The 144,179-nt window shown below is 41.5% G+C and overlaps 2 protein-coding genes and 1 non-coding gene across 5 annotated transcripts; 1 reads left to right on the top strand and 2 right to left on the bottom strand.

The window, feature by feature from the left end:
• Window positions 1–58,895: 58,895 nt before the first annotated feature.
• Window positions 58,896–58,974, bottom strand: LOC147891741 (small nucleolar RNA SNORD36). Its single transcript, XR_015542537.1, has one exon. It is a non-coding gene; the product is annotated as a small nucleolar RNA SNORD36 (small nucleolar RNA).
• Window positions 58,975–66,659: 7,685 nt separating this feature from the next.
• Window positions 66,660–69,088, bottom strand: LOC147891740 (uncharacterized protein At4g15970-like). Of its 2 annotated transcripts, XM_087388110.1 has the most exons (4): window positions 68,102–69,088; window positions 67,865–67,948; window positions 67,550–67,831; window positions 66,660–67,388 (listed from the first exon to the last, which is right to left on the bottom strand). In XM_087388110.1, exons 1-4 carry the CDS (start codon window positions 68,291–68,293, stop codon window positions 66,882–66,884), a joined length of 1,065 nt encoding a protein of 354 aa, XP_087244236.1. In that variant the 5' UTR covers window positions 68,294–69,088; the 3' UTR covers window positions 66,660–66,881. The 2 variants fall into 2 exon arrangements, with proteins under 2 accessions (XP_087244236.1, XP_087244235.1); XM_087388109.1 differs by having other exon boundaries at window positions 67,550–67,948.
• A 26,176-nt stretch (window positions 69,089–95,264) lies between these two features.
• On the top strand, window positions 95,265–141,927 carry LOC147891739 (eukaryotic translation initiation factor-like). 2 transcript variants are annotated; one of them, XM_087387978.1, is made up of 9 exons: window positions 95,265–95,637; window positions 110,155–110,232; window positions 110,533–110,634; window positions 111,330–111,608; window positions 111,877–111,980; window positions 114,982–115,069; window positions 124,362–124,712; window positions 140,070–140,312; window positions 140,418–141,927. In XM_087387978.1, exons 1-9 carry the CDS (start codon window positions 95,476–95,478, stop codon window positions 141,543–141,545), a joined length of 2,535 nt encoding a protein of 844 aa, XP_087244104.1. In that variant the 5' UTR covers window positions 95,265–95,475; the 3' UTR covers window positions 141,546–141,927. The 2 variants fall into 2 exon arrangements, with proteins under 2 accessions (XP_087244104.1, XP_087244103.1); XM_087387977.1 differs by having other exon boundaries at window positions 111,324–111,608; window positions 140,418–141,925.
• The last annotated feature ends 2,252 nt before the right edge of the window (window positions 141,928–144,179 follow it).

Genomic DNA, 144,179 nt, shown 5'->3' with positions numbered 1-144,179 from the left:
GGCAATCCATTCTTTGAGGCTGCTAATGGCTTGCTCGACAGAATCGATTACCTTAAAAAGATCCATAATGGCTGCAAGATGAAAGGAGTATGCTTGAGAAGAGGAGGTAAGGCTGCGGGCAAGATGGAAGGAGCAAGCTTGAGGAGAGGAGTAAGGTAAGAAGAGTAAAGTGGAAGAAGTGTGGAGAGGAGTAAGGTAAGAAGAGTAAAGTGGAAGAAGTTTTTGCTGCGGGTGAGATATAGAAGACGAACGAGGTGAGGAAGGTAACGAGAGTGAGGAAAGATATAGAGGACGAGCGAGGTGAGGAAGGTAACGAGAGTGAGGAAGGTAACTAGAGGAGGTAAGGCAAGATGAAAGGAGTATGCTTGAGAAGAGGAGGCAAGGCTGCGGGCAAGATGGAAGGAGCAAGCTTGAGGAGAGGAGTAAGGTAAGAAGAGCAAAGTGGAAGAAGTGTCTGCTGCGGGTGAGATATAGAAGATGAACGACTACTAGGGAATTTATAGAACTACAGATGCAAGACCGTAATGCGAGATGACTAGATGCAAGACCGTAATGCGAGACATTATAAAATAAAATGATGGGATGCAAGACCATAATGGGAGACATTTGAGACATGTAAGATAGTGATAGTACATTGAAATCTATAAAATAAAATGATGGAACACAAGAATGATATAATTAATAGAATCTCATCATGAGATATTCTTTTAATATAATATAAGTTAGTAATTATTAGAATCTCATCATGAGATGTTCTTTTAATATAATATAAGTTAGACTTGCTGTACATAATAAATGATAGATTTTGAGTACATTGAAATCTATAAAATAAAGTGATGGAACATAAGAATGATATAATTATTAGATTCTCATCATAAGATATTTATTGTACATAATAAATTAGACTTTCAAAAAAGTAAAACCTAATGTATTGTAATGAATAAATATCATAAAATATCCTAATGTATTGCAACATTTAACATAAGTTTTAAAAACACTATCATTAATCAATACAAACAAGATAAAAATCTTCAAGGACTCATGTTTGTTTCTACATGTTTTATAACTGAATAGAGTCTGATGAGTCCTCTTGAGGGTGTGATTCTCTAAGAGTACATTGAGTCTCTACTTGTGTGGATGGTGTACATTGAGATTCTACTTCTGGTGCAATCGGGATAGACTTAATCTCTTCCTCCTTTACAAGATGTGATGTTGTAGATGCACATTGAGTCTCCACTTCTTGTGTAGGAAGAATGCATTGAGTCTCTAATTCAAGTGTAGACTGTAATGCTTCTACTTGAGGCTGTGATACAGAAGGAGACTAAATTGTCTCTTCTTTTTCTTTGGCTCCCTCAGGTTCTTCATTGAGTCCATCATGTTGTTTTCCAATGATAGCAGTTAGATAGTGAACAGTCTTAGCCACAAAATCTTGTAGCTCGAGCTTGGTATATGCTTCTATGGAGACATGTTCAAAAATTTCATTGAGATACAACATGAAGTTGTAGGCAATTCTCCACCCACTACTAAACATGTCTTTCTGCTCCACTGCGAGGCGTGTCTGGAAATTTGGTTGGTCTTGATGCTCCCTGATTTTCATAATCGTAGAAACTAACTTGTTTGCAGACCTATCCATCATGACATATGACAAAGTGAATTTGTGCAGTAAATAGTAAGATGCATGTTCATAATGATATGATAAAAGAACACTTACCTGAACACCCCGTGAAAGCTTGTAATTGAGTTGACAAACCAACAATGGTTGTCATCAAGGTCCCATACTATCAGGCTCCAATGTGAACTACATCTGTGAACTACATCACCAATAAAGAGCGATAAGATTTATCACAATATTAAGTATTAATTGACACAATATTATAAATAAGAGAGTAAAAGAAAGATTGAGACCATACTTACTTCTCATAGTATGGCATAAAGACAAGTAGTATGCCATCCAAGTCTAAAGGTTGTAGAATTGAACAAACATCATCTACTGTCTTCTTGGTATCACTAAGTATAGCTGAAAGAAGAGAATCAAGCATACAGACGCGATTCTGTACTGATCTAGGAAAATGAGATATAACCGTACTGCAGCAATAAATAAACAAATGTTAGAAGCAGATTGAATCAAATGATTGAAGTATCAAGCCAAGAGATGTTCATATCAAACCTGAGGATGGCCATCATGGCTTTGTCATTAGCCTCTTTCAAAGGGTCGGAGAGGATTATAACTTCCTCGCTACCAAAAGTCAAAACACGAGGTTGCTTGCTAATGATGACCCTAACCTCAGAAGAGCTCCCCATTTTGTCCAATACAGCGGTTACATCAGGACAACTTATGGGTGTAGCAACCAATGTTTCCTCTGGATGCTCCACCACGTTATCAATAAATGCCTTAATGATAGATGACATAAATGCATATAGATGCAAGTCTGTATATGTGGACAATGAGGTTTCACCGCCTCTCAAATTAAAAATTTGAGCAAGGAGCAAAAAGTAGTTATATCCGACTCTCCACCCACAACTGTGGTCATCATTCTGCTTCGCTGCAGGGCATGTTACATACTCTATTTGATCTTCCAAGTCACCCTCCATTTGCATAAGTGCATCTATAGCACCTACCAACTTTCGAGCAGATCTACACATCAAAATAGAAAACATAAATGAATGTGCGCATTGCATAGGATGCATCTCATTGACATAATTATGACACAAGTAGGTTATACTTACTCTGACACACTGCCATGGATAGATGCTATTGAATTGACAAAGAAGCATTGCTTGGCTAAGATGTCCACAATTACCAAGCTCCAATGCAAGCTGCATTATCAATTAAGAATAATTATTATTTGATATAATCCTCCACAATGTAAGAGATAAGCTAGGTAGGGATTGATACTCACTCCTCGTGATATGCAGTAAAGATAACTCGCGCCGCAGTCAAATCAATAGGTTGCAACCACTTAAAAACATCATCTATGGTCTTCTGCTTATTGCTAAGTACACTAGAAACAAGAGGATCGACCATATATGCACATCTTTGTATATATAGCGGAAGCTATTGTAAAACCATACTGCAATAAAAAGAAAAGAATATTAGTTCATTTGATCCAATGGAAATACAAAAGCATAAAGTCAGTAAAAAGTTTGTGTCAAACCTGAGGATGGCTATTATGACCTTGTCATTGACCTCTTTCTTGAAGTTTATGAGGATTGAAATGTCCTCTTCATCGAATATAAAAGTAAGAGGTTGTTCTCGAACTTGAAACCTAACTTGAAATGACTTCTCCATTTGCTGCAATGTATGATTATTTTCTAGACTCATCCGATGGATAGCTAGAGCAGCTTTGCTTTCTTGAGATGAGCTTTCTATATTCTCTGCTCCAGCTATGTCCTCCTCATCCTCCTCCTCTCCCTTCTCCTATAAAAGGATAAAATAATTATTAGATTCAAAATTTTAAATTAATTATAAATTTAAAAAGACTTTCAAATGAATAAAGAAAATTAAACATAAGTTTTCATACCTCTACATATCTTCGTGGTCTTTTTATGTAACCTTCAGAGGCAAGGTCAGTGTCATATCCATCTTCTTCTGCTTCCTTGCTATCGCTGGTGTCCTCACTATTATATCCAGACCTTTGATCATTTTCATCATCTTTCTTGCTCTCATCATACATGATCATCTCTATGTCATCCTCTTCATGTGAGATCAGACCTTTCTTATCAAACTTTATTGTGAGAGAAGCCACGGTATCAAGGTATTCCAAGCAAGCAGGGCTCTCAATAATATTTACATTGTGTCCTTTTCTGATAAGAGCTTTAAACAGATGTCCCATTCGGCACAATGTGACTTCCCATCCGGACAGCAGCAAAAATTCCATCATACTAATTAAAAGATCAGCACTTTTTGCTGGCCTTTCATAGTGATTTGCGTTGCGATGGAGGGGACTTGGAGCTTCATGCTCTTCCAGCAGTAGTTGCAATCTCTTTGCATTCACTCTTATATTGTTTTGTAAGGAGTGATCATTGTAAGGGCTCTTCATGCACAAGAAAAAGGTTTCTAGACTCTGTATCTTGAGACTGCATTCTCTCTTGTCCCTTTTTCTTGAGTATATCCCATTGTAAATCTTGAGCTCATTGCCATATTGTTTTTCTAGGGTAGCAGACATTTGTTCCTTGTCATCTTTATCAGCAAATATGACTATATTACATTGTCCCACTCTACCAATGGTGGTATGTAATATTCTGTCAAGGAGTTGACGAATGTCATCCGGTGATATTTCATAGACAAAGAAAAGCTGAGGTCTCTCCCAAGCAGTGTCGTCGGACAAAAAATCATTCAATGAAACTCCCTTGCACTCAACACTCTTTCCAGACTCTGAAATGATTTCATGTATGAAATAAAAGCCCTTGTTCAAAGTTTTTTCTTTTCTGAGAGTGTGGTTATTGATGACTTTTTGTGCATATGCATACACATTTTCCAGAATGTCACTTTTCATAGAGGGAGTAATTTCAGATCCATCATCTTCTACCTTCACCCATTTATGCACCCAAGCCTTCTGTTTAGCTGATGGTAAAGCTGATGCCATTTGCCTCACAATATTATGATCAATTTTACATTGGCTAATTGGAATATTTTTTTCTCCCAATAAATATTCAATTGCACTCTTTACTGCATCATGCTTGACCTGTTGGATGATGCAATGTTCCATGCAATGATCTTTATCCTTTTTGCCAAAAAACCATTCTTTGGACATTAATTTCTCTGCAGCAAGACTTGCGTATTTGTCTGGTAGGTTTCTTAAAGGCCTCCACATCCGAGCTGTCATCTCTTTTTTCTCAATCTTCTTTGCCTTCTCTTTAATCAATGATGGAGCCTCATATGTGACATCTCCTTTCTCACATGCAAGACACACGTCTTTGATCTAATGAAAAACTTCATCACTATGGAAAAGTATGCTTGTGTAGTCTTGATACCTATCCCTTACTGCCTTAAAGCTTGTAATCAGCTCTGCTCTTTCCTGCTTTCCCCTTGGTACAATGGCACTCAAGCATGTGTAGAAGTCAACAAGATTATCTGCTTCCACTTTAGTTGTAGTTCTTTTGAGAGTGGTCAAAGGAGAATTAAAAGTTTTCCATATGGTCCTAGCTTTGAGCAACATCTCTGAAGTGGAGGTGATTTTTCGTAGTGCATAAATGTCATGATTAAGTCTTTCCGACTCAATCAAATATTTTTTCTCGTTCTTGAAGATACAAATGCATGCAGAATAGTAGTGAAATTGAGGCACACTCGTGAAGGTTTGATAAGTAATTTCTCCTTTCTTGTATGCATCTCTAGAGCGCTCATTACAAGCATAGGCATAGTGCTGACCATCTATTGCCTCAAATGTACAATGAGCTAAGAAATTTCTCTTGGCATCCCTTATATGTCGTTCTGGATCATTCACTGAACTCTGTCCTTCTTGAAGTGAGGGAACTTGTTTTCCAAGGAACTTAGTGAATTGCATCTCAAAATCTATAGGCTGAGAGAAATTGATGGATTGACTATAATCTCCCATGACTGGCCAAATGTTCTTGGACGGCGGAGTACCAAATTAGAAACAACTGGTTTTTTCCATCAATCAAAGCCTGAAAAATCTTTTCAGCATAGGCTGTATCTAAGGTCCTGCTGTTGGTGAAGACACTTGCTTTGACCACTGTTGAAGCATGTATAACTTGAGTCTTCTGGCCCCATATATATCTTGGATCCTCATCTGTCACAACCTCATTCAAGCGAAGATTTAGGTTCTTCATTGATAACATTTTTGCTTCTAGATCTGACTCCATTTCAAGACCCTCCGCATCCTCTTCATGTTCTTCCTCTTCTCTTCTTTGCCCTTTCTTTGTATATGAACGACCTCTTTTTCTAGTTATAGGACTTGCAACTGTAGCTCGTGAAGTACTTGCCTTTTGCATTTGACGTCGAGGTTTATTTTTTAGGGGCTCAATTTGAACTGCTTTAGATCGCCCTACTTCTTCTTCTATTGCCTCAACTTCAGGTATACTTAAGGGCTTCACTTGTTCTGTTATTCCATCAACTTCATGAGTTACACCATCTAAGTGAGTAATACCATGAACAAGAGATGTGTGTGCATGTCCTGTCTTATCTGATGCATGTCGTGTCTCACTCAATTCAATTTCTATCTGAGATGCATGTGCATGTCCGGTCTCCACCAATTTCTATCTGAGATGCATGTGCATGTCCGGTCTCCACCAATTCAATTCCTATCTCAGATGTAGATCCCTTGTAAGCATCCACGTGTACAAGACCCTCATCCATTGCTACAATGTGTTCTATCTCATCCACTCCACTTCCTCTCTCATTTGTATTACCATGAACCAGGTCTACATGGTGTGTCTCATCACTTCCTTTCTCATGTGTGGATTCTTGCACCTTAGGTCCCTCCAATGAAGTTGAACCTTGTTGGATGACACCCTGAAAGTATTCAAGGATAATCTTTGACTGCATTTTTCTTGCTTCCTCAATGGGAAATTCCTCCCACACATGTTGAAGGATCTCCAATGCAGGAACCAATTCAGGAAATCTAGGTGCTTTTGGCAGCGGCATCACAAAGTGCATTGCATCTTTCTTAGAAAGAAGAAACGATCTGTTGCTCATTCTTGACTTTGTGTAAATCATCATTGTACTGCTGTCTTTTTCAATTTTTATTCCTACTAAGGTGCCCCCTTGAATCAAATTGCTCTTTGAGAAAGATACATTTGATGCCCACTCATCTTTCTCCAACTCTCTCTTTGTCATCACTAGAATGAGATTTCCTTTACTTAAGACCAAGAACCATGCTTTCTTTGTTGTGTCAACAACTGTCCAGTTTGTGAAGTCCTTTGGGGCATAAATTCTTCCATTGTATTTCAATGTCATACCATTGACAAATGCTGAAGCCTCAAGATCCATCCTGTATTCAAGCACAACACAAATTTTAAGTACTTTGACAAACTACAATTACTTTGAAAAATCAAAAGTACAATGAGTCCCATTAATACACCTCAAGTTTTTATTCTTCCCAATCATATAAGTATCAATTTCATGCTTTGGGAATAGCCTAAAAGGCTTTACAAGGCTTAGAGCATAAATGCTTTGGGAATAGCCTAAAAGGCTTTACAAGGCTTAGAGCATAAATGTGAAAAAAAATAAGGATTTACAATGATCTCTGAATACAAATTTGAAGTCTATCATATATAAGTGCAAAATGCTCTGTCAACTCCCGCAACTAATATAAGTGTAAAATGCTCTGTCAACTTCCACAACTGTAATCTATCATGTCCACTGATACAACTTTCAATCATCTTGAAAGTTTAAAAACCTTAATCGTTGCTTAAATGGTAGGGTTGTTGTGACTGTGAAACCGAATGTGAACGAATGGACTGACTCCGATTAGGAACTAGTCAGGAAATTTTGAGCATGGCTTTGATTGGTTTTTTTGGAGTTCTCTCCTCTAAGGACAAACTAATCTATGCTAATCTAGACTACACCAACCGTCGAAGCGAAGAAAAGCAAGAAATAATTTCTTTTCCATTGTTCTTTTTAATATCCTTAGGTTGCGAATTAAAAGCTAAAAATAATCTATTTTCCATTATTCTTTTTAATACACTAAGGTTGTGAGTTTAAAAAAGATAAAATTTATATTTTATCTTTTTTAAACTCACACCCCTTTCTCTCTCTCTCTCCCCCTTCTCTCCCCCCCCTTCTCTCTCGCTGCCACCCCCATCCTCCCACCCCACCTCCCCCATTCTCACTCCCACGCCCACGTCCATTCTTTCACCTTCCCCATTCCCACTCCCATCCTCCCACCCCTTTCTCTCTCTCTCCCCCCCTTCTCTCTCGCTGCCGTGACAGTGGCCCCCCCCTTCTCTCTCTCTCCCTCCCCCTTCTCATTTTAAAAAAGATAAAATTTATATTTTCAAAAACTAATTTACTTACAACTCATAAGAATTGAACATTCACATTAATAAGAAGTTAAAATCTTAATAAATTTGAATTTAAATAATAAAAACTATAAAGTAGTTTAACTTAAAGTTTATGAAAAAATAACGTAAAATAAAGAAAACAAGACTTAAAATTAAAAATTTAATATTTACCTAGAAGAATATATTAATTCTCCCTAAAAAGAAATAAATTAAAGTAATAATAACGAATGTAAGTTAAACTACTTTTAAAATTTTAATTTAAAATGTAATAAAATTAAAATTATACTTTTTATATTCCAAAACAAAATGCATTATAGTCTAAATTAAACTAGTAAATTGAAAATGAAAGTGAAACTCATTTTAAATTCAAAAACAAAGAAAAATTTAAAATTCAAGTTTCTACAAGTTTTGCTTTTAGCATACATTTGTCTTTTCACATCCACGCATTTGTCTTTTGAAACACAAGGTTGTCTTTTATCACAATTTTCAAGTTTTCACACGTTTATCTTTTCAAACACAAGGATTCATAGTTTAAAAAAAGGCGGGAAATTTGAAATTCTAGTTTCCACACGTTTCTCTTTTCAAACACCAAGGTTTATAGTTTTGTTTGTTTAAGTTTCGACTAAATCACACACCAATCTCCTCTAATATGCCTCATTGATCGTAGCTCCCAAATTCTTCCATCAAAACATCTCTCCTTTATCTCTTCTTGATCGTCGCCCACTCATTTTTTCTCCTCATTGGTAAGATTTTCTATCTCGATCATACTTTCTCTTGTGCCCTTCCTCTCTAAATTTTCATCAAACACCAAGGTTTATAGTTTTGTTTGTTTAAGTTTCGACTAAATCACACACCAATCTCCTCTCATATGCCTCATTGATCGTAGCTCCTTTATCTTTTCTCGATCGTCACCCACTCATTTCTCCTCTTCATTGGTAAGATTTGCTATCTCGATCGTACTTTCTCTTGTGTCCTCCCTCTCTAAATTTTCATCTCTCGTCCATCTCTCTCACTCTTCTCTCTCTCTCTTTCCTCTCCGCTCTAGTCTACGTTTCCTCTCATCTTAGTCTACTCTCTCCCCTCCTCTTCATTTCCCCTCTCTCTCTCTCTCTCCCTCTCTCCTCACCTTTTCCCTCTCTCTCACTTGCGCTCCCCACTCTCTCTCTCACTTGCCACGGCCTCCCCCCTCTCTCTCTCTCCCCTCCCCTCTCTCTCTCTCCCCCCCTCTCTCCCTCTCGCTGCCGTGGCAACGGCCTCCCCCCCTCTCTCTCTCTCTCCCTCTCTCTCTCTCTCCCCCCTCCCTCTCTTTCGCTGCCGCGACAGCGGCCCCCCCTCTCTCTCTCTCTCCCCCCTCTCTCTTGCTGCGCCTCCTCCCCTTCTCTCTTTCTCCCCCCCTTCTCTCTCGCTGTCGTGGCAGTGGCCCCCCCTCTCTCTCTCTCCCTTCCCCTCTCTCTCGCTGCCGCGGCAGTGGCCCCCCCTCCCCTTCTCTCTCTACCGCCCCCCTCCTCTCCCACCCCCTTCTCTCTCTTTCCCCCCTTCTCTCTCGCTGCCACGGTAGCGGCCCCCCCTTCTCTCTCTCTCCCTCCCCCTCTCTCTCGCTGCCGTGCCCCCCCTCTCTCTCCCCCCCTCCTCTCTCGCTGCCGCGGCAGCGGCCCCCCCTCTCTCTCTCCTCTCCCCTCCCCTCCCTCCCTCTCCCCCCCTCCCTCCCCCCCCTCTCTCCACTGCCGCAGCAATGGCCTCCCCCCTATCTCTCTCTCTCCCCCCCTCCTCTCTCGCTGCCCCCCCTCCTCTCTCGCTGCTGCGGCAGCGGCCCCCCCTCCTCTCTCTCTCTCCCTCCCCCTCTCCCTCGCTCGCGCATCCCCCCCTTCTCTCTCTCCCCCTCGCTCCTCTCTCGCTGCCGCGGCAGCGGCCCCCCCTCTCTCTCTCCCCTCCCCTCCCCTCCCTCTCCCCCCTCTCTCTCTCTCCCCCCCTCTCTCTCGCTGCCCCCCCTTATCTCTCTTCCCCCCCTCCTCTCTCGCTGCCGTGGCAGTGGCCCCCCCCTCTCTCTTCCCTCTCCCCCCCCAGTGGCCCCCCCTCCTCTCTCTCTCTCCCTCCCCCTCTCTCTCGCTCTCGCATCCCCCCCTTCTCTCTCTCCCCCCCGCTCCTCTCTCGCTGCTGTGGCAGCGGCCCCCCCTCTCTCTCTCCCCTCCCCTCCCCTCCCTCTCCCCCCTCTCTCTCTCTCCCCCCCCTCTCTCTCGCTGCCCCCCTTATCTCTCTCCCCCCCCTCCTCTCTCGCTGCCATGGCAGCGACCCCCCCTCTCTCTTCCCTCTCCCCCCCCTTCCCTCTCCCCCCCCCTCTCGCTGCCACGGCAGCGGCTCCCCCCTCTCTCTCTCCCCTCCCCTCCCCTCCCCTCCCTCTCCCCCCTCTCTCTCTCCCCCCCCCTCTCTCTCGCTGCCCCCCCTTCTCTCTCTCCCCCCCTCCCTCTCTCGCTGCCGCGGTAGCGGCCCCCCCTCTCTCTCTCTCCCTCCCCTCTCTATCGCTGCCCCCCCTTCTCTCTCTCCCCCCTCCTCTCTCGCTGCTGTGGCAGCGGCCCCTCCCTCTCTCTCTCTCCCTCCCCTCTCTCTCGTGCCACCCCCCTCTCTCTCTCCGCCCCCCTTCCTCTCTCGCTGCCGCGGTAGCCCCCCCCCTCTCTCTCCCCCCTCCCCCTCCTCCCTCTCCCCCCCTCTCTCCGCTGCCGCGACAGCGTGTCGCGGCCTCCCTCCCCTCTCTCTCTCTCCCCCCCCTCTCTCACGCTGCCGCGCCTCCCCCTTCTCTCTCTCCCCCCCCTCTCCTCTCTCGTTGCCACGGCAGCGGCCCCCCCTTCTCTCTCTCTCCCCTCTCCTCTCTCGCTGCCGCCGTAGCTGCCCCCCCCTCTCTCTCTCCCTACCCCTCTCTCTCGCTGCCGTGGCCCCTCCCCTTCTCTCTCCACCCCTCCTCTCTCGCTGCTGCGGCAGCGGCCCCCCCTCTCTCTTTCCCCTGCCCTCCCCTCCCTCTCCCCTCCCCTCTCTCCGCTGCCGCGGCAGCGGCCTCCCTCCCCTTTCTCTCGTTGCCCCCCTTCTCTCTCTCCCCCCCCTCCTCCTCTCTCACTGTGCCGCGGCCCCCCTCTCTCTCTCTCCCTCCCCCTCTCTCTCGTTGCCGTGCCCCCCCTTCTCTCTCTCCCCCTCCCTCCTCTCTCGCTGTCGCCTCTCTCTCTCCCCTCCCCTCCCCTCCCTCCCCCCTCTCTCCGCTGCCACGGCAGCGGCCTCCCCCTCCCCTCTCTCTCTCCCCCCCCTCGCGGCTTCCCCCCTCTCTCCCCTCTCTTCCCCCCCCTCCCCCTTCTCTCCCCCCTCCCTTTCTCTCCCCTCTCTTTCCCCCCCTTCTCTCCTCTCTCTCCCTCTCTCTTTCTCTCTCTCTCTTTTGCTGCCGAGGCAGCAAGACTCTCTCTCTTATATTCTCTCTCTAAAAATCTTTCCTTCACTTTTCTCTCTCTAAGTTCTCTCTCTATAATAAAATTTCAAAGAATACAAATTTTAAAAAAAGTACCTGGAAAAAAGTTGAAATCTATGCTTATGCTTGCTTGTGCTTGCTTTTGCTCTTCCTCCTCTTTTTGCTTCTCCTCTTGCTCTTCCTTGTTGAAATGAGAGAAACAATGAGAGAAGGAGAGTATATATAAGAAAAACTAGGGTTTTAAGTGCTTCTCTCTCATTGGTCCTTCTATAACATTATCTCCTCTCCCATTGGCCTCTCTATTAGATTATCTTCTCTCTCTCTCCCACCCACTCCCATCCTCCCACCCCATTCCCACTCCCACTCCCACCCCCATCCTCCCACCCCACCTCCCCCATTCTCACTCCCACGCCCACGCCCATTCTTTCACCTTCCCCATTCCCACTCCCATCCTCCCACCCCACCCCTCCCACTCCCTCCCTCACCCCACCCCCACCTCCCCCATTCCCACTCCCACTCCCACTCCCATTCTCCCACCCACTCCCATCCTCCCACCTCCACCTCTCACTCCCACTCCCATCCTCCCACCCCCACCCCTCCCCCCCCATTCCCACTGCCACTCCCATTCTCCCACCCTTATCCTCCCACCTCACCCCTCCCACTCCCATCCTCCCACTCCCTCTCCCACTCCCACTCCCACTCCCATTTTCCCACCCCCCCACCTCCCCCATTCCCACTCCCACTCCCATTTTCCCACCCCCCCCACCTCCCCCATTCCCACTCCCTCCCCCATCCTCCCACCCCACCTCCCCCATTCCCACTCCCATCCTCCCACCTCACCCCTCCCACTTCCACCCCCACCTCCCCCATTCCCACTCCCTCTCCCACTCCCATCCTCCCACTCCCACTCCCCACCCCTCCCACTCCCACTCCCATCCTCCCACCCTCACCCCACCCCCACCTCCCCCATTCCCACTCCCTCTCCCACTCCCACCCCCACCCCCACCTCCCCCATTCCCACTCCCTCTCCCACTCCCACTCCCATTCTCCCACCCCCACCCCCACCCCCACCTCCCCCATTCCCACTCCCTCTCCCACTCCCACTCCCATCCTCCCACCCCCACCCCCACCCCCACCCCCACCGCCCCCATTCCCACTCCCTCTCCCACTCTCCCTTTCTCCCACTACCACCCTCCCACACTCCCTTTCTCCACTTTCCCACTCTCCCTTTCTCCCACTACCACCCTCCCAACTATCAATTCCACTATTACTTATGAATTCTAATTAAAACTATTACTTAAATAAATGATATTACTTGAAAACACTCATAGGATTTAAGGTTTAGGATTTCGTGGTTTGGGTTTAGGATTTGGGGTTTGGTGAGTTAGGGTTTAGGGTTTAGGGTTTAGGGTTCAATGTTTGAGGGTTAGGGTTTGGGGGTTAGGGTTTAGAGTTTGGTGGTCTAGGGTTTAGGGTTTGGGGGTTAGGGTTTAGGATTTAAGGTTTAGGGTTTAGGATTTAGGGTTTAGGGTTTAGGGTTTGGGGGTTAGGGTTTAGGGTTTAGGGTTTGGGGGTTAGGGTTTAGGGTTTAGGATTTGGGGGTTAGGGTTTAGGGTTTAGGGTTTGGGGGTTAGGGTTTAGGGTTTGGGAGTTAGAGTTTAAGGTTTAGGGTTTAGGGTTTAGGATTTAGGGTTTAGGGTTTAGGGTTTGGGAGTTAGGGTTTAGGGTTTAGGGTTTAGGGTTTGGGAGTTAGGGTTTAGGGTTTGGGGGTTAGGGTTTAGAGTTTAGGGTTTGGGGGTTAGGGTTAAGGGTTTAGGGTTTAGGATTTAGGGTTTAGGAGTTAGGGTTTAGAGTTTAGGGTTTGGGGGTTAGGGTTTAGGGTTTAGGGTTTAGGGTTTAGGAGTTAGGGTTTAGGGTTTAGGGTTTGGGAGTTAGGGTTTAGGGTTTGGGGGTTAGGGTTTAGGGTTTAGGGTTTGGGGTTAGGGTTTAGGGTTTAGGGTTTAGGATTTAGGGTTTAGGGTTTGGAAGTTAGGGTTTGGGGTTTAGGAGTTAGGGTTTGGGGTTTAGGGTTTAGGGTTTGGGGTTTAGGGTTTGGGGTTTGGGGGTTAGGGTTTAGGGTTTAGGGTTTGGGGGTTAGGGTTTAGGGTTGTTATTGGTTAGGGTTGAAGGTTTAGGGTTTAGGGTTGTTTTGGTTTACGGTTTAGGGTTTAGGGTTTAGGGTTGTTATTGGTTTACGGTTGTTATTGGTTAGTGTCTAATTAAATTTTTAAACAAGTTCTGGATTTTTAAATCATTAATAAAGTAGATTATTGAGAAGAGACTAATGTTCTTTATAATGGTTGTTACAGCTTGTTTGCAAACGAAACTCACAAAGGAGATGGCTACAAAATTTATTCCAGGGATGGAGGTGATTTTATGTTGCAAAAGAGAAGTAGTTGCATTTGCTACAATCCATGAAAGTGATCCAAATTCTATTTGTCACTTTAGAAGACTTGGCGAAGATAAGGTGGCGGTTATCGTATCAAGGATTCTTAGTGCACATGTTGAGCTAAAGCATAAGTGTGGGGATATGGAAATCCTTGGAGATGTTATGCCCTATAATACTTCCAACAAAGCATTTATTGCATGGGACAGAGATGAGACTTATCCAACACATGTCATCAGGAATACAAAGTGCATATCTTTGGATTTTAGAGTGGGAGATATTTTACAAATGTTATCATTTACAAATAAGTATGTAGCAGAAGGTCAAGTCTTGGGATTTGAACAAGTTGAACACTAGACATTTGTGCAGATGAGAATTCAAAAAGTTACTGATGATGGTATGGATGATAACTCAATGTCATTGGATGGTCCCTACTATGAGGTAGGTAAGGATTTGAGATGCAGCATGCAATTTTTAAAGATTGGAAAGACTCGGCATGTGGTTTTTAATGATAAACATAATGTATACTACAACATCAAAGAATTGAAAGAATATGCCAATGTACCAAGCTCTATTCCTTCAGAGATGGATGATTCCAATGCACTCAACTATAGCACTGATGTCTTATCAGAAGTCGATGAGTTCATTGGTACTGAGAAAGAAAAATATTTCACAAGTGATGCCTTATCCGGGGTGGATGAGTTCATGCACATTGAGAACTTGGGCAAAGATGTCAAAAGTGTTATATCTTCAAGCATGGATGGCTTCATGGATACTGATAAAGTTCTTGGAGTCAAAGCAGGTAACTATGGAATTATGGAAATCATGCACAATAGTATAATGAGTGATGTTCTCTCTGGAGTAGAGGAGTTTCAAGACTATGGAGTTATGAAATCCATAGAAAGTGCATCAATGAGCGATGTTCTCTCGGGAATAGATGAGTTTGAAGATCATTTTGGACACTCTATCACCACTGACTATGGAGTTATGAAATCCATAGAAAGTGCATCAATGAGTGATGTTCTCTCAGGAATAGATGAGTTTGAAGATCATTCGAGACACTCTAATGCCATTGTGACAAGTGGTTCTACGATTGTATCAAAAGTAGGGATGAGATCAACAAAGGACTATTCGGTGTTTGACTTTGATTGTGAACTTGTAAATGTTACAAATGGTTTGACGAATGTATCAAAAGCAAGGATGACATCAACAAAGGAATATTCAGTATTTGATTGTCAGAGTGATAAGATCAAGGATGCAACATCTCATGAAAACAACATGACAAATAAATCTTACAAGGAGAACTACACAAATCCAAATAAGAATGTACAGAAGGTCCCAAAACGGACATACAGATGCATGAAAAGACGAGTGCAGGCAGATCCAAAAAAGCAACCAAAGAGAATAAGAGTAATGAATGAAGATGTTATGCTAAAAGCAATGCGATCTACATGCCGTAAGCATACATGTATGCGATCCATTAACTTACATGACATCAAGGGTTGTAGAGAACATGTCTGGCAAAGGAAAGGAAGCAGAAGAAATGAATACCTACTCACGAGATTGTCTTGCTTTCTTGTAAATGATAAGAGAAGGCGAAGTTCAGGACATCAAATAAGGCCTCTTATAAATGGAAAAAGTATATGCAATAATGCATATCGCATTATTACAGGATTATCACATGGCACATATTGGAATTTGGCTAATAAAGCAAAGTATGGAGTTAAATTTAACATTCATGGAAACATAGGAAGGCCCAAAACAAGAGCCTCAACGGTTTGCGGCAATAGCAATTTTGAAAGATTACATTTATGAAAATGCTTTACCGCAACCCCACCTATCAGAAATGCATCTTCCGATAGGTTTGACCAAAAAAGAAGTATTTAACTCTATTGGAGAAACACAGAGACAAAGAGGGCATGCACCGGCATCTTTTCATACTTTGTATACTCTTTGGAAAAAAAGCTTTGGACATGTTAAAATCCCAAAGAGGCAAAAAAAGTCAAAGTGCAACGACTATGATGATCTAAAGCGAGCATTTGAGAGTGCAACATCTCCAGAACAAAAAGAAGCTTACAAAAGAAAGAGAGAATTTCATCATGGACTTGTTCGACATTCTAGAATAAAATATGCATTTTGGAAGGAGCAAGCTATTTCTCACCCAAATGAGTACATGTGCATTATTGTAGATGGTATGGATCAAAATACAACAACATTACCTCGATTCGTTAACACTCCACCTAAGCTACAAGGCAAATACTTTTTAAAGACACATCTATGTGGAGTGTTAGTGCACGGATTTAAGTTTTTTGCAGACATATGGATTGATTCCTTGCATCTACACGATAGCAATCAAGTTGTAACATCCGTTATGAAGGCAATTCACAATGTACATGCAGAAAAAGGTCGCCTACCAGCAACTTTGAGAATACAAGCAGACAATTGCAAATGAGAGAATAAGAATGTACTCTTCTTTGCATTTTGCTCAATGCTAATCGCTAATAGAATCTTCAATGAGATTGAAGTTGGGTTTTTGTTGGTTGGGCACACACATGAGGATATCGATCAGGTATTTAGCACAGTTTCAAGAGAACTAAAACACAAGGACATGGAGACAATGGATGACTTGATAAGAAAATGTGGGAGGCAAGTTGGTGGCTGTAAGGAAGGAACAATATGCTCAATGGTTGAGAGGATGTATGATTGGAAGAGCTTTATTCTACCTTTCACACAAAAAGGTGGTGATGCCCTGATTGGTCATAGCGCTCCACACTATTTTCGATTTTTCTTAAAGGATGAAAAACCAGTGATGCAATGGCAACACTATTCTCTTGATACAAAATGGGAACCTGAAGAACCTTACTCTCTCTTAACTTCAATCTCGAGCAAAGAAATGCATCCAACATGGGATCCTATAAAAGAATTCAGCGAGAAATCCAAAGTTGGTGGCTGTAAGGAAGGAACAATATGCTCAATGGTTGAGAGGATGTATGATTGGAAGAGCTTTATTCTACCTTTCACACAAAAAGGTGGTGATGCCCTGATTGGTCATAGTGCTCCACACTATTTTCTATTTTTCTTAAAGGATGAAAAACCAGTGATGCAATGGCAACACTATTCTCTTGATACAAAATGGGAACCTGAAGAACCTTACTCTCTCTTAACTTCAATCTCGAGCAAAGAAATGCATCCAACATGGGATCCTATAAAAGAATTCAGCGAGAAATCCAAAGGTGAAATAGAAGGCCTAAAAGCTTTTATTGCATACAAAGAGGAAATGCTCTGGAGATTTCCTGATTGGAAGCCCTCTTGGAAGGAACACACTACTATTGTAATTAGCAAGACCTACCAATTGATAAAGGACCTTGCAAAAATGTGAGAAGATGATATTAAGGCAGAACGGCCTTTATTTTGGCCAAATGTTGGTAATGACTTGCATCCAGCATGTGGTCTCTTTGAAAATGAGTTTGAATCATTGCTCCCACGTCCATATTGTGGACCCAAGAAGAGAGAGTTTATGCCACAAATAGACATAGATTCCATTGTTTTGTTGCAGTTCGACCATCAGATGATGAACATGAGAACGTGAAGTTTTGGGTTGCGAAAGTAGTTAACGTGAGCATGGATGACCGGGGGAGAGCTACAACATTTATAGCGGTATGGTATGAGCCAAGGGGCAGGATGGAGAACCAAGATAACTGTACATTGTATAGTAGTTGTTTGAAAAAGGAATGGGTCCCAAACCATGAAGCAATTTCAAGACTTTCCACAGAGACAGTCAAAGTATCCTGGAAATCAAGGTCAAAGAAAACAAAGAAGCACATGGGGTATGATGTAGAAGACAAATAAAATTACCGCAAATTATTACGCATATTACAGAGTTCACAAAGATGCTCGCCCGGGAGGAAGTAGAAGGAGATAGCGCAAATGAAGAATGCCCATGATAACACCATTCAAATATCGAGAAAGAGTGAAGGTGGTGGTGGTTGTCAGATGAGAGTGAATGAAGATGGCACCCAAGCGACAAGTGACGATAGAAAGGACATTCTGAACAAGCAAATGTTTGGATCACTCATTTCTATGATCATGATAGAAAAGGACATTCAAACAAGCAAATGTTTGGATCGCCCATTTGTACTAAACTCATTGTAAAGAAAAAATTAAATTATTGAAAAGGCCACAGGAGATCCTTTGTACAAAGACTCATCCAGAGCAATATTTGTTGTAAAACTTATGACATGATAATGTAAAATTGCAAGCATAGCTATTGCTATTTTTTGGAGTACAAAAGAGGCTTCCATCATGTCTCATGTGTATATAAACCTTTTAATTTCTTGAATATTCAAGAGTGTTATAGTTTTCTGCATTGAAAGTAAAAAGAGTCTTACAGGTCTCTTATGTATACATTTTTAAAATGTTGTGAATCCTCAATAGCATGGTTTTTCATGGATTTAAACTAATAACTCGGATTTTTTATTTTAAGAATATGATTCTTATAAACAAGATCTACAAATTTAGGATTTAATAGTAGTTTTTGCATTATTTGTACAACATTGTAGAGAGATATTTTGAAATGTCTTATGTGAAAATGATAGTGCCAGAAAGTAAGCTTTTGATTCTCGAATGACAGTTTCATAAAGTAAACTTTTCAGTTGGGAAGGATTTTAAGGAATAGTCCAAAAGTAGACATATGAGTCCAAAATTAATGAAATAAGTGTTAGATGGTAAGAAACCTATGGCAAGCAATGTGGTCTTGCACCCAATAATGTTTTGTCCAACCAAAAATAGTTTTCTGGATCAAATAACATTTACAGGGCCTACACATTTCGAGGAAACCTTCAGTCAATTCTTTAAATACACTCTTAAAAATATTCCACATGAACAAGGCGAAGAGGCACAAGGTGAGAATATGCTCAAGGAAGTAAAGAAGGAATTTCTCCTTCATTGCAGATTCTAGCCCATTGATGGTCAACATTGGGCTTATGCTTGTAATCAGATCGCAAGGGAAGCAAAGGAGGGCAAAAGACTCACTCCAGAACAATTTGTAAAGATAAGCTCATTCCATTATTATCCTGCAACAATCTGTATATTCAAGCATGAGATCAAGTATTTGATTGAGTCCGAAAGACTTAATCATTATGTCCATGGAAAGCGTAAGATATCCTCAACATCAGAGGTCTTACAGAAGGCAAGGGTTATATGGACAACATTTGGTTCTCCAAATCCTGATTTGAAGCAAAAGGTCACAAAAGCAGACGCCGACACACTCACAAACTTTTATACTTCTTTGAGTGCAGTTGTGCCTAGGGGAACTCAAGAGTGAGAAGAAAGTATGACAAGCCTCAAGGTGGTGAGGGACATATATGCCGACTACACTTCTATCATATTTTGTCCTATTGAAGTGTTCAATGAAATGCTTGAAACGTGCATTGCTTGTGAGCGTGGACAGTTGACCTATGAAGCTCCTTTGTTTATCTCCGGCAAGTCAAAGGTAATGGATAAGAAGGAGTTGACGGCAAGGATGTGGAGGCCTGTAAAGTACTTACTTGATAAGTATGCATCCATGGCAGCATAAAAAATTTTAAAGAAAGAATGGTTTTTTGGAAAAAAAGACAAAGACCACTGCATGGAAGAATGCGTCAATGTACAGGTGAGGCGTGATGCAATGCATAGTGCCATCAAGTATTTGCTATCAGAGAAACAGATTCCACTTACTCATTGTAACATTGACTATAATGTGGTGAAGCATATAGCTTCTTTGTCAACACCCAAGGTAAAGCTATGGGCAAACAGGTGGATTAAAAAGGATGAAGATGGGTCGGAAATAGTAACCTCTTATATGAGAAAAGAGATCCCACAACAGGTGGTTGCATATGTGGAAAGATTAATCAGCGAGATAAGGATGCCGACAGATATGCACCAAAACTTTCAATTCAATGTAGAGGTTATGGCAGAGTCTAGAAAGCTTGTCAACTTCAAGGGAGTCTCAGAAGATGACTTCTTTAAGAATGAGTCAGCATGGGATAAGCCACAACTATTCTTTATCAATGAAGTTTCTAGCGATGATATCCATAACTTCATTGATAGAATAGTATATACCACCATTAGCAAAGTGGCGATTTGCAACGTTGTCATTTTTGTTGATAAAAAAGACAAAGAAGCCATGCAGGTTACTCTAGAGCGAGCATATTCATCAGATTTGAAGATCTATAGTGGTGTTTATGCAGCAAAGAGAGGCAAGAGAGAATGTGGCATAGCGATTCAAACTCTTAAATCATTCTTTTTGTGTATGCGGAGTCCCAACCCTGATCACTCCTTACAAAAGAACATAAGAGGGAATTCAAATAATTTGAGATTCATGCTAGAAGAGGAAGATATTCCCAGGTCCATTCATTATCAAAAAAACAACTATGGAAGTCCTGCAAAAAGTGGGAGTCTCTTGCTTACCATGATGGAGAATTTGCTGCCGGCAGGTTGGGAGGTCACCTTGTGTAGGATGGGATATTTATTTGAGGATCTCCTAAGAAAAGGCAACTCCACAAATATTATTAAAAATAAGCATTTCATGGCTTAGTTCCAGCTTCAAGCAGATCGAGATAGACCACAAGGACACCGATGACATGGATGATTACCTTGAAGATCATAATGTCCCAGTTGATGATGATGAAAAGATGGACTTACATGACCCGTTCACAGAGAGGTTGGTGGATGAAGACAAACATGATGATGCCTTCTTTGATAATTATGGCTCGTAGGGTTATGAAAAAAGGCCACTACGATAATACTTAGCGGTATGAACTCTCTATTTCTCAACTAAATACAATTTTTTAAATAAGATTTAAATTTAAAGATAATGAATCTAATCTCTCATATTTGTTTACAGGCAATAGAGGGAGAAGAAATGGATGAAGTCAATACGGAGGCACTCCCTTCTACTTCAACAATGCAACCACCTCTAAATTTGATTGAAAAATCAAATTAAGCTGCATCGGATAAAATGGAGAGCTCATTTGAAGTTAGGATCGTTTTGAAACGAGAACCTCAGTATTTAAGCTTTGGTAGAGAGGAGGTTTCAATCCTCTCCAATCCTTTAAAAGAGGTTAATGACAATGTTATCTTGGCCATTCTCAGGTAACGTTTATTTATTTGTTGCTACTTCAATGAGTTAACATTTGTTTATTTATTCACAGTGCAGTTATATATCAGTTTCCTAGCGCAGAATGCAAATCAATTCTATGAGCTAATGTTTGTTTATTTCTTGGTGCAGTGTAGTTATTTCTCAGCTTCCTAGTACAGTGTAGCATCGTGTCTACATGCTCGATGCTCTCCTTTCTTCTATTCTTAGCTCTCCTCAAAAGACTATAGAAGATGTTTGTACTTGGTTAAGCCCTTTGAATTTAGATGGGGTGCGAGTCATCTTAATGCCTTATCATGAGGCGTAAGTATCAACTCTAACCTTATTTTTACTATTTCTTTGGCAAGTTTGTGTAAAACAATAATCATTTTTATTCTGGTCGTGTAGCTCACATTGGAGTCTGATCTTCTAGGACCTTGAACTCAACCATTTATGGTTTGTGAATTCAATAGAAGGCTATCATGCCAACTCCCCAAGGTAATTATTCTCTTAATATTTTTGATACTTTCTTATTTTGTATCTTATGATCATGACATATTAATATATTTCATATGTCATGATGGACAGTGCTGCATATCGGCTAGTATCTGCTATCAGAACAACCACGGAGCAACAAGATCAAGTAGAATTCAAAAGACGTCTGCCAGTGGAGCAAAAAGATGGACACAGTTGTGGGTGGAGAGTTGCCTACAACTGCATGTTGTTTCTTAGAGAGATTTTTTATTTGGAGTTACCAGTCAAAATGGAATCATATACAGAAGCTGATCTGCTAGCATTTCGGGCTGAGAGTATTCAGCATCTAATTACTACCATTGGGAAACAATATGAAAATATGACTACATTGCAACATGTATAAAATCTTATCTTTATACTTGTATGCTTGTTCCAGCCTTTAATTGGGATCCTTTAATTGGGATGTGTAAATCTCATAACTTTTTTATATTTTCTTCCAAGAGGAGAAGAGACTGAGTCTAATGAAAGCATGCTATCTTTATACTTTTATGATTATTTAAACCATTATTTTTATTTGGGATGTGTAAATCTCATAACTTGTCTAATGAAAACATGCTATCTTTATACTTCTATGATTATTTAAACCATTATTTTTATTTGGGATGTGTAAATCTCATAACTTTTTAAATTTTTCATCCAAGAGGAGGAGAGACTCACTCTAATGAAAGCATGTATGAAACCTTTTTAAATTTTTGCTCCAAGCAGAGGAGAGACTCACTCTAATGAAAGCATGTATGAAACCTTATCTGCTTGTTTAAGCCTTTATTTGGGATGTGTACATCGCATAACTTTTTTATATTTTTATGGCAGAAGGAGGATGTGGAGGACATAGCAAGTGAAGAAGAATACGATGTAGACTACTCCCTCAATAAGATGAGTCATGAAAATATGAATCTATTGGAGCAGATTGGAAGTTCATTCACTACTATGTTGTTAATTCGACAACAACCTCATTTTTTTGAATTTGGTGAAGAAGAGATTTCAATCCTCTTGAATCCTAAGAATGAGGTTAATGTCAAAGTCATTACAACCATCCTCAGGTTTGATGTAGCCTTTTCCTTGGCTTTATACTTTGCTTATTTTGATTAAACCCAAGAAGCTAATACTTTTTTTTTATATATAGTAATGTTATAGCAAATTTTCCGCAAAATATACAAAGCGTTTCATATATGCTCGATCCTCGTATTTCGGAAGTGCTTAGCAACAAAGAAGAAACCATAGAGAATGTTTGCAAGTGGTTGAAGCACGTTCCTATGAATGATGCACGAGTTATTTTTACAGCATATTATGAGAAGTAAGCATCAAACCCTACTTGTTTTTTCTATTGCATTGCTAGAATTGTCTCAAACACAGTAATTATTCTTTATTGATAATGCAGCTCACATTGGAGTCTGGTAGTCGTGGACATCCTTGCGAAGAAGTGCTTCTTTGCCAACTCAATGACATCCGTCCATGGCAATGTGTTAGAGTAAATATAGACTACACTTGTTGTCACTTCTTGACATGTAGATTGATATGCAATGCACATATTCACTGTTGTTATAGGTTTTGATGTGCAGATCAGCTCGAAAGTTAGTAGGTGCTATCGACATAGTAATGTGGCAATGTGACTTGGCACAACAAATAGAGTATATAACATGTCAGGTATCACATCAAGAGAATAGCCACATCTATAATTGTGGATGGAGGGTGGGCTACAATTGCTTTTTGGTACTTGATCAAATTTTTGAGATACAAAATGACACCACACTGTCAACATATACGGATTTGCATCTCTATGCATTTATAACACGTACCATTTGAGCAATCATTGATTGCAAAAGGAATGCCATCAAAGAGTCAAAGAGGATAGAAGACCTCAACTCTACAAACATGGCTTCATTAGAAGAATTGGGAAGCTCTTTTAATGTTAGGGTTATGATTCAACATAGACCTCAGTATCTTGAATTTGGGGGAGAGGAGATTTCAATTCTCTCTAGAGCTTCAAATGAGGTCAATAACAACGTTATGATGGCCATTCTCAGGTTTGATACAAACTTTTTCTCTACTTGATAATTCAATATTTTGATTAAATCTAATAAGCTAATATTCATTTATTTGTTGGTGCAGTATAGTTATCTCACGATTTGGTAGAGTCGTACAAAATCGTGTGTATATGTTGGATTCCCTTCTTTCTCCTATACTTGGTGATAGAAGAAAGACAATAGCCGATGTTTGTAAATTGTTACAGCCTTTACATTTACATGGCGTGCGAGTCCTATTTATGGCATATCATGAGATGTAAGTATCATGGCAACCTTTATTTTTATCTTATACTGGCAACATTGTGTTAAATAATAATGGTTCTTAATTATTCGTGTAGGGAACATTGGAGTCTGGTGGTTTGGGACCTTGAAGACAACTATTGTTGGTTTGTTAACTCGATTGCAGGCTTTCATGGCTCAGTGCAAACGTAAGTATTCTATTAATCTGTTGTTACTTCTATATTATGTACCTTATGTGATAGACACACTAAGTTTTTTTAATATGTCACGATGAGCAGGTCGATTGAGAAGTTGGTATCTGCTATCAGAGAAACAGGACAGTACAAAGACTCGGTAGACTTCCAAAAGCATTTAGTAGTAGAGCAGGAAGATGGGCATAGTTGTGGGTGGAGAGTTGCCTACAACTGCATGTTGTTTTCAAAGAAATTTTCTCACTTAAGCCACAGATCTTATCAGAAGACTCTTTGGAGCTCAAATATTCAGAGGAGGATATACAATTGTTTAGGGCTGAAATCATTCGAGACCTAATTGCTGCCATTAGAATACAACGTGCAACTGAAGCAATATCAGAGCTTCCCTTTAAGGAAGAGGAGACTGAGTCTACTATGAAAGCACTGCACACTACAGAAGAAGTAGAGACCCAGTGTACACCTACAGCACCACAGCCTCCACTGGAAGCATCAGAAGAGTTGCCACCACCTCCGTTTGCATTTAAGGAATAGGATATTGAGTCTACTCTGAAAGCACTACATACTACAGAAGAAGTAGAGACCGAGTGTACATCTACAGCACTACAGCCTCCATTGGAAGCATCAAAAGAGTTGCCATAGTCTCCACTAGAAGCATCACAAGAGTTGTGATGCATGTATGATGTTGTGTTTGTAGTTTTTGTTGATTATACACCAATTTGTGACTTCCAATTGCTTGGCATGATGTTCTTGTGCCTTTTGTAGCCCAAAAATGAGCGCCGAGTACTCAGCTTGATTGCAAGTACTTGCGGGCGAAGACTTGCTATAACAAAACTCCTTACCACCCGGTGAAGTGAGCTTCACACCCACGCCAGCCGCCTTGGTCGAAGGTTTGTAAGCTCCATCAAATTGAAGAATCCAAGATGTCATCACACCAAGATGAGAATTCGGACATCCCAAGTTTCTCGGTAGTCCAAGATAGGTAGGAGGAGAGGGTGGGGAGAATTCAACACTTGAGCCAAACGTTCAGCACCAAATAAACTTGCAATTCTTTGTTGATAGTTTATCTTAAGCCCAAAAAGAATTACAATTTGAAGCTCGAAATGAGGCACAAAAGGCTGATTAGGTACAAATGGATTCCTTGGTCGAAACATTACCAACCATAGCCAAGGCCTAGAAACCTTTGTAATGAGATTGTGAATAAACCATTCAGGACGAGCTTTTCCACAGGAATCAACAAGCAGATGCGCCAAATCTCCCCCCAAGCTTAGGGAGCATCCCACCCTTCGAAGAAGGAAACCGTTTTGATTACCTCTGAAGCAGCAAGTAGTTCGATCACCGCACAATGAGTAGAAGTAAAGTCAAAATCCTCCCAGCGTATCAGTAGTTCGTCACCATGAATCGTCCACGGTGTGTCATTCCACCCGTCATCACCATCAATAATGCACTGGACAATCAGCCGTTGAAGGTCGACATGAAGATCAAGGAAGACATCTCGTGCATTGGTAGCCGTAAGGTGCGGAGGAACAGGCACCAATTCCTTAAACGCGTCGAGAAGTGACATAAATGTCCACCCTTCTCGTGAGGCATGCGTTCGTGAAATGAGCTTGGAGAAGTTCTGAATTTGCAATCTAGCAAGAGATGTGGATAGAGCACATAAAATGAAATATTTTTGCTTTTTACAGCAAGAGCAAACTCCTTATGGTTAGAGAGTTACGGCTCTCGCAATTTCAATATATGAACAAAAATCATTACATTTTTACCACTTCCAACTTGTTGGCCCAATGATAAGACTTTCTTTTGTGAAGGGGGAGGTCTTGGGTTCCAATCCTACTCTTTAATAAAAATAGAGGAGAGGAGAGGAGAAGGAGAAGGAGAAGGACAAGAAGAGAAGAGATGGGGGGGCACGAGATCTGCTGTTACTCTTTTGCAGGGGCTCAGGAAACAGTCCGCGACCAGAGCACTGTCGCGCAGAAAACTGTCCGCAACCAGAAGTCGCGGCAGTCCAGAAAACTGTCACGCAGAAAACTATCCGCAACCAAAAGTCGCAGCAGTCCAGAGAACTGAAGCGCAGGAGACGCACAATCGAATGCACATGCAGTAGCTTAGAAAGAGCACAGATGGTATAGTTTTATTGATGTAACCCATACGAATAGAAGATTCGCCACCAGCCATGGAGATTCGTATCCCAGCAGCCACACCAAAACTTTTAGTCGGAAAAATTATCGAGATCAGAGGCTAGAGACTAAGTATGGCTACGCTCAAAGGCCATAGAGAAAAGGAGATCACGAAGGCGAAGGGATGTCATAGGGGTGAACAAGGAATTAGAAGTGGAGGGAAGGAAAAGGGAGACTATGACACAAGGGGAAAGGGAGAGGGGGAAGAGAAGCATGTACATGATAGGAGGAGGAATGTGGAGATGTAGACATCAAGGGAAGTGAGCCATACTTTATTGGAAAGAAGGGATGAGAGGGAAATATCAAAATACTAGCTAGGTGGCTTTACAAGAATGAGCGTGTCACATCAAGGAATTGCCCCTTCCTTTTATAGCCAAAAGAGGGGGTCTCTCCACATTAATGTATCCTCCCACATGCATGGTGTGTGTGGAAAAGTCTCCCATGTGGGCTAGGTGGGTACGCACTCTCAATTGTGTGCGACAACCCTTTGCCTCAATTTTCCACATAAATCAAGCCCCATATCTCAAGTCTATGATACTCCCTTGGTCTCTTTCCAATTTTATAATATGTTTAAACCTCTAGGAGGACAAGTGGAGGGTTGGCACAAGGAATCTTGCCACCTCATCCTACTTTCCCCATTATTTAACTAGCTCTCTTGGTCCTTCTATACCTCCCCCACATGGGCCTATCTCATATGGAGGGAATAACTCAATATAATAGCCATCTCCACCCATTTTATATTGCTTCTCCCATGGACTTTGAGCCATATCTCACTTAATGCATCCTAGGTGGAGGGGTGGCACATGGAGGAGCCATGCCACCTTGCATTTTATAATATTACTATCATGGATTATGTACAACACACCTTATGGGTCCTCTTACATGGAAGGGTGGCACATGGTCATGCCCTGCCACCTCAACCTTGGGCCCTATGCACACCATATTTTATTATACTATTGCCACATATACAAACACACATACATATTAATGCCTTTTTCCTTAGACAATTTTATCCATAACAGTAGATAATCTCTCATATTGATTCAGGTTCTTTTATTGCATCTCTAGTCGCATTATCTAGCCATCACTCCTTTGGATTAGAGCTAAGCTAGAGATCCTTTTATTCACCAATCTTGCATGTGTGTCCTGACTAGATGGGCAAGTTCATCTCTAGAATGAGCCCACAATAGTTTGAGTCATGAGCCCACAATAGTTTGAGATATTTGAGTGGGCGATGTTGGAGAGGTCTTCTTAGTACTCCACTCATCCCTCTCCTTGGAGTTTGTACATTAGGCCTCATAGTTGAGAGGAGACACCTCATAGTGAATCGCATGATCAAGGGATGATCAACTAGAGACTGATGTTCTCATAGGACAGGATGTTGCAATGGGGCTCAGACATTGTGCCAGAATATGCACATAAGGGCCAAGACCTTGTTCTTGCAACATAGCCTAGTAGTGTAGTCATCATTAGCCCCATTTGTATTAGTACCACCATCGGGTACCCCTCCTACTACAAGAGCCATGACCATGTCATCTATTGTCCCTCCTACTAGAGAAGCTACCACCACACCATCTGCCTCCCCATGATGATGCCACACCCTTTTTATAACTCTATCCCATAGATCTAACATATAATGTCAATGCGTCACGAATAAATGATCAAGAATGCCAAATTGTATAGAATCATAGATCATATGGGGTAGCTCATGTAGGTGACCTTTGAGATAGACATATTAGATACATGGCCACACTAGAGTCAGGATTTAAAAAAATTATATCATAGAGAAACTCCATAGGGAGTTCCTTGTACTCCTGGTTGCAAGTTTGATATGACATAGATGCTATCACACATGTTAAAATTTATGAAACATCACTGATCATTGATCCAGGGTTTGGTGAGGGAAGGTAAGACGAGGCCTCCTTAAAGTAAGATTGGAGGAGGTCCAAAAATGAGATATGTGATGATTTAGAGCAGTGGGATAAGCATCAGAAAGTGTCACATGTCCACATGTAGAGGAGAGGTGCTTCACATCTCAAAAGTGGTGGCGACGAGTACTAGCATGGATGGTGACTATCATGTATTTGTACTTATTTTCTTATATCTAGTTTGGATTGATATATTGTATTTCTCATAGCACTTCATTTGATGTTTTTGATTTGAGTTCACAAGTGCTCCCGGACATATGCTCATGGTGTATAAGCTCTCTAGATCATGAGGGCATTCCTATTAATTGGATGGTATTTGTATGCCATGTAAGTCTCCAATCCTCCTTTTCTCATCTTCATTTCCATTTTTTGAAGAAAGTTTTACTTATAATTTCTAAATTGTTACATGCAACATTCTTACATCACAAGTGACAAGTTAATGCATTGACATGGCCAAGGTGAGGGAGGAGATAAGACCAAAGATGTAGACAAGGACACATGCAAGAGAGGAGACAAGATTGGAGATTCACATGAGGAAAATAAGGACCATGAGTATGAGTAACTAGATTTAGCATAGATATTACTATTTTTATCTATGATATTGTACATAGCCAGCTTTTAGCCATTTTATAGCTCTCTTTTGTCATGTATGCATATTTTGTACAAACCCTTTTTCAAAGGGAGATTTTGTAATATGTGATGTGAGAGTTATGTAGTACTTTTGTAATGTAACCATAGTACACCACCGAATACTCCATAGTATGATGTGAAAGCTTATGTAGTACTTTTGTACTGTAACCATAGTAGACCATAGAATGCTCCACATGGTACTTGAAAATGATCTTGGTTTTCAATTATAGTAGGGACAAAATGATACTGAAACAAGCCATATTTTGCATCAAAATACTCGTTCAAAAATAGTGTATACCTTTTAATCGAGTCACTTAGATGCAAAATGGTGGTGTGTTGGACCAAGAAAGTGATGTGTCTTTGAAGATGACAACTTCAGGAAGAGATGCAACATGCCAATAGTAGATAATATGGAACTAAGCATGTCCAATGCTATTTTCCAACTCATGAGCCAATGGCACACTATACAACTTCCAAAATATATCGATACTTAGTCCTAGATGTGGGGGGTCTAGTCTTGATGTGGAGGACATAGAAGACTTAGCACATGATGGACATGCAAGTGTCAATGTGTAAAAAAAAAAAGAAAAGAATTGGTGTCAATGTGTTATCAGAAGATCATACAGAATATTCATCTAATAATTAACATAACTAACTATGTAACACAAAATTATTATGCTATACTCATCTTTCAAGGGTTGATGCATTTGTGGATTATGTTATGGTTAAAATCTAGCTTCTTGTATACTAGAGATTGGACACACAATTTATATGAGACTATGAAAAATCAAAATGTATCTATATCAAAGTGAGGCATGGAAAATGTTTCAAGTTTGCAATACGTTTTATCTCATAATAAGCATTATCTATGCTTATTTTTATTGTTATATTGACACTTTTTTGCAATGAATGTATCGATGCTTATATCAATGCCCATTAATTTTGTTAAAAGTGTCAATAAGAATCATCATAAAAGGGTATCATATGCAATAGGGAGGATGATTGCTTACCAAATTGTAGGGGTATCTAGCCCTATATGTAGGCTCCATTGTTGGAGCATTGTTGGAGCTCTTTGTACTCTCATGTGCCTTAGAATAGGCTATAATTAGAGCAACAGGGAGAGCAAAAAGTTATTCCTTATTGTTGGCAGTCTTTGTACTCTAGTGTGCCTCAAATAGGTTACATCTGGAGCAATAGCAAGCACAAAAATTTAGTCCTTATTGGAGCATATCATCCATAGATCCACCTAGGATTAGACCTACTTTGTAGGAGAGCATAAGGAGGTGCATATGTGGAGCTCTACTAGTGGTGAACTCAAGAGTAGATCTTTGTAGAATATTCTACCTTTGAGTAGCTTTTGAAGCTAGACAAAGACTTGTGGCTAGAAGACGAGGAGTACAATTCAAAGGAAGCAACACTAAGAGCCAAATTTGGTAAGTTACCTTAGTAATTGTTTATTGAAGGTGTAGGTAATCAGTTTCTATACAAAGGAGTCTATCACAGACTTTTCGATAATTTAATTCTACTTTACAGCATGCTAAGTAAAAAAGGGTGATCCTGACAGTTGCTTGTTTGAATGTCCATTCGTCATGATGGAACAGCAAGAAGGACTCAGCAAATGAAGCAAATAGAGTAGTTTATTGAGAGAGGGGAGGCCCTTATAAGGGCAACCGATACAATGCATATGCCCTAAAGGAGAGCATCTCTAGATCCACAAATCACTCCACTGATCTCTCAATCAAGCCGATGAATTCTCAATCACACCTAATAGAGCCTTTTATGAAGAGAGTGGGATAGAAGTAAGGAGTCTTATAGGACAGTATCTTGTCACTATTGGCTTTCAAATTTCCAGGGCAGATTTCTCACTTTATGTGAGAAAAAGAGAGAAAGGCATTATGCTACTTGTCATTTATGTTGATGACTTGATCATCACAGGTGATAGTGATGAAGATATCCTTCATGTGAAAATGCTATTGAAGCAGAAGTTTGAGATGAAGGATTTGGGAGAGCTTCGTTACTTCTTGGGCATTGAGGTGATTAGATCCACAAGTGGGACATGGCTCTTGTAGAGGCAATATAGATTGGACATTCTATCCAAATATGGGATGATAGGCTGTAAGCCTATTTCAGTTCCTTTGGAGGAGAATGTGAAGTTGAGCACAGATGAAAGTGAGCTTCTAAAAGATCCTACTATGTATAGACACATACTAGGAAGTTTGATTTATATGACTATTACCACACCAGATTTGAGCTATGCTATTGGGTTGGTAAGTCAGTTTATGCAGGCTCCAAGGAAATCACATTTGGATGTGGCTAGATGCATACTGAGGTATGTGAAGTCCACATTGCAGTATGGACTATTTTATGAGACTGGAATTTAGATACAGTTGGATGGATACACTGATGCTGATTGGGCTAGTAGTATTTCTGATAGACGATCTACTAGTGGATATGTGTTCTCTTTTGGGAGTGTTGCAGTCACTTGGAGCAGTAAGAAACAGCCTATAGTTGCCTTGTCAAGCACAGAGTCTGAGTACAGGGGTGCAGCAATGGCTACATGTGAGGGAGCTTGGTTGCATAAGCTACTTTATGATATGCATCAGTCTACAAATGGGCCAGTTGTCATTTATTGTGACAACTTGAGTAGTATACACTTGGAAAATAACCCAGTCTATCATGCTAGAACAAAGCACATTAAGTTGCACTATCACTATGTGTGGGAGAAGGTTCTAGTAGGTTTTATTGATCTAGTTTATGTCAGCACAAAGGATTAGGTAGTTGACATATTCATGAAGGCATTGGGCACAGAGAAGCTATGCAAGTTTAGAGACCTGCTTGGTGTGCAAGAATTGGGATTGAGCTCGAGGGGGAGTGTTGAGATATCGAGCTCCACTGGTGATATGCCAAGGTGACCGTTGTGCATTTATGTCACCGACTTGTTAGCTATAGATGTGGTTGGTACACCACCCATGAATAATAGCTAGATGACAACTATCTTTATGTACTCTAGTTATTGGCTCAGCTAGTATGCCACCTAGGTTAGCTGAGTTTGGTTTGAGACCCACATACAGGGTTCACCTATTCCTTTTGTACTTAGAGAGTTCTTTTGGCTTTCACAACTAAGAAGAGGAAAACTATTTTTAGCCTCCACCTTTGTGTATATTCCTCCATTGTGTATGTGAGAAAGCTGCAATTCTGATTTCTGTGCCTCTATTTGTTTTGGGTCCTCTACAACTCATCTGGAAGCGTTGGAGGGACAAGGTATTTTCCACAAGTTCCTCATTCCTCTGTCTCTATTATGGCACTAAAAACTCACAATATGAAACCCCTTGGCTCCTAGTGCCAAGTATCATGGCCATTGGGTCCCATTTGCATTGAACATTTCCATGTTTTTTCCAATGCTTCCTCTATGATGGTACAAAAACATGCCTCGAAGGTATTCTCACCATGAAAATGGGTCCCAATTTCCATGATACTTTGCACGGGCCTCAGACTAGGTCATTTTGAGGCCCATGCAAAGTACCTTGACCACCACGTTCCATATATCTTCGAGGCAAGTTTTTGTACCATGATAGAGGAAGCAATGGGAAAAAACTTGGAAATGTTCATTCTTGACCATGGAAATGGGACCCGATGGTGGCCAGGATACTTTGCATGGGCGTTAAACTAGGTGAATTTGAGGCCCATGCAAAGTATCATGGCGATCGAGTACCATCTCCATGGGTATAATCATGCCCATGCATTTTTTAAAACACCCATGCATGTTCCATGGTGGAAATCAAGGAGATATCGACTTTGATTTGCATCAAATGGTTTTTGATTCGCATAAAACTCTGTGAGTACAAAGTTTATGTTCCGTATATCAAATTTATGAGGTATATTAGCATTCCTTTGATCATCAAAGCATGCCTATGTGGTTTGATAGACTTGCATTTTTTCGACATTAATATCGATATAAATATACTATAGTTCCATTCTTGTATGTGAGTTTTGCAACTAATTCTCTACATTTGGTTCATGTAGGGAGATGAACTAGTGGAAGGAAGTTTGAGAGCACACGCATTGCATAATCATCCTCATGAGACAATGTTGACCCAAGGATATCAAAATGCTCTAAGGCAGGATCGGAGGATAGAAGAGCAACAAATTACAAGCATGGAAGTGGAGGATGCACTGAATAAGGATGAAATTATGCAAGAAATGATAAATACTTACTTTTATGCTCCTTCATACCAAGATGAAAAAGATGAGGATGTCTCAAAGATTAGGGAGGATAGCATGATTCTTGAAGAGGAAAGCTTACGACATGAAACAAGCACCATGTTATATGAAGGGGCAAGCAAATCTCATCTTGCAACAATTCTTTTGAACTTAAATTTACAAGCAACCTATGGATGGTCAAAAATTAGCATTTCATCCTTATTTTGGTAAGAGTTTTGATGTACTTCAAGTAGTGTTTCATTGTATGTACTTTCAATTTCAATGGCTTCAAATTCATTGAATGGATCGATTTTTAGGTTACTTCAAATACTACTTTGAAAAGGAAACACAATTACCGACTCAAGGTAGGATGCAAAGAAAATGCTTACATCTTTACGAATGGATTACAAGTCAATTCATGCATGTCTCAATGATTGCATCCTTTATAAAGGAACATATGAGCACTCTACAACTTGTCCCCAATGTGGTCCATCTTGATACCGGCAAGACACACAAGGATAAAATATTCCAGGAAAGATCCTACAACACATGCCCATCTTAACATGCATCTCACATCTATTTCATTGTGGATCATTAGCTGGACTTATGGATTGGCATGCCCACAATCGCTCCATGGATGGAACCTTAAGGATCCTTGCATATGGAAAGGCTTGGAGGCACATAGAAAAGAATTGGTTAGAGTTTGGTGGGGGCTTGAGCCTTGGAATTTGTGTCTTGGATTGGCTATGGATGGTGTTAGCCCATTTGGACATCTATCCACATCCTAGTCAACTTGGCCAGTAGTAGTCACAATCTACAAGATTTCGCCTTGGCTGACCATTAAGAAAGGACATTTGATGTTGGCACTCATTGTGCTAGGCAAGCACAAGGTGAAGAACATGGATGTGTATCTAGCCCCCTTGGTAGATGAGTTGCAAATTTTATGGAATGGCATGCAGGTCTATGACATTTCAAAGCCTTTGGGTCAATGCCATTTTCAAGTAAAAGGAATTCTGATGTGGACCATGCATGATTATCCCAGATTGCATGATTGCTTAGGTACAGAATGTCAAGAGTCCTCTCGACTTAACAAAATTGATTTGTGATTGTTTGTTTTGCGATTGATGGTGTTCTTCTTTCACTTATCAAGACTATTTTCTTTTGTCCCATAATGTTAATAGGTCTCCAAGTGTCTGAATACAATGCATGTCCCCTTTGTGGAGATAGTTTGTGTAGTCAATACTCAAAATATATTTCAAAGAGGGTATATGAGAAGAACATGCGGTTTCTTCCTATGGACCATCCATATTGAGTTGATCCATCTTTTGGGGAGGTTGAACCAGCTCCTATTCCTCCACTCATGAGATCTAGTGATTGGGAGTGACTTTGGCATGATCCAGAAGTTGAAAGACCTCCATTTGGCATGCAATGTCTTTCCATATTTTACTCTCTTCCTTATTGGAGGCATCATAAAGTGACATATCTATTGGACCCAATGCATGTATTCAAAAATGTGTCAAAAAGTTTGTGGAAACATATGATTGGGGATAGAGATACTCCAAAAGCATGAGAGGATTTGAAACTGATGAAAAATAGTAGACCCTTCTGGCCAAAACAAAACCATGCTAGCAAGGTGATTTTACCAAAGGGACCATGGGTATTGACAAAAGTAGAGGAGGCTTCAGTGAAGAGTGTTATCATAGGTATGAAAAACCCAACTGGGTACATGCATAACTTAAAGGGTGCCTTTACTATGAATGGAAAACTAAGTGGATGATTAGCAAAAAATGATATAGGTAACCTTATTTCCATGAACTTGAAGATTTGGAAACATTTTTGAACTCTTGTTTCAATTTGCTAACACATGATTGTTACTATAGTATGTACTTCCAATTGCTTTGCAGGGGTGCAGTACTAAAGATGCATCAAATGCCATCAACAAGCTCAGTGCATTTGTGAGGTATGTCAATGGTTTTGCTAATGCATGTCTAATTTCCCTTCTCATTGCAAAAGCTAGCTACATTTCTTACCAATGTTACCATGTAGGATGATATCATCAAAAGAAATCAAGAAGTAATTGAGAATTATCACCATTGAAGACATATGTTTGATTGAAAAGGCATTTCCAACAAGCATCATGGACATCCAATTGCATTTACTTATGCACTTGGCTAATGAAGTGGCAAATGCAGGCACTTTACATAGCCGAATGTTTTTCTTGGAATGGTTTATGGAGGTGTTGAAAGGTATGTAAGACAAAAAACTAGACTAGAGGGAAGCATGGCAGAAGGATGGTTGGTGCATGAGTCAATGTTTTACATTATAGAGTTTCTCATACAACTCATGCTAGACATGCGTTGACTTTGGAATGATAGCGATGACCCATAGGTTGTAGGAGAGATTGGACAAGGGAAGGGAAAGCAAAATAAAATGAGTGTCTCCTTGCGACTCAACGTCAACACCTTTTGTCTTTGAAATTGTGGAGAAATGGATCAAGCGATATGAATAAGAAAGAGCAAAAAGAGAGGAGGATAGAAAAGCATGGCAAAGGGCCAATAGATGTAAGAAGTATCCCCCAAAGTTAGCAAAAATGCTTGCTAAATGCACCATTTACTAGTTAGAAGACACTCTTGAAGATGCCACTCGAAGAGGGGAGATTGTGACATATACAGAGGAGAAATTTGCATGAGGTTTTGATATGAAGGTATATAGTCATTTTGCTTTTATTTACATTCATTTATAAACTTTTTTATGTATTAACAAGGAGAATCCATTACCTTTATAGTACCATTCATTCAATGCAATATGGGCGTATGGCAATCACTATAGAGTAGAGAAAATTGATGTAAAGTGCAACACATCTGATTGAGGAGTCATGGACAACTTTTTGCAAGACATTAGAGCAAGTGCGAGGGATACAAATCTCATCGCAGAGGCAAAATGTATTATGTTGGAATCATACAAGATATTTTGCAAGTGAATTTTAGAAAATATCAAGTATTTATATTTGATGTGAAATGGTTCAAAGTCATCTACAGAGGTGCTCAAGCTACAGTAAGAAAGGATCCAAGTGGGTTTTCTTCCATTGACTCAACAAAAATTTGGGATGACCTTACTAACATATTTGTGCTACCCTCGCACTATGAGCAAGTAAGCATTTTTCTTATATGGATATTATTGTCCTTCCACTTCATTAAAGCTTGCATGAACATATCATGGATTTTTGACTTAGGTGGTCTTTCAACCTGATCGAGTGGACAACTAGTGGTGGTTTGTGATCCAAGTTGCACCTAGAAACCGACATGTCTTTCAAGATGTGGAAATAGAGAATGAAATGGAAGATCAAGAAATAGATGGATTGGAAGCTAGCACTTTCCTACTACTAGAGTTTTGGAATGTGAAGATAGCTTGAGTTCCTCATAGGCTTTCTCAAACACTGACTTCAAAGATCTCAATCTACACGCTGAAGATATGTGAGACTTGGCCATGGATGATTGAGAGAATGAGAATCATACTCACGATGGATATTCCAGCAAGGCTTCGATCGATTAAAGGACAAAGAGAAAAACTGATGCAATATATTTTTATTTGTCAATGGATTTCATTATTGGAAGGTGTTGGGTTGAATTCACCATGCTAATGTGCTCGATAGTTAATGCTAATGTTGTCAAGGTACTCTGCCTGGATTGTCCTCCAAAATGAATGAAATAAACTATTGTTTTTTGTGTGTTTTGTAAACACCTCTGGTCACCTTATGATGTAGGCCATGTGTATCTGTTTTGCTCCATGGTACCTCCTGCAGACACTGTGTGCATGTACATGCAGGGGAGATAACCATTGGAAGGTCTTTTGTATCTCTTTTGTTTACCTTACAACCATGGGAACCCTTGCTAGCTTTTTATCCTAGCCATTGATAGATCCATGACCACCATGAGATGGCATGAGACACCTTGTGCTAGTTGTATCCTTAACATAGCCTGAGACATTCCCTTAAGGGGGGGTTTGTTGGGATATCTCAAGGTGTATGCCTCAGGCACACCTTGGTTTCTATGTGTGAGTGCTAGAGGCAAAATTAGGTGCCCATAAGCACAGTTAGGTGGTGATAAGCCACATAGGATGATTGAGAGAATCTAGGAGCAGATTGAGGAGATGATTGTGGAGCTCTGAAGTCATCAGTGATGTCAGTGAGCATGTAAGAGTTGCCTACATAAGGACCTCACTCTTCTTCATTCTATATGCAAGTATTCTGAGTTTGTGTTCACTCTCTTCTTTTCTTTTATTTACCAACACTTGATGACTCCCAAGATAAAGAGTATGCAAATAATGACAAAGAGGATGCATGTAATGATGTAGAGATAATCACATATGATGACATGGATGATCTTCATGGCTCACAAGATTACGCAAAGAAACCATGGACGTATATCCTAGTATGACAATTTACTTTTCTTCTATAAGCATTGTTTTTTATAGATGGAAGAGGAGAAGGATGAAGAAATGATTGCACTTGGATTTGAAGTAGGGAAGGCCACAATCTTCCCTTCAAGTTTAATAGATATGGTGATTGCTAGAAAAACCAAAAAGGAAATATTTGAGATAGTAAGAGAATCACCGAAAGACTTCCCTTACATGGAGAATCAATTACTTGGCTTATATGGGAGCTCAAAGTATATGAGGTTGGCATAGATGACGCTAAAGAATTTTGAATATTTGACTAAGCTACAAGACACCGGGAAGCAAGTTTAATGTTTAGGTTCTCATTGGACAACAATCTTAATATTTATCATTTGGTGAAGAAGAGATTCAAATCCTCAAATATTGTAGAAAGAGGTTAATGATAAAATTATAATGGTCACCCTCAAATTTGATAGAAACTTTATCTTGGCTTAGTTTTTATATTTTGATTAAATCTAATGAGCTAATGTTCATTTATTTTTTGGTACAGTATAATCATATCTTGGTTTCCTATAGTTTTAGGAAAGTATGCATATGACATTCACCTTGCTGCGATCTCTCAATATGGACAATGTACAAGTTATCATTATGCCATATTATGAGGAGTAAGTGACACTGCAACCTCATACTTACTTTTGCCAGAGGTAAGATGTAGTCAAATGATAAAGATTCTTATTGGCCATGCAGGAAACATTGGAGTTTGGTGACTTTGGACCTTCAAGCCAAGAAAATTTATTTTTCCAATTTAATGGCAAGATATTATGGCAATTTGTTAGCGTAAGTGTACTTTTAATGCATTGTAACTTTCATGGTATGTATCTTTTGTGATGCACATATTCATTCTCTTGTATGTTATGATGGACAGGTCTACATCAAGGTTAATAAGTGCAATTGGACGAGTCACAAAGTATGATGATGACTTGGAGGAAGAAATGGACTTACAAAGATGCGACATTGTGGAGAAAAATGATGCACACAGCTATGGGTGGAGAGTGTGCTACAATTGCTAGTTGCTCCTTGATGTAATATTTGATGTGAAGGGTTCAAAATCCTCAATGTCAACATATTCCAATGCAGAACTATATACATTTGTGGCTCATACCATTCATCGATACGTAATTTCTCAATCTCCAATTTAAGTCACAAGACTCCATTGGTTTCTGACAAGATCACTATTAAAATGATTGCATGTGCAATGCACAACCAACACCAGCGGCGCAAGAAGATCAAGTAGAGTTTTAAGAATTAGACACCAGCGGTCCAACTTTATCCCGTAGGTTTGCATTCCACAATGTCTCCACAAGACTCCATTGATTTCTTACAAAATCACTATCAGAACGATTGCATGTGCAATGCACAACCAACACCACTAGTGCAAGAAGATAATGTAGAGGATTAACAATCAGAAGTCTAGTGTAATGACCTATGACATAATTTTGAAAGGCATCTATAATGTTGGAGTATCCTTGGGATCCTTCACAAAAAACAATTAAGCCATTTGATGAGCATTGATGATGTTCTCATTTCCTTCCACAAAAACCAATAAGGGTGTCATCTTTTGCATTCCATCTACATAAAGAAATTATCAAGTTTAATATTCTCCCAATATTCTAAAAAATTTCAATTATAAATCTCTTGACTATAGAGAAAGCTATACAATGCTTAATGGTTGTCTCATCTTCCACTATTATAACTAGCACTAGAGAGATGACTCCATATCTTTTCTTTGCATCCACATAGATCTTTCCAATATCATCAAATATGTATTCGTGATCACCACAAATAAATTCAATTGTCTTTCTTACTTGCCTTCTAGTGGTAGAAAGATGGGCCTCTAAGGTTTATACTCAAAAAGTCATGTAGACATGGACCACCTCATAGCTTAATAACTTCATATATGGCTTAAGGGACCAAGAGATTCAAAACTATTGCTCATTCTAGATCTCTGCAACCTACTAAACACCTATACAATCATAGATTGTGAGAGACCACATTATAGGACTAACTCTCATAAACAATCTACCAGGGAAATTGCAGATCATGACAAGATGCCGAAGTGCTCCTAAGGCTAGATGGCTTAGAGACTACACATTATGAGGCTAGATTTCTTAGAGACTAAACATTATATGACTGGCTCTCATAAAAATTTTGCCAGGGGAATTGCCGACCATGCCAAGATGCCGGAGTGCTCCTGAGGCTAGATTGCTTAGAGACTACACATTACATGACCAACTCTCATAAACATTTTGCCAGGGGAATTGCAGACCGTGCCAAGATGCCAGAGTGCTCTTGAGGCTAGAATGCTTAGAGACTACACATTATGAGGCTAGATTGCTGAGAGACTACAAATTATATGACTAACTCTTGTAAACATTCTACCAAGGGAATTGTAGATTGTGCCAAGGTGCCAATGTTCTCCTGAGACTAGATTGCTTAGCAACTACACATTATTGAGAGACTATACATTATATGACAAACTCTCATAAAAATTCTGCTAGGGCAACTACAAACTATGCCAAGATTCTAGAGTGCTCCTGAGGCTAGATTGTTGAGAGACTACACATTATATGACTAACTCTCGTAAAGATTTTGCTAGGGGAATTGCAGACTGTGCTAAGATGCTGGAGTGCTCCTGAGGCTAGATTGCTTAGAGACTACAAATTATGAGGCTAGATTGCTGAGAGACTACACATTATATGACAAACTCTCATAAACATTGTACCAGGGAAATTGTAGACCATGATAAGATTTTGGAGTGCTCCCGAGGCTAGATTGCTTAGAGACTACACATTATATGACTAACTCTCCTCTCATAAACATTTTGACAGGGGAATCACAAACTGTGCCAAGATGCTAGAGTGATCTTGAGGCTAGATTGCCTAGAGAGTACATATTATGAGGCTAGATTGCTGAGAGACTACACATTATATGACTAACTCTCATAAACATTCTTCCTGGGGAATTGCACTAGACCATTACAAGATGTCGAAAAGTGTTAGGATTGCAGACTGAGGCAATGGGTTCTTCTCAATGCTCAACACTATTGTGTTTGTTTTGTCTCTCTAACTATGACATTTCTCTTTTAAATGGCTTCCATGGAATACTCCACTAGAAATAAGTGCCAATCAAAAGACAAGATGATTTTATAGTGAGCCATGATCTCTCTCTCTCTCTCTCTCTCTCTCTCTCTCTCTCTCTCTCTCTCTCTCCATTCATTCAAAACATCCTCCTCATCATGAAAATCATCATACACATAATCCACAACCGACAATGCATGAGCATCAATGACATCTTTGACATCATGTACACATACATCTTTCTCTTAACATAGGGGCAATACCAAGTCATAACATACAAGTATGCTACATCTAAGGTATAAAATCTTAGATTTGGACCATCTACATCTATGAAGTGCTCCTTGATGTCCTTTTTAATTGCAAGCAAGAAATCTCAATAGCTCCACAAGATAGGAGACATATAAATCAAGTCGGTCATATCTTGTGATCAACATTTTCCAAGAGTCTAGCACATCGCAAGATCAATGTTTGTCAAATACTTTATCCACCACCAATATAGTGGGCAAGAAAACTCCTCTCTAACAATCTTGGCCATTAGCTACTCCTCTAATGCCATGTAAGCTCTAATTTTTGCCAAAAACCATGGCAAATTTTCTAAAAGATCAAATTTCATGCACATAAGCCTTCTAGATCCAAAGACACGTGAAAACCATGTTCCAAGACTCCAAATCTACTCCAAACTAGAATGAACTACTGCTAATTGACTTTTTGTACAGTTTTTGTCCACCAAGGAGGATCCACAATTGCCAGATAATCTACTAGCTACTAACGTGACAGCCTAGGCGCTGCCCATGTGGCAATCCATTTTATTGTCTTTTCACTATCTAATTGCTACCCACATGATTGATAGCTAGATTCACAAGAGAGAAAACATTTGTTCCAACAGCTAGTTACCGTAAGTAGATTCACTTCTCATATTTGAGATAGCTCATGCAACATTCCATACACAGATACGATATTGGAAAAATTCTCAACACCCAGTTTCTCATTTCACAAAAATCTCATCAAAATTTGAGCCCATTCTTGGTTGGAATAGCCTCATCACCACATACTACAAGTCAAAAAAGGTAAAAGAGACTATATACATCAAGCACAACAAATGCTAAAAATGTACCATTAAAATGCTTCATTTTGATTTTACATAGTAAGATTTCCGAAATGATGCACCTTTAAGCATCCTCCCCATTCCATGCTGCTACTTGTGCTGGTCTTTGTCCAGCCATTGGACACCCTATATGGCCCCATGGTAGGCCTATTTCTAGCCTACCATCTAGCCTTAAATGTGGCTAACAATCATCCCATGATGCTGACAAGGGTGGCCAATGTGGCTGCATAAAATAATCCTAAAATGGACATGTACTCGTGCTGCCCATGTGGCTACTAGTCTACTGCCTATGTGGCTACTAGTTTACTACCCATGTGGCTACTAGTCTACTACCCATGTGGCAGCTAGTCTATTTCCCATGTGGTGGCTAGTATGCTACCCATTTGGCAGCCTTTATTCTACCCTCTTTCTCCCATCCCTCGCTCCATGTAAATTGATCTAATATGAGAGCTCACAAGTTAGGAGGTGACCCATTATCCCAACACCCAATGATGCACTTAGACTGGGGCTCTTTATACTCACTAGCACTGGTCTTGCAAAGCAGGTTCTTCAATCACTAAATCCCATGGGCCGGTTGGCCAAATGGTTGGCAGTTCTACAAGAATATGATTTTTCTTTCAAAATTGTAAAAGGGGGTTGTTCCAACTTGAAGAATGCTTTGATTGATTTAGAAGAGTGCCTTGATGTAACCCTGGTAGCAGCCATAGAACTTGGGGATCCTTGGTATGGTGGTATCTATAAGTTTTTTACCACTTTCTCCTTTCCTTCAGAAAGTACAAGCTATGAGAGAAAGAAGATCCGCAGAGATAGTAGGCGCTACACCATCCTTGATGGGGTGTTGTACCGTCAAGGCATGGATGGGGTACTCAGACGGGCCATTGATGCAGATGAAGTGCCTAAGGTCTTGAAGCATTATCATGATGGATTTTGTGGAGGCCACTATGCCAGTGACTATACAGCTAAGAAGATTTTACATGCTGGATACTATTGGCCGACATTGTTCAAGGATGTCACTTTGTATTGCAAAACCTGTGAACCATGTCAATTCTTCAGTAGGAAGGATTTGCGTCCCGAGCAACATCACCCAGTGATGTCCATCCATCCGTTTCAGAAGTGGGGAATAGATTTTGTCGGGCCCTTGCCCATGACTGCCCGCAAAAAGAAGTATCTTTTGGTAGCCACTCAGTATGTCACTAAGTGGGCTGAAGCTATCGCCCTCTCTGCTGCAAATGGAAAGGCAGTTTCAAGTTTCATATTTGAACACATCTGCACAAGGTTTGGGACACCCATGGAGATAGTCTTTGACCATGGGAGTCCATTCTTAAATGAAGCAGTGGAGTTACTCATGGATCGCATGGGCATTGATCATCACACTTCTAGCATCTATTATCCAGCATCCATGGGTCAAACAGAGCGGACCAATGGCCTCCTCTGTAAAACCATAGGAAAAATGGCCGCAGGGAATAGGAGCCAATGGGATCAGAAGGTCACTGAAGCAGTGTGGGCTTATAACATCACTCATAAAACATCTACAGGTCACACCCCTTTTCAGTTGGTGTATGGTACTGAGGCAGTTTTACCACTAGAGATAGAGATTCCGGCCTTGAGATTGGCGCAGGAACAGAGGATGTCAGATGATGAACGTGTAGAGGCCAGATTGGTACAACTTGAGAAGTTAGATGAGACCCGACGCCTTGCACTACACCAGACAGAGATCCAAAAGAATCGACAAAAGGCCCGATTGGATGCTAAGATTCGCAAGGGATGGGAAAGACACTTTGCTGAGGGGGATGTTGTGCTATGCTTTGATAACAGATTGGACCACCAAATGGATAAGAAGTTTCTGCCACTGTGGGCTGGTCCATACAAAGTCATCAAAGAACGTAGCAATGGGTCTGTACAAGTTCAGGAGCTGCATGAACCATATGGCAAGAAGGTGATCAACAAGTGCTACCTCAAGCCTTTCTTTGTGCGTGATGGTCCCAGGCATGGAAATGCGGTGCATTCCCTACCTGGGGGGGGAAACTGTTATGGATAAAATTGTCTAAGGAAAAAGGCATTAATATGTATGTGTGTTTGTATATGTGGCAATAGTATAATAAAATATGGTGTGCATAGGGCCCAAGGTTGAGGTGGCAGGGCATGACCATGTGCCACCCTTCCATGTAAGAGGACCCATAAGGTGTGTTGTACATAATCCATGATAGTAATATTATAAAATGCAAGGTGGCATGGCTCCTCCATGTGCGACCCCTCCACCTAGGATGCATTAAGTGAGATATGGCTCAAAGTCCATGGGAGAAGCAATATAAAATGGGTGGAGATGGCTATTATATTGAGTTATTCCCTCCATATGAGATAGGCCCATGTGGGGGAGGTATAGAAGGACCAAGAGAGCTAGTTAAATAATGGGGAAAGTAGGATGAGGTGGCAAGATTCCTTGTGCCAACCCTCCACTTGTCCTCCTAGAGGTTTGAACATATTATAAAATTGGAAAGAGACCAAGGGAGTATCATAGACTTGAGATATGGGGCTTGATTTATGTGGAAAATTGAGGCAAAGGGTTGTCGCACACAATTGAGAGTGCGTACCCACCTAGCCCACATGGGAGACTTTTCCACACACACCATGCATGTGGGAGGATACATTAATGTGGAGAGACCCCCTCTTTTGGCTATAAAAGGAAGGGGCAATTCCTTGATGTGACACGCTCATTCTTGTAAAGCCACCTAGCTAGTATTTTGATATTTCCCTCTCATCCCTTCTTTCCAATAAAGTATGGCTCACTTCCCTTGATGTCTACATCTCCACATTCCTCCTCCTATCATGTACATGCTTCTCTTCCCCCTCTCCCTTTCCCCTTGTGTCATAGTCTCCCTTTTCCTTCCCTCCACTTCTAATTCCTTGTTCACCCCTATGACATCCCTTCGCCTTCGTGATCTCCTTTTCTCTATGGCCTTTGAGCGTAGCCATACTTAGTCTCTAGCCTCTGATCTCGATAATTTTTCCGGCTAAAACTACACAAAAATCTTAGGTGGCAAAATATAATAGACTTTAGCAACAAGAGAAAATGCAATAGATATGGATCCAAATCCAATAGTGCAATAATTTTAGCAAGGAATGGACTCAAAATCTAGGTCAAAAGCAAGGACCAGACCTGCTTGGTTTTGTGCCCAGGGTATTCACTCTTGATAAAATGGGGACATCACCTATGTGCATGAACTTCAAGAAAACCCTCTATATATGGTCCATGTAAGACAATATAATAGCCCTATTTAAGCTTATAAGGATAACCAAAAGGCTACAATGTCCCCCCTTTCCTTAAATCTACATTTTTTCTTACACATTTAGATTACACCATAAGAAAATTGAGATAATACCCCCTTAACACAGATTAGAGCACTTTCAAATATTCACCACCAATGGGCTCATATTCGCCCTTGTATTTTTCCCTACCATAGCCTATAACTAGCCTAGTTTGGTCTTAGTTCTTGCATACACTGAACAATTGTAACTAGTCAAATGCATATGTGCATGTTCTTTTTATCTTGAGGGTAAATTTTAGTAGTTCCCTACAACCCTCACCTGTGGTATGGACCCCCTAAATCAAATGTAAGATTGGTAAAAGTTAAAATGGCCCTCACACCTAATGTAGTTAAAATGGCCCTCACACCTAATGTAGAAGCTTATGCCTCATCTCAAAAATACAAGGGTGAATATTAGCCCATTCAAATCGTGTTGTATCATACTTATGAGTATTAGCCCAGGGGATTTGTAAGTTGGGGAATTTTGACTATTGTGTATCATACTTATGGTTGGGGGCAAAGACCCTTAGTGGTGAGTAGCAACAACCACAGGTGAATGCCATGATCATACAAGAGATACCATCAATATCCAATAAATTAGATTATAGTATATTCTTAATTATATTAATTAAGTAAAATAAATTCAAGATATAATAGCTAAGTAATTAAAAATATTTTTTAAAAGAAACGTAATATAAAGATAATTATATAGTATGTATTTAAAAGTATATTTAATTTAAAATCAATTGAAACTACAATTTGAATTTATTATATATATATATATATATATACTAACTAATTAATTTAAATATAACTAAACACATGCTAAAATATAACTAGACACATGCTGGGAGCACCAGATCTGTGAGGAGACCACTAAATTGTATATTTTAAAGAAGTTTAATTTCAAAATTTTAAAGAAATATGTGAGAAATTCAAATTTTCATTGAAAAAAAGAGGACAAAATTTTACATTTTAAAAAAAATAAAATTTGAAATTTGAAAGAAAAGTGTGGGAAATTTTTAAGTCATATTAAAAAGAATGAAAAAACAAGTATGACCATCTCCATAACATTCTTCTTGTCCTCATCTTTCTAGACATTTCTTTCTTGACATAAGCCACTTTTTTGTTAACAAATTCCCAATTAACACGCCCCTCAACAAAGAAAGGGCCAGTGAGCTCATCAAGGATGTCACACCCCACTAGTTAATCGTAGGACAACTTTACCCGACATGGGGAAGGATGGCATTATGTGTAGGTGTGCAAGGGAGGATGAGTACATACATGTGCTAGAAGAGGCACACTCAGGCATAGCCGGCAACCAATTTGCTATAAGCATCACATCACAAAAGGTGCTGCAAGTAGGACTCTGGTGGCCTATACTCTTCGAGGATTTGGCTAAGTTTGTCAAACATTGTGATTCATGCTAATGAGGCAAACCCCGCACAAGGAAAACATGATGCCCCTCACCAATATCTTAATGCACCTCAATGGTAGCCTCAATGGTAGCAAACTGAAAAGATACTACAGTCCTCTCACCTTGCAGACCCTTCAGGCCATCCATCGAGAAATGGGACTTAAAGACAAAGTGGCAAGAATGAAATGCCGGGCCATTGAAAAGGTCAAGGTCCGCAATGCTAAACTAAAGCAAAGGATGCAAATGGCCATATATAAGGCTACATCCCCCTAGGGTATCTCTAAGGTTTCAAGTGAAGAACAGGATGATTCAAACTTGCAACACACTCATCGACCCATGTGCAAGGCATAACTTCATATCACAGGAGGTATGAGAGCAACGACCATGGGTACCTCTCATCTCTAGTTCCAAAGAAGTATGTGCCATAAATGGAAAAGATTTGCATGCACTAGGATACATAACAATCAACACTGCGATAAATAACCATGTTGTGCACTCACACTTTTATGTTTTACACCTACCATAGGCTCAATCAAGGAACATGTGATACAAGAAAGAGGGTGGTGGTGCCAAACAAATCACCAGATTGACTGGCGCTACCACATGGTCATCCTCACCTATGGAGGCCACACCTCACTACTCCTTCTAAGTGAGGAAACCAAAAAGGAGATAATAGAGTCAATGGAAAAGACTCCCCCCAAGGTGTTGGCCCCTTTGGCTACTATAAGGATGCATACGGTTTTGACCCCCCATCAACCCACATCCATTTAAAAACCAAGATCATCAAGATAGGCAACCCAACAAAATAAGGACCAAATGTAGTCCCCCACCCCACAAACAGCCACTGCATATGGGTCCCCAAGAATAGGCCTCAATGGCAAATTCCCATTCCTCTGGGCTTCCCTCTTCTGCCTCTTCCAAGTCCTATTACTTGTTCCTAAGCCTCAAATGCAAAGCATCCTACCTGTTCAAAGCAACAAAAAACCCACTCCCAATGGGTTTCATAGAGACTCCTAAAGGCTTAGGGCTATTATCAAGGCCAAATGCTAATCTAGGTTTCGAATCGCTTAAGGCCAAGTGGCCTTCAAGCCACCATTGAGAGTGCTCTCAACGGAAGCAAGAACAGAAGAAGGAGAGAGGGAGACAGAGAGCCACACAAGTTTGGTGGGTGCAGAACCACCCTAATCTTCTTTTTCATTCATTTATATATGTGTTTGAGTATTGTACATAGCCGGGGTTAAGGCACAGTGACCTTTAACCCCCACAACCTCCCACTTAAAGGACAATGTGCCTTTAAGGGAGAACAACCAGTGAGCATACTATCCAATGCCCATCAATACATGACAATACTCAAACGCTGACTAGGTAGACTCTTTGTGAGCATATCTGCAGGGTTATCATCTGTATGAACCTTAACAAGCTCTATGCGCTTGTCCTCAAGTACCTCCCTGATGAAGTGGTATCTGACCTCAATGTGTTTGGTCTTTGCATGAAGGATCGGATTCCGTGCTAGCTGAATAGCACTCATGGAATCACTGTGCAATGTCGGTACACCTGTATGAATCCCCAAATCTCCCACTAGCCGATCAAGCCATATAGCCTCCTTGCAACCCTCTGTGACTGCAACATACTCAGCCTCTGTGGTAGACAAAGCAACGCACTTCTGTGCACGAGACATCCACGACACCGCACCACCTGCAAAGGTGAACACATAAGCAGAAGTGGATCTCCTACTATCCACATGCCCTGCATAGTCTGAATCTGTGTACCCAAGTACACACATGTCTCCTTTACCAAAGCAGATGCACATCTCCTTGGTACCCTTCATGTACCTCATGATGCTTAACTGCCTCCCAATGCCTCTTTCCTAGATTAGCCATATACCGGCTAACAACTCCCACTACAAATGCAATGTCTGGTCTAGTAGCTATCATAGCATACATAAGACTCCCAACTGCTGATGCATAAGGAACCTTGGCCATCATGGCCCTCTCCTCATCTGATTTGGGACTATCTGTATGACTCAGTTTCACATATGGAGGCAATGGAGTACTCACTGCCTTCCCCCCCTCCATATTGAAACGCTGCAATACTTTTGTAACATACTCTTTTTGTGAAAGCCAAAGGAGTTTCCTACTCCGATCACGCGTGATGCGCATACCAAGAATATGACCTGCATGTCCCAAATCCTTCATATCAAAGGCCTCATGCAACTTGACCTTTAATGCATCTAGCTCATAAGTATTCTTGCTAGCCAATAGCATATCATCCACATATAGTGCCAAGATTATCAGGCTATTATCCTTAGCCCTTTTAGTGTAGAGGCAGTGATCAATTTCACTCCTCCTAAAATCCTGGGACCGGATGAAAGCATCAAACTTCTGATACCATTCTCTAGGCGCTTGCTTAAGACCATAGAGACTCTTCTTCAGCTTGCAAACTAAATGCTCTTTGCCCTTTTCTTCAAAGCCTTCCGGCTGAACCATATAAATTTCCTCATCAAATCCCCATGCAAGAAAGTTGTCTTGACATCCATCTGCCACTAGTACAAGCATGCATCTAAGTGTGGTCATCTTCACAACCGGAGAGAATATCTCATCAAAGTCCACACCCTTCTCTTGCTTGAACCCTTTAGCAACCAAACGGGCCTTGTACCTAGGCACATCATCACTTGTGACCTTCATTTTGTAGACCCATTTACATGGCAATGCTTTCTTTCCATGTGGCAAAGAAACCAAGTCCCAAGTCTTATTCTTCATAAGTGAACTCATCTCTGATTGCATATCATACTCCCACTTGCGTTGATCCTCACGCATCATAGCCTCTCTGTAGCAAGAAGGCTCCCCGCAATCAGTAAGCATGACATAGTCTACCCCTGGAACAAACCTATCAGGTGGTCTAGACACTCTAGATGATCTTCTCAAGGGCATTTCAGCTTGCTGTCCCACCTGCATATCAACCACATTTGGCTCATCATTTCCACCAATAGATGATCCATCATCTACCCTTGATTGTATACTTGGTACCATCAAGTACTCCCATCATCTGTGGGAGTACTTGGTGGTACCATTTCTTGCACATTTGGTGCATGGACAGCTTGCTATCTATCAACATATGCAGGTGGATTCACATCCTGGAAAGTGATTCTCCTCATTTGCACATCCCTCATGGGTGCCTTATGCATCTTCTTCTCATTGAAGACCACATCATGGCTACGTATAATCTTCTTTGCTTCTGGATCCCAGAGACGATAGCCCATCTCTCCACTTTCACCATAGCCCAGAAAGATGCATTGGAAGATTTGGATCAAGAACTTGGTCTTCAGTTACTCATTTATTCCTTGTATCTATAGTTTTAAAAGAAATTTAGCAATATCATAAGATCACTTTTATGAGTTTCTTGATTTCATATACTCTCATTCTATTAAAGAGATTGATCATGTGATATGATGAAATTGTAATATAATGACATTGGGGATGGCACTAGTTTCATTCTCCCAATGAGATTATAGGCATTCTCCATGTCATCATTTGGAGAACTGCACTTGTGTCATTCACTCTATGGGGTTACGGATATTTTATGTTCCTTTCTTCACTTGGGTGCTTTGACTGTAACAAAGAGAAATACAATATCTACTATTTCAGATTGTGCATTGTACATTTAAATTGGGACATGGGGAGAGGCACTAGTGTTATTGCTCCTCACAATGAGGATATAGAGAAAGGCACTAGTAGCATTCTCCATAGCTTTATAGAAAAAATGGCACTAGCACCATTCCCCAAGATAAGAATGGCACTAATGCCATTCTCTCTATGAGTTGAGAGAGAAAGGTCACACTATTGGCATTCTCTATGGCCCTTTAGAGAGCGTGGCACTAGTGCCATTCCCCAAGAAGAGAATTGAGTTAGTGGCATTCTCTTTGGGTGCGATGGATAATGGTCGTACTCATCTTTTGTGTTTCAACTATGTTGAATACATTCTAAAGAATGGAGCTATTTCTATTATCCTCAACTTCCATAGGGACCAATAATGCATGGAAGGAGATGGACACATCAAATGTAGATGAGAACATACCACCCAAAACATGGACAATCAATGATAATGGATATAGGGGAGGTATAGAAGAAAACATAGTACAAAAAATGGACACAATTGCCACCATAAAATATCATTAATCCTATAATTTTAGAAGAGAACATGGATGAACATAGTGACTCAACATTGGGAACAAGACTAGATAATCTTATTGTTGTTGCAACAAACATGTATGAAACATAGCACCTGGCAGTTTGGAAGAGTTAGAAGCCAGCAACTTCAAGGAGAATCTGGATCTACATCCACATCCAAATTCTTTGGATATGCCACAAATGATAGTCATATTAGACCTGATGGCTTGCTATTGAGTTGCTGCTTTTTCAAGTTGCCAATACATTCATCTATTATGCACGACAAAAATAGTTATATGGTTATTTTTCTTGGGTGCATAGAATTCCTAAAAATCTTGCTACAAAGATTTAATGTAGGCATCTGGTCAACTGTGATGGAGCATAATGTGCTTGATATGGTAGAAAAGCTAAAAAATTATGCAAATGAGAGCCTCCCTTTCTTTGTTATATGGTCTCAGCAAGGATGCTACACTTATAGCAAGAGGAGCATAAATAGGCCCGACAAGGTTAGTGTTGAGGCAATGTTCAAACCCTTAGCAAAAATATCAAAGGCATTTGGATGTGATGCTAGAAGGAAAATACTTGCTGATGACTACCCATATAAGGCTTGCATCAATCCTCCATCAAATTGCATATTTCCTTCTACGTTTGATGTACACGTGTACACGACAATGAGGATAATTCTACTATGTGAGTTGATTCCTTACTTATATAGCTCAATAAAGGTAAAGATGTGCTCATCATGGTGAAGAGAAATTGGTATGGATAGTTGCCTGTGACGGAGGGGCATAAAGATTTAACCTCGTTCAGAAAGTTCTTGATGAATGGAGGGAGGAAATCATGCATGGTCAAGAACAGAATACAAAATAGAATGGAGGGAGGAAAACCATGCATGGTTAAGAACAGAATACAAAATAGGAAAGATTCCTCTTGCAGACCAACTAAGAGAGAGGGCTATAGGTAATATTACAAAACCAAAGGGTGTACACCCTAGGCCAATGCATGATGGTGATGTCCAAGTGGCTAAACTCGATTCATCCCAAATAAGTCTTTTAAGGATTTCTCCACAACTCTCTAGAATTAATGCTATGTAAGTTTCTTAGTTGGCTATAGACCTAGAATGAATGCTATGCAAGTTTCTTAGCTAGCTATAGACCTAGGGTACAAAGGTCACTATATCAAGAAACACATTGCTAAGACCTACATAAATCGACTACAAAATGCATATTTTGCATGAAGGTATAAATGTCAAAGTGTTTTTTTATTTTATCTCAAGTGATTATAACTGTTTTTAAAGCTAATTGGGCTTGTCTTTTGTGATGTAGAGAGATATACATTCAAATCATGCTTGAGTAGGTACATACCAAAATGAGATACATTTGGACCACCAAAGTTATCTATCCCTATCAACAAAGTGTTCTGGATAAAAAATGTGCCTTTCAAGGTGGATGAGTCAACCATTATTATAGGTCTTGGCCTGGTCTTGTTTGTTCATGACTCCCTCAAGAGAGGGACTACTATTCTCCCTTATGGAGGTGTCAAGTACGCCCATTCATTCTCCCAACAAATATTTCTCATGTTTATCCCTGCTTGGTCAAGCTTAAGAGCCAGTACATTGGTATTGCAATATTCATGGTTATCAATTATACTCTTGAGTTCTTTACATGGTGTTATTGCAACCGTTTGAACACCACAAAGGGTCTATACATGATGGCAACAAGCATTGGAGATTGTGTATATCTTTGGAGATTTTCAAATGATAATGCTCACAACAATGCAAGTCTCAATATCAATGGAAATTCTAGAGAGCTACTATGAAGGTGTTCTAAACACCACTATGGCTCATGAGATGATTCTCACTCAAATGGGTTTGGAATTTCATTATTTTGTTGATAATGTAGTTTAGGCATTGATATTGTATCTATTGTTTGAGAATGTAGTTGATATTTCATACTTCATGAATGGAAATGTAGTCTACTTCACAGATTTTATTTCTCCTATTTTTTCATGGAGAAAGGCTACAATTTCTTCCTAAATTTCCATTCTGGGAATTGGGATTTTCCCGAATTATCTAATATGGTCTTTGCATTTGTAGGTTCTTTATGACCATGCATGGTGTGAGAGTAAATGTGGCTATTTGGTGAGAGGCCTCTCGGAATAATTTGAACTCGTCCGACTCTCATTCTTTGAGGTAGGAGTCTCGAGGCTCCTAAGTATTCCATAGGCGATCGAGCTCTTGTTGGAGGGAAAGGATGTGTTCCCTCTCTGTGTTCAACTAGTCCTAAAGGGAGCGGAGCTAGGTTTCATGTACTTCCCATTGTCGTGCCACAACTTCCTTAGAATTACATAGAAGTGAGGCATATTCTTCATCCATTACTGACTTCCAATGAGCAGCATCTGGTCCACTACATGCTTCCTCATGATGAGTAGGATCAGGATTATTGTCAATCCTACAATGTACTTGGGCTTGAAACCAAGTACATTCAACAACATAGAGAGAGAAGATGCCATGTGGCTATCCACAAACTAGACCAGGGTTGGTTAAGACTTGGTTTAGACTGTGACACATGTTAGATCAAATTCAACCATGGTTGGGTAAATAGACTCTAGTTATGTTACTAAAGCTGGGTCAACAAGCTACCACATGGTAGCTTATCTGACACATGGTACCTCATGAAGATGAGGAACTTGAGGGCCTACATAAGGTCCCTCCTCGCTTCAAGTAATATATAGTAGAAGACCACAAGCTCGCCTTTGAAAAGGTGCAAAGCCAATCAAGATCCCTAGAGGATTTCGATGGCCTGGCCCACGTCAAGGAAGTCAATCTGGCAAAAGAAGGAGAAGAACATCAACCAATCTATATAGCCGATGACTTGTGTCCTGAGGATGAGGCAGAGCTCATAGCTCTCCCCAAGGAATTCAAAGACTGTTTTTCCTAGAAGTACAAAAGTGCCTCAAATGGTAACCTTGCCACACTGGTGTCAAAAGCTAAGCATAGGGAACCAAGTTACACTGCATCTACAAGCAATGAAGCACCACAAAACCAACTCTTTGAAGGGGCACATCCATACAGAGATGAATTTGTCCCTAAGACCTCATAGGGCTACCAAGCACATACCTAAGAAGGACAAATGTGTAACCTAGAAGATCCACTAGAAAGGTTCCCAATACTTCAAGTCCCTCTTTATCCAACTTTGGTTAAGAATCATGGGATGCATTCCATACCCATCTACCACTACCTATAGGCCTAATGCTTGGGGTGAAAATGCCAATCCCTAGGAGACCTTCAATTCAACCCATAGACATAGCCAAACCCTACGTATCAATGCAAATTCCTAGTGGATCAAGTTCTGTGAACCTAGATTTATCCATCCACTTGCTTCTTGGAACCCTCCACCTGAACCACCTATGTTTAGAGTAGGATCACCAAAATTCTCCAACCCATCCCATTTTGCAAGAGGTAAGCATGGGCTCTGAAGGAATGAATATGGAGGAATTTACTTGCAATTTGCTAAATCTGCTTATCCCAGTAGTTGAAATGGGGAGAATCAAAGGAAGTTTGTAATAACCCTCACTTGTACCCACAATGTGACAATGTATGGTGTGGAGTTTGCACCAAGAATATTCCCACCAATGAGTGTGTTGTATGGCACAGTGACTCCACATGTTGCGAGGATCTTCAAGGGATGCCGATGGAGACTCCTCTCTCAAACAACTCCTTGTCACTTGTGTCATGCAAGTGCCTACCTCATTATGACAATGTGATTTCATAAGAGATAAGGAGGAGGAGGGAGGAAGAAAGGGAAAAGAAGGGAGGGGAGGGAGTATGGAAGAGAGGGGGAGAGTGAAGGGGGTGTGGCACTCACAAAGCAACACACAGTGGAAAAACAAGAAGTCTCATATCAAGACAAAGGAGAGAATGAGAGAGTTTGTATTCGCAAAATTTTGCAAGGGGGTGAGTGGCACTCACAAGGCAACACACAATGGAAAACCATATGGAACTCAAACATCACAACCAATGACATTCATATAGTCATGGGAACCTATGGATGATAATTAAGAGATTAGACTATGAGGTTCTTCTTCTTCTTTTTTTCAAACTACATTGCAAGACTATCTTAAGAGGGCTCATAACTTTACATGGTTTTCATGGTAGAAATGCATGAAAATTATAAATGATTTTACGTGAAAATACTCACATGGGAATGAAACGACCCACTGAAATGAACCGACTCAGTTGAATTAGGGCACAAACTAGCTACATAAGCCACCCATACAAACCATTGCTACTCAATGCACAGAATCTTCCTAGTAAGCCTGATACGTATACTCCTAAAGGCTCTTTACTTGTATCTCTACACTCAGCATCATCTAATTGGCTTCTCTCACCATATAATAGCTATCCTACTACCTTCATTTACATAGAGACATCAAAGCCTCCTTACGTAGACTATCGGCTTATGCATACAAAAAACAAGACCGGTGGCAAGCTCATACGACTTGAAGTTGGATGGTTTGCTAGACAAGATGTCATTCAAGGAGTTGTCTTTAGGATCAAGTTATACTTCTAGCACTCTACCAAACACTAAGTGCATGTAGACAAAACAATGTCACCTTGCAAGGTGCTACCAAACTAGGTAAACCCCTAAAAATGTGTCTTCCCAACTCAAGTTCACAAGCTATCTTAGCATGCTGACTTAGCCTATTACAGCATGCTAAGTTACCCCTATCCCAATGTGGGGATGTTATAGCTGGTCTAGGTTTTTTTTTTAATCTTTGGTTGGTCACACACAATAGGGAATGGAAATGTGACTACAAGGATGTGAGTGGTCAGTCTAAATGGAGAAGTTATCTAAGTCCTATGAGATGCTATTTCAATGGGATGGATTTTTCTCTTAGTTCTCAAGTTGGATTCAACTGTTTAGGTCTATGCCATAGCCCTTTGATATTTTGACAACAATTTTGAGTGATCCTTATCTCACTGCATTGACTTAAGGTTTGGCTTTTTTGTTGTGATTCAAAATTCTATGTTGAGTGTCTTAACAAGATTTGACAATATAAATTTTTATAGTTTAGTTGGTGACTATGCTATCTCATTGCTCTAAGATACTAACTCACCATGATGATGACCAAGTTTTTTAGATTTTGCTAAATGTTCAAGTACTTAGAATAAATTTTGGAAGCTTTTGCAATAATTTGAGGCACAAGCTATCAGTGCCTTGAGATGCTATCTCAGCACTCTGAGATGCTATCTCAACACTCTGAGATGCTATCTCAGCATGAAAGATGTTCACATGGTGCTTTGAAAAAGTGAATTTGCTTTTACGGATGGGATTCCTTGGAGGCCATGTGAAGGTTAAGGAGGACAATTTTGGGCTATTCGCTCCATTATATTAAAATGATTTAAATAAATAGGAATGTTTTTCCTTGCATAAATAGTAATTTTTTTCCTTCCACAACTAACGATTTTTGTAAATAGTATTTTTTTCCTTCCATAAATAAAGTTCTTTCTATAATGTTGATGTGTTTCCATCTCATACATAGAATAATTGCATGATTTTGTGGCATTTCCCTCCTTATGAGTGAAGCTATGTGACTTATGTCAAAGTCTCTTTTGTAATCTTGGGGCATCCTCTAAAACTTGCGTAAAAGATATTTGGCTTGTGCCCATTGAATGTTTTCTATAATGTTAGGGTCTTTTCTCCCTTTTAAATAGATAGACAAATGAATGGATGAAAACACACACGTGTGCACGTGCACATGTGCACACATGCACATACATGTATGTGTGCATGTGCGTGTGCGTGTGCGTGTGCGTGTGCGTGTGCATGTATGTATGTATGTATGTATGTATGTGCATAGATAACTTGACCATGCACATAACATGACCTTAGGAGAAACCTAAATGAAATTTCATTTATTTTTTAATGGAGAAATATTGATTTCTCAAATGAAAAGGTGGAGATATCCCAATGAAGCTAAGGTCAAAGGGATAGCTTCCCACAATCCATTAGCACAAATATGTTCATGTTCGCAAGGTCAATATGCTAGGCAGCAAAGGGGTGATTTGAGATGGAAAAATGTAATTGATTTCTCAAATGAAAAGGTGGAGATATCCCACTTAAGCTAAGGTCAAAGGGATAACTTCCCACAATCCATTAGCACAAATATGTTCATGTTCACAAGGCCAATAATGCTAGGTGGCAAAGGGGTGATTTGAGCTCAGTACATCCATTAAACACTCATCCGCTAGTCTACATGAGATGTTTTTTTGGGTGAAACACTGACTTTTATTCAGAAACACAAAATGGAGGGTCAAATCTTGTACAAAGACCTAACAAAATTTGGCCAAGAATTGAACCCCTATGGAGGAAAGTTTCAGCATCCTTCAGATGTGCACCCACCGGATCGTTTCTCTTCATCAACAACACACCAAACTCCTATAAATACATACACACTTAGGATACTATCTCACACTCCACCAAATCACCACTTCTCGGCATCACAAAGATCTTATGATTTTGGACGCTCTAGACAAATAGCCCAACCGCAGCATGCATATATGGCCAACAAGAAACTAAGGTGGACGAGACACCCAAAATCTCTCCCATCAAGACCATTCTCCATCTAGACTTAATATAAAACCTAAACATCAGCCCCATTCCTCATAGTAGCCTCCAATTTCAGCCATGTCTTCTGCCTGGCTCTTGCTGGTCTTGTCCCTATTCCTAATCCTATGCAATCGACCATGGCACCTGCCTCGACATCAAATGGTGTTGTAGCATGCAGAGGTGCGGGCTGAGCTTGCAATGTGTATGGCCTTGGCTCACTACCCTTAGCTAGGTCTTGAATGCCTTCTCAAAGATAGTGAACCAATCCACATGCAAATAATCCTCCACCACTATAATGATCCATGCCACATACTACCGTGGAATGTAACCCATGCTCTTCTTCAATCCAATAAACTGGTACAAGAACTTGCATGTCATCCTTAGTCGCTTGTCAGCTACTTTGTTGATACCCTTGAGAAGATGAATAGCTATCATCTTTGAAGTAGACATCACATCGTTTGGCATCAGCAGGCTCTCTAGTGTTGGAACGATGCTTAAGCTTGAAGACTTTCTTAAGTAGCCCTGAGCTGATCCCGATGTGTGTGTTGTTGGCTATGGTCCTCCTTTGTAAGAATCCGAGATCTCTTCTACCACTGCTTCATCCCAAATATCTTTCCATGGTAGGCTTGCAAATTTCAATAGACACTTCACCTACAAGATCCTTGTGAGGGCATTGTTAGGAAAATTCTCAATAGGGTGTGGAGGCAACACATGGAACAAAGTTCTCCTTCTTCTCTGGCAATCAGCATGCTCTCTCCTCTCCATGATCACAAATACAAGGTAGGAACTGAGCGAAGAAGAGGATGATAGAAGGAAAGGCTGGGTAGCATAGAAAATAAGCTGGCACAATGGAAACGGAGAGAGTAGGGAAGAGATGGAAAGTCTGAAGCTATTGTAGATGATGACAAAGAGGTAAGAGCAGTAGTATACTAAGAATGCAAATGAAGATGATAACTGGAGTTCCTAACCCAGTGTATCTGAACAAAATCTACAACTAAACATCCCATCAGATCAATGGTTGCATGAGTATCCCTTTCTTTAGTATGATGATTCTGCATTAATGTGTCCACAATGTTAAGATTGCCACGTGGTGGCATATGATGCATCTCTTCCACTATCACTAAATAGCTAACTGGCACTTTGTTTTTTGTGAAATTCACCAAGGAATTGTCAACTGAGTGGTCTGCATCCAAGTCCTGTCTGTCCAAGGAACTCACTACTCGGTATGGCTCCCATCACTCAACTCGGAGAACACATTGCCTTGAAAGTCTTAGTTAAATTTTCCCATTGGAAAAGACTTCAACTAACTAGTAGAGGGACCATTCCAAGATCATTCCATCCCAATTTGAAATTTGTTTTGAGAGGTCCCAACTTAGCATTGTAGAGTAACATGAGCATACCCTTCTTCAAATGCTTACACACAATATGCCTATCATGACATGCCTTTCTCTTGTAAATTGTGACTAGGCTGCTCAAAGGTATAACTCATCTAGGTGGCTTAGCTGATGCAATCATTGCCCAAGACTCAGAACAATAAATTCTAAGGGAACAATTGCTTTCAAGCCAAAGGCCTTGTAAGAAATTTGATATGCCCACAAATCAAGATTAAGTTTTGTATCATATTCACCCTTTGCCACGAGGATAGTAAGTAGTGGAGATGGTATGCATGATTTTGAATTCCTTCTTAAGAGACTATAGAAAAAATTTTCGTCGACGAAAATTTTCCGTTAATGAAAGTTTTACGTGATGAATTTTTTTGCCTTCTAATAGAATCACATTTGTGTTCATTCATGTTCAAATTTTTCCTTTTTTTGGATGAAAAGTTTGTTTCATTGATGGAAATTTCTATCTGTTCAACTTTATCATCACAAAGTGGATTCCAGAATCCAGATTTACATCATTTTTAAAAAGGACAACTGTTTTCATCTTCATGATTCTTTAGATCAAAATAAAGTAAACCATCAAATTGTACTACTCACAATCATCTAAAATTTAATCGTTCATATATTTGATTTTCTTTCTACATCTATCGAAATATTTTCTTTCCACAAGCCTCTTCTTTGTTTATGGATGGCATATACCTACTTATCTTAACACCACATATAATCTCTAATTCAATGACTGGGATGAACTTCAATGATTGGAATGAACTTTTCAAAGGATCAATGAGCAGAGGAAAATCAGAAGGCAAGGCAAGAAAAAGCACATTTTTGTAATTCTAAGTAAATACTGTAATATACTTTACTAAGACATGCATGAATTATTAGTAGTTTCAAAGAATATTAGATTGTATCATTGATCTTGTTTTTATAAATTTGTCATTTGATATGAAAAGTAGAAAACTTTTTCATCTTTCAATTTGCAACATGTACATTTTTCAAAAGAAAAGTTTGACACTATGCTTATTTTGTAAAAGTTGTGAAAATAGTTCTCATTAATGTCTCCAAAAGATTGTAAAATTGATCAATATTTAAGACTAGTGAAAATTCATCATAGCCTATTGCAAACGACAACTCATGACTCATCATCGTGTTTCATTACTCGTAGTTTTACCATGAATGCCCCATTCCTTCAAGGCTTTCTTCAACTCGGTTCTGAACTTGTCTTTTTTTGTTCGCATTTCCTTGGTATCATTCTGCCAATCTTCTAGGATGCCTTAGCCCAACACATGAGCTCGATCCTTTTGGCTCTACATAGTAATCAACTTCCATCCCTAGGGTAGTGTAGCTGAGTCTCTCTCCTCGTGCTCGTTGCTCCTGTTATACAATTGCTTCTTTTTCCAGCCTCCTTCGGCCATTAAACTTTGGTCACTCCAGTTATCATGGTCGGATGTAACCAATTCTTTTGGCTCAGACTTCATAGTGACCGCGTATCTTCTTCTTATTTCCAAGCATGTGTCAGCCATCGACTAAGGCCCAAAGTATCTGAGTAGCAGTCCGAATACTTTGTGTATCCCACATGTCGGTCTTCATGCACACCACCAAATGATGCCACTCGTCTTGAGTTACTTGGAGGAATTCCATGTAGTAGCCCACGATTCTCAGCAACTATTTCACTTCGTCACTGGTTAACATGAACCTTCATGACCTCAACATTGAGCTCAAAATCTCTTGAACTGACAACTCATCAACTCACAATTCAATTGACCTTCCCTAACAGGATAGCCAAAATGTTGACGATTCAGTTCCCTCACTTGTGGCTAACTCAAAAAAGGTGCTTGGTGTTATCGTAGCCCGATGCTATGCTCGGTGAAGATGCCTTCCCTTGCAATCCTAAGGATGGCATGCTTGGGTGTTAGAATACATGAAAACATTACTTGAAGTTCGAGGTAGGCTATCACAGGAGAACCATATGATGGCGAGAGAACATCAAGTCACACATGCACTTAAAAGAATACAAAGTGCACTATATTGACAGACATAAGTACATGGGCAAACAATATCATCTTGTATTGAAACCACTCAAACTGTCTTGAGTACAACCAAGTTGCCTTAGCTTGCAATGAACACTCCCTATCCAAGCAAGCTCAGGTTAGAGGAAGAGAACTTGGTACACTTCTCTCTTTTTTTCTTCTCTGCCTATTACAAAACATATCAACTACCTACTAACAAAACCGCCTTCTAAGTGTAGAATGGTGCTCAGTTAAGACTCCACAACTTCTGAGATCGGCACTCGGTGACCCCACTTAGACCTATGGCTCCATGTTGGCCTAGCCCGATGGCTAACACTAGGAGCATGTATAGATATCTCTTAATGAAAAGAAGCTCTCACCCTTTGGGGTTCAGTGTTCATTTCACTTTGATGTTGATGTGCTTGATCTCCTTGGGTCCATGCTCCCTCAACACTATCAATGTGTTATAGCATGCTCTAACTTAACAATCCTCCTCCTCCTCCTCCTCCTCCTCCTCCTCCTTCCTTCTTCCCCTCCTTCCTCTTCCTCCTCCCTCTCCTCACCCTTCGTATGAACTCTCTTTGTGGCTCATTTTTCATTTCACTTTGGTGTTGATGTGCTTGATCTACTCAGCGGGTCCATGCTTCCCTCAATACTATCAACATGCGATAGCATGCTCTAACTTAGCAAACTCCCTCGTCCTCCTCCTCCTCCTCCTCCTCCTCCTCCTTCCTCTTCCTCCTCCCTCTCCTCACCCTTCATTCCCTCCTCTTCAACTTTAAACCCCATGAATACATGGAGACTAGCTCTCCACTCCTCAACCCTATGAGTATTTCTCAACCTTCAACTCCTAGTTAACTTTCTCAACCCTATCCTCCTTTTAAACCCTACAAACCTTTTCTAAACCCTTGAACTCCTATGGAGGTGAAAACCTCCTTTAATCCCTATTATCAACACTTCTTTTTCAACTAAGCATGCACTAGAACTACTTGCTACTCTTTAGCCTACACCTCTCACCAGAATATGACCTAAGGACCTATGCTACATTTGTGAATACCCTACTACAATGAGCAATGACATAACTGTAGGTGACCAATGCCATTGGGCTTGGAAGTGAGAGAAAAAGTGACAACATTTTGGTGCCATTTTCGGGGAGGTAGTGAGCAGTGTTGGCTCACCTAAGAGAGAACACCCTTTAGAAACCATTAAAGATACATCATTCAAGGTAACGGAGTGCAATGCTTCCAATTACTACTAAAATTATGGATCTAACTTAATTACATAATCACTAAAATGAGCCCTCTAAATGGCCACATCCTATCAAACCATCTCCTATAAAAGCATCCCTTATTCCTCAATTCTACTATTCAGTTTTATGCCCACATGTCCTCCATCTCCAAATTCCATCCATCCTTCACTTTCCATCCATCACCTCCATCCCCTCAACCCCCATTTTCCATCCACCCCCTCACTTTCCATTTGCCATCTCCTCCAACATCTCCACCCCCCCTGTCTTCGTTCATCCTCTCTCCTGCAATATCTGCTTCAACATCTCCACCACCATCTCCTCCAACGTCTCTCTCTCTCTCTCTCTCTCTCTCTCTCTCTCTCTCTCTCTCTCACACACACGCACACATTCCCCACCCTTTCTCCCTCTCATTTCTGCCTTCTCTCCCCCCCCCCCCCGCGCCCCTCCCTACCCTCCCCCTTCCTTTACCCCCTCCTTACCATTCCCTCCTATTCTGAAATGGCCCCTTTGCGGTTATTTTTGACATCATTGCCTCTTTTTGTCATACTTTGTTGCTCTTGCAATTCCATTGCTTGCAATGGATTTCTACGTAACTTCCCTAAGACCCTACACTTCTCTGTTGTTTAGCCCCTGTCGCCCCCTTCCCTCTTTGTTTCTTCCTCTCCCACCCCTTACCTTGCCCATCCACCCAAACCCCCTAATTCAAAATTTGTTCCCCTTGTCCGTCCTCCTCGAGTTGCTACCTTGTTTTTACTGATCCAATTTGGAATGCCACCTCCCTCCATAACAAGTACCATTGTTCCCTCCTAATTGCCAAATGTCAATGATAAGTGGCAAAATTCCCTAATGAAAACTAACCAACCCTACATTTCTAACCTAACTCGACCTAACCACTAGCTAGATATCTAACTAAGGCCCAATCTAAACTAAACCACAGAATAACTAGTTAAACCAAACCATAGCTAGTTTAACTTGCTAACTCTAGGTGATCTTAAAATTCACCCTATGTTAGTGCAATTTAACCATAGTTAGTCTACCTTAAACACACTAATTTTAATTAGTTATTTTGAGTTATTTTTCTTTAAGACTAAAGTCTATTCAAACATGTTCTTCAAGACTCAAGACCCATTCCACCCCAAGTTTGTCTAACGATAGCTTACTCAATTTAAGCTCAGATTGGACCCTGTCAAAGCACAACTTTCAGACACTAAAAGAGCATGTTCTGCAAAAAAATTCAATACATTTGAAATAGTTTTTGACATCATTTCCAAGGCCAATAGTTGCACCATTTTTATTCTCATTTTAAATGAAAAAAATCATAACTTTAACAAAACATATCATAAATGTTTGCAACCTTCACCAACAAATTTATCCATTCAAAGGCAACATTTCAACATAAGTTTTGAAGACTTTTGGGTGTATTTTATTACAGGATTATTCAAAGAGTAGCATGTCATTGACAAATTTGCATTGTTAAACAAGGTCATCACCAATTGGATGTTAGCAAAAGCCTCTTGGGGGACCTTAGGTGCCTCATGCCTTAGTCTAGTGATTTGGAGGTACATGATTGGTTTGGTTAATGCATGGAAGTTGAAAATTGGCTTGATGACACAACTACATGGTGATTGCATGGAAGCAACAACTACGTGGCAGTGGTTTCTAATAGCCTAATTACTAATCGGTGGTTCCTTCATATACAGAGAGCTTCTCTCTCTCTCTTTCAACTTGTGCAAGCCTATTGTATGTGTTGTTGAGAGAATCATGAGAGTTGGTTTTTGGATATAGGTCCTTTTCATTTTATAAGGTTCTTAATGAGTCTTGAGTCCTTTTGTAGGTGCCTATAAAACACCCAATCACGAGTCCCTAAGTGTTGAGTCAATTTCAATAAAGAGGTTTTTTCCCATGATTGTGTTACTTATGTTTCATGGCAATAGTGATAGGTTTTATGAGCTCTAGAATTTTGTGGTTCCTTTGGCATTGTATATAGTTAATGGATTATGTATAGCTCTATTGATTTAATTTGGATAGTCAAGATTCTAAACTTTGTGCTATCTCTATGAGATTTGTGGCTCCAAAAGCCAACAATTTGTATAAGGGACATTTGGTGCTAAGGGCTTGTGGGCATTTCCAAGCATTTGAGTGAACTCATGTGTCTGTAATGCTATCTATTGAGGAGTTTGCAAGAAAAGAGGAGTTGTCATGAGGATTTATAAGAGTTATCCTTGACTATATCTCGGTCAGTTTAGGGAAGTTGAAACCATGTATCCATGGAAGAAGGAGAAGTTTTCAATTCCATGGTTCAAATTTTGTTTCATGATAGATGAGCAAACGATTGTATCTCATGCAAAAAGGCCTATGGGGAGTGGTCTCTAGAATCGAGAAGAAAAGCCTAAGAGCAATGAGCTGACAAGATATTTGCTTGGGAGCATAGGAATGAGAAAGATGTAGGCAATCTGGGAAGAGAATTAGGCCACAAATATTTTCAATCAACATTGGGGAAATTCAAGTCATTGTTTGGCACTTAAATGAAAAAGTCAAAAGCTTTGCTGAAGCAAGATTTATTTGACTTTCATATGGGAGAGACACAAAGTCTTGGCACTTGTTTAAATTAGATAAAGTCAATCCTAAAGCAGTTGTTGATAGCTCTTGGATCCAAATTTGATGATGAAGGCTCGAAGGCAATACTTCTCTCCACTCTAGCCCACATGTATCCTGATTTGGTTTAATTCTTACAGGTGAATTCAAAAGGACTTGAATTTATATATTTAATTGCATTGTTAATGAGTGAGGAGAGATGTATAGAGTCGAGTCTTCCTACTAGTGAGCCTACTTATGTGAGCTCCTAAAGAGATAAGAAAGGATTTACATCTATGTCACTAGTGTGGGAAGGAAAGCTGTATTGAGAGCTATTGACACAATCGACAAAAGGATGAATAATTGGGAGATTCCAAAGAGAACCCTTGTATAATCGATGGTTATTCTACAAAAAACAAAGTTGCAGGATTAGTCAATGATCACTTATCAGGGTTAGGCCTTCTAGAATTTGACCAAGGAAGAATATTATCTACACTTGCTCTTTTTGGCTGAGCATTTGTTGTCATAATATGGCTCTTAATGGGCGACTCTTGTCTTTAGGATCATTTGGGCTCTTAGTGAGAAAATCATTTTCTTCTAAGCTTTACTCTTTTGGGTTATGTGGTGCAATCTTTTAACTTAGTAGGTTGGTTCAGTTTTGTTTTATTGGCTCCCTCCCATTCTGCTTTGGGAGGGATTGTTAGCAAATGTAAGAAAACAATACAACGTATGTGCTCAACAGAGAATAGGATCTCGTATGCAAGAGAGAAAAGCAAATAGTATGGAGAATCAAAATTTTGATTACTGTAAAACTGATACAATAGATGGCGCTGCCTCCCAACCGTGCGCTCCTGTGAGAGAAGCTTCGATGGCATGCTGAAAACAGTAAAGGACAGAGGCTGGATGTTAAGGAATCAAGATTGCTATAGCCAGTGATGAAATGGGCTTCACGGGCTTGCTCTTATATAGCCACCAATCATAGTCGGTTAGACCCAATTGGGTGACCGACCCAGTCTGCCCAAAACGGTCGACTGAGGTTGGTCCCGAAATAGACCATCGACCACACGATAGAACCGTGGCGCAAAATAGAGCAACTGACCTACGGTCACCGTTCGGCCTAGAGCCATCCCGGATCATCTGGGGCTCCAAACAGCCCTGCAACCCGAGAGTGGGTTGCCCCGGGAAATGCTCCGTCTACCCTCAGTGCGGTCACACCAAGACAACTTGTTTTGCATGTCAATGCAATACCACAAGATCACAAATGAGCAAGATTGCGAGTATCTTCTTCTCAATTCACTGGACATTTAGATCCATGCTATCATCACCAATTTGCCAACATTGATGCTCGTACCCTCATAGTCCTTTTTTCATACAAGGTATTAGCCCAATTCTCAACTCTAAGCAAACTTAATGCACATGTCAACCTTGTGAATACCCATCATCTTGCTTCTCATATCAAGAACCTTAATAAACTATCCATCAAACATTGATCTAAACACTACCAACCAATGTGATAAATTTTCCTCACACAAAATGCACACGTATATATTCATTTTATTCGAGAGTTCATGATTTTTATACTTCTGTTTACCAATATATAAATTCTAATTGGAATGTAACAATTATATTTTTTTCAAGTTGCACTTGATATTTTCTCACATGGACTCTCAGATTTTCATCTTTCTTTCAAAACATCTCACACAAATTTAACGTCTTCGTGAGATTCGCAACACTCTTGTAGTCATAGTGCAAAGTCTTGAATGTATAACTGTAGCAATAGTTAGCACAGTGAGGTTTAAAGGGCAATGATTACAAGCACTATTGCCATGTCAATGCAAACAAAGCAAAGACATGGAGACAAACGCTAAATGCTGCTGCCATGCCAATGCAAACAAAGGAAAGACATGGAGACAAACGCTAAATGCTGCATATTTAGGGTGCAGAATACATGGAAGCCTTAAGAGCAGATACACAGAACTACATTTCTTTATCGCTTGAAGGTCTGCATGAGGCACGGTGATACTTCTCACACAGCATTATCAGGAGCCCAAGAGATTGAAAGGTGACTGCAGTGCCATCAACTGTTTCATCTTAGGGTAGCTTATAATCATAGAATACAAGTCCCAATCACCTTTGGAAGGGCCTTCTGTATTATATTTATTGTAAAGCTAAAAGCTAGCGTATGCAAGGATGACTGGCAGTTTGAAAGGGAGATTATTGGATTTATAGATTTTCTTTCCCTTTACGGTTCATTGTGTAATCCATCAAAATTGTAGGCTTATGTTGGGGCAATGTATTCAAAACCTGGAAAACTCTCGTATAGGCTGTCAGCTTGCGAAACAGAATACATGAGTTCAGCCTTTCCCAAACTCAGACACAAACATATGATAGCCGAAAACTACTCAAAAAACTCTGCACTTACAGTCATTGCTTGACAATATTATTCAGCTGGAAACCGCTGGTCGTCTCTTCTTCAGAGTTAACATTCACCCCTGTGACTAAACACAGTTCCTTGGAGCCAGTATATTCAATTTAGTCCAGACCCCATTATAATGCTGTAACTCATAGAACACTAGCTGCAAGACTGCTAGAAACTTTTCACCACTTTTGTCTAGAATGTAAAAATATATTGACAATATCACGTTTCTGCAGGATGGCCAAAATTCAGTGCATCGAGCTGCTGCTAAGAAGACACGCTTTTGGAGCTGACCAAGAAAATCTCTGAGCTCTCTTCTCGAGGGGTGTCATGGACCTGAACCTTTTCCAATCAGCCATGGTCAGTCTCAAATCATCCAATTTATTCTTTAAACCATAACAGCAGTTTGCATGCATTGTACAAACTTTCTCCAAATCATGTGAGGGTTCACAGAACCCTGAAATGTATTTGGTGTCCAAAAATCTTATTCTCAGGCCACTCTCAGCCAGAGCCTCGTCACGTTTGATTTTATTGAAGACATCCTGATCATGTTTGCCAGGAAATACCTCTCGAGCTGTGTGCCAGTATTTGTAAAATTCTATGGTCCTTCTGTTGGCACGTGCAAATGCAAAGCCCCCATTTGCTCTATTTCTGATGGAATTGGGGTATCCACTGAAGTAATCACAGGCCATTTGGAAATCTGCCTCTGGAGAGAAAAGAGGAAATGGATCACGGAACCACATTATGTCTGCATCCTGCAAAGCCAAAAAGCAAGGCCATTTACATGTTGGGAACTCCAAATGGTTTCATGATCCGAGTGAAGATCCAAATGGTTTCATGAGAAATCTACGAAAAACTATGAGCTAAAAAACCACTAGTTAGACGCCTATTTCAGAGAATTAAGAGGAAAACGCACCGTAAATACAAAACTGTAACCTTCTTCTAGCACCTCCCTCAAAAACTCGATCCTTCTCCACATCATTCTCAAATAGTCCGACGACATAAACGACTTCTCTCCTGAGAAATCGACTCCGTCCGTTCGCAGTTGGAAACAGTGACGGTGAACCGATACACAGCGATCATAAGCTTTCTGGTCTAAGGCAACGATCACCAAATGATCCAGAAACCTTGCTGTTCCCTCGCCGATACGAAAACTCTCTAGAAACAGGTCGATCATGGTATTTTGAGTTGCCCAAGCCTGATTCAAAGTAGTATTCTGAGTTGCCCAAGCCTGATTCAAAGTGGTGATTATGACCGTCTTGTCCGGCATGGCAGCTTGTCTCAGAACTAGTTCAAGTTGCAGGCGTTCTCCGTCCTGCATTATCAATCCAAGCCCCAAAGTTGTCAGCCGTAGCGGATTTTGCCTTTCCCGCTCTGCGATTTCCATTTACAGAGCCTTCTGTTTGCATCAAAGAAAAACTTGCAAGGCAAAGTGGAGGCAACTCCATGTTCGCGAGGGCAACGTTACCAATCCGGCCCGTTTCCGTAGCTGTCCCCGGCCAAAGCGATGGTGGGAGAACCGCCATGACAGCGCAGACTGCGAGAGCGGATGGGAAATGGAAGGGGTAAAAACCAGAGCGACGAAGGGCAAGATAATCAAGGAGCTGCACAGAAGCAAAAGGACGATGTCCCTGACGTTGAAAGCAGCGACGAACTTCATTATGCCTCTGCGTCGACTGCTCTCGACGATCAAGAGCTTCGCCAGAACTGTGCGATTTCAACAGAGATCCGCTGGTAGAAAAGAAGAAGGATGCGCGTGGGAAGAGGGCAGATGAGGGGAAGGTTGATTATCTTTGTCACAAGGCACCGGCGCCATCCGCATCGCCATCGCCAACATCTCCATCTCGAATTCCGCTAGCTTGTCGGCCATCAGCACAATCATCCATCTAGCTTCCTTCGCTTAATCCATCGTTCCTCGCCTTGTTCCCGAGATGCATCGTTCTTCGCCTTGTCCCCGAGCTCTAAATCTGCGTGCGCTACCTCTCTCTCTCGCTCTCTCTCACTCTCTCGCTCTATCTATTTGCTTGCTGATTGCTCTTCATCTTCTTTCACTTGCTAGAATGCGCCTAAGCCGACGCATCGATTCTCGGGAGACTCTCTGCCTCTTTCGGATGCGCATTCATCCGCATTTGCTTGTTAAATTGCTAGGATTGCAGAATAGTTGTGTTGTTCTGCCCAGCCTTTCTTACTGCCTTTCTGGAAGCTCGTCTGATCCCATCTCTTGCTCTCTCTCTCGCTCTCTGTGTGTTCTCTTGCTCTCTCTCGCTCTTTGTGTGTGCCCCCTTACGTCGCTTGCTAACGAGTTCAACTGTGTGCTCCACAAATGGGTGTTTTGGTTCTCCGAGACAAAAGGAGGAGGCGAGCTAGAGTGAAAGATAGGGCTGCGAAGGCTCCCTTGCGTGCAGGAGAACGCCGAGAGGGTGGTGTGAGCATCATAACTGTGGAGAAGATGACAGAAATTCAAACGGGCGGAGCTTGAAAGTTGACAGTGCGCTTTGCAGAGCTTTTCCTGCTTATTACTTGAAATTGCAGCCTTTCAGGGATTACAGGGGCGTCCTCCCACGTGTCTTCCCATCCTTCCCTTCTTACAGGGGCGTCCGCCCACGTGTCTGCCACCTGGCTTTGCTTCCCCATGTGGTATTCCTTTTCCATGCACTATGCATCCCCCTCAGGTGCCTCCCATGATCAAGCAAGCATTTCAACCACTGAATTTATCAAACTTTACAGAGGCACATTTCAACCAATGAATGTATGACATGGTAGGCGATGAACGCTTTACACAAGATCTCAATGAGAGAGCATGCTAGAACACAATCGCGTGAGAAAGCATGGACACTTGGAGATGATTTTGCGCAAGAACACCATGTATGACATGGCAAGCGATGAACGCTTTCTACACTGCTTGCCTGGCTGCAACGCGTGGACCCCAGCTGACTGCCAAATCACACCCAAAGTATGCCCATCCATGGGCAGCTACCCATGGCACTATTGCCTTGGCTACCCATGGATGCCCGGGCACCCATTAAACCAACCACTCATATGCTTTCTCGCCATGATGGGCTCTTCTCACCCCTACGTAGTACTCATTAATAGATTTGTATCACCTTCGAGCGGGTAGTGTGTCTGTAAAAGCCTACCCACCAATGCCCATACAATAGGCAATCGTTGGCCACCTTCTGGTGGATGTCTCTAACAACCCTAAAGGTAGTGTACACCAACCACCCAAGCATGAGCATCGGGACGTGCACTAACATGGCTGCCACTTGTGCGATTTTGGTTTAATACTCCGAAACGGGGTGCCCATCAGCATGGGCAGCCTCAACCCCTTCCGCCCATGCATAATATGCACTAACAAGGGGCTTTGAACCTTACATTCATCAATGAAAGCTCCCTGCAGTACACCATGTGGACCATCCCAACTTGCTAACTATTAATGCTTCGTTTTTTCGACCCTAGCCACTCAGTTGTGTAACCACACACTGCCCACCCCTTGTCTTCGATGGGCGGGTACCGGGCGGTGTGCACCGAGCCTAATGCACAGATGTTTCACCTTGGTCAAAGTACGCAACCCCCTCATTCCTACACAACACACAACAAGGGCGCTACCGTCGCCAAGATGTGGCATCATATAGCTCGGGGGTAGCTAATAATGATGCATCTAGCTCCCTAGGGTCAAGTTATTGGCAGCAGATCCCAACCAATCCCAACCAAGCAATGCTAACCCAATATTGCAATGCCGCAAACTACTAACAACAATTATCTTAGTTGGTAGCATTGCCCTGTGTTAGCAACATGACAGCATTGCTAGAATGCACTAAATGCTATCTAAAACCAATAGCAACAGCATGAGGAGGTGCTGTTAGAATCATTTTCATCCATATCTCGGTGGGATTAACAAAAGCGATGATTGTGGGACCACATCACACAAACATAAGGGGCCTTACAAGCAAGCACAATGGGGTTGCCATTCTCATGACCCAATCACAATGCTCTGGTTCATCTTACTCTCCAAACTTCTCAACCATGCCAATGCTACAACTCAGCTCATAAAGTTGTCAAGTGCAAACTCTCATACTACTAAGACTTTTGTCCAAAGGTAAGATGCAAGTGAAAGCCAAGATTATGCATCAAACACATCTCACAAATTTGCGAGTCGCTAGAGAAGATGAGAGCATGTCATCCAACTTGCTTTTGCAGCTAGGACATTATACTCCGAGGCGGGAAGCCCTACTAAACTACCTTTAAAATATTCAAATAATATTTTTGAAGTTATTAGAATCATCCCCAAAAATTGGTCCTTGATTGAAAAGAATTTAAAAATGTATTAGTTAGTAGAAAAGGGACTAAGGGAGGGGCGGGAAAGGCAAGGGGAGGGGTAAAGAGGAGAGTAATTAATGAGGATGCCCCTCTATTTATGATGGGAGTGGGGCCCTCGACTCTTATTTATAAGGTAAGAATTGAAAACCCTATTACAAAAATTGGCCAACAAGGCCGACACTCCCAAAGCAAGAATGTAACCAAAGGTGTATCAGCAACTAAGACCGCAATGCAACCATTTTTTAGGGTCTGACCCACCCTTCTAATATAAAATCGGCATTTATTTTAAATTAAAAAAAAAAGATTTGAAAACCCTTTTACTATACTTCTATAAACACCTTTATGTAGCCTAGTGGAAAGACCCTCCAATGGGTAAAGGATGTCTTGAATTAAAGTCCCCAGTTTACATGTGATTTTGAAGCTATCCTTTTAACCTTAACTTAATTGGGCTACTACCTTTTCACCTAGGAAATCAAATGGATTTCTCCTTAAAAGAATAAAGGCCTTTCAATTGCCTTTCATAATAAAGTCCTTTCAATTACATTTCTCCTTAGGTCAAGGTAGATGTATGGAATATTAAGGGCCTTTAGAATGGGTAGTAAAAGAGAAACTCTTAAAATGAAAAGTTCTTAGTGTAAACATGACATGTCCACTCACAACAACTCCATCTTCCACTCTTTCCAAAAGATTATCCTTGTAATCATAGTCTTCACATCCCTTGCTTTCTTTCTCTCGTTCTCTAATGAACTTAGCTCTTTTGCAAGCCAAACAATCTTGTAAGTGAACATTGTGATAGCATGGATTATGGAATAATTGGTGGGAGCCACTAGGGAGGTATCTAAGGCAAATACATTTCACCATTAATGGATCTTTTAACGGTACTTTATCATGAAGTGAGAAAAGGCTACAAGGAAGAATATTATCCTTAAAATCCATGGGGACTAGACAGCTTTCTAATGAAAGGGTGTGCTTAAAAGGAGTAGGGAGCGTGCCAAAAGTGCTCACTAAACAAAGTGCTTATCTATTATATAAATAAATTTATTCTTTCTAGATTGACGTCTTGTTGGCATGTGATTAGCTAGAATAGCACAAAATCAACTTTAGATTTTGTTGGGAATATGTTAAGTGTACCTTGTAGTAAAGAATATGTGCTCCAAACATTTTGAGACAAATGTACATTGAGACTACTGGTATACGCATACTCTCTCTAGCTAGAAACTATAAAATTGAATGAGTGCTTCTTTTTACGTTTAAAGGTTGGAGATGTTTCATAATGCTTGATCTTGTCCTTGTCTTTTATTATTTCTAAAACATCTACTAAATATATCTATTGCAAAATCACTTTATGATTATTATATGATTTTTGGAAGCTTTCTATGTACGACCATATGGTGGCTGAAACAATGTGTAAAGCTACTATATTATAATAGAAAGGCTGCCATGTCTGGTTGACACATGTAAGGGAGTGTGTCCTACATTTGGATACTTACTATCATAGCTCTTCTATATAGAACACATGCAATAGATAATGGAAAATGAGGATGGGAGGGTAGGAAAGGAAGGGGGGGGCAAACGGGGATTAATGAGGGCATCCTTCTATTTATGAGGGGAGGGACCCCTCCCCTCTTATTCTGATGATAAGAATTCAAGACCCTTTTACAATAGTTTTTCACAAACATATCATGTAGGCTAGTTGCCTTGGGAGAGAGTTGTGAGCTTTCATGCCTTTGTCTTGGAGTATGTGCATGAAGGTCATGGATGGTCCTAATGATCAACGGAAGGTCTTGGGTGGTGTGCCAAGAGACCTCGCATGGAGGAGATGCTTGATGGCATTGTCAAGAGACCTTTGAGTAAGAAGAGTGGGGGAGATGACGGGCTTGCTAGCGAGAAACATGTGGAGGGTCTTGCAGGTGAAAAATTAGTCAACAATGAGCTTCAGGTGCCCTTGTATGTGTAGGCCCTGGCTCACAAACTATATGGAGGATTCTCCCCCTTGCAAGATGTCAAAGCTTTATAGATGTTGTGTACGGAGGTGGAGTGGAGAAACACAGAAGCAAATCAAAGGGGTGGTTGGATGTGGGTAAGATGCATGGTGTGCTCTACAAAATGTGATTGAAGAACCTAAGAAGCTTGCGAGAGGTGGGGTGTACCTTTTCTTCCCTGGCTGGGATCTCGACGTTGGTGGAGTTTGGTGAGTTCTTATTATATGAATGTGATGTGCCTTCTAGTGCATTTTCTGCTAAGTTTATGAGAAAGGGCTTTCTTCTCCTGCATTGTGTTTTGAAAGGCATCTAGAATGAATTTTGTGAGAGGGCCTTGGTGTCCTATCTATCCCTTGGGATTTGTCCTTTAGTGTAGATGAGTTCATCTTTAAGGAGTGTCTGGGTTGGGTCAATTTTCCATATTTACTTTCTTGGATTGCTGGGGGTTTGGGTTGACAAAACATGTGTGCCTCAGGATCTATGGAGCGCTCTAAGGTGGATGAAACCTGTGTGGAAACATGATGAAGAGAGTGCTCATGACATGTATCTCAAGTCAATTAGGTTCCAAGATAGATTAGCTTGGACTCATAAAAAGAATCTTGAGATAGTGCAAAGTGCTTGATTTATATTCCTTCAAATGAACCTCCCTTTTATAGGTGAGGGTACTTACATCCATTTGCTTGCTCACATGTGGGATATCTCCTCCATGCCATGTGGCAGCTTTCCCTTTGCTCATACCTTTGCTCTACATGTGCTCATGGCACCACAACTCTCAACACCTCCCCTTGGTGCCATAATCCTTTGGCTACTGCAAGGTGGTCAGATGTGAGTTACATTCCATCACCTCCCCTTAGTGCATGCATTGCTACTTAAGGTGGTCAAGTGTGGCTTTTACATGTCAATACCTCCCCTGGGTGCTTTCATAGCTACTCTCAAGTGGTCAGGCTTGATTTACAAAATATAGGCAAGGTTGGCAAGGTTTTTCATTTCTCAATACATGTTGTTCCTATCATTCTGCTCATGGCTTGATGACGATCCATTTGCTTCTTTGCTTGGTGTAGCTTCATGCATGATGCTTTGTTCTTCCATGTGCCTTGGTGCTTTGTGTGTGGATGCCATGCTTCGTGCTATGGTCATCTCATGCACTTGTGCTTTTGGCATGCTTATGACAATGATGTATGCATTCATGCTTTGATTTGCCATTTGTTGCAAAGGTCTTACCATGAGCTTTGTTTTGCTTCAATGGCAGTGTTTAATTGCATACAATGATTCTGATCTGACAGGCGCGTAGAGCTCGAAAAGACGATCACTTTTCCTTTTTGGAGCATGTGCAGATTCCTCCTGGATTGCAAGTTATGGCTTGTTGAAGCTTTTGTGAAGAAGAGGGGCCTTTGATGATGTGGCACAGGGATCCACATGCTGAATTCCATACTGTGCTTACAAAGGGACTGTGCTTGGGTGGCACTGCTGACTGTGCATGCTTATGTGGCAGTTAACCAATCCTAACTCTAACTTAACCATGGCATATTGGGTTGACCTGACCAGGGTTAGCTTGACCAACCCTATCCATTGGTTGACCCAAGGTCAAATATACCTAACCGTAGTTAGTTTCTATCTTCCATGTGTCTTTTTTTTTTTGTGGAGACTTTGGAGAAGAGATGGCTCCGTCCGTCGATCTGATGGCGTCGCGTGAGGAGAGGCGTTGGCGCCGAGGGATCTATGAGCAGCCACTGTTGCAGGCTTCGTAGAAGAACCGCAAACTTCTCTCTTGCTTGGCACATCGCATAGCCATTCGGTGGCTCGAGCTATTGCCCGCGTGGGCTTCCCACCTGCGTCTTTTATTGCAGCGCTGCCCCATCGTGCCTGCGTAATCCCGTGAGCTCTCGAGCCCCTTGGTCATAAGCCCTCCAGCCTGGTTTGTGAGCTAGGAGTCTTGAAGCTGCTGATGGTGAAGTGGCTGTTGGTCTTCATTGACGGAGGGCCTTAGTTGCCTGTGGAGTCCGTTAGTTGCTGAGGCATATGAGAGGCTTCTGTGTTGCGGCTGCCTTGCAGGAGCGGGTCGTTTCGGTGCTCTTAGGTGCTGCGAGTCGTTTGGAGGTGCTAGTTGTAGATAAGAGCTTGCAGGAGGTCGGCTCAGCACTGTGTGCGCTGCTTTGTGTGTGAGCCGAGGCTATAGAGGTGCCTTAGGCTGGCCTTGTAGGAGCGTTGCTGGAGAAGGCCACCTTCAAGTTTGGCAATCTGTTGTCGTAGATGATCGTCTGGCAAGCCGCTCTGTTGGGGTCGCCTTGGAGCTCGCAGGGCTAGCTATCACATGCATCTAAGAACTGTGTTGAAGTGTTTTCTGCAATCACATAGGTGGCTGTTGATGTCGATGGCCTTCTGTTGGAATTGCCTCCTTTGGGATACACAATGGTCACAAAATTCTATCTATGTTCCATATATCTTTCTGATAGGATAGAGAGGATGATTCTCTTTCTCTTTCAAATCTCAAAGAAAACCTTTCGTTCTCAAACAGCATGAAAGAAAGCTCTCTCAACCAAATTTCTCTCTTCGGAAGAGAAGAACAACTCTCACAGATCTATCTCACAAAATAGATCTCTAAAAAGGAATGAACTCTCTCTCTCTCTCATCAAGAATGACGGAAATATCTCATAGCAATGAACGGAATTTTCATTCAATGGACGGAATTCTCTCAATCTAAAAACTAAAACTAACCTAGGAGAAAAACATGAGCTCCTAAGACATGCCTACAACTAATCTAGGAATGGAAGCAATCCTAGTGAACTACTAATGAGCTGAACTAGGAGAGCTTAACCTATGCTCTGATACCATGAGAAAACATGTGTGCCTCAGGATCTATGGAGCGCTCTAAGGTGGATGAAACCTGTGTGGAAACATGATGAAGAGAGTGCTCATGACATGTATCTCAAGTCAATTAGGTTCCAAGATAGATTAGCTTGGACTCATAAAAAGAATCTTGAGATAGTGCAAAGTGCTTGATTTATATTCCTTCAAATGAACCTCCTTTTATAGGTGAGGGTACTTACATCCATTTGCTTGCTCACATGTGGGATATCTCCTCCATGCCATGTGGCAGCTTTCCCTTTGCTCATACCTTTGCTCTACATGTGCTCATGGCACCACAACTCTCAACATGGGTCAGGTACCTTCTTCTCTTAGGAGAATCCTGCATGTACCTCTGCGTCAGCTCGACCTCTGTGTTGGCTCGACCGGAGTTTGGTAATAAGAGTGCTTGGATTTTATGGAATCACTCTCAAGCTATTACAGATCTACTGTGATCAATCTTTCGAACAGGCTCCTTTTCCAAATCAAGGTCGGCAGATCTGGTCCATTTCTCGATTCTTGCTATATATGTGAAGATATGTCATACTTCGCTCAAAACCATCCATCTGTGTTAGCTCGTCGACCGGAGTTTGGTAATAAGAGTGCTTAGATTTTATGGAATCACTCTCAAGCTATTACAGATCTACTATGATCAATCTTTCGAACAGGCTCCTTTTCCAAATCAAGGTCGGCAAATCTGGTCCATTTCTCGATTCTTGCTATATATGTGAAGATATGTCATACTTCGCTCAAAACCATCCATCATGATGTGAAAATATAGAGCTGGCTTGAGGTAACAAGGAGCAGAAGGTTTGGAAGGAACCTTTGATTATAGACAAACCTATACGCGTCAATGCATGTGTCAATGCTATACTGTTGAGGTAGAGGGTCCCAAAGGTTCACAACTGCAATCGAAGGGGATGTGGAAGCAAATGAAGGCATGGCTTGTAATGTGGGTGTTGGGAAAGAAAATCCTTTCCACTTCTTCAAAGATGCCTATGAAGAGAGTGGGAGAGAAGTAAGGAGTCTCACTTGCAGCTTTCTCACATACACAATGGGGAAATACACACAAAGGTGGAGGTTGAAAACAGTTTTCCTCTTCTTAGTTGTGAAAGCCAAAAGAACTCTCTCTTAATACAAAAGGAATAGATGAACCCTATATGTGGGTCTCAAACCAAACTCAGCTAACCTAGGTGGCATACTAATTGAGCCACTAACTAGAGTACATAAAGATAGCTATCATCCAGCTATTATTCATGGGCAGTGTACCAACTGCATTTGCAACTAAGAAGTCGGTGACATAAATGCACAACGGTCACCTTGGCATATCATGAGTGGAGCTCGATATCTCAACACTCCCCCTCGAGCTCAATCCCAATTCCTGCACACCAAGCAGGTCTTTGAACTTGCGCAGCTTCTCTGCACCCAATGCCTTCGTAAAGATGTCAGCTACGTGATCCTCTGTGCTAACATAAACTAGATCAATAAAACCTTCTAGAACCTTCTCCTGCACATAGTGATAATGCACCTCAATGTGCTTTGTTCTAGCATGATAGACTGGGTTATTTGCCAAGGGTATACTACTCATGTTGTCACAATAAATGACAACTGGCCCATCTATAGACTGATGCATATCAAAACGTAGCTTAAGCAACCAAGCTACCTCACATGCAGCCATTGCTGCACCCCTGTACTCAGCCTCTGTGCTCGACAAGGCAATTGTAGGTTGTTTCTTGCTGCTCCAAGTGACTGCAGCACTCCCAAAAGAGAACACATATCCACTGATAGATCGTCTATCAGAAATACTACCAGCCCAATCAGCATCAGTGTATCCATGCAACTGTATCTGAACCCCAGTCTGATAAAATAGTCCATACTGCAATGTGGACTTCACGTACCTCAGTATGAGTCTAGCCGCATCCAAATGCGGTTTCCTTGGAGCCTGCATAGACTGACTTACCAACCCAACAGCATAGCTCAAATCTGGCCTGGTAATAGTCACATAAATCAAACTTCCTACTATGTGTCTGTACATAGTAGGGTCTTCCAAAAGCTCACTTGCATATGCACTCAACTTCACATTCTGCTCCAAAGGAACTAAAATAGGCTTACAGCCTGTCATCCCATATTTGGACAGCATGTCCAATCCATACTACCTCTGCAAGAGCCATATCCCACTTGTGGATCTAATCACCTCAATGCCCAAGAAATAATGCAGCTCTCCCAAATCCTTCATCTCAAACTTCTGCCTCAATAGCATTTTCACATGAAGGATATCTTCATCACTATCACCTGTGATGATCAAATCATCAACATAAATGACAAGCAGCATAATGCCTTTCTCTGTTTTTCTCACATAAAGAGAAATCTGTCTTGGAAATTTGAAAGCCAATAGTGACAAGATACTGTCCTATCTTGTCAGACCATGCTCTGGGTGCTTGCTTCAAGCCATATAAGGCTTTCTTCAACCTGCAAACAAACTCAGGATGAACAACATGAACATAACCTGGTGGCTACTCCATATAGACCTTTTCTTGCAAATCACCATGCAAGAAGGCATTCTTTACATCCATCTGATGTAAAGATCGTCCCTTTGATGCAGTCATAGCAATGACTGCTCTTACGGTTGCCATCCTTGCAACCAGACTAAATGTTTCTTCATAATCAATGCCATATGTCTGTGCATACCCCTTCACAACTAGTCTTGCCTTGTATCTATTCATAGAACCATCTGCATTGTGCTTCACCTTTTAAATCCACTTGCAGCCAATTGCATTCGTGTCTTTAGGCAAAGGTACCAATTCCCATGTAGCATTTGCTTTCAAGGCATCCATTTCTTCATCCATGGCTTTCTCCCATTTTTCTTTTCCCATGCCTTGCTCAAAAGAAGTGGGTTCTGGTTCTTGTATCACTTTGACCATATAGGCATAGTGAATGGCTGTAAATCCATCATATTTCAGCCTATCCATAGGATACTTAACTCTAATAGACCTGTGCAATATAGGCTCACTACTAGGTGCTCTCAAAACATCCCTTGTCTTCCTTACTCCAGGTGTAACAACAAAAGGAATACCCAACTCATCATCAAGGCTCTGTTCTGAGCCATTGGATTCACCATCCACATAAGAGTGACTTGCATTCACATCCACTATGGGCTGATCTACTTTCTCTTTTCCCTTTCGTGATATTTGCATACCACTATCTGCATTGCTTTGAGGAGATTCTCCTGATCTCAATCTGCCTGTCCATGGCAAAGTATGTGAACCACTGCTAGAGGACACTACATGTCCACTAATATTTTGTGATTGCTGCTATGAATTTTGTGCAGCATTACCATTTTGTGCATTTACATCATCAATCACATTTACTAGTTTATACCAGCTGCTCATCTCATCAAAAACATCTCTGCTCACTGTAAACTTACGAGTAGAAGGGTTATAGCATCTATACCCTTTCTGCTACAAAGAACAACCAATAAAGATGCACTTCTCAGCTTTTGGATCCAACTTGGATCTCAACTCATCTGGCACATGAACATAGGCAATGCAACCAAAACTTTCAAAAGAGAAATATCTGGTTTCCTACCAGTATACCTCTCCTCTGGCATCATGCCATTTATTGCTATAGTGGGAGTCATGTTCATTATGTAGACTGCTGTAGCAACTGCTTCAGTCCAATAACAATCTGGCAGGTCTTTTTCATTGAGCATGGCACAAGATACCTCTCCAATATGCCTATTTTTCATTTCTGCAAGTCCATTTTGCTGTGGGCTGCATGAATATTGCTGCTTTATGCCATGCTCCTGCAAGAACCTTGCAAACTCACTTGAGAGGTACTCTCTCCCTCCATCTGACCTTAGGCATTTTATTTGTAGGCTATTTCTTTTTCAACCATAGCTTTAAAAGCTTTGAAATGCCCAAACACTTCACTTTTCTTTTTCATAAAGTACACCCAAACTTTTCTGTTGTAGTCATCAATAAAAGTGATAAAATAATGACAGCCTCCAATAGATGCAGCTTTAGTAGTCCATACATCAGAGTGGATTAAGTCCAATGGCCTCTTACTCTCTTGAACATGTCTAGGAAATGGTTTCCTTGCCTATTTTCCAAATTGGCAAGCTTCACATACCTTATGCATTTCTGCAACCTTAAACTTAGGCAATCCTGCAACAATATTTTGGGCCTACATTAATTTAAGTCGTTGTACATTAACATGACCAATGCGTTTATGCCAGATATCAATATTTGCAACTACACCGGTCCCATGTGCAAACATCGTTGCACTCAATTCAAGCATGTCTGCATCTAATGTAAACATCCTGCCCTTCTTCTTCTATTTTGCTATCAAGCGACCTTTATTTATCATATCCTCAACAAAGCATCCATGAGGATTAAATCTGACCTGCAAGCCCTGCTCAACCATTTGACCAACAGAAACCAGGTTCTTGGTGATATTCGGGACATGAAAAACATCAGACAGGTATTTCTTTTTCCCATCTTGCATAGACAAAGGAATTTTACCAATCTGCACATTAGGATGTGTAGTATCATCACCAGTCTCCACAAATCCTGGTCTTTCCATTTTCCTTGCATCCCGCATCATTCTGCATGACCTGTCATGTGGTTTGATGCACCTGAGTCAACATACCACACATCATTGCTTCCTTCTGCACTTGTCACAGAATTGGTCATGTGCTGCACCATAAACAGATGCTCATTTTTATCATCACCCTCTCTACTAGAGGATGCATAATTGCCTTGCTACAATTTTCCATTCATGATGTCATTCTACTTTTTATAGCAGTCTTTAGCCATATGACCCATTTTACCACAACAGTAGCATTCAACATGGTTGTTTGTATTTTGGCCTCTCTGCCATCCACCACGACCTCTTTGGCTCCCCTGCCTCTAAAGTTACCACATCCTCCTCCATAGGACTGGTTTTCTTGAATTTGCTGCATATTCTGATTTCTGCCATGGCTCCAGATCGTCCTGCTCTACCTCTGCCTCTGCCTCTGCCTCTACCTCTTCCATCGTTTGAGTAGAAGACAGTTTTTTTTAAGTTCCTTCTGAAGAGGATGCACCACATTTCTCTACTCTTCAGAAATTAGAAGAGCAATCAACTCCCCAAAATCAAGAAAATTCTCACGGACGGCAATGGATGTCTGGAACTGTGCATAATCCTTTCCTCGACCCATTCAAGGTCACAGAAACTAAATTATCTTCCATTGGCGACCCAATGGAAGCAAGTGTATCTACAATCTTCTTCACCTTCATGTGGTAGTCATTGATGCTCATATTTTCTCTCTACACATTATGCAACTCCTGCTTGAGCTGCATTTTCTTGGCTTGTGTATTTGTGCTATACATTTTTGTTAAAGTATCCCATGCCTCCTTCGGCGTGCTTGCATCCTGAATAGCACAATCATAGAATCTGAAATACTGATAGATAGCCAGTACATAACTTTTCTGGCTCTCTCATGCCATCCTTTAAATGCCTGCAACTCCTGTTGATTGGGAATATTAGGAATAACTGGTTCTTGTTCAACTCCAGTAATGAACTCCCAATAGCCTTTTCCCTTAAAGAAATTTGTCATTCTAAACTCCCATGCTGGGAAGTTGTTCTTATCAAGCTTTTAAGTGACTATCTGTGAAAGAGCATTAGACGCCATTACAGAACACTGCAAAAATGTTCCGTCACTGCAAAAAACACAAATTTTGCCTCACAAGGGCAAATCTGCAAAACTGACGAAAGTGGTATTTGACCACACAGTCACTTCCTAGTGATGATTTTGCATCAACAAGCAATAATAATGATTCTGTCACTCCAATATCTTTGTGCACAGGCATATAATGCAATTTCTGCGGTAACTTTTCACCGACTTACAGAATAGCGGTCGCACAGCAAAAACAGGGCACTTTTCTGAGTGCCTGTGGAAAACTTTCGCCACCAAAACGGGCCCCAAAATGGTCTCAAATCAAAAAATAATGTCACCAAGGGCTTTACCCTTGCCTGCAGCATATACTGCCCTCTTGCCACACTGTGAAGGGCATCCCAATCTGAGATAGTGCACTCTTGCACTTTTCGACTGTGCTACCTGCAGAGATTTGCTCTCAAACTCGAAAAAGGAAAGCAACACTGATCCTCTTACCAAGACACCGCAAACTTGGTTTGCTTTCTTGAGCTCCTTGCCACGAAGCTTTGATACCATGTGAAGAGAGTGGGAGAGAAGTACGGAGCCTCACTTGTAGCTTTCTCACATACACAATGGGGGAATACACACAAAGGTGGAGGCTGAAAACAATTTTCCTCTTCTTAGTTGTGAAAGCCAAAAGAACTCTCTCTTAATACAAAAGAAATAGATGAACCCTATATGTGGGTCTCAAACCAAACTCAGCTAACCTAGGTGGCATACTAACGGAGCCACTAACTAGAGTACATAAAGATAGTTGCCATTCAACTATTATTCATGGGCAGTGTACCAACCGCATCTGCAGCTAACAAGTCGGTGACATAAATGCACAATGGTCACCCTGGCAAGTGTTAGAATTAGAGGCCACAAAGATCTTCAGCCTCCTATGTAAATGTGGTGAGCCACCAATACCCCATGGGCTGGCAACACTCATCGGTTATACTTTGGAATAGTACAGAGAGTTCCAAGCCACAAGGATGTGGCTTGTGAAATAGTCGGATCATTTATTAAACCCCAAAATCAACATATAAGGGATTCACCTAAGGTGAAAGATGAATTCTTGAGAAAGAATCAAATAGCTGACCAAAGAGTGAAGGACCAAAATGCAAAAAGGATAAGCAAAGTGGGAAGTAATTCCTTTCGATTGGTCAACACAGACTACACAATATTGAACCCCAAGGTAGCCATTGTGCTAGAAGACAAGAGCAAGGCAACATGGGCAAAATTGTCATAGGACTTTGATAAATGCCAACACATAGGACCTGCAAATGTCAAAAGTTTCAAGAGCTATCTACCTACCCTTTGACGAGTAGGTGTGAATGATTGATAATGTATAGCATGACTATCAAAGAGAGTCCAAGAAGAAAGACTGATTCCAATTTGTTGTGCATCTCTCTCTCTCTCTCTCTCTCTCTCTCTCTCTCTCCATTCATTTTTTGAGTTGTGCATTTCCCCTTGCCCCCACATGATACACATACATTGCATATCCCTTTGCACTCATTCACTTGAAAGTGAACCATGACTTGGTTATCTAAAAAAGGTACTTTGCCCCATAAACCTACAAACAAGCAAAGGCCGACAGGACAAACTAAGGCACTAGCAAGCAAACAATGATTCAACAATTAAAATATCTAGAGAGCACACAAAAAATGGCTAGTTGTACACTACATTAGTTTGTAAATAATGAATCCATACAACCACTGAGGGTTAGGGATAAGGTTTCCAACCCCTAAGAATGAAAACATACAAGCCTTAAGGGTTAGGGATATGGTTTACAACCCCTTTTTCTTTTTTCACACATTGTTTGTGTTAGCTCTTTCCCATGGCTTCCGCAGGAAGAGCAGGGTATTCTTAGTATGCAGGGTTCCGAGGCTTTTTGTCACCTACAGATATATAAGGGTTGTTGTTTTTAGTATACATGTAGCTTAGGACCTCGAGTCGTATTCCGATGAGAGACATAGGCTTAAGTGTGGTAAGCAAACATAGTGCATGTATGTGTGAAAGGAACATGCATCATCATGGTTGAGGTAATGAAGGCTTTCGCCTTCATTGGGGGTTGCAGGGTTTATAAGGAGGTTCCAAGGTTTAGAAGGAGGTTCCAGAGTTTAGAAGGAGGTTCCACGGTTTAGGAGGTTCAAGGGTTTGAAGGAGATTCCAAGGTTTAGAGATAGGTTCCAGAGTTTAGAAGAGGTTCCAGGGTTCAGGAGGAGGTTCCAAGGTTTAGAGAGAGGTTCCAGAGTTTAGAAGAGGTTCCAGGATTAGAAGGAGCATCCAAGGTTCAGGGTAGAGTACATGGTGGAGAACTCGTCTCCCTCGTAGATCATGGAGGTTAAGGGTTGAGGAACTAAGGGTTTAGGGGGAGCATAAGAGTGGGAGAGGAAGAAGGTGTAAGAGCATGGGGGAAAGAAAAGAGAGGAGGGAGGAGGAGGAGGAGGAGGAGGAGGAGGAGGGAGAAGGAGGAGGGAGGAGGAGGAGGTAGGAGGAGAGGGAGAGGATGGGTTGCAAGGTTGGAGGAGAGGGGAGGAGGAGTTGTAAGGTTAGGACATGCTTTTGGACGTGGAGTGCAAGGAAGCATGGACGCTTGAGACAATTGCTTGGAATACCAAAGTAGAACTCAACACAATGCCCCAAAGAGTTTGGGCTTCATTCCATTATGGGGTATTTATACAAGTTGGAGAGCTTCTCTCTTTGCATGTAGGAATTGTAAGACATTCTCTCTCTGCATGTAGAACTTGCATATAGAAGTTGCATGTAGGAGTTGCATGTAGAACTTGCATGTAGAACTTGCATGTAGGAGTTGCATGTATAACTCTCATGTAGGAGTTGCATGTAGAACTTGAATGTAGGAATCGTATGTAGAACTTGCAAGTTGGGCTTTTAAGAGGAATTATTCCTAGCCTTATGCAAGTACAAGCAGAGCTTTACCGCTACTCTACACACACATTCTATACTACCTAAGTCCATGTTGGCACAGAGACAACATACTCCTAAATCCATTTCATTACTCGTCCTTGGGTTATGGCTTATTACGAGCATGTAGCTAGATTGCCATGCCTTTAGTCTAGTGGCTATGGAACTTGTGTCGTGCCAGTTGATCCTACTGTAAAGCCTTAGCACCATACAATTTTTGCTCAGTTTCCAGGTAGCCTCCTATATCCACCATTTGTTCGAACAGAGATATGTGGTGTGCTTCTAAGAAGATCACTCTTTGATAGAGTCAGCTTGTAATCTGAGCATCGACCTATTCATTGGGATTGAAACTTAGTGGAGGCAAATGGGTATCGAGGTAACATGGGACCTCTAGAATGAATTCCAATGTGTTGCAAAAGATAGCACTTAGGTGAAGGAAGCAATCAATGTTGCTGCGCATTATTTGCTCATGCTGCTGAAGTGCTCAGATCATTGTGCCTTGGATATTCCATTCTACACCAGAGCATGGTTCAATCATTGGCTAATTAATGGTGTGATCTTCATCCAAAGTGTGTATGTTGGCTTCCCATTTTTTACGTCGTGGAACTGCATAGAACTTGGGATGTGTTCTGAGACATGGAGGTGCACATAGGTACTCTTTCAAGAAGATTACATCAAAGAGCTTGGGATGGCGAGGCACCAATCAGGTTGTGGATCCAACTTGCTTATCCAACCTTCACTAATTCGATGCTGACGAAGGTTGGTAGGAAAGTTGTCTTGGGTCCATCCACCTCAAGTTTTCATATCAGGATATTTGCTCCAAAATTCCTTGATGGGGTTACTGGGAAGTGGTATCTCATCAAAATCATACCCATCATTGGAACTTGGCATGGGAGTAGAGCTAATGACAGGGGGGAGAAATATGGAAGAGTGAACAGAGGGGAGGGGGGGAAGAACTAGGCAAATGGTTTGAGCAGCTTGGCAATCCTCAAGGGTAGGATTAGCAAGGGAAGGGAAGAAGCTAGGTGTGAGGGGCTCGTAAGTTTGTGACTGTTAGGTTAGTTGAAAAAAGTGAGAGGCATGAGCGAAGAGACGATGCTGAGCATGTGCGGAGGTCAAGGAGTTATAGTATGTCTGTAGGATTGCCGTTGCTTATACTGCTACTGTCAGCTATGTTTGACTTTGGTGGAGGTTGGAGGTCACGTCCCTCACTGCCTTCTCTTGAGCTTGGAGAGCTTGGTTCATGCGCACTTCTTCTACCTCCTTCTCATCTATCTATGCCCGAAGTGCCTTGACCTCTATGGCGATTGCTTGGAATTGGTCTTCGATTTTTGTTGCATTCTCTTGCATATTCTTCCTTGGCCAAGCTAGTAAATAGTTCTGACATTTGGATCATTTGGCTAGCTTGATGTTGGAGAATGATAGATGGTAATGAGGACTAGCAATATTGCTGTCTGATACAAGTGGTGACCATGTAGCCATCCTGACGATTTTGTAGTTCTTGTGGGAGGTTGTTCCAATGGTATTTCAGTCACTTGTGTACAATAGTCATATTGTTGATCTGGCACTAGCTCCCCTTGTGGCTCATCGACTGGCATGGCATTGATGGGTAGTTCTAGTGCTGATGTAGCCTCAGGCTCTGGTTGCTACTGTTGTTGGAGATATATTGGTTGCAGTTGCGTATCGAGTTGTAGCATCTCGTGGGGCAATTCCTCAATTCTGACCTCCAGAATAGGTATTTCTTCTAAGGCATCTGCACTTGCCAATGTGATAGTAGCAGAAGTTGGTGACACCTCCCATACTGGTGAGAAGGGAATGTCCAACTCCTTAACTGGTTTTGGTGATTGAGGCAGAAACATTTCTCATTCTTGTAGCTCTTTTTTTATAATTATAGCCAATAAGTGTGGAATTTTACATTTTTGGCCTGCTGAACCATCTAGTTTTTTGTAAAGAAGATGACTAAGTGTTGGATCTAGTCTTGCTTTAGCTTCCTACTCAATAAAACAAATGTGCAGAGTGGAAGGAATCAATTCTTGTCACACTTAACCCCCAGGATTGTGGATAGGAATTGTGATGCTTCCCTGAGGTGAGGGTTAAGGATGGTGTGAAGTAATATGCTATCCCTATGGATCTGTGTGCCCTTGGCAAGGAGAGGCTGTACTTCAAGAAATTTTGCATCGATAGGCCGTGTAGGGTATTTGGCACCTTGTGTTGGGAGTGAGAAAGCCCTTTGAATGACTGTACTATCGAGGATAATGTTGAGTGGGCGCTGATGTACAGTGATGATACTATACTTGCGAACCTGTGCATTGCTGGAGTGGTAAGAATGGAGAAAGTCCCTGATGTATGTGGTCATTGTAGGACTGTCCTCCAAGGATTTTAAGCTCTCATGCAAACTGCCTAGATCCCTTTCCTCTAAGTAAGATGTTGCTTCCTTGGAAAGAGCATAAGTCGATGTAGGCGGCCAAACGAGCTCCAGTGATGACTGGGCCCATCAATGGTTGTGTAGGCTGGTGGCGACTGGGGTGACATTTGTTCTTCTTGGTCATGCACTAAATCCTCCTCAAAACTATCGCGCTATACCACAAATGCCTGTGGTTGCCATGGTTGAGAGGATGTAGATGGTTGCAAACTCTGGAGGGGGTCTCGTGGTTGAGGCGGTGGGCTCTTTCTGCGCATCCTCTTTAGTGGCAACATTTTTTCTGAACCTGCATCCATGTGCATGTGGTGTACCATTGATCATTAGATTAGTTGGCATGCAGGTATGACCTTTGTGTGTGTTTGTGAGAGATCTTATTTTTATACATGCTTTGAGAGTGTGGAATGAAAGTGTGTGGCACAATTATTCATGCAATCATCTCTGTGTCTAAGTGAAAGTGTGTGAGTGCACGTGACCTAGTAGCTAGGTAGGGACTAACTATATGCTTTTTTTATTACTGGGATTTCATAGGGCAACTAGAACTCAAGCATCACTTCTGAGCCCTAGGTAAAATCAATTGATGCTACCTATATATGCGAAGACATACATATGCAAGTGAGTGCTCATGATACAATCTAATCCTAACTAAGGAAGACTTGGTTTCCCAAATCTTCGTTTTTGTTAGGGATGGCTTGTGTGTTGAAGTAGTAGCGCTGCAGTCGGCTCCCGTTTATTATTGTGTTGAATTGGACTCCATCCAATGTTTCTAGCATCACAACTCCGATGGGATTCATTTTTCTTACCCGGGAGGGTCCTTGCAATTTCCCCTTGTGTACTTTGGTATTGTATAATAGGACCAAGTCACCTTGCTTGATGTCTTTAGCTTTAATATTTTTGTCAAACCATGCCTTTCTTTTGCATTTTTCTATTGTCATGGCATGGTAGGAAACTAGTCTTGTTTCTATATGCTTCTCCAAGTGATAGAGTCTTTCTTTCAAGGATTCATGGTCTCCCACGCATTCCTGTACTGCTATGCGTAGGCTTGGTATTACAAATTCTAGTGGGACCACAACTTCAAGGCCATACACCAATTGAAAAGGTGTGTTCCATGTACTAACCTTGAGTGTGGTTCTGTATACCCATAAGGTTGCATTCAGTTTCTCTACCCAATTAGAACATTGTGGTTCTACTACCTTGGTGAGGATACTACATAATATTTTGTTGGTGGATTCGACCTGTCCATTCCCTTGGGGGTAGTAGGGTGTGCTTTTTCTATGGATTACCATAAAGCCAAACAAGAGTTCTTGGATTACCACATTGACAAAATGTGTGCCTCTATCCAACACAATTTCGATGGGGCATCCGAATTGGGTGATCACATTTTCGTATAAGAACCTTGCTATGCTTCTGGCATCTACCTTTCTGATTGCTTTAGCTTCAGTCCATTTTGTAAAGTAATCAGTGGCCACAATGATGTAGCGTGCCTGTGTTCCTTTTAATAATGGATGGATGGGACCCACATAGTCAATCCCCCATTTTTCAAATGGTTTTTGTGCAACAACTATTGTTAGGGGATTGAAGTCTTTATGTTGTGGTTTAGTGGTCTATTGGCATACATCACAGCCTTTTACATATTCATAGGCATCTGTCCACAATGTTGGCCACCAGTAACCTGTGAGGAGGACTTTTCTTGCTATGGCTTCCCCTTGGAAGTGTCCTCTTGCAATGCCTTCATGGACTTCACTCAGGATTGGCATGATCTCATGAGGCATTACACATCTTCTTAATACCTGCTGGTCCTGGCCCATCTTGTACAGTTGTCCTGCAATGAGTTGATAGGGTGCAGCCTTTAGAATTAGTTTTATGGCATCTACTGCTTTCATTTCAGGGGGTGGTCTTCCTACCATCAAGTACCCAATGATATCTCCACACCACTCTGGAATAGCATCTATTTGAAATAGTGTGGCATCTGGCAAGTCGTCTTCTACTCCAGTGGCTTCTTCTCCTGACTTGACACGAGACATGTGATCGACAATGAAGTGTTGGGCACCCTTGCAAACCACTATTTTGAAGTTGAATTGTTGAAGCAAGAGGAGGCATCTGGTTATTCTTCCTGTTATACACAGACGATTCACAAGATAAAGCACCACCCCCCGGCCTTGTACTACAATGGCTTGAGTAGCTAACTCATCTGCCCTTTGATTTTCTTTTCTATTTATAACATGCATTTTCCTAAATCAGTAACAAAGAGTTTTAGCTAGAAATTTATTTATTATTATTATTTTTTGACTAGAGTTGGACAAATTTTAGCTCTCCTAGCTGTTGAGTGATATGTTCATGAAAGTTCGAAGTAGTTTGTTTTTTACACATACTTGCGTATGTTTACTCGTTACTTGAGATGCTAGTCTCCTCGGCAGCAGTGCCAAATGTTAGCTCTTTCCCATGACTTCTGCAGGAAGAGCAGGGTATTCTCAGTATGCAGGGTTCCAAGGTTTTTTTTCACCTATAGATATATCAGGGTTATTGTTTTTAATATACGTGTAGCTTAGGACCTCGAGTCGTATTCTGGTGAGAGATGTAGGCTTAAGTGTGGTAAGCAAACATAGTGCATGCATGTGTGTGAAAGGAACATGCATCATCATGGTTGAGGTAATGAAGGCTTTCACCTTCATTGGGGGTTGCGGGGTTTATAAGGAGGTTCCAAGGTTTAGAAGGAGGTTCCAGAGTTTAGAAGGAGGTTCCACGGTTTAGAAGGAGGTTCAAGGGTTTGAAGGAGATTCCAAGGTTTAGAGAGAAGTTCCAGAGTTTAGAAGAGGTTCCAAGGTTCAAGAGGAGGTCCAAGGTTCAGGAGGAGGTCCAAGGTTCAAAGAGAGGTTCCAGAGTTTAGAAGAGGTTCCAGGGTTAGAAGGAGGATCCAAGGTTCAGGGTAGAGTACATGGTGGAGAACTCATCTCCCTCATAGATCATGGAGGTTAAGGGTTGAGGAAGTAAGGGTTTAGGGAGAGCATAGGAGTGGGAGAGGAAGAAGGTGTAAGAGCATGGGGGGAAGAAAAAAGAGGAGGAGGAGGAGGAGGAGGAGGAGGAGGGAGAAGGAGGAGGCAGGAGGAGAGGGAGAGGATGGGCTACAAGGTTGGAGGAGAGGGGAGAAGGAGTTGCAAGGTTAGGACATGCTTTTGGACGTGGTGTGCAAGGAAGCATGGACACTTGAGACAATTGCTTGGAATACCAAAGTAGAACTCAACACAATGCCCCAAAGAGTCTGGGCTTCATTCCATTATGGGGTATTTATACAAGTTGGATAGCTTCTCTCTCTGCATGTAGGAATTAGACATTCTCTCTCTACATGTAGAACTTGCATATAGAAGCTACATGTAGAAGTTGCAAGTTGCATGTAGGAGTTGCATGTTGCATGTAGAACTCACATGTAGAACTTGCATGTAGGAGTTGCATGTAGAACTCGCATGTAGAAGGTGAATGTAGGAATCGTATGTAGAACTTGCATGTAGAACATGCAAGTTGGATTTTTAAGAGGGATTATTCCTAGCCTTATGCAAGTATAAGCCGAGCTTTGCTGCTACTCTACACACACATTCTGTACTACCTAAGTCCATGTTGGCACAGAGACAACAGTTTGTTATCAAAAATATATTACACGATGTTGAGATTGATTCTCGACACCTTATATCTATTTCATAAAAAGTCTACTTGGGGTGGTATAAATGTTAAAGAAGAAATATACATTCTAATGCATTTTAAGCATGCAAAATGCATATTTAAAAATGAAGGGTGGATTGGAAATCAACCTAATTAATCTTGACAGCAAGCTAAGCCATAAAATAATGAAGTTGGACAACTAAGAATATAGATCATGATGGCAAATTTATTGTCATATGATTGATGGATGTGCTTAGATCTAGAATATAGGTCGTGATAATAAATTTATTATCATTGGATTGATGGATGTGCTCAGATCTAGAGATGGGGATCCAATCTTTCCCTCTATGAAACCTCTTCTCTCAAGGAACACATGTTGTGTTCATGTGAAATGTAGGGATAATTGCCACACAACTGCAAGTCTATCCTTTGCGACCATCATCTAGTGCATTTCAACGCACAACAAAATTGGGCCATGCAAATTGGTAGGATCAACAATAGCTTTGACAAGTCAAGGGGTGCCAATTGAATGGAAGGAGGAGGAGCTATGATCTTCAGTAAGATGAGAAAATTGACTTGGGAGAGCAAGAGGCTCCATTAGCTAGCCCTACTTCTATTTTCTCAAAAGCCAATTATTGTAACTCTATATTTTATTTTGTGACTCTACACGTGATATTGCACAACAATTTATCTTCTAATATAGTCACTTAGTGGCATTATTTTGTATGTCACCAAGTGACTCTTTATGCATGCATAGTCTCACGAGTCGATGAATTCTTTAAGGCAACTAAGAGATGAATTTATAGTGACCCAGGGTGTTGCTTTTTGTTAAGATAATTGCAACCCTAGTAGCAATTGTAAGTAGCCAAATTTTTATAATGTGAATGCATTGCGAATGGAGTCACTACATGACATCGTTGTGTTCCTTTCCATATCTCATGTTCATCTGCTACATTACACCCAATGGTTATTGCATTCAACATTAGTAGTCTATCTAAAGGCACAAATAATCATTTTGTTCGAATGATCCGAGATGCTTTAGACATTAGTAGGATAAACCACTTAGATGCTCCTTTTTCAAAAGGGATCTTTAAAAAAAAACATTGGTCTTGCTGTCTATCTCCCTCAAAAAATGTGCAACTTGTGAGCTACAAAGAAGTGTCTTTTACTTTTGTCTAATTCATGCTGCTAGTAATATGCTTGCTGCTTGAATTGTATGGGTAGTTGGGTGCCAATACATTATTCTTGAATATGTTGTTCACTCATTTGATTAGCGTGATGCACAATGGATTCGTTTTGGTAATAGATAATATGTTTCTAAAACTATCACTTATTTTGGGAAATTAAGTGGGTTGTTTTCAATTGTTACAATTCCTAACATTATAATTTGTAAAATTTCGGACATTATAACTCTTGATATCTGCTCAAAATCACAAATTTGAAAATCGTAGGTCTCATGTAGCATGAGAGTCTTCTATGGCTCTCAATATTATTAAGATCTCTTTTACATAAAGAGAAACTAGGGAAAACTAATAAAATTTTGTTGGAATGGCCTCCAAGATTGTAGCCATGTATGACTACAATGTTCATCCATAATGACCTTTTTTGTTTGCTCTTACTCTACATGATTAATCCCATTAAGCATATGTGGTGTCATTATTGGTTCCCTTCATACATCTTATGTGCATTCATTGCTTTTTTAGACACTTGGCCAAAGAAGGATATCAAAATTTGCCCCATTTGTCACCTAACTTTGACTTTGAAAGGGGGTTTCAAATAAGAAGGTCACTTGGTATATACTCATGCAATTATTTCCAAGGAAAGGAAAGTATATACTTGTATGGGCTTATGCATAAAATTGTATTATGTAGGGAGACCTTTTACGTGCAAAACATATCTAGTGCTTCAAACGAAATCTCTTAACTTTTTAGTGTGTTGAAGAAGATCTCTTTACTTTTAGGCATTGCGTATAGGTAATTCTTATTGGAGTGTTGTATAATTCTTATAGAAGTGTGTTGTAAAAGTGAAGATAATAATTAAGAAATGTGTATTCCAATTCTTTTAAGCAACAAGAAAAGCAAAAAGATGAAAGGGGGACAACTTCTTCAGTGGTAAGGCCTAATGATATCTTGTGAAATAATTGAAGCACAATCCAATATAGGCCCTTTTAATAATGTCACCCAACCTAACCTTAGGGTTCTTGCCATTGGATAGATGGATGGGCTCTAGGGTCAATCTTGCATCCCTCTCCCTAAGGAGTGTTCCTATGAAATGTATGGTGATCACCACCTCTAGAATGGCAACGTTACGGTGGGATTTTGTGATCTGCTATGGTGTGGAGGTCAAAGTCATCCATGAACCAACATCTACCATTTTACATGACGAGTCTACACCAACCAACCTCAAGAATTTTGAGCTGATAACTAACCACATGTCATGATTTCAATGGCCAAAGCTAGAGATTGGAAAAGCTCAAAGCTTGAGTGTGACCAGTTAATCATCATTTGCTTCTAAGAGGGAGCATTGGAAGGGACATGTTAATTTGTTCTATAGGGATTTGGGCTCGATTTGGGTTGGTTCTATGTCTAGTATTGTAGACGGGAGCTAGAGTCTAGGATTTTGCTTGTTTCATGGGTATGTAGCCACCTCATTGAAACCCTTCCCCTCTTCCCATGGCCCTCGTTTGCCTTATTGCCATTGCCATTTGCCTAACCAACACAACTTCTATTGAAAGCTCAGCTCACACAAATTAATGTTTTAGCATATTTTAAAGAAGTGTCTTTTATTTTTGTCTAATCCATGCTGCTACTAGTAATCATACGATGCTTTGATTTTCCAAGTGCTTCTGGTGCATGAGCATGAGCAGGATGTAGGCCTCTTGATGCCTCAATTGAATGGCTAGTTGGGTGCCAATACATTATTTTTGAACATATTGTTCACTCATTTGATTAGCATGATGCACGATGGATTTGTTTTGATAACAGATAATATGTTTCTAAAATGATCACTTATTTTGGAAATTTAAGTGGTTGCTTTCAATTGTAATATATTGAGGTTATAATTTGTAAAATTTCTAACATTATAGCTCTCTTTTACATGGAGAGAAACTAGGGAAAACTAATAAACATTTTCTTGGAATTGCCTCCAAGATTATAACCACGTAGACTATAATTTTCATCCATAATTACCTTTTTTGTTTGGTCTTACACTACATGATTGATCCCATTAAGCATATGTGGTATCATTATTGGTTCCCTTCATACATCTTATGTGCATTAATTGCTTGGTCCCCTTGGCCAAAGAAGGATATCAAAATTTTGAAACCTTCTTTGGCCAAGGGGGTTTCAAAAGAAGGATATCAAAATTTGCCCCATTGTCACCTAACTTTAACTTTGAAAGGGGGTTTCAAATAAGAAGGTCATTTGGTATATACTCATGCAATTATTTCCAAGGAAAGGAAAGTATGTACTTGTTTGGGCTTATGCATAAAATTGCATTATGTGGGGAGACCTTTTACATGCAAAACGTATCTATTGCTTCAAATGAAATCTCTTAACTTTTTAGTGTGTTGAAAGAAAATCTCTTTACTTTTAGGCATTACGTATAGGTAATTCTTATTGAAGTGTTGTATAATTCTTATAGAAGTATGCTGTAAATGTGAAGATAATAATTAAGAAATGTGTTTTCCAATTCTTTTAAGCAACAAGAAAAGAATTCAAAAAGATGAAAGGGGGACAACTTCTTCATCGGTAAAGCCTTATGATATCTTGTGAAATAAGTGAAGCACAGTCCAATACAGGCCCTTTTAATAATCTCACCCAACCTAACCTTAGGGTTCTTGTCATTGGATAGATGGATGTGTTCTAGGGTCAATGTTGCATCCTATGCAATCCCTCTCCCTGAGGAGTGTTCCTATGAGATGTCACCACCTCCAGAATGGCAACATTACGGTGGGTTGAGAAATTTGTGATCTGCTAAGTCGAAGTCATCCGTGAACCTAATGTCAACAGTTTTACATGACGAGTCTACACCAAGTTCAAGAATTTCGAGCTGATAATTAGCCATATGCCACAATTTTGATGGCTAAAGTTGGAGATTGGAGAAGCTGACCAGTCAATCATCATTTGCTTCTAAGAGGGAGCACTGGAAGGGACTTGTTGATTTGTTCTATAGGGATTTGGGTTGCTTCTATGTCTAGTATTGTAGATGGGAGGTAGAGTCTCAGATTTCGCTTATTTCATGACCAGCATAGAGCAACTTTAAGCTATCTGAGTTGATGTTGAGCTACGTGTTAGCCTTAGATTGAATTCGATCAAAAGCTCAAATGCTTTCTTTTCGCTCTCCATCTCTATTAGAAACTCTCAAACATGTGATCATGCTTCGTGATTCTCTCCATCCTTGGAACATACCCATGAAGAGTATGAACACAATTTGCCACGGTCTACGTGTATCATCGCTTTTGTTCTATCGAGCGGAGCATCCAAGGGCCACTTGTATGTGAGCTTGTCCACGATGGAGATGAGGGCAAGGAGACGCGTGTCGAGGGTTCTGTTTTGAGAGTATTGATGAGGCCCTGACACCCACCAGGCAACAACTACTCTTTCTGCGCACTCTATGGAAACGGTGCCACCGAAAAAGCGAGGACTCCATGGTGCTCGGTAAGTGACATGAGGGTAAGGAGATGATAAAACCCTAAAGATGAGAAGGAAACCGGGAAGACCGGCAAAGACCGGGAAAGCCGGTAGTGAAGGAAAGAAAGGGAGGGTAATAAGAAAAACTGATGGGTAAAAGGAGGGAGCGGTCTGTGGAGAGTCGTCTTCAACCTAGAGCAGAAGATATGTGCAAAATTGCACTGCAGAGGTAAGCTTTTGGAGCTTGCAGGCTATGGCTATGGCTGCTCAGCCTCCCCGTTGAAACCCTAGTTCTCTCATCGCCATCACCATCGCCATCGCCATCGCCATCGCCATCGCCATCTCTTCCTCTCCTCCTTCCTCCCCCTTCCTTAGCTCCCCGATTGCCCCCTCATGCAGTCGGATCAGTCCGTCAGCTTGCGGCCCGGTGGCGGTAAGGGTCTTCGCCCTTTTGCTCCCCGCAGCACCGTCTCCAACAGCGTTAGCACCCCCCTCAGCGGTCTCCCTGACCCCGCTCTTGGCTCTCGCCTCCCCGGCCTCAATCACGATGGCAAGGTATTCGGATTCTGCCTCAATGTCGAGTCTTTTCGCCTCTCGCCATTGGCATTTCATTCGTAAGTATCTCGGTCGGTGCTTTTTGTCGCCGGGCGGATTGGATGATACCGCCCCTGGGTCTGTCCTTGTCCCAGTGTGTAGCGTTGATATGGTCCTGGACCGTATGCGCTGCTGTGCGGGTTGTCTCTCGTCTTATCGCGTTCGATCCGCTAAGTATTCCTGATCATGTTTGATGCGGGTCTAGACCGTGGGCTGCTTATTCGGATTGGGTGAATGAATGCTTAGCTGATCTTCAGCTCATCCTCACTTTGGAAACTGTCGAACGGGTCATTTGTTAGCTTAAAATTCAAAACAATCACATGCACTATTGTCGTTTATTATAATTTCTGAATCATCTCGGCAGATGTTAACAATGCACTCAATGGGGTTGGCAGCAATTGGAAAGTGACCATTTAGCCGACGTGCTTTTATTGCGGATTGTAAAGATCAAGCGAATTCGTTGTCAAATTTGTCGAGGAATTTCCCCAGTTTGTGTTCGGTTGCATTTCCCCTGTTCTTGTCTGTTTGTGGCCCAGGTTACTTGTTGGATTGAATAAGGCGTCGATAGCCAGTTTATTGTCTAGGGTCTCCATCCTTTACCCGCCTCTTGAATGGTGAGAGTTAGCTCACAGAGTCTTTTCTGTAATTATTTACCTCAGAATATTGCGCTGATATGCTCAGAAATATGCTCAGAAGTGCGTTTGAGCTACGAGAGGTACGACAAGTTTGATGCAATAAATTTGAGCCGTGCATTTTGTTTATTCTGGCGGCCTGCTGGTATTGTGATAATTCTTTCCATCTTTAATGGTGCGTTGCCCTATCAGCTAGATTGAGATTTAGATGCTCGTTGGGGAGAGACTAAAATGAAAATGTTTAGACGTCACAAGCAGTTGTAGCTTGAATGAAGAGATTTTGGACTACCTTTTGATTAGCCTTCTCCTTTAGTGCTAGCCTTCATCATGGCTGAGTCTGCCCTTCACCTCCAGAGTGCCGACAGAAACTCAATATGAAGACTTTGTATAAATGGATGCTCAAGTATGTGTGGGTGTGTGGATTTGTATGTGTGAGAGCATATTTTTATACTATGGTCTACACCCACTGTTGGGCGTTGATGACGTCAGTGGGGATGTCATAGTAGCTAGTCCCTGCTATGCATGATGGAGTTTATGGTTTTCAACCTTGTGAGTGACTATCATGAGATTGAAACTGCACTATGTTGTGTTTTTAGAGGATGAGTTTGGGAATGTTCCTGGATTCATCTAGGTATGTGCATTTTGTTAACTTCAAATTTTAACTTGAACTGGTCCCGCTCGATTTGTTTTATGTGATGATCAACAAGCTTTCAAGCCAAAAGATTGACTGCGACATCCTTTACCAAAGGGTTGCATTGGACATGGAACAGTGTATGGTTTTATTATTTCATTGCTAAAAAAGTGAGGATCAAACAAGGATTCAAGTTTGTTGTAACATTGTTGGGAAGTATGGACTTGGGGGATGCGTGTCTAGACTTAGTTGTGTGTCTGGTAATTAATTTCGAATCAGGTTTCAGAAATAGTTTTATTGCACAATGAAGAAGACGTGGAGGGGTGGAAGTTTTAGCTCTATAAAATGAGATAAGGAACCATGTCTACATACAAGGGCGTGAGTCGTTACCAAGCATTTTTTACCTGGTTTGGTTTATCTTGAACGAATGTGAGCTGATAAGGACTTAATGTAGGAAATATTTTCCAGCACATCATTGCAGTGTGGATGTCGTTCTTCCCACCTATTTGATGACTTTGTAAGGCCCACCGCTGTGTGCCAGCCAGTCCTTTCTTTTGGATAATGCACCATCATGAGGTCTCAAGTCTGGAAAGAGACTGGTTGATGTCTATTTTTGTAGCGCAGGGCCTCCGAAATCAAGCTGTTTTTCAGATGTTCAGTGGGCGCAGCTCCTTGATGTTTGTCTGCTGATTAAACCAACTTCAGCGGGGAACTCTGGAGGGTGATAGATAATTTTAAAAGGGCTGATCCCGTAATGCTGCATTGTTACCACATAAGATAAATAACTATGCGAGTTTGTAACCTCATTCTTGTTGTTCTCTTTAATCTTTTAGTGAGGCCATTGCTGTTGATGATGTGGGCTTCTGAATTGTTGTCGCAAAATACATATATACACATGTTTATATATATATGTGTGTGTGTGTGTGTATGTATGTATACGAACACACACACTCACACGTGTGTGGGTGTCGGTCAGTCCATACCCCGTCTTGAGATTATTGACCTCCTCGATGATTGGGTTCTCCGATCCAATGATGATGTTCACAGTATACTATCCTTGGCTGACATCACGGCTACATCACTGCCTCCATCTTGGAATTCTCCTCATGCCAATCGCATGTGGTCTATGAACTGCTGCTCCTGTCGGTGGTGGTGTCAAAGATTTCAACACATTTGGGCTTCTAAACTCCCTCTTAGGAAAAAGTTCTTCTTATGGGTGTTCATTAGTGGGCCCAATGGACTCTATGGAAGGATCGGAACCATGGAGTCTTTGGTGATCCGCGGGCATCTGTATGGCAATCATTTTATGATTGTCTACATGTGCGGGATTTAGATTATCCTGCCTTCTTGCTATATAATGATCTCTTCTGATGCTTGTAACTGGCTGTCCCTTTCTTTGGGACTGTTTCTTGTAAAATAATGACAAATGGATTTGACCAAAGTAAAGTGTGTGTGCACACATACCCGCACATTTTTCTGTAATACTTATATAACTGTTTGGGAAACCTCAAAAGAGGTGAAAACCCACCTTGAAGAAAAAAAAGAAAAAGTACAAATGCAACTCCTCTCAAAGAAGATAGGAGATCAAGATAAAAGAATCAAAAGGAAAGGAAGGAAATTATAAGTCGGCTGGAGAGGACATAAGACAACATTCTCTAACTTGATCCCACGTTGTACCAAGAAACTATCGAGGAAAGCAGTAGTGCCATCAGTAAAATGTAATTTTATTGTGATTCTTCTTAACATAAGCGGGAAGTTGAAACCTTTGGATCACTGTTCGAAAACTTGTTGCATCATAGGATGCATGTCCTCAAGTGGAAAACTGCTTTTGGGTTCATGAGAAGCTGCCAGACAATCTGGCGCTCTCAAGTGCACATATGGCCAGAGAGGCTGGCTGAGGCTCAGCATCAACAAAGAGGGATTGCTGAGTCGGTAGGTGCTGGAGCAGTAGAGGAAGATGGAATAGCATCAGTACTAGGCATTTGATCTACAGTGTGGTATCCAACCCTATCAACTGCCACATCCAAAGAAACAGTATATGCATCATATCCACAGCCAGAGGCTCGCCTTCCACAAGCATATAAGCATCTTGAAAAACCTCACGAGATACATGCACAATAGCGGTCGAGGGGAGCACCAAGAATCGTTAAGGTCCAAAATCAGAAGTAACCTTCAAGTCATGGCCTCAGAAGGATTGGAAATAGGGAGCTGAAGGTCAGTGACAATTGATGTCGGAACAGCAGAAGGCATTTTATCCACTTTCTTCCATTGCTTCTTTGGAACCTTCGAGACAGGCTTGTCCACTAACCCAAAGTAGGAACTTGAAGGGAAGTCTGAGGGAGTTTACCGTCTCGAGAGCAGTGGTAACCGTCTCGAGAGCGGTGGTAAGCTAAGTGACCAAGCTTCCGGCATTCGTAACAAGCATTTGAGAAGGAAGAAAAACATAAAGGAATAAGATATGGGTGTTACTGACACTTGCATTCACGCACTCATGTATGTATGTATGCATATATGTATATATACATATATAGAGACTTATAAATGTATATATACATATATAGAGGCATACATATGTATGTATGTATGTATATACATACATGTGTGTATGTATGTATACATATATATATATATATATACACATATATAGAGGCATACATATGTATGTATGTATGTATCTATGTACATACATGTGTGTATTACATATATATATATATACTGGGAATGGGGAGCGCAAATGCACGCTGCCTTGCTCTATGCCTACTGAGGGTTCTGATTAATCAGGCTAAATGGCCTTCCCTCGACCGTATCATTGCACAAAAGGGAAAGGAAAGGATGGAGCAGATTACCCATATTACATCCTAAGACGGGGCGTTTGATCAACAATTGGACAAGCCATGTAGGAAACAACGGTGAGAGACGAAATGCTATTACCGGGCCACAGCTACTGACCACACGGAAATAGAAGCGGTCGGGACCGCGAGCAGTGCTAAGTTATATATATATATATAACTTAGCACTGCTCGCGGTCCCGACCGCTTCTATTTCCGTGTGGTCAGTAGCTGTGGCCCGGTAATAGCATTTCGTCTCTCACCGTTGTTTCCTACATGGCTTGTCCAATTTATATATATATATATATATATATATATATATATATATATAATACACACATGTATGTACATACATACATACATACATACATACATATGTATGCCTCTATATATATATATATAGAGGCATACATATGTATGTATGTATGTATGTATGTACATACATGTGTGTATTATATATATATATATATATATAAAATACACACATGTATGTACATAGATACATACATACATACATATGTATGCCTCTATATATGTATATATATATGTATACATACATACACACATGTATGTATGTATATACATACATACATACATATGTATGCCTCTATATATGTATATATGTATGCCTCTATATATATATATATATATAGAGAGAGAGGCATACATATGTATGCCTCTACATATATATATATATATATATATATATATAGAATACACACATGTATGTACATAGATACATACATACATATGTATGCCTCTATATATGTATATATATATGTATACATACATACACACATGTATGTATGTACATAGATACATACATACATATGTATGCCTCTATATATGTATATATATATGTATACATACATACACACATGTATGTATGTATATACATACATACATACGTACATATGTATGCCTCTATATATGTATATATGTATGCCTCTCTCTCTCTCTCTATATATATATATATATATATATATATATATATATATATATACACACATACATACATACATATACATATATATATATATACACACATACATATATATATATATGTATGTATGTATATATACATATTTATATATTTATTTCTCTCTCTATATATATAAATATTCTTTTGATCTCTCTGTGTATGTATGTATATATGTATGCATGCATTCTATGTACATGCATACATACATATATATCTATACATGCATGCGTACATATATATCTATATCCACATATACATACATACACAGAGAGATCAAAAGAATATTTATATATATAGAGAGAGATAAATAAATAAATAAATATATAGTGTGTGTATGTACATAGAGAGAAAAAATTAAATATATGCACGTATACGCACATGCATATAAAAATATCAATACATGTGCATCTGCGTGTGCGTGTGGATGTGCACGTGCATGTGGATGTGTACATGCATGTATGCATGTATATGTATACATATATTATGTAAACATGTATACATATACGTCTATATATGAATATATATACATACACGAATATATGTATAAATGTGTGTGTGTATATATACATGCATACATGCATACATATACATATACATATATGTCTATATTGTATGTATGCATGTATGTATAAGTATATATCTAGGTGAATCCTGGAACATGCCTAAACTCATCCTCTAAAGGCACAACATAGTGCAGTTTCAATCTCATGACTTATACTGTCTGTATGTATGTATATAAACAATGCCTTTGTTAGAAATGAAGAGGGAATGAATCATTCAATCCTCCACCCAAGATCTCTCTAACACTTAACACACTCAGCTTAGATAGATGACCACAGATGCAACAGAAACACACTCAGAAATAACAGCAAGAATAGATGGAGAGAGAGTATATTCATCCGCCGGATGAGCAGTGCAAATCACAGCAGGGTGCTGGAGAAAACTGATGAACTCTCTCTCACAAACTACCCCAGATCTGAGTGCTAAACACTGCCTTGGAGAAGGCTTTCTGTAATGCACTGGATGCCGGGCTCAATGGATAAGTGGGCCTTTTATAGGCTCTGCCCAGGCCCCTTCAGATGACCGACCAGCAGGGTTGGGGCCCTGTCTGGTGGCTGACTTCATGGGCCCCATAAGCCGACCAGGGTTGGCCCTGGATGGGCCGATTGGCCAGCCACAGGCCCCTATATTAGGGCGCCCTGGGCGGCCAGTCTGCGCTGCTGGTGGAGCCTCCATATGAGGCCTAAAGCCCCCCTTATACCTGCTGTTGTAGGCTGCAACCGAGCCCATGTGCTGGTCGCCTATATTCTTCCTCTGATGCTGGCCTGAGTCTCTCTCCCCAGCCCTCCTACCTCTCACTGCCCCTTGTTCCCTCAAATCGGGGGCTCACAGGTGGGCACAGTGAGCTTGGTCCGTGCATGGTACATTGGATCCTTGGCAATGGCTATGCAACTCTGATTGTCGCATATCAGTACTATTGCGTCCTCCTGACACATGTCCATGTCCTCCAGAATCCACCTCAACCACAGTGTCTCACAAGTTGCTGTACATGCGGCTCTGTACTTTGCCTCTGTAGATGAAAGGGCCACTGTGGGTTGCTTCTTACTCAGCGAAGAGATGGCACCAGATGCAAGTAAGAAGCAATAGCTTGTTGTTGATCTTCTGGTGTCAGCATCACCTGCCCAATCAGTGTCACAGAACCCGCCTAGTTCGATGCCTTTGGTGTAGGTGATCCCGTAGGTGCAAGTACCCTTTAGATACCTCAACACCTCCTTTGGTGTAGGTGATCCCGTAGGTGCAAGTACCCTTTAGATACCTCAACACCTGTAAACCTGCATCCCAATGACTCTTCTTGGGAGAATCAGAGAATTGGCATAATAGCCCAACTGCATAACAAATATTAGGTCGAGTATTGGTAAGGTAAAGCAAGCTTTCTACCAATCGTAGGTACAAAGGAGTATCGACCGGCTGAGATGTGTCGTGAACACTTAGCTTGAGCCCGACCTCCATGGGAGTTATTGCTGTCCTGCAATCCTCCATCTGGAATCTCTTTAGAAGTTCTCTGTAATATTTCTCCTGTGAAATGAAGATCCTGTCTTTGGCCTGCTTTACTTCTATCCCAAGGAAGTAGTGTAATAACCCAAGGTCAGTCATCTCAAACTCAGACCTGAGTAGCTCCCTGACCTGGGAAATCTTCTTGACATGGTCACCTGTCAAGATAAGATCATCAACATAGAGGATGAGTACCAATCGCAACCCCTTCTTAATGAACAAGTAGAGGTTTGCCTCAGAAGGACTCCGACTTAGCCCTATCTTCTGAAAGAATACATCTATCCTTTGGTACCAAGCTCTGGGGGCGTGTTTCAGCCCGTATAACGCTGTCTTCAACCTGCAGATCTTTAATGGGGACCCTAGATTAAGGAATGCGGACTTCACGTCCATTTGAAAAATAGGCCAATGGAATTGGGCAGCAAGGGCAATCACTGTCCAGATAGTAACCATGCGAGTTGTGGGAGCAAAAGTTTCATTAAAATCCATGCCTTCAGTCTGAGCAAAATCTTTGACCACTAACCTTGCTTTATACTTATCCAAGCTGTCGTTGGATTTGTATTTAAGTTTGTATACCCACTTAGTGCCAATGACTTTCCGTCGTGGGGGCCTGGCCACTAAGTCCCAGGTATTGTTCTTCAGGGTAGCATCGATCTCTGCTTGCATGGCAGCCTGCCATTTTGAATTGTCCTTCGCCTCCTCGAAGGTCCTTGGCTCTTCAAGTTGAGCCACCAATGCAAAATTCACGGATGGGGTCTTCTTAAGACGTTGGGACCGATGCAATCCGGAACTGCTACTCAGGTATATCGGTGACCCGAGAGTCTTCCAATGTTCTTAGGTACCATTGGGGCAACCTCTTTTGCTTCTCAGTGGGAGGAGGAACTGGAACTACTTCTGGAACATCTTGCTCTTCCTCAGTACCTTGTGGAACATCAGCTTTCGATTTCTTCACCTCTTGGATGGTCAACCTGGGGCGGGGTGGGTTCGGGGATTGAACAATCTCCGAACAATCTCCTTCTCCTCAATTTGAGGCTTGTCCTGGGGTTCAGATTCCTTTTCCTCGAAGATGACATTCCGACTGATAAGGATCTGCTTCTTTACTGGGTCGAAGAGTCAATAGGCCTTGGATTATTGGCTATACCCAACAAAGATACATTTTTTGCTCCGAGAATCAAGCTTGGTCCTTTCTTCCTTGTGCACATGCACCCATGCGTTAGAACCAAAAATGTGAAGATGAGTGATAGAGGGCTTCTTACCATAAAATGCCTCATATGGAGTCTTGTCCTTGACGGCCCATAGTCACAATGAAACGCGTTTCATTGAATTTGAAACGTTTCGAAACGTGCAGCACGTTTCGAAACGTTTCATGTTCAATGAAACGTGGCTAGGGTACTATAGGTTTAGCTTGTAAATTGTAATCTGAAATCTGATTTTTTGCGACCTATCTAGTATCTACTCAACTGAAATCTAATTTCTAAAATTTAAAGGCTTAATTGAGCTTGGTAATCTAGACTCTATTCTAATTTCTAGCATTGGCCATTATAGGCTTGTTGATAAAGTTGAAGGCTTGATTGAGCTTTCTAATCTGGAGTCTATAATCTATTCTACCATTGGCCATTATAGGCTTTCTGTCAAGTCTTTTTCTATGTTCTTAGCTAGTTGTACAGTTTTGGCATACCAAATGTATGCAGGCATAAAATTTATATTTTTTAGACCAAAAAAATACAATCTGGTTTTTTGAAACTTCACCTATTTTTTTGAAACGTTTTGAAACGTTTCAAAACGTTTCACGTTTCAACGTTCTGAAACGTTTCATTGAACTATGTGACGGCCTTCGTCTTGGTCCTGTTTGAGGACGTGTACTGATGTATTTACAGCTTTACTCCAATCGGCTTTAGAAAGGTTGCTTCCTCGTAACATAGCAAGCCCTGTCTCCGTGGTGGTTATGTGCTTCCTCTCGTCTATCCGGTTTCGCTGAGATGTATGTGCTGTGGTGAGTTGTCGCTTGATCCCATGCTTGCGACAAAATGTGTTGAACTCATTGGAGGTGAATTCTCCCCCCTTGTCTGTACGGAACATCTTGACGTTCTCCCCTGTCTCCTTTTCAACTCTGGCCTTCCAATCCTTGAATTTCTCGAAAGCCTGTGACTTTCAGCCAAGCAATACACCTAGGTCATTCTACTGAAGTCATCCACAAAGAGAAGTGAGTTCCTGGGCTTGCCGAAGATGCTGTAGACATTGGGCCACAAATGTCAGCATGAACCAACTCAAGTGGTTTGCTGGCCCGAAATGAGGCCTCTTGTGGGAACTTGTCCCTGTGCTGCTTGCCTTCTAGGCAAGCCCTCTTGCCTGTAATGGGTGGAAGTCCATGCATCATCTTGGACTTTGACATTTCAGTCAAGGTTCCATAGCTGACATGACCGAAGCGCTCGTGCCAAAGTTTGGACTTTCCATTGTCTTCATGAATCAACATTGCACTGAGGCGGTACAGTCTGTTTTCTTTAACTCCTTGGGCCACCATCTGTCCATTTGCTTTGGATGTCACGGTGACCTTGCCGTCCTCAAAGAGAACTGACATGTTCTTCTTGTCCATCTGACTTACAGACAGTAAGTTCTTGCAAAGGTTGGGTACATAAAGTACTCCAGAGATATCCTTCTCCTCACCCGTGGTTGTAATGAAAGGAATGCTACCAATGCCCTTCACAGGACATGTCCGGCTATCCCTGATAGAAACTTTGGAATCGGGGTGTGTACTTTCCATGGTTTTGAACCAAGTCTTTCTATTAGACATGTGCTTTGAAGCTCCTCTGTCAACATACCAACCCTCTTTTCCTTCACTGACTGCATACGCTGAACAATGTTCACTGATTAAAAACAACTATCCTGTCGTCACATTGGCAGAATCATTCTTAGGCTCTTCTTTGATCCTGGCTTCTCTCTTCCGCTTTTGGTCCGCCTTCTTCGTTTGGCATTCTTTGGCGGAGTGGCCAAGCTTTTCACAATAAAAGCACTTCATTTTCTTTTTTCGGTCTGCATCCTCTGACTTCTTGAACTCCTTTGACTTGCCTTTTCCAGGATTGTCTATGGCCACTAATGCCTTCTTGTCGGTTTGCATAAAGAGTTTCTCTCAAGCCTCCTCTTGAAGCAGGAGTGGGCCAAGCTCCTCAAAGGTGATTGGCTTAGTCCGTTGACCCGCAGTGACCGTAGTCACAAAACTTTTGAAACTCCGTGGCAACTTGTGAAGTGTGAGCAACGCCAATTGACTCGAGTCCACCTTCTGACCAATCGCTGCGAGCTGGTCCCGCACGACTTCCACCTTTGTCAGATTTTGTCAGATGGTCATGCACACTATCACCCTCCTTCATATCAAGATTATAAAGTTGATGCTGAAGAGTAATGATACGGGCTGTATTGTCGGTTTCATACAACTCCTTTAGTAATGGCCCACGCCTCTGAAGACGTCTCTGCCAATTGGATATGAAGGATCATAGCATCTGTTGTCGTGCCGATTAGAATTGCTAAGGCTTGAGCATCCCTCTGCTCCCATGCTTAGAGTTCATCTGCATCTGCTTCAAATAGAACATCACCTCTTTTGTCCACAATGTCCTTCGGCTTTACCTCGGTCCCAATCACTATCTTCCACAGCTTCTGTGCTACCAGATGGCTTCGGATCTTGACTTTCCAGATTGGATAGTTCGTCCCATCGACCTTTCCAGCTTCACCAAAATTGGGAATGAATGAAGAAGGAAGATGACTGGAGAAGGAGGAAGGATGAGCAATGGGCGTAGAGGCTTGTGAACGCTGATCCATCTCGGTGAATAGCAGACTGAAAAAAAACACTGAAGCAAAAAAGATGAACTGACCTCCTGTGCTAGCCTGAGCTGAAAACAGAATCGCCTTTTTGCCAAGGGACTCGTTCCTTCAGAGAGTGCGTTGATGAAGAAGAGTTGAGAGCCTATGGCTCTGATACCATGTTAGAAATGACGAGGGAATGAATCACTCAATCCTCCACCCAAGATCTCTCTAACTCTTACACACTCAGCTTAGATAGATGACCACAGATGCAACAGAAACACACTCGGAAATAACAGCAAGAATAGATGGAGAGAGAGAGTATATTCATCCACTGGATGGTGGGCAGAAAATGGCTCCAAGGGAGCAGTACAAATCACAGCAGGGTGCTGGAGAAAACTGATGAACTCTCTCTCACAAACTGCCCCAGATCTGAGTGCTGAACACTGCCTTGGAGAAGGCTTTCTATAATGCACTGGATGCTGGGCTCAATGGAGAAGTGGGCCTTTTATAGGCTCTGCCCAGGCCCCTTCAGATGACCGACCAGCAGGGTCGGTACCCTTTCTGGTGGCCGACTTCATGGGCCCCATAAACTGACCAGGGTTGGCCCTGGTCGGTGGCCCTGGATGGGCCGATTTGGCCAGCCACAGGCCCCTATATTAGGGCACCTTGGGCGGCCAGTCCGCACTGCTGCTGGAGCCTCCATATGAGGCCTAAAGCCCCCCTTATACCTGCTGTTGCAGGCTGTGACCCAGCCCGTGTGCTGGTCACCTATATTCTCCCTCCGATGCCGGCGTGAGTCTCTCTCCCCAGCCCTCCTACCTCTCATTGCCCCTTGTCCCCTCAAATCGGGGGCTCACAGGTGGGCACAGTGAGTTTCTAACAGCCTTATCCTATAGTGAGGAGATATTGGCCATGTTATAGGCACTTAAGAAGTGGCTCACTTATTGTGTGGGATCTTTATCAAGTAAGATTGAGTATTAGACTTGGGTGTCCCACTTAGCTAAACTTTTTTTATCTAAGTAGAAGTGCTTGGCATTGGTGCAATTACAAAGTTTAACCTTGAGTACAATTAGAGAAAGAAATGGTTAGGTAGATTCTATGCGAGCATGCTCATTCTTGTGGCATCCTTTGTATTTCAGAGGATGGGCTGCATGGGGTACAAAAAGTTTCTATGCAGATCTAGATGAAGCTTGAGATATTTTTATAGGAATTAAAATTGCTAGGATTCATATTGAGATTTAGATGCTCGTTTGGGAGAGACTAAAATGAAATCGTTTAGATTTCACAAGCAGTTGTAGCTTGAATGAAGAGATATTGGAATACTTTTTGATTAGCCTTCTCTTTTAGTGCTAGCCTTCGTCATGGCTGAGTTCGCCCTTCACCTCTGGAGTGCCGACAGAAACTCAGTACGAAGACTTTGTATAAATGGATGCTCAAGTATGTGTGGGTGTGTGGATTTGTATGTGTGAGAGCATATTTTTATGGGATGGTCTACACCCATTGTTGGGCATTGATGACCTCAGTGGGGATGTCATAGTAGCTAGTCCCTGTTATGCGTGATGGAGTTTATGGTTTTCAATCTTATGAGTGACTATCGTGAGATTGAAACTGCACTATGTTGTGTTTTTAGAGGATTAGTTTGGGAATGTTCTTGGATTCATCTAGCAAATTTTACCTTGTGAAGTTTTCATCCAAGTTGCGGTCTGTTGGTATTGCGATAATTCTTTCTATCTTAAATGGTGCGTTACCCTATCAGCTAGATTTAGATGCTCTTTTGGGAGAGAGTAAAATGAAATCGTTTAGACTTCACAAACAGTTGTAGCTTGAATGAAGAGATATTGGACTACTTTTTGATTAGCCTTCTCCTTTAGTGCTAGCCTTCGTCATGGCTGAGTCTTCCCTTCACACCTTCGGAGTGTTGATAGAAACTCAGTACGAAGACTTTGTATAGATGCATGCTCAAGTATGTGTGGGGGTGTGGATTTGTATGTGTGAGAGCATTTTTGTATACTATGGTCTACACCCACTGTTGGGTTTTGATGACGTTAGTGGGGATGTCATAGTAGCTAGTCCCTGCTATGCGTGATGAAGTTTATGGTTTTCAATCTTATGAGTGACTATCGTGAGGTTGAAATTGCACTATGTTGTGTTTTTAGAGGATGAGTTTGGGAATGTTCCTGGATTCATCTAGGTATATAGGATTCATATTGATTAGAAGGTTAAAACATAGGTTAATATGGTTTGGGACATAATTTACCCTGTTCTTCACATTGTATGTTTATTGCATGGCATTTGCAAAGATGCAATGCACATGTAGACAGAGCTCCATTTTTTTTTCATGGTGGGTGGGACTTTAAACTGTTGGGAGTATCGTGATTATATGTTTAAAAAAATAAAATAATAAGTAATAATTGGGAGGGTGGTAATTTGATATATAATTTGATTGGGTCTCATTCTATCTCCTAAAGCCTCATGATCATTTTCATTTCTAAAATTTTTTTGGTTACGGGTTTTCCACACTTGATGGTGATATTGCAAGCTCCTCTTTGGCATGCCAAATGGGCTTTGGAGAGATCTAGTCAAGTACATCACAGTGCGTGCCATGCCAACAAAATCAAAGTGGATAATATGCTGCCGCTTGGTTTGTTGCAGCCATCACCCTCTTTTGAGGGCGAATGGACACGTATTGCGAAGGACTTCATCATGAGCTGCCTTATATAAAGAGTGACGGATACGGTTTTTGTGGTAATTGACTTGGTCATCAAGCAAGCCTATTCTATGCTTACCAAGGCTATGCTTTGAGCATTTTAGGCTGTTTGGCAAACTCACAGTGGTTCTAACATCATGTGATCTCACAAGAGATGATCAATGGAAAAATGTGAATTTTTTGGGTGTCTTGCAAGAGTTTTCTGCTCAAAGCTGTACATATGTCACAAGCCAATACACATCATCTCGAGTGTTTAAATACATGGATGGAAGAGTAATTAAGGCACTTCCGTACTTCAAGGTCTTTGGCTTAGTAGCTTCGTCTTCTGAAATGACTACAGGTGTCAGCTTATGTGTTATGCTTTTCTTTTCTAATTTTAGCTTAGTTTTGTATTTCTAATGGTCTCCTGTGTTAGTGTGTCTCACTGATTTTCGTCTAATGGCCCTCTCTGTGAGAGTGTCTCCCTGATTTCCTTCTTCCCTATCCTTCTCTTTTTGTATTTCTTTCTAATGTCTAATTTGTATGGCTGGATATATTATAGTTTAATGAAGATTTATAAAGTACAGGTAACATACCAATAGTTCTTCCCAGGTAAGTATCCGCGGGGATACTGCATTGCCGTACTTATAGTTTCAATTTTCCTATGGATGGAAGCATGTAATTCATGAACATTTTAAATATGCATTTTGCTCTTTCAGAAGGTTCTGTATGGCATACTATGAAATTGGAAGTTTTGTCAGTGCAGAAAAATGGTTTTACATTTTGTTTCATTGAACATATGTTACAGCTACCAACCGTATGCTATGGCTACAAGTATAAAGCATAACATCTTCTTTGACCAATTGATGCTGCAGGTTATGGATTTCAAGACAGCAAAGCCACGCTCTGAACGATTGCGGTATACAAGAGATGAACTCTACAAACTCCAAGAGGTGGGGGTTAATGATTTTTATGAAAGCAATTGTTAATAAACTTATGCATGGCAGAGCATTCGGGAAGTTGGTTGCATGTGCATGACAAACTCAATCCGTGTACCTCATATTTTTAATAATTGCCTTCAACATTATCAAGGCTCTGTATTTGAATAAGCATAGCTAGAGCTTAGAATGCAATTTTAGAGGTAATGATTTTGATGATACATGTGAAATAGTTCTAATTTTTGAATGGTTCTTGGTGATGGTTCTTAAGTGATGTGAATAACGCGTATTGTTTTTAACCTGTTTTGGATGCAGAGCATCAGAGACATTCCACAGGAGATTGAGATTGCAAGGTCCGAAATGGAATCTGAACTCTTGCTTGTCGAAGAACAGGAGTGGGCTCGACCAGTGACTAATGTAATGTGTCGAGTGGATGGATTCATGAATGCTGGGATGATTGTGTTTCAAATATTGGTGTTTTTGCAGCATAAATGAGTATTTGGATCCTAGTTTTGAATGATTTCGTGTCAGCTATGTTGGGGCAGCACAGTAAAGACGTTGGATTCCAGCTTGATTTGGAAGCTTTGTATCACAATATGCTTGTGGCTGAAAATTTAATATGCTAGTTGTAGTAATGATGTAGATTGCTTCCATGTGATTGAGTTTGATGAGCTAGTAAAACTGCTTAGTGATCCAATTGCATTCAGAATTATGCTGAAACGGGAATTCTTTGGCATAGGATGGAATGCAAGACAGGTTTTCTGCCCTTTATTATTGTTATAGAAAAGTGGACCTTAAAAGAGTTTTGAGGGATTCAGATAGCCATATGGGCTGATACAAAGGTTTGCATATCCAGGCTTCTGGGATGCCTTGATATTTTATTTTTACAAATAAAAATTGAACTTTCATATCTTTCTGGAATGACTACATTGTCTGTCCCTTTTTTTTGGCAAAGTGCCAGGCTTGTTAGCACTTTCCTACTTGTTCCTATGTTTCTACTATGTAGCGCCATCTTTAGTGTATTTGGTTCTCTATATGCTGTACTAGATCAGGTGGCTATTGCTGGAGTTATTAAGGACGATTTATTACTTTCCTCCCCTAATCAGGTGCAGGTTCTGCCCCCGGCAATGCGGTACTCAGATCCAGATAATCGTAACTGGAAAAGTAGAACACCCTTACCTTCTTCTGCTCTTGAGGAGAAAAGTAAAGAGCAACCAAAAGAAGTGGGGAAGAGGTCTGACAGTGATTGGCGTGACCGAGAGCAAGAGCGTGATGTGTACAATCAGCAAACATCGTTTCGTCAACAAGAGTCCCAGCACTCTTCCAGGCAACAAGAATTACAAGCTGCACAGTATTTAAGGCAACAAGAACCACAGCCTGCAGCTTCCGGGGTATCAACACACTCGATATCAAAACAGCTTTCTTACTCTCCTGTTTTTTTCACCCTGCTTTGTTTGTATTGGTTATTTTTTTAAAGAATACAGTAGTGAATGTGATCTTATGGTTTTAGACAGCCCACCTAAGCTCTCTTATTTTGGGGGATGAGGCGTTTGTTTTTGTTTTTGGGTGGGGGGTTTCCAAAAAAAGCATTGTGAGTTCATGGTAAGCATGCTGTATCCTTGCTAAAGATGAATTACATGATTTTGCTTTTGATTGTAGGTGAATTCACGGCCTGTACCTGCTATCATACGTGCGGCCAATCCTTGGACAGCAAACAAAGGCACCGTGTCCGAAAAAGAGAGAGTTTTGAGGACAGTCAAAGGGTATTGTCCTTCTGTAGGAGTCTGAAGTTCTTGAGGAATTCCTGCAGTCGCTGCTGTCAGTTCGTGACTTTGCAATATGTGTGCACTCTGACTGCTGAAAATCATTTTTAGATATATAAAAGTGTACTTCCAACATATCATCTAAGTTCAGATTTTTGATTTATTGGAAAGGGCTTATGAAAGTGAGGTTATGAAAGAGTTCAGCGCTCTGACAAGGTGCACAGCTTAAGGATATTTGTATCTGTGCTTCCAACATATCGTCTAAGTTGAGGTTTTAATTTAATTCGATAAGGGCTTGCACAATTGGCTGACATTGCAGTTGAGGGCTATTAAAGATAGACGTCAGTCAAACAAAGCAACTAGGGTAAGTTTTTAGAAATGCATGCCTGGTGTACTAATGGAAACACTGCTAAGATGCTTCTGAGCCCTCAAATCCCCTGCCCCCTCCGCACCCTCTCCAGCCCTTTTCTCCTTTTTCTCTGTCTTTCTTTCCCTCTTGTCCCCATCTTTTTAGAGCTGGGTTATGCTCTTATATTTATTCTCCCTTGCATACCATTGCAGTACATTGAATGCCAGATAATGTGTACATCTTTGTGTGACCATCTGTCTGTGGATGGAAACTGCTGGTGAAAGTCAATTGTGTGTATTGAAATTGTCAAAGAGCCTCCCAAGACACTTTTGAGTCTATTTACAATGACTCTGTGAATTTTGCACATTGCTTATGCGTGTTTGACGAATAACCGGGATGTGTTTTGAGCGTTGATGATGCTTTTGCGCAGATCTCGTTGCAAAGGGCAGGTATATCTGCTTTTTGTGGTGGTGGCAAATTAGTGACAAAGTCCATTTTGATTTGCTATGACCCCAGATTCCCAAGGGCTTTGAGTAGACTACTGCTTCACATGAGGAACCCTAATTTGCTGGCATAGGTCACAGTGGGAGACATACTTGCGCACGTTAATATGAAGATGAGTATAGGAAAACTTTTTTTCTATCTGTTCACAAGGAGCTTATACTCCTTGGTCTAAAGGATGAGTTTGGGCACATTCCTAGATTCATCTAGATATATGGGTATGCAGCTATATAGAAGTATGTCGATTGCAATGAATATTTGTCTATTTTGCTTGTTTGGTGTCAAAAATGGCTGAAGTATTCAAGATATTGGCTAGCTCCCGTGGTAATTAGCAATGACAAGAAGAGAGAGGCAAAGATCCTGAGCTCGATGTGTTGCATTCCTAGGGTATGGATAGCTGTCATGGATAGAAGTTCCCGAGGATGTTGTGGTCACTTTAACTTTTAAGCAAGAGGACCTGCTAGCGTAAGTAATGGACGAAGGCCCAATGGGAGAGAGTTGTAGTTTCCCTCCTTACCCTCGCCCTTTCCTTTGGTCATCTTGTAATTGACTATTTTTTGTTTTAGTAACAGTCATGAGGACGAGAGAGTTACTGAGTATTGAGATGAGTTAGCACCTCTATGCATTTGGCAGGTTATGGAAACTAGCTCCCCTAGATGCTTTGCATTGGATAGAGTCCAAGACTTATCTTAGGGCAACGTCTTACTTTGATTTTACGGGTTATGACAGAACTTTTGGTTACATAAGAGCTTTATTCTCTCTCTCTCTCTCTCCCTCTCTCTCTCTCTCTCTCAGTCACCCTGTTTTATTCCCCTTCCTCTCTTACACACAAAGTCTCACATGCAAAAACAATACAAAGAGTCACATGACTTGTGAAATGTATGAGTCACAAGAAAATCAAATGAGAAGACTATTAATAAGTCACAAAGAATACAACATAATGAAAGCCACACCGGAAGGCAGGTGCATGTAAACAAAATCATTAGCAATGCCACACGAGGAGATATGGGAAAGCATGTGATTAGAGAACATGTTGTAGTAGGGAGCTTAGAGGTGAAGATATCTGATGAAAGGAGGGCATGTGAAGATAGCTCATTAAACAACACATATGGAAGGAAATTCATGGGAGAAGACATGCTGAGGGAGGGCATATGAAAGATATGCTATAGGACATGTGAAAAGGAATTCATTAAGAAGAAATAGGAAGATGCTAACTCTCGAGTGAACGAAATGAATTTTTAGGTCTGGTTACTGATTTATGTTAAAGGCCTTGAAATTATTTAGCATGGTAATCTAGAATTCTGCAAGAGATTGGGTTAGAGTTTCCTCCGTTTTTCTAAAACCACATTAAGAACACCATTCACCCTACCGTTTTGGGTGGTGCGGGACCTTGGTGATTTGGAGCAAAGCCTTTGCCCCTACCAAATGAGCTATCTGCAAGTGGACATGCATAAGATTTATCGGCGAGGAACTTTATAATCTTCACAATGGTTGATAGCCGAGTGATGGCCGAGCCTCTTGTTTAGCCTCAGCTCCTTTGTTATCGTATGAGTAATCCCTAGACTCCCTTTGATGCTTGTCTCTACTATCCTAAGCCCGGAGAGTTACTTGCCCCAGATTATATGTCACCCATGGTAGGTAGAACAAAAATATGATTAGATCGGGATATAACAGCTACGCTCATTCACACTAAAGCTACAATTGTATAGTGGTGCTAATTGTTGGAGAAACATGCACGGTAGGTGGACGGGAATCGAGATGAAAAGGATCGAGATAGAGAGAAGAGAAGGATCAAAGTGAGAATTGAATTACATTTAGTTGTGCTTCTTGCCTTTTCATGCCTTAGTGAATGGTCTGATATGGACCATGATACACGAAGGAAATGTACTAATGATTTGTGGTGCTTCAGCGTCTCTTAGTTGCAAGAAACTGAGCAAAGAAAATGCCGTGTTGCATGTATGTAATCAAACAAATGTTTGTTGTTTTGTGTGCATTTATGATTTCCAAATGACACCGTTGGTAGATTTGCTTTGCAATTTTATATGCCTATACTTTTATTTCATTGAGATTGTTTAGATTTTGATTGTTCCACATCAAGAGGCACTGCAATTTTTCTCATGCTAATTTGATTACCAAAATTTTTGTGAACAGAATATTGAACAAATTGACACCAGAGAAGTTTGAGGTTCTCTTGGAGCAGCTTCTTAATGCAGGCATTGATTCTGCTGACATCTTGAAGGCAAGGATCTTATCCCTGGAGGTTTATTGCTACAGACTGCAAATTTTCACTATTTTCTCATCTTGCAGGTGCTTGCTTGTCTTTTGAACTAGATTAACAAGACTTGTTTTTGGGAGATGCTCCAAAGATAAATCTCCGATGTGTATGTTAACAATTGGAAAAGCACTCGTTCAACTGAGCAATTCTAATAACCAATCGGTGGAAGTTCTTTTAAATGTATGGTTCCTATCAATGTACAAGTAATGTGTATGGTTCTTATAATTGTACCAGTAAAGTCACATTTATTGCGTGCATGCAAATGATGCACGTGGAAGGGGAGCAAGATGCATTTAACCACGATTATGCTTGTCAAAATCTAAAAAATTTGATCCTGTGTAACTCGAAGCTAAAGGCTGAGTTTCAGCTTATGTTGTTGGAATATGGAAGCAAGAACTAGAAACTAGAAATGAAATAACAAGATTGAAAGACAAGAAATACCTTGAGAAGAGTTGGAATATGGAAGCAAGAACTAGAAACTAGAAATGAAATAACAAGATTGAAAGACAAGAAATACCTTGAGAAGAGTGTAGACAAGACACAAGCTAGACAGATAGATTGCAATGATGTGACCCATGAATATATGGGCCAAAGTACAAGACATAAAGCAAGAGTGCTTATGGGATAATTGTAGAAGTGCCACATGGCACACACTCAAGACATAAAGACTAGACTAGACTTAGACAAATGTAGACTAGGAAATAGTACACTTAGTGTGCACTTATCTCCAACACCCTCCTTAAGTGGACACTATAAGTGGACACTAGGAGTAAGACAGAAAGACAAGACTAGAAGACAGACATAAAGACTGATAGACTGAGAGACAAGATAGAAGACATGACAGGCAAAGATCCTGAGACACCCCTCCTCAAGTGATATCCTCATATGGGTCCACAAGGGTAGGGACAAGATGGATGTAAAACAAAACACAGTCAGATTGATAGACAAATAGACAGACAGACAAGACTAGATAGACAGAAGACTGACTGTAGACAAACAGAAAGACCAAGACACTAGAACCCCTTGACCTACATCATCGGTGGTCAAGGTGGTAGACAAGACATAGAAGTAATTAGAAAGCCCACTTCTCATCATATGAGGAAGGAACAACAGGATTTGTTGTTGGAGATGCTGCAGCAACATGGGCTGAGGTAGATGCAGGGGCTGATGTAGAGGGTTTGGAGTAGCAGTCCCTCTCCCGGTGATTATCACGGCCACAAATGGTGCATGGATGAGCCTTGAAACAGTCCTTCTCCATATGATTAGTTTTGCCACAATGGGTACAAGGCTTTCTTACCTTAGAACTTCCTTTCTTTGCTAATAATGCAGTGTCAGTTACCTTTCGTTGTTGAGTTCTTTCTTCCTCTTGGAGAGCATTGATGATACCCTCAAGAGAAGGATTGTTATGATACTTAGTGACAAGAGTAGCATAGGTGTCAGGTAAGCTTTTGAGAAGCACAGCAATAGCAATATCTTCGGAGATGGGAGACTTGACTGATGCAAGCTGAACCATAAGACTGCGAAGATAATTGACATGAGAGGCTATAGTAGCTCCTTCCTGCATATGTAGATCAAAGAATGAGATCATAAGTGCAATCTTAGAGTTTTTAGATCGGGGTCCAAAAAGGGTATCCAAAGTGATCCATGCTTGAGGAGCAGACTGTATGTCGGAGATGTGATGAATGTAATCATCTCCAAGGCCGAGCAATATGATAGCATAGGCTTTGTCGTTCTTGGCAGTGACAACTTGCTCAGAGGGACCTTCGGGAGCAGCACGGTGAACAATGTCCCAAAGACCTTCTTTCATAAGATGGCACTTGATTTTGATTTGCCAAGTGTGAAAGTTGGACCCATTGAATTTGTCGATAGATATGAGAGAATGAGAGGAAGATGCCATGTGGGAAGGTCTTACCTCTTGCTAGGATGCAAGGGCAGTGTCTATTCCCTTACAATATTGCAGGAATGAATGAAAGGAGAGATCCAAGAAGCCGGTTCTCTCTCCACTTTGTCAAGGCCATAGCATATGACAGCCCATCGAAGCAGGAGGAACCAGCAAAAAAGAGAGACTGCTCAGCAAACTGAAAGAGGCAAAGCACAATACCTTAATCCCAGGCAGAGGCAGAGGTGCAAAAAGGGGCGCAGTCCAGGAGGTCGAACAGATGGCGCAGATCTCCGTGAAGATGGAGCAGATCTCGAACAGCAGCTGGAGAAGTGCGGCTTGTGCAGGTACGGATTCCGTACAGTCGTACGGACTTACCGACTGTACGGACAGCGGAGTACGGAGTATGGACAGCGTACGGGACGACCGGGTATGGAGTACGGAGTACGGACGGCGTATGGATGGTGCTGATCTGTACGGACAGCAGGTATGGATTCGTACAGTCGTACGGATTGTACGGACACTCTCGTACGTTGATGCAGGAGCGACAGCAGGAGCGGGAGCTGATGGACGCAGATCTGTGGCTGAACTGCGCAGATCTGGCGCTCAGATCTGGCAGAAATGGTGCGCAGATCTGGAGCGGAGATCTGGCGCAGATCTGGCGCGCAATGGCGGGGCAGAAAGAGGGAGAAATGAGAAGAGGGAGAAATCTGAGAAGAGGGGCAGATCTGCAGCGGGGGAGAGATCTGAGAAGAGGCAGACTGAGGGGAGAGAAGAGGGATCAACCTAGCTCTGATACCATGTTGGAATATGGAAGCAAGAACTAGAAACTAGAAATGAAATAACAAGATTGAAAGACAAGAAATACCTTGAGAAGAGTGTAGACAAGACACAAGCTAGACAGATAGATTGCAATGATGTGACCCATGAATATATGGGCCAAAGTACAAGACATAAAGCAAGAGTGCTTATGGGATAATTGTAGAAGTGCCACATGGCACACACTCAAGACATAAAGACTAGACTAGACTTAGACACTTAGAAATAGTACACTTAGTGTGCACTTATCTCCAACATATGTAAATTGGCCTGTTTAAGCTAATACTAAGCTTCTTGCTTTCAAATGCAAGTGGGAAAGTTAAACCTGCAAGCATTATAGTGCTGGAAGCATTGCATAGCCATGTCGACACATTCTTGTAAAAGTATTCTGCATGAATTGGTATCTGTGGAAGCTATTATCAACTTACTTAGCTATGAGAACAATCCTTCTAGTTGGGTGTGTGTTTATGATAATTAGTTTGGGAATTGCTGTTTTTTTTCGGGGGGAATTGTGTATGAAGGGAACCACCTCCTCCACCACCCCCAGGAAATTGATGATGGTTAATTGATCATGGTTTGGACGTTGAATCGTATCATGCATTTTTGAGGCTAAATGTTGTCGTATGGGTTTCTAGCTGCCAAAGACTGATTCAAGGCAGCGATATGCACTCTTGAGTATGGTAAGAGCAGCTAGAGCTGCTATCATTACCTTGTAATTGGTGTTGGGAATTGGGATGAGTTTTCTAATCCTGAGCACGAGTGCCAAACTTATATTATTCTAGCTTTCCTGCTCATGCGATATTATTTTCTGATCGAGATCCCATTGAACTATTAATCATGTCAGTTCGTAAATGTATGGTTCTCTAGGAGAGTACAATTAAACTCTTATTTATTGCTTGCATGCAAATAATGCATGTGGAAGAGAATCAGGATGGAGTTATTGACTAGTGTGTTTGTAAAAAGCTAAACGAGTTGATCTTAAGCAACTTGATATTAAAGGCTAAGTTTCAGCTCATGTTAGTAGGCTTGCATTAGGTAGTATAAAGCTTCTTCTTTTCAAATGCGAAACTTTATACTATTTAGCTATGAGTATTGAGGACATTGCTTGTTTATGATATTTAGTTTGGGAATTATTTTACTATTTCCTTTGTTGTGTAGATGCTTCCATTTCTCTCTTGCTAAGACACCCATACTCTTTCATGAATACTGTATTCTATCTCAAATAGTCAATACTTTTATTTTATGGATGCAATTATCCTTATGAATTCCAGTAGTTCCTTTTGTTTGGGGGGAGGGGGGTTTCCTTACACATTTATTGACAATTGTTTGAACAGAAGAATGGTTCACTATATTGAAGCGTCACATTTTTGAGGCCATCACACTCACACTTGCATGCGTGAACATTCGTACCCAAACATGTGCATCCACAACGCTTGTTTGGTCAAAACTTACTTTTTTTTTTCGTGCGTCTCATAAGCAAACAAGCTGAGCGTCTGCTTGGCTTCACGAAGGCAGCCTCTTGTCACATGCAAAGACACTTAGTGGAGGTTGCATTGATTGCTACCGCTCATAGGCAAGGCACAAAGTGGGTATACAAACTCGACAGAATCTCAGTGCAAAGACTTTGTATAAATGGATGCTCAAGTATGTGGCTGTGTGGATTTGTATGTGTGAGAGCATATGTTTATACTATGGTCTACACCCATTGCTAGGTGCTGATGATGTCAGCAGGAATGTCATAGTAGCTAGTCCTTGCTATGCGTGATGGAGTTTATGGTTTTCAACCCTATGAGCGACTATCATGAGATTGAAATTGCACTATGTTGTGTTTATAGAGGATGAGTTTGGGCACGTTCCTGGATTCATGTAGATATGTGCTTTTGTCGTATTAGTGGGCATGCAAATTTCACCTTGCGAAGTTTTCGTCCATGTTGCGACCTGCTCATATTGCGATAAGTCTTTCTATCTTAAGTGGTGTGTTGTCCTATTAGCTAGATTTAGATGAGAGACTACAATGAAATCGTTTACTCTTCAATAGAAATTTTAGCTTGAACGAAGAGATTTTGGACTACTTTTTGATTAGCTTTCTACTTCAGTGCTAGACTTCGTCATGCCTGAGTTTGTCCTTCACCTCTGGAGTGCCGACAGAAACTCAATCCGAAGGCTTTGTATAAATGGATGCTCAAGTTATGCGAGAGCATATGCTTATACTATGGTCTACACCCACCATTGGGCGTTATACGTTAGTGGGGATGTCATAGTAGCTAGTCCTTGCTATGTATGATGGAGTTTATGGTTTTCAACCTTATGAGTGAATGTCATGAGATTGAAACTGCACTATGTAGTGTTTTTAGAGGATGAGTTTGGGCATGTTCTTGGCTTGATATATGCTTTTGCCGTATTAGCGAACATGCAAAGTTCACCTTGTGAAGTTTTCATCCATGTTGCAGCCTGTTGATATTGCGATAATTCTTTCTATCTTAAGTGGGGCGTTGCCCTTGCTGAGTTGATATTGAGATAATTTTTTCTATCTTAAGTGGTGCGTCGCCCTATCAGCTAGATTTAGATGCTCATCTAGGAGAGGCTTAAATGAAATCGTTTAGTCTTCACTGAATGAAGAGATTTTGGACTACTTTATGATTAGCCTTCTTCTTTAGTACTAGCCTTCGTCATGGCTTAGTCTGCTGTTCACATCTGGAGTGCCACAGAAACTCAGTAGAAAGACTTTGTATAAATGGATGCTCAAGTATGTGTGGGTGTGTGGATTTGTATGTGTGAGAGCATATGTTTATACTATGGTATACATCGACTGTTGGGCGTTTATGACGTTAGTTGGGATTTCATAGTAGCTAGTCCTTGCCATGTGTGATGGAGTTTATGGCTTTCAACCTTATGAGCGACTATCATGAGATTGAAATTGCACTATTTTGTGTTTTTAGAGAATGAGTTTGGGCATGTTCCTGGTTTCATCTAGATATATGCTTTTGTAGTATTAGCGGACATGCAAATTTCACCTTGTGAACTTTTGGTTCATGTTGCGGCTTGCTGATATTGCGATAAGTCTTTCTATCTTAAGTGGTGCGTTGCCCTATCAGCCAGATTTAGATGCATGTCTGGGAGAGACTAAAATGAAATTGTTTAGTCTTCACAAGCAGTTGTAGCGTGAATGAAGAGATTTCGGATTAGCCTTCTCCTTTAGTGCTAGCCTTCGTCATGGCTGAGTTTGCCCTTCACCTTCGGAGTGCCAACAGACACTCAGTATGAAGATTTTGTTTAAATGTATGCTCAAGTATGCGTGGGTGTGGAGATTTGTATGTGTGAGAGCATATGTTTATACTATGGTCTACACGCATTGTTGGGCCCTGATGACGTCAGTGGGGATATCATAGTAGCTAGTCCCTTCTATGCGTGATGGAGTTTATGGTTTTTAACCTTATGAGCGACTATCATGAGATTGAAATTGCACTATATGTTAGATGTCACCTAGAGAGAGAGGGCCTTGCTTTTGTGTGTGCCTGCCCAGTGAGTGAGGCTAGGGTAGATGAGTGAGGGCCTATGTTTGGGAAAAATGTTTGGGTTTTCCCACCCCCTGTCAGTGTAGTGTAGGATAGGCCACTATGGCTGGTGCGCTTGTCAGGCCGGAGTTGGGGGCTTGTATGTCCACCCTTGGTGCTGCTGCCCCACTGTGTGCTCAGCCTATCAGAGGGCAGATCAGGACAGCTCTGTAGGCAGTCCCTTGCATGGCATGCGCAGCGCTTTATAGGTAGCGGCTAGAGGGCAGAGGTCGGCCATAGGCCTCCCTGCTGGTCGGCTGGAGGGCACAGCCCTCTTTATAGGGCTTGTGCAGCCCCTTTTGTAGGGCCTGAGGCAGTTCGCCTAGTGCCCTGCCAGTCGGGTTGCTGGAGCAGAGGCCAGCCCTTATGTAGGGGCAGATGTGGGTCGGCTCACCCCCCCATTGCTGGTCGGTGACCTAGAGCAGGGGGTGGGCCATGAGCCCGCCTGCTGGTCGTTTGTTTGATGCAGGGGCTGACCCTATATATAGGGCCTCCTCCCCTCATTTGTTTTCATCTTCTTGTGTGGTTTTTGCCCAGTGATACAGAGGGCTTTTCCAGGAGATCCCTTGTGCAGTCTCTCCTCTTTCTCCCTGTGTGCATTTCTTTGTGGAGTGCTCTCTCTCTCCCACTGTGTGTGTCCATTCTGATGCGCACTCTCTATATCGTGTTTTTAGAGGATGAGCTTGGGCATGTTCCTGGATTCATCTAGACATATACTAACTCAAGAGGAAGGCTGATGGCAGTGTTGAGCGTGCCTTGTTGCAAAAGGCTATGATCCCTTGTGCAGTCTCTCCCTCTTTCTCCCTGTGTGCATTTCTTTGCCGAGTGCTCTCTCTCTCCCACCGTGTGTGTCCATTCTGCTGCGCACTCTCTATATTGCGTTTTTAGAGGATTCATCTAAGACATATACTAACTCAAGAGGAAGGCTGATGTGCATCTGCTTTGGTAAAGGAGACATGCGTGTACTTGGGTACACAGATTTAGACTATACAGGGCATGTGGACGCAGTGTTGAGCATGCCTTGTTGCAAAAGGCTATTGTCAGCAACAGGGCATTAATTCTGAGGAGACATTTGCACCCACGTCACACATTAATACCCTCAGGTGCTTCATTACCATAGCAGCCCATCATGATTGGCAAAGTGCATTAGCTTGACTTCAAAACTGCTTTCTTTCACGGATATTTGCAGGAGGTTTATGTCTCTTAGCCTCTGGTTTTGAAGTCAGTGGGTCTGAAAGTAGGTTGCACGAGGCACTATATGGTTTGAAGCAGGCAACCGGGCTTGGTATGCCAAGATTCATACACAATCTTATCAGCCATGGTTTTCACAACAGCCTCTATGTCTGCAAACGTAATACCAACTTTCTGGATTCTGATTTATATGTTGATGATATGCTCTTGATTTGGACCTTCCTCTCAGCATATTGCAGCCTTTAAGTCTGATTTGCAGCTATGACAGTTTTGGGCCAGCTATACTACTTTAGTGGCATTCAGTTTCCAATTGTTGATATGATGAGTCAATCCAAATACATTCAATAGCTCCTTCGCAGATTTCAGTTTGAGGACAGCAACCAGTTTCTACATTTTTTGAGTCTGGTTTCCGGTTGGCTAAATATGGCGTGATCGGTTTCCAATCTTTAGGTTCTCCTGTTTGTGCTCAAGTAAGAGTGCCTTTATCTCTCAATTTAGTAATTGAATCCTATTACTTCTCTAGAAAGGGCTATAATACAAGAAAAGTAACAAAGATACTCCACTCTGCTCTATGTTCTAGTTATATCTTTGAAATTTCTACTTTGGGTATGTTTAGGATCCTTGAACATAGAATCAAAATCCCAAGTGGGGAGCTTCAAAGCCCATTTTCTTTTTATTCTATTTTTTGGAGGTCATTTGCTCTTCACCTCCTTATTTATTATTTATTATTATTTTTTAAGTTAAAATACATAAAGAAATATCTATTTTTTGTGTGTTAGCAATACTGTTTTTTTTTAAAACCTAATTTAACTCTCTCTCTCTCTCTCTCTCTCTCTCATTTTTAGGTTTCGTTATCTTCTTTTTTGCTATTGAAGTTTTGTTTGGTTTGGGATTTTAAAGCTTAGTAAGCATTTTGGGTTTACCCAAAAGATTCCAGAGTCTTTCAAAACTTAAATGATAGCTCTTTTGGGTACTGATGAGGACATTAGCGTAGCTTTCCTTACTAAGGTGATTTCTTTAATTTTTAATTTCTCATTTACTCTTAGTTTTGTTTAAAGCAGCTTACAAACTCCCTTTTTCTTTGTTCTTTCGCTTGTTTTATAATATAATTAATTGATAGCATTGGATGTGTTCGATTCTTATGAAGGCATATATATAATCAATAATAATTCACATCTTAGAGAGAGCGCCCATTTCACATTGTAAAGTCTAGCTGTAAAGCAGTGAAAACGCAACTAGAGTTTGTGTCCTTTTATCAGAGGTTGCTTATCTCGGTCCTTTTGGATTTTATGGTTTAAGTGGAACAGCTTTGTATGGGATAATTGAGAAAATCTACTTTGTATTGTTTGTTGGAACGAGAGTTTGGTTCTTACATTGTTGGTATGTATAGCTCATGTGGAGAATATGAGTTCTTATTTTTGTGGAAAAGTGTGTGGACAGGCGTGTTTTATAGGATCATATTATTGGATGCTTTTATACACAAGCCTTCGAAGTCCATCTTTTAACCAGTTTTGTGGATGTGAAGGTCCTTCGATAGACTGATTTCTCTGATAGAATATGAACAAATTGTACTAGCATCTTGAAATAATCATTCAGTTGAATCGACAGTCATGTTCTTGGATACCAGTTTAAAGTAGAAATCTGCTTATTTGCTGAACTGGCTTGGAAATTATGTTGAAAGAGTCTTGTCAACGTCATTCAGAATTAAGTTTTGTTATAAAAGTGGCACTTATTTACCAGCTTTTAGCCCCAATTTGTTTTTTGGGATTTTCTTGGATTAGGCAGCTTCTAATAGTTGAATGGTTACTGGCAGGGAGTCATATCTCTTGTGTTTGATAAGGCTGTATTGGAACCTACATTTTGTCCCATGTATGCAGAATTGTGTGTGCACCTTAGCAAAGCACTTCCAGAATTCGCTTCTGATGAAGGAGATGGGAAACCTGTTACTTTCCGTCGAATCTTACTGAACAGCTGTCAGGAAGAATTTGAAGGGGCTGACAAGTTGCGAGCAGAAGTTCAGCAGATGACCAAGCCAGAACAAGAGATTCAACGGCTTGAAACGGAAAAGCTTTTAAAACTTCGTACACTTGGAAACATCAGATTGATCGGGGAGCTCTTCAAGCAGAAGATGATACCTGAGAAGATCGTGCATTACTGTATCCAAGTATGTGGTAATGTGATTTATGTTGGTGTTGCAAAGCTATGTACATTGTCACAATTGTTAAACATAAGTTTTAGGCTTTGTTCTGGTGTGTGTACAACAGTTCTTGTGCTGTATCACATTGGACTACAATCAGTCAAACTAAAAATGATTTCAGATTTGGATGCAAAGCGCAGTATTGTTAATTCTGTAATTGGAGCGTAAGTGAAACTAAAACTTAAATATGTGCTGCATCATGCTGCGTTTGTGGATTTAGGTTTTTAAGGATTTTGTGCAAGCTAAGGGTCAATACAGAAAGCATCCTCTGCAATTATCAATGTTGTGAAAATTCAGAATAGTGCCTGGACAGTGAGTTATGCAGTTATGTTCTGCAAATTTCAATGTGCTAGTTATTCTCCTATAAACAACACAATCTTCATAATATGCACATAGAGTAATCTCTTCAAATAAATATCTAGAAGCGAGCCTCAAAACATACAGCTGCTTTCCCACTATCACCATATCACAAAGCCACGTATTGATCTGATGATAGTGTTCTGATAGTGTTCTATCATACCACCATGGCTAATCTTGCTCACATAGACATGTGGAAAAGGTTGGGACACCAAGCTTTTTGCATCAGAGTATTTTTTTTGACTATAAGATATAGACATGTGAACATAAGATTGGAAGAAGAATGTTCCAGATCAGATCATACTTTCTAGCTCAGTGGAAAGAACTGAATATGAAAAAATGAGCCACCAAGATTGTGGCTTAGTGGAAAGAACTGAATATGAAAAAATGAGCCACCAAGATTGTGGCTTAGTGGAAAGAACTGAATATGAAAAAATGAGCCACCAAGATTGTGGCTTACATATTTAGCCCAAAAATGGCAATGAATTGGCATACAAAATCGTACCAGATCAATCGGAATCAAAATGTAATCAATGATTAGATCACATAACTATTCTAGCGTACAAGGTCATTTGATAATGATGTCTTTCAATGCCCCACTCAATGGAAAATCCTTCTCCCTTTATGTTTTGTTTGTGATCTCTCAGACCCAAAACATGTCAAACAACATTTTACAATGCCTTTTGGTCAACACCTAACACATTGTCTGCCATTAGACAATGGATAAAACCCACATGCCAGTGTCATCCAGTATGAGAAGATAATGCACCTCAGTGTCTTAAGCAGGAGCATTAATAGATTCTTTATGTTGGGGGAAATCTGGTATATTGTTCAGCTGATCAGAACTCTCTGAACAGGGGTGAGACTTCACAGGGTAGTCCCTTCGATAAAAGATCTCGAGGTCAAGGGACAGGATCTAATTGTGCTCATCTGGTGTGGCTATGGCAGAACTTGTCTCTGAAAACCAGTGTTAGAATGTAAGCAGGAAGCATCCCTACAGTGCCATCAACCATATGAACCCATTTGATGGGTTAAATTCCTCTTCACTGTCTCCAGGAAAAGAGGTTCGGTCACATCATTACACCCTCACATATTCACTCTGATGTAAGATTCTTAGGTTACAATAACCATATTTTCCACAGCAGTTACTTTTTGGACTGTTAAAGGAATGTTGGACATTTCACCACCCAGATTGGAATCTGGATCTGATTTTGCACTGTGACACAAGCTACAGCAAGCAATAATGGATTTTGGGCACCCACTTTTGATGTTTTGCGATGGTGTCTATAATGGTTTGAGAGGGTTGGTAGCAGTGTGTGAAGAGAAGAGCTTGTCTCTTATGTCGTGTCAGATGCCTCGAGATCTGCTGTGCCTCCGATCTCGTCAAGTGCCCCAAAGCCTGCTCTTGTACGAGGTGGGATCTCAGCTCTCGGCACTCATCATCACACCATGGGTTTTGTCCCGGTGGGGGATCGTGCTGTAGAGCGGGTCGTTGAGAATGATATGATGGCTGCATCCTGAAATAGTGAGACAAGTGTATCTGAGGCCTGAGCAAGTTTTGCATCATCTCCAAAGGGGATCGCCAGGCCTTGGGACATGTGGGTCATGTATACCGCATCAAGAGCATGGTCAAAGTGTAAAATTCTTGGACGGGGGCACGGCGATCACGTCCTATGTATGGCAGTGCAGTCGAGATACTAAAGGATAAATATGAGTGGTCAGCACCAAATGGGAGGGAGCAACTATGAATTATGTACACGTGTCACAAAAGCTGGGGAACCCAATAGGTAGTCCACTGTGGTACTACCCCCTCCATGTGGAAAGCAGGTAAGCCCTCTATATAACGGCCAAATGTGGAGGCCATTATATATAATCAAGTCGTGTATAGCTCCCATCTCGAGTAGGTGTGTTCCATATCCTGTCACATGTGCATTATCTGAAAATCTCGCTATCTCGAGATCTGTTGGGTCCATCTTTGGTACTTTGAGAGTCTCCGTCTCAAAGTCTAACAACCCCACCTGTCTATCCCCTGTGCGTGCATTGAAGTCACCCAAGAGAAGGACCTCCCCTTCTCTGGAGAACTTCATGATGTCATCAAAAAGATGTATCCGAGGGAAAGTAGCACACCGCAATGAAAATCGGTTGTGCATCAGGTGGCTGAATCCGAATGCACATGTATCATGCATGCTCCTCCTTCCGCATAACAGATATGAGTGGTCTCAAATGATTGCGAGCCTTCAGCAACTCATTTTCTTCCTTGAGTTTGGCAACCTGAACTCTTAGTGCTTTTATCATTGATGTGTGGTGGCTGGTCTTGGCATCAACCATATGAGTCATCTCCTGTCGCATCTTACCAAGTTGGGTCCCATATGTATGTGCATTTCAGATTTCCATTTGTTCATTTCCTCTTCCAATGAGGCACGCATAACCTGCATGAATGCATCAAGGGCCCCATACTTCTTTTGCAAGTTTTCAATGTCCACATCCTGCATTTTAGAGACTTCCTTCATTGTATTGGTGCATGATTTAATGTGCTGGTCGCCTATCTTCTGGGTAGTAGCCCAAATGGCACTGTACTTCCTCTCTTTTTCCCCTCTTGTCTTTCTGTCTGGTGTGCTGTCCATGCTGGACATATATCTCTGCATTTGCCCTTGAATAGAGTGCCATATGTGGACCTTTGTAACTGATAATCTCCTCTTTTTTTCCAGCAATACTTACTTCTCTGATATCCTAAATGCTTACCTCTGCTTTTGCATTCCAAGGTCCCCCAAATTCTGAGTTCAAAAATTCGAAGTCTGCCTTGGTTTGTCTCATGCTCTTTTGTTGAAATTGTACTGTTGTTTGATGTTGATTGCGTCCTTTTGGTTACTGATGTACTGCGTGCTTGGTCTGTGCAGGAGCCCGGGTTCTAGCAGTAGGCGCAGCCCCCTCAGGGTGGCTATCTTTGATGTAGAGGAGGGCCAGGTGTAGCCCTGTTGCAGGCGGGGTTTGCTGGAGGCAGCCCCATACAGATCTTGTGCAGGCAGCAGCCCCTATGAGGGCTAGGAGATTGGTGCAAGGGTGGCCCCGTGACGTGCAGCTGAGGCGCATGGGCCTTTAGGTGCCCTGCCACCTGCTCAGTGCAGGGAGGCTGGAAGAGCCCTTCGACCCTGCTCCCTGTGGCACAGAGAGCTGGAGAGCTCCGTGACCTTTAGAGATGGCGTATGGGGCTGGAAGTGCCCCACGACTGAGGCATGGAGGGAGCCACGAGGTGCGCCATGTAGGAGGGAGCCGTGACCAGGAGGGCAGAGAGAAGAAGAGGTGCGTTTGTGCGTGTGTGAGGGAGAAGGGGGTGTGTCTGTGTGTGTGTGTGGTGTGTGAGAGAGAGATCTTGTGCTAGCCCTCGTGCTCCCACTCTGCAGCTGCTTGTTTCTCCCTTAGTTTGACGCCCGCGAGGTTCCGTTTGATGCCCGTTTTGTGTCCGTACGCTCTATCAGAAAATTCGAAAAGTTTTTTTTCCCGTACTGTTTAAAATCCGTACGATTTTGTCTGTACAGTCAGGAAAAATCTGTACAGTTTTGTCCGTGTAGTCCGTACAATTTTGCTGTCAGTTTTTTTTTGGCTACTGTCAAAAATCTGTATGATTTTGTTCGTACAGCCAGGAAAAATCGGTACAGTTTTGTACCTGTTGTGCTTTTCTCCTTGTAAAGCGTTGCTGCTTCCAAGCCTTTTCCTTAACTCGAATGGCGGATTATACCTATGAGAAAACCTTTCACAAAGACAAGTCGGTTTCCAACAAGAAACAAAAACATGTGATGGATTCAGATGATTCCCTTCATGACTCTGCTGAGGCTCAGCTTGTTTATGAGGTTATGCATGAAGGGTTTGAAGACACCCGCAAAGATTGGAAAGATCTACTTCCCACCACTGGCATTATGGTAGAAGTGGATGATATATTTGATCCAGTTAAGGAGTATGCAAAGCATGCCATTATAATTTTCTTCCCAGGACGGATGCATGCAGCAGCAGATGTTGGGAATTGGTTGACTCGTTCTTATGTCAAAAAAGCTCATTATGCAGTGAGGGGCTTTTTTGAGATCATCATGGCTGATGAGGAGCACCGTCAGGTTTTGCTAGAGCACTCTCCTCTCTTCTATGGCCAGCAGATGGTCCATGTCCTGTCCTTGTCTCCCACCCGGGATTATCAGGCATTTGATTCGGCATCGTTGCCCTGTTTGGGTAGAAGTTGTGGATTTTCCTCAATACTTGTCTTCTCTTCTACCTAAAATTGCAGCTTCCCTCGGTAAGGTGATATGTCCACCACAACCCAATGGAAATTCGAATCGCTTCTGCATTTTGTGGGATATGGATCATCTCACCCCAGCTTCGTATTTGGTTACTGTGAATAATGTTTCCATGGGGAGTGCCTTTTACAAGCTCAAGCAGGGGCTGTTTGCAAGTGCTTGCTTTGAATGCAAGCAATTTGGGCACATGGCTTCACATGCCCTTCGCGAGCTCCACGGATGCCAGTGCAAGCTGAAATGGTTTAGCCTTTGAATAAGAATTCAAATGCCTCTTCTGTGCTAAAAAACAAAGGGGCCAAACAGTTTTTCTTTGTTCAAGACAAAGGCAAAGCCCCGACTGTTTTAAATGGTAATGCTTCTTTTCTTGTGCCTTTGTCCTCTCCACCTCAGGGAAAGGGGGAAAAATTTTTGATTGATGGATGGCAAACTCCTTTCGTTCCAGAGCTATCGCCCCGATAGAAAGAACATGATAGTAATAGGTCCTAGAGGAACTAGAGTCTTCGGTCTAGTAGCTAGGGAATTAAGGGAATATGATTTTGCAAAAACCTTTCTGATTCAAAATTGTATCTGTAGCTACTGCTGTTTTACCCGTCTGTCTGTCTCCAATTATAGACAAGATAATCAATCCCATCTGTTGAAGCTTCTTCACTAATAGACTTGGGAATAATGATTCGGTAATTGCCCTCTTGGACTTGGAGTGGTGCATCCTCTCATGGGAAAACACCTGCTGAAAACTCTGGTGTTGGCTTGACCTGGGCTGCTGTGACTGCAAATCGGACCTTGTTTTTTGAAGAAGTTGCTGCACTTTTGTCCTCTTTTCAGGCTAATGCTTAACCTGGGCTGCTGTGACTGCAAATCGGACCTTGTTTTTTGAAGAAGTTGCTGCACTTTTGTCCTCTTTTCAGGCTAATGCTTCATCCCAAGACAGAGGCTCGGACATTGAGATAGAAATGCAAACGTAAACAGCCCGTTAGTTGCTGTACATAGTTGTCCCATAACTGTAAATATGCTTGATCATCTGAAGTGTGTTACTCTCAATGTATAGGGAATGTGTGTGATGGTCGCAAATGGAAACTGGTCTGGATGTATATCAGGCAATTGCAGCCTGATATATTTGCTTTGCAAGAGCATAATCATCATATGTATGTTGGTCAGATAGGCCATTTTGCTGGTTATGATATCTTCTATGCTGGAGAGCAGTCCTTTTCTGGTGTGGCTTTTTTGGTAAAGCACGACATTCAACCTGTTGTGGCTCTCAATGATCGCCGTGGTAGATGGATTATTGTTCAATGCCTTGTTCAAAGGAAAAATTTTGAATTTGCATCGGTTTATGCTCTCCAATCTTCTCGTGATAGAGGTTTGATCTGGGCTGCCATGCATACTTATCCATGGCGACAACATGTCTTCATTTGTGGTGACTTTAATAATGTCCCTCAATCGGGTGACAACACCTCAGGCCACACTCATATGTTGGCTTCTGAAACACATGCATGGTCTGATTTTTTGCTTCAGTTGCGCCTGGTTGATCTCTGGAAGGAATTACAGGTCATGCTTCCGGGCTATACCTTTCAACATAATGCTCAATTTGCTTATCGGGCACGCTTGAACAGATGGTATCATACTGATCCACAACTTGTGATGCCTTTACTTGTCAAATTTGGGTTGATCATGCTTTCACACATTCGGATCATGCTTCTCTTTGGTTGAGGCTTTCCTTACATGAATTTCCCACTGATAGATTGCCTCGCCGAAGGCTTTTGCTGATTAATAATAGTTATCTGGAGCATGCTGACTTTAAAGCCTTGGTGTCTAATGCTATTCAGCCTCTCTCTCGTCAGATACACATTGGTTTGGATTATGCCTGGCAGGCTTTTGTTGCTCGGATGCAAGCAATTATTCGAGATTATAACAAATCCTATATGCAAGCAATTATTCGAGATTATGGCTCATCTTCGCCCTTTGTCTTCAGAGGAAATCATGCTCTTATGTTAGGCTCAATTCTCTCTTCAATCCAATGATTGTAGAAAGCTTGCTAAATGGGAAACTCAATCCAGACAACGGGCATTTTGGGATAAAGGCTGCTCTTCCAAGCAATTTTTTAAGAGTTCACACTACAAAAGACATGCTGCCAATATTTGTCGGATCCGGATGCCTGATGGCTCTTGGTTAACATCTCATTCAGAGTTTGCTGGTTTATGTGTGCAACACTTCTCCACTCATTTTGGGCATGTGGATACTCTTTCTCCTTGGGTCGTGTCTGCACGTCAGCTTCTTTTGCAGCATATTCATCCAATTCTGTCTGATGCTCAGGCTTTGGAACTTGAACATCCCTTCATTGAAAGGGAAGTGTCTGATGCACTGAGATCCTGTGGCAAATGGAAATCTCCAGGATGGGATGGTCTCAGTGTTGAATTTTTTCTTACATTCTGGGATCTTCTTAAATTCACCTTGCTGCAAATGGTAAATACAGCATGGCAGATGCTTGTGTCATGGAAAAAGAGTCTTCTCAAGCTGATTCCAAAAAAGCAGCTATGTGATTCACTTGGTGATTGGAGGCCAATCACGCTCATGCCAGTCATTTACAAGATCATTGCCAAAGTGGTGGTTGATCGGATTAAAGGTTATTTGCATGATGGGTTGCATCCCTTCCAATATGGCTTTGTTCCACGTCGCCATATTAGAGATAACATTGCCAATGCTTATATTGGGATTGAATATGCCAAATACACGCAGCAGGATGTTCTACTCTTGTAGGTAGATATTGCAAAAGCCTTTGACACAGTTCTATGGGATTTCATCTCACAAACTGTGCGAGCTTTGGGGTTTTGACAAAAAATGCAGTAGGTTATCTATTGGCTTTACGGAGTCCTATGTTGCAATATATTGATCATCTTGTGGCCACATAATCACTTCATGGCTTGGAATTGGATGCTAATCGCAGCATGGTCGCTCAAGCATATGTTGATGATTCTTTCTTTACCTCGAGAAATACGCCCCATGGTCTTGGTGCCTTGATGTTGGCCCTCTTTGTTTATGGTTTGGCTGCAATCGAAAGGCTCTCTCTTCGTCTACAGATCCTCACGCTTTTCGATTTACTGCAGAAATACTCAGTAAAACTCTCTCTCTCTCTCTCTCTCTCTCTCTCTCTCTACACACTGCTAGGGCCCAGGACAACATGTCGGGCTGGACCCCCCCGAAGGTATTTTATTTCTTTAAGAGAATCTGTTACAAGAGTTCAGCGTAGAGCTGTTTGATACATCCCTAAAATCCAAAACGTGAATCCTTCATTACAAGAGCTTCAAGCTCATTTCAAATTGGCAACATGCCACGTGTCTAAAATCTAGACTAAGTCCTATTACATGCCACTAAGCGCCACTCTGGAGTCTTCAAAGCACTTGGTCACATGAACAGCCTCCTAGATGCTTGTTAGGCTCCCGTAGCGCTTAGGAAAAATAACTCTTCCTAGAACCTGCAACAATTAATTAAAGCGCACCACCATGGCACCCATTAATTGTTAGCGCTTTGCATACAAATAACATACTGTGGACTAATTCTAGTCACGGTGGGCGTCCCCACTGAATACATGTGCACACCTAAACAAATATAAAAATATATATTTATTCTCTGGTTGACCGGAGTCAATAGTCTTGATTATAATTAAGGAGCTTTGACCAAGGGTCGAGGCACCTTAATTATAGCCAAGTCTCTCCAACCGAAGTTGGCACATCTTGGTTAACCGGTGTTAACCCTCTTGGCGCATGCCAAGTCTTGTTGATCAAAGTCAATACTCTCTGACCGTAGTCAGCTCTGTGGTTCTCTGGTTAACTGCAGTTAACCCTCTTGGTAATAAACCAAGTCTCCCCGACCGAAGTCAGGTTTACTTGACTAGAGTCAAGTATCTTTGACCATAGTCAATCCTTTGACCATTAAAAGAACTCTTTGACCATAATTAACACATATAAAACTCTTTAATTATGATCAAATAAATGGTCAACTGTACTTTGACTTAGGATATTTACATTGTGGTGACATCCCCTCGGCTTCTATTCAATTGACCTCAACTGAAAAGCTTTCTTGTAAACACCCAAAAGTTGGGGATGATCGGATAACATGTCTTCGTCCATCCACTTGGCATCTAATACCGTATAGTTCTTGAATTTTACAAGATACCTGTAAAACTCCTTACCTTGAGGGTCTTTGCGTACAGTATGGTACACAATTTGCTCTGGCTGAAGGACCTCCTCTAGCTCATCCACTTCTGGTGGATCCTCTGATACTGGTTCTGTAGGCTCTGGTCCTTGGAATTTCTCTAGAAGACTCACATGGAATGCATTGTGAATCCTTCAATGCTCTGGCAATGCTAACCTGTATGCAACCTCATTTATTCTTTCTGTAACCCTGAAATGGCCATAGTATCTAAGAGATAACTTTGCATATACTTTTTGTTTGCCTTTAAACTTGCGGAGCCTAGCTTTTTCAAACTTCAAAAGTACCCAATCCCTTTCTTTGAGATCTAACTGTCTCCTATGCTTATCTGCAGCTCTTTTATGTTTCTCTTGAGACCCTTCAATTGCTGTCCGAACTTGGCTGTAAGCTGTCTAGAGGTCTCTCACAAACTGATCAGCTGCAAATATTTCATCGTTGGTCCTCAATATAGGTGGCAAAATCACCTTCCCATAAATGACCTCAAAAGGGGCTTTCCCTGTAGAGCTATGTAGTGTATTATTGTAAGCAAACTCTACCAATGGTAGGTACTTTTCCCAATCTGAACCTTGGTCACCCACGTAGCATTTCAGCATATCTAATGCTGTAGAATTTGCTACTTCACTTTGACCATTTATTTGGGGATGAAAAGAAGAAGAAAAATTCAGATTTGTATCAAATAAAGCTCTCCACAATAGACTGGTCATTTTGGGATCTCGATCACTAACAATGGACTTACGACATACCATGATGCTTAAAGATCTGTGCCATGAAAAGCTTAGCCATATGATCTGCCTTTATGGTTTTGCGAAGCGGAATGAAATGAGCTTGCTTGCTGAATCTATCAATGATAGTCCAAATCCCATCATTCCCTGACTTTGATCTTGGCAAATCAAAAATAAAGTCCATTTAATACTTTCCCATGGTGCTTGAGGCACGGGAAGAGGCATAAGTAGGCCAGGTGCCTTTCGTCTATCATACTTCACTTTCTGACACGTAAGGCATTCAGTAACAAACTGATGTATATCTTTTCGCATCCCTGGCCAAAAGAAATACCTCTCTAGTGCTAGAGTTGTTGCTGTAATTCCTCCATGTCCAGCATAGGGAGGTGCATGGCATTCCTCCAAAATCTTTTTCCTCATCTCCTGGGTGATGTATAGGCAATCATCTTTCATTAGATACCCATCTTTCAGGGAATAGTAACTGTTGGATTGCCCCTCTTGCATTTGCTGTAAAATTTCATCAAAATCTGCATCACGAGCATATTGCTCCCTCATGCCTTCCAGGTCCTGATGATAAGCAATAGTCACATTATTGACCTGGGGTCTTCGGGACAAGGCATCTGCCACTCTGTTCCGAATTCCTGGGGTATGTACAATCTGAAAATGATACATTGACAGCATGTTTGCCCATTTCATATGCTTCTCGGAAAGCTTGATCTGAGTCAGAAAGTACTTTGGTGATCTGTCTTAACAGTAAAATTTGCACCCAAAAGATAGTGCTTCCATGTATGGATGGCATGAATTACATCCAATAACTCTTTCTCATAGATTCCTAGATATCTCTCTGCATCCCGAAGTCTCCTGCTTTCATAGGCCACTACATGACCATTCTGATGCAATGCAGCCCCAAGACATTCTCCACAAGCATCACAATCAACATCAAAAGATTGATAAAGATCCGGGACTACAAGAATAGGCTCTGTAGTCAACTTCTCCTAGAGTGTATTGAATGCTTTCCTCTGTGATATTCCCCATGTGAAGGCTGCATTTTTCTTAGTAAGGTCATGTAATGGAGCTGCGATATCAGCAAAATGCCTGATAAACCTTCTGTAGTAAGAACATAGGCCTAGGAAACTTCGAACTTCATGCACAGTTTTCAGCTCTGGCCATTTTTGAATGGCACGGATCTTTGCTCGATCCATTTGTATCCCATTCTTGGATATTATATGCCCCAGATAATGGATTTCTTCCAAGAAGAATTCACTTTTGATGTAATTGTAGCATCTTATTTTGAGGTTGCTACTCATATAATATAATCAATCAAAGATTGCATTTAAAAAAAAAAACTGAGGGAGAGGGAGGAAGGGTCTATTAACATCCACAGGAGCTATGGAACAATAGAAATACCATCTTATACAACATGTTAAGGAGGGTACATGGATGATGGCAACTCCCAAGGAGTGCATAAAGCAACTCCATCCATCTAATACAACAGCTTAAGGAGGGCACTGTTAGATATCAATGCTCCACTCTCGTGTAACTACACGGGAATCAGCTAACTCTACTTGTAAGCCCTTCATATGAGGAGAAGGCATTGGAGTAGCTCGGTTATTCGGTAGGTCCTGGTTTGGACACCCGATGGGAGCCATGTGGCCTGATGACTGGACGGCTTCAGATAGAGTTGGCACACTGTCAACTAGGCTACATGCAAGTGCAGGAAGGCATCCCCTGATTGACCGCATTGAGGGTAGACGGAGCATTTTTCGGGGCAGTCCACTCGGGTTGCAGGGCTTGTTTGGAGGTTAGATGATCTCGGATGGCTCTGGGCCGAACGGTGATCATAGGTCAGTTGCTCTATTTTGCGCCACGGTTCTATCGTGTCGTCAGTGGTCTATTTCGGGACTAATCCCCAGTCGATCGTTTTGGGCGGACTGGGTCGGTCACCTAATTGGGTCTAACCGACTACTAGTGGTGGCTATATAAGAGCAAGCTCGTGAAGCTCATTTCATCACTGGCTACAACAACCCTGATTCCTTAGCATCCAGTCTCCGTCCTCTACTGTTTTCAGCACGCCATCGAAACTTCTCACAAGAGCGCACGGTTGGGAGGCAGCGCCATCTATTGTATCAGTTATACAGTAATCAAAATTTTGATTCTCCATACTATCTGCTTTTCTCTCTTGCGTACGAGATCCTCTTATCTGTTGAGCACAGACGTTGTATTGTTTTCTTACATGGTATCAGAGCTTGGACTCTAGTAAGAAGATTTGGTAGTGTGTTTTTGTTTGCGAGCAGATTGTGAGAGATGGCTCAGTCCACAAGATTGCGAATCTCACCGTTCGACGAAAGCAAAAAGTTGGACGGCACTAACTATCCACGCTGGAAGTTCAAGATGAAGACCATCCTAAGCGCATACAAGCTTTGGGATACTGCTACTAGGGTGGACGTGAAGCCGGGTGCGAGATCGTATTTAGCCAGTGTAGGACAATAGATAGTACCAACTGCGGATGAGATTCTTGCGTGGACAAGAAGAAATGTAGATGCACTGTGTTCTATTGTCTACAGTGTAAGTGATTCCGTCATGGCGTTAATTCAACATTTTACCACAACGAAGAAGGCATGGACGGTCTTGAAAAATGAGTACGAGATCACGAATCAGATACGGATTCAGAATATGCCGAATGTCGCCGGTCCAAGAGATTAGAGGAGCAAAGGACGCATGAACACTTGGTCAACTATGCTTTGATGACAGAGGTGATCTGTGCTGGTGAACCCAAGTGTCTTGAAGAGACATAGAGTGATGATAGGTGAATGGAGGCTATGCAGTCAGAGTATGGCTCCATAATGAAGAACAACACTTGAGACCTTGTGGATCGACCATCAAAACGTAAGATCATTGGAACAAAGTGGTGTATAAGATCAAGTACAAGTCCGACGACACGTTGGATAAGTACAAGGCTGGGCTCATGGTAAAAGGATTCGCATAGGTACATGGTTTTGATTATCAGGATACTTTTGCTCTCACAGCTCGACTAACCACAATTCGCAGTGTTTTGGCTTTAGCAGTCCAGGGAAGTTGGCCTGTATTTCAGATGAATGTAAAATTTACCTTTCCGAATGGAGATCTCAAGGAGGAGGTATACATGGAACAACTACTAGGTTTTGTGATCCCCGATTCAGAAGGCAAAGTCTGTAAACGGAAGAAGGCACTCTACGGGTTGAAACAGGTCCCACGAGCGTGGTACCAACGGATTGATGCCTACTTCTGCAAAACGGGTTCAGGAGGAGCCCATGCAAATTTGTATATCTTTAGAGGAGGAAGTGTATGATTGTGGTCCTTTATGTGGACGACCTTGTCATAACAGGGAACCATGAAGAGAAGATCTCGCAGACAAAGCATTTGCTAGGAAGAGAGTTTGAAATGACAGACCTCGGATTGATGCATTTCTGCTTGGGGATTACAGTTTGGCAAGAGCCAAAACAGATCTTCATTTCACAGTTGAAGTATGCTGGAGAGATACTGAAGGCATTTGGCATGGCTGAGTGTAAGACAGTTGGTACTCCTATGGAGGTTGACGTGAAGCTCTCAAACGAGGATTCATCACCACTAGTGGACGAAGCGAAGTACAGAAGACTTGTGGGTAGTTTGATTTACTTGTGCAACACACGGTTAGACATCAGTTTTGCGACTGGTGTACTAAGCAGGGTTTTCAATAAGCCCCGGGAGAACCATTGGAGGACAGGGATGCGGGTGCTGAAATACATCAAAGGCGGGACATGCTTGCATGGAAGGATGTACTACACTTGATTATGGCATCACCTATACCAAGGACAACATCTTGATCGGATTTTGTGACTCGGATTGGACAGGAGACGTGAACAGCAGGAGATCAATGATAGGTTACTGTTTTTCACTTAGATATGGAGCTGTGTCATGGGTCAGCAAGAAGCAACTCACAGTTGCTCTTTTTTCTACCGAGGCTGAGTATAAATCAGCATACTTTGCTTCTTGCGAGGTAGTGTGGTGCAGTGTAGAACAAGCCTACGCAGTTATCATGTGACAATCAGAGTTACATGGCGATTACAAAGAACACATTGAGATTCAATATCACTTTGTACGCGAGCTCATTATGGATGGAGAGGTCGACTTGGTGTACTGTTCCACTATAGAGAATGCTGCAGACATCTTTACGAAGGCTCTTGGAAGAGACTTACTGGAGAGGCATCTTCATCGACTTGGCATTGGGCTGAAAAAGTAAGTTCACTTGCGGGTAGACGTTGAGGGGGGTGTTAGATATCAATGATCCACTCGTGTAACTATGCGGGAATCAACTAACTCTACTTGTAAGCCTCCCATATGATGAGAAGGCATTTTAGTAGCTCGGTTATTCGGTAGGTCCTGGTTTGGACACCAAATGGGGGCCATGTGTGGCTTGATGGCTGGACGGCTTCAGATAGAGTTAGCACACCGCCAACTAGGCTACATGCAAGAGTGGAAAGGCATCCCATGATTGACCGCACTGAGGGTAGACGGAGCATTTCCCGAGGCAGTCCACTCTCGGGTTGCGGGGTCCGTTGGGAGCCTAAGATGATCTCGGATGGCTCTGGGCCAAACAGTGATCGTAGGTTAGTTGCTCTAATTTGCGCCACGGTTCTATCGTGTGGTCGGTGGCCTATTTTGGGATCGATCCCCAGTCGACCGTTTTGGGCGAATTGGGTCTAACCGAGTACTAGTGATGGCTATATAAGAGCAAGCCCGAGAAGCCCATTTCATCATTGGCTACAGCAACCCTGATTCCTTAGCATCTAGCCCCCGTCCTCTACTGTTTCCAACATGCCATCGAAGCTTCTCTCACAGGAGCGTACGGTTGGGAGGCAGCGCCATCTATTGTATCAGTTCTACAGTAATCAAAATTTTGATTCTTCATACTATTTGCTTTTCTCTCTTGCTTTCGAGATCCTGTTATCTGTTGAGCACAGACGTTGTATTTTCTTACAGGCACATGGCAACTCCCAAGGAGTGCAGAAAGTAACTCCAATTATTTAGAGTAACCTAAATTATATCATGGGAAAACAAATATAATCGGTCATACATCATTTAAGACTTGAGAGTGATTTGGTTTTGATTTAAATTCCTTAATGAGTGCTAATCCTCCGCAGTACACGGCCCACTTTCCATCCTTTCTGGTAGCTTTAACCTTGCCGAATTTCGTTGCTTTATCCTTCAGTTGAGCTCTTGTAAGGTCCTCTACTGTATTACTATCTTTTGTTTTCCAAAGTGCTTCACAAATGTATTGCTGTACCTATGTTTATAGTGAAAAGTGCCTCCTGTAATTTAAGAGAGCTTTTTTGCAAACAAGCTGTCCGATTCTTTAATCCAAGGTATCTGTTGGAGGTAACCCATTCAATCGTAGTTGCAAAAGTTTGTTTAAAACCAAACATCAAGTTTTTGGGGCTTGGACACAGAAAAGAGGGCAAAGGTACATGATTCATGGAGTGTGTTACATGTTTTAATCAAATACATGTACTGTATTAAGAGAGCAGCAGATGTGTTCTTGTGGAAGTGTAGGACATTTTGCATGTATAACAGGCATGGGAAAAAGACTTTCGATTTGAAGCCGTTACGAAATTTTTTCCTGAGATTTGCAAAAACGGATCAGTTTAAAGAGGTCAGGTGACAGGGAGCCCTGATAGGGACATATTACAGAATAGCTCCTGCTTTATGAATTGTGATTTTGATTATTGATATTACTTGAACAGAGCCTTTTGGGACCAGATTCTAAGAATCCTCCTCCTGAAGAGGATGTTGAAGCACTCTGTCAGCTTCTCCCTACACTTGGAAAGCAGCTTGATGAAAGTCCCAAGTCTAAGAATGCTGTTGACTCATATTTTCTGCTACTGAAGGATTTCAGTACCAGCAGTCGTTTGCCCCCTCGTATAAGGTTCATGGTTCGGGGGGTAATTGATCTTCGTGCCAACAAGTGGGTGCCTCGTCGTGAAGAGGTCAGTTGCAATACCTTTCTAGAAAGGCAGTGCAAAGCCTTCAGTTTGTTGCTTTCTGGAAATAGGTAATTGCAAAATTTAACAGATGTTTTTCTTTCTTTCCAGGTGAAGGCAAAGACAATCAATGAGATACATGCAGAAGCAGAGCTGACACTTGGGCTTCGTCCTGGAATGACTGGTCTGAGGAATGGCCGTGGAGCCCCGGGGGTGATGGGTATGCCAGGAATGGGAAACAATTTTCCACTTGGCAGGCCAATGCCTGGAATGCCTGGTCTGTTGCCAGTTGGCGGCAAGGTGACAGCAGTTGCACCTGCACCGCTCATGTCAGGCTACATTCCTGGGATTGAATCTGAAGGATGGGAGACCTTTTCTGTGGGTAGAAGAAGTAAGGGGGGTAGAGAAGGATTGATGGTAACCCCAAATGTAGCTCCTGTGCATCCACTCGGCATGTCTATGTCAGGGTCAAGACCGAATAGCACAAGCTCAAAACTTCTACCTCCAGGTAGTGGAGGGTCATTTTTGGGTAAACCTAGTGCTCTTCTTAGTGATTCTGCTGCAAAGCCTATTTTACCTATTTCTAGACAGAATATTGGAGCAGCAGAGTCTGTAACTCAAGGACAATATGGTACAGTGCCAAGAAATCCTGTTGCTGTTCTCGAGCCTGAGAGAGGTATCGGAGCACTGAAACCAACAGGAACTCTCATATCTGCATCTCCTGCTGCTCTTTCCAAGAAGTCGAAGTCCTTGTTGAAAGAGTATCTTTCAGTTGCTGATCTTAATGAAGCCATGCTTTGTATTGAAGAACTCCGGAGTCCTGACTTTAACCCTCAGTTGGTGGAGTTGGCTGTCAATATGGGCTTAGAAATGCAGGAGCGTGACAGGGATTTGATTAGGAAGCTTTTGGAGTTTTTACATTCCAAAACTGTTTTATCTGAAAGAGATGTAGGAGGTGGTATTATGTCAGTGGCTGAGCAACTGGAGGACCTTGCTCTTGATATACCTATGGCACCCAAGCATATTGGGAATCTTGTTGGAAAGCTTTCACTCTCAGGGGTTGTTCAACTGGGACTTTTGGTTGATGTTATACAGAAAGCAGAGGACCCTGTGCTAAAGAAAACGGTGTATGAAGCTGCGTTGGAGGCCATCAAATCTGGGCCAAACTCAGAGAGGGTGTTGAGCGAGCAGTCTGAATTACTAAAATGTGAAAGATTGGTCGAAGCTACCTTAAGATGAGGCTTATTTAAAGGGTGGACATTGTCAAGAATATCTGTACTAGTTGTGATCAGTGTTCTCCCATTGCTTGCAACGAGTTGCTACTTGGTTGTGCTGGATTATTAAATAAGAGACAAGGTAGTGAGTATAAGAATCTATTTGAAGGGAAATATCCTGTGTCTTGGCTAAAATTATGATCGAAAGACCTGGAAAGCTGAGGTTTTTTTTCTGTATATTTTACGGGAAATTTGAATGTCTGTTTGTAATTTCAGCAGCTCGATCTTTGCAAGTCTTTGAAGAAATCTTCTTGCAAGTCTCTATTAAAAGCAAATTAATGTATAGATCTCCAATCCTTTGTTTGGATATAAATACTACAGTTTGCACACTCCAAACACTGGTGAACCTTATGCTGCTCAATACCAGAGAGTCTTTTCGAGGCTGCCCTATTTTCAAACGTGCTGTCGACAGTGAGGCTACACAAATTTTGAGTAGCATTCTGCTGATGGTGGAGAAATTGACCTTCTTACATTATGATATGAGGTGTTCTCCACTCCTAAATTTCAAAATTTAGCTCTGGGCGCAACTACACACGTTCATGAATGGTTTCACCTGATATATGTATTAGCTGGTACTCCCTCTTTCCCTTATTGTCTCATCAGAATTCATCTGTGGGTTGGTCTTCGAAGGGCATGTTTCTGGAATCTTACTGATTCTAGGTGATCATAGTGTTATGTTCTTTTTGAGTAGCATGAGTAACAGTGTTTGGAAGCAGTACGGGTAGTAACAGTGGCAATTCTGGCTAAAAATATTTTAAATCATAGCGGGTATAGTAACGACATTGAATTTTTGGAGATGCATTAAAAAAAGGTGCCATAGAATCAGGCTTGTTTATAAGTTAATGGCCACATCTAATGAAGTCCTGTCTTTTATGTTGCTGCTCATGTTTGGATAGCATTCAAAATACTTGCATTTTCAAAGGTTAAGCCTTTGGGTAGAATATAGTAGGATGATTGATTGCATGCTGAACTAAGCTTAGAGATAAAAGGATACCGTTTCCTTTTCAGGAAACACATGCTAAGTGTAGAGATAAAAGGATATCATTTCCTTTACAGGAAAGACACGCTAAGCTCATTGATAACCAATAGTTGACGAGGGCCCAAGCTCGGTTCTCTCTCTCTCTCTCTCTCTCTCTCTCTCTCTCTCTCTCACTCACTCACACTCTTTTTTGTTCAGGGTGAAATCGATTTTGTCATTATATTACAAGAAACAGTCCCAAAGAAAAGTGACAGCCAATTACAAGCATTAAAAAATATCATGATATAACAAGAAGGTAGGATAATCTAACTCCTGCGCACGGAGAACATGGAGTCCATAGTGCCCACTAATGAACCCAATAGAAAAGATCATATCCCTAGGGGCCTTTGTGAATGAAATCCAAACAACCAGAATTGTTTGTCAATGCAAGCACTGCATGAAGCCTTTGTCGTTCACATGGTTTGGCTCATGCTCTCTCTCTCTCTCTCTCTCTCTCTCTCACACGCATGCACGCACACTTTTTTGGGGGGTGAAATTCACATCTACGAAGAGCAATCCCCAAGGAGACATGAAATTACAATAACAAAAGAGTTAATTGTAAGATGAGTGAACATATAATCTATTAGAGAAACACACGCATGGACGCGCGCGCATGCACACATGTATGCACGTCTTTTTCCTATTTAAGCTACCTCATTCTTAGGTTCTCTCTCTCTCTCTCTCTCTCTCTCTCTCTCTCTCTCTCTCTCTCTCGTCTGCTTGCCTTTTCTAGCAAGTTGGTCAGCTTGTGTCAGCCCTTCCTCCACCTCCCTCCCAGCCCCCCACTTGCCCCCCTACCTCCCTCCCAACCACCCCCTTGCCTCCCTCCCTCTGTCACTCGTAGCCCCCCTGCCTCACCCTTATCGATTGTTGAGCCGTTTGTAATGCAGTCACAGGATAGCTTTTGCCTTGCCTAGGTCTTGCATAGGCCTCGCCTAGCTTGCTAGGTTGTGGGTTTGCTGTGGGACCAGCCCAAGGGCCATGTATTTTAAGTACTTCTCGTGTTGAAGCTTGCACAATAGGTGCGTTGCCCACCCAGGGTCCTTCCAGGGGTTGCCGACTTGCTCCAACCCACCCTGGCCATTGTGGCACTGTTCAAGCACTCTTGGAGCACACAAATACCTCGATTCACCTCTAGCATTCTTCAGACTAGCAAAATGAGTGTACGGGCCAGGAATCGACTGACATTGGTTAATCGGGTGGTTTGAGAACTGTCGTTGTTTTGAGGAAGTACAATGTTGGACAAATACACAGAAGGTGAATGATGCCCATGCGAAAACATGTCTATCTACAATGAAGGAGATTTATAAGATGCATGACACAGATGTTGAATCACTAAAAAGAGGATAGAGGATACTAAAGGAGATGAAATCATGCACAAGCTATGGCTCACAAATGAAAGTGGAGATGCAAGCACAATGGGAAAATCAGCTAAGCTAGGTCCACAGTGGAGAGTGAAGCATTGAGAGCATGCACACATCGGGTAGAGAGGAAATTTCAGCCACTTCTAAATGAGGAGTTGAATGCAATAAAAGACCAGGTCAAATCTCTTCAAACACAAGAGAAGAAACAAGGCACTAG

The sequence above is a fragment of the Dipteris shenzhenensis genome, chromosome 17, assembly GCF_047967505.1.
Source record: "Dipteris shenzhenensis isolate YYH24624 ecotype China chromosome 17, Dip_SZ_1.0, whole genome shotgun sequence".
Lineage (NCBI taxonomy): Eukaryota > Viridiplantae > Streptophyta > Polypodiopsida > Gleicheniales > Dipteridaceae > Dipteris > Dipteris shenzhenensis.
Note: the sequence above shows the minus strand (reverse complement) of the source record. Positions and strands in the feature narration are given on the sequence as shown.

Coding starts and splice junctions, on each gene's coding strand:
- LOC147891740 (XM_087388109.1), bottom strand. CDS start 68,293: ATGAAGTTCGTCGCTGCTTTCAACGTCAGGGACATCGTCCTTTTGCTT. Junction 67,949..68,101: donor TACGGAAACGGGCCGGATTG/GTAACGTTGCCC, acceptor TTGATAATGCAG/GACGGAGAACGCCTGCAACT. Junction 67,389..67,549: donor GTTACAGTTTTGTATTTACG/GTGCGTTTTCCT, acceptor TTGGCTTTGCAG/GATGCAGACATAATGTGGTT.
- LOC147891739 (XM_087387977.1), top strand. CDS start 95,476: ATGCAGTCGGATCAGTCCGTCAGCTTGCGGCCCGGTGGCGGTAAGGGT. Junction 95,638..110,154: donor GCCTCAATCACGATGGCAAG/GTATTCGGATTC, acceptor TTGATGCTGCAG/GTTATGGATTTCAAGACAGC. Junction 124,713..140,069: donor TCGTGCATTACTGTATCCAA/GTATGTGGTAAT, acceptor TTACTTGAACAG/AGCCTTTTGGGACCAGATTC.